The 121,896-nt window shown below is 46.7% G+C and overlaps 2 long non-coding RNA genes and 1 pseudogene across 4 annotated transcripts; 1 reads left to right on the top strand and 2 right to left on the bottom strand.

Moving 5' to 3' along the window:
* Positions 1-9,913: 9,913 nt before the first annotated feature.
* On the bottom strand, positions 9,914-10,619 carry LOC134935524 (uncharacterized). Its single transcript, XR_010180222.1, has 2 exons — positions 10,550-10,619; positions 9,914-10,107 (listed from the first exon to the last, which is right to left on the bottom strand). It is a non-coding gene; the product is annotated as an uncharacterized LOC134935524 (long non-coding RNA).
* Positions 10,620-10,699: 80 nt separating this feature from the next.
* On the bottom strand, positions 10,700-107,787 carry LOC134935523 (uncharacterized). Of its 3 annotated transcripts, none has more exons than XR_010180220.1 (4): positions 107,283-107,787; positions 40,333-40,433; positions 10,858-10,921; positions 10,700-10,774 (listed from the first exon to the last, which is right to left on the bottom strand). It is a non-coding gene; the product is annotated as an uncharacterized LOC134935523 (long non-coding RNA). The 3 variants fall into 3 exon arrangements; XR_010180219.1 differs by lacking the exon at positions 107,283-107,787 and adding an exon at positions 41,294-41,434; XR_010180221.1 differs by lacking the exons at positions 40,333-40,433; positions 107,283-107,787 and adding an exon at positions 11,019-11,083.
* Positions 62,504-62,622, top strand: LOC134936947 (5S ribosomal RNA; annotated as a pseudogene).
* Positions 107,788-121,896: the final 14,109 nt, after the last annotated feature.

The raw sequence follows: 121,896 nt of genomic DNA, 5'->3' as shown, positions 1-121,896 counted from the left end.
GTTATTTGTAAACATTTTGAAGGATTGTTAGTTTAAGAAGAAAACTGTATCTGTAGGCTCTGTAACAATGTCATTAAGGATGGGTGCATTAAGAAATGCCAATCCAGTTTTAATATCCATATGGACCGGCATCCATTGAGTGACTATCACTCCTTAGTGGGTAGTGTGTTAAACAAAACAGATTGTTGGGTATGCTCTCAAGTACCTCAGGGTCATAGCAAATCAGGGCTAGTACCATTTCCTTTAACGTTAGGGGAGGTACTTGAGTTAAGTGGTGGGAGACCGGTGGACAGGAGGTTTAACATCTCCAGCCCTCCTAGTTTGAAGCTCCACCAATACCACGTGGATAGGTCCCTATTATGTTTCAACATCTCCAATCCCCGAAAGCCAGGAAATTGGGAAGTGTCATGGAGTAACCACACCATGACCTTTTCGCATAGAGCAGATAGAATGCCTACAGATACAGAGCTTGTACGCCACATAGCCAGTAGAGGAAAATCTTTCCGGTATAGGTACACCTTAGGAAATAGGATTACGAGAGTTGGAGAAGTATCACCAGGATACTGTGCACATATCGTACAACCTGATACGTGTACTAAGCAGATGGAAGAATTAGGGTCAGGAGATTTCACATGGAAGGTGTGTAATATGATTATGTCCTACTCCGTCCCATATGTTCTCCCCGATGATGCATATTTCATATGCGGGAGAAAGGCGTACAAGTGGCTTGCCCCAAACTCTGAAGGATTGTGTTATATTGGAAAAGTATTGCCTGAAGTAATGACTGTGTCACATGACAAAATGAAAGACATACACCGTGGTGCCCAAGCTCCTTATACTCACACCCATTACGAGCACGTTGTTAAAAGGCACCTGATAGAGAAGACAGAGCATCCGGCCTCTGATCTGATAAGTGAATCCACCGGGATTCAATTCTTAATCGCGTTAGATTTCACCCGCACCGCTAGAGGAGTGCTGAATTATAAATACATATCGGCGCTCGCAAATTTGTTAGATAATATCACTGAAATGTATGATGACACGTTTAGATATACTGGAAGGGAACTTCAAGCTTATAAAACAGAACTGGTGCAGCATAGAATGGTTCTTAATTACCTCACAGCAGTGACAGGCGGATATTGTGTTACATTGGCAACACAGTATGGCGTGAAGTGTTGCACGTATATCACGAATAGCACCGAGGATCCGGTCGAGGTCATAGACCAAAAGATGGACGATATTCTCCAATTGAAGTGGGAATTTCGCCGAAAACACAATCTCACTCTTGCTGCTGTAGGTAATGAGCTGACTGGTTGGGTGTCATGGTTGAACCCGCGAAATTGGTTCTCCGGTTTAGGAGACTGGGCTCAAGGAGTCATAATGGATGTTGGGAAGTTTCTCCTATGTATCTTAGGTGTTGTCATATCAATTGGCTTGATATTTAGATGCGGTCAGGCTTTAATGAAGTGCAAACAAAGTACAAGAGTAATGAGTTTGAGGAGTGAGGAAACTGTAATTAACCTGGATTTGATTTATGACCCAACAATAGAAACAATGATGTAATGAAAATGCGATTATACGGTCCGTTTCTTTCACCTGTTTTTCTGGTTTTTTTTCTCCAAGATAAAAAGACCCACTTGGACAAGGAAGTTGACGAGACGCTATACAGACAACGGATTGACCAAAGGAGAAGTTTTGACCACTGTAGATACGGACATTTGATGAACTTTGCCATGGATCCCCAGTTTCCCTAGAATTCTTAAACTTACGCTAGCCCAACATTTTTTTTTGTAAATCTAATGGCATTGACAAAGCTTTTTGCTCGCACCTAATGGGCAAAACAGCGCAAAGAAGACGACTTTCAACTGATACCGAACAAAACTTCAACCGACAGATGTACATTAACCTGACATAGAATACCACTGCATTTTCCATAAGTGTTCTTTATCTTCATCTCTACAACCCTCAGGTAATAACACACATAGTCGATAGGGAATACAGGCACAGATATCAGCAACCACATACCTCCCCTATTCATGTATCATCAACTAAAATGTGCTTCCCCATTTTGTTACAACTGAAAGCCGAAATGAGCTCGGTAGAGTTTGACAGCCCATCCACAGACCCTTAATACGGGATAAGAAGGAATTCAAATGTATACTTCGCAATACCTCGAAGCTTGATTTACAACACGTACGGCACGATGATACATGACCCCCCCAAACATGGACTCATACACACATGCTTCTGCTATCTCACTAGGTCATACCCTCTTCCCACCTACTCCTCTCTCCTCCCTTACCCAACCATGGAAATGAATTAACCCCTGACATATATTTTTCTCCTTTTGAAATGTTTTAGAAGGTGGCAGTTATTATTGACTGCCAAAGGGTGGACTGTCAAAGTCAGAAAAATATCTCTACACACACTGCCATATTTGCACCTCATACTGGTCCGCGCTGCGCATGCGTACGCTCTCCCGTACGTGCACATACTCACAGTCGCGGGCACCCGCAGGCGCACGGTATGCGTATTTACGGTAGAGTTTATGTAATCATAGCGTGCGACTCATTCGTTACATATTTTCACTAATAATGTATTTTGTAGATCATGGTCCCTTTGATAGATACTGAAAGTTTAGTTAATATAGCATGTTCCTGAACAGAGAGATCCCTCTTTGTATTGTACAAAGGGTCTAACAGGGGTCATACAGTGGTGTTTGGTACCCATCGGAAGAGTATTTAAATAGCAATATTCCGGTGTTGGTTTGGAGCGGATTAATCGCTCGTGCGAATAGTTATGGACATAAGAAGTTTATGTCCATTTACTATTATTTGTTCTTACTTAGTCATGCGGCGGGAAACCCAGTATCCCACCCACCTGAACAGTTGGAAACAGTCACAGCCCACCTGTATGAATCAACCTATGACCTTTTGTTATAATGCGAAGCCGAATTCCTGTGTCCAATGAACAATGAGATTGTAGGGACCATTGAATTGTATTGTGTGTGGGGCATAAATAGGCAGGCCGACCGTATCCAGTACACTCTCTTCAACGGTTCTCATTGCTGATAATCGGGAGCTGGATATCGAGGCGCATGCGATCGTTTCCCCTTGTGCGTAAGTGTTTCTCCGCAATCATATTGTCTTGATGTTATTGTGAGCCATCTCTCTCTACCCTCTTTTTCCCTTATTTTCCCTTGATTGTATTGTATTGTATTGTATGGTATTTCCTGTGTAGTTATTTGGTTAGTTAGTCTATGTTATATTGTAGTGTATGCTTTGTAATGTGATTCTTTTGCAAGTATAATAGTCAAAATACATATAATAGGTTTTGGACCCTAAGCCCAGGTATCTGTGTATTTCTTATAGTGTTAAGTATTCCCTGAGCGTCGGTGACGCTCAAGCAGCTTTGTAGTTAATCAGGTTACACCAGGTTGCACTTACACTCTGTCACCACACTAAGGTTTACTGTATATTTCGTTGTTAAAGGTATAGATATAAAGGTTTAACGTTATAAGCGTCTGCACCGCTGGTGATCTCCTCGTGGTCCCGAGCGTCCGCTACGCTATAGCGAATCATTACTTTAGTCGGCAGCCAATAGCGTGCCTGCCTGTGATCTCTGGGCCGTAAGCGAACGTGACGCTTGAGCGTCTCGACTACGGTTGAGCGATCGTTACGCAACTTGCGTACCCTTACGGTACTTCTTACGTAGATAGCGTACAGTGTTCTTAGACCTCTTAAAGTGTTTTATATACGATAAATATTTAGCTTTATCAGTAATGACGGACCTGCTGGACACTGTCTGTCAGCACTGCAGACTCCTAAAGTAAGCTACTAGTATCAAGAAGATAGAAAAAAAAAACCACGGGTAGGTGGTATACAATTATGGATGGACGAGCGACTGCCGACACAGAGGTAGCTACAGCCGTGGACTACCGTACTGTGTCTGCTGCTAATATAGACTGGATGATAATGAGATAAAATTAAAATATATATATATATATATCACACTAGTACTGCAGCCGGACAGGTATATATTATGTAATGACGGACCTGCTGGACACTGTCTGTCAGCACTGCAGACTCCTAAAGTAAGCTACTAGTATCAAGAAGATAGAAAAAAAAAAAAACACGGGTAGGTGGTATACAATTATGAATGGACGAGCGACTGCCGACACAGAGGTAGCTACAGCCATGGACTACCGTACTGTGTCTGCTGCTAATATAGACTGGATGATAATGAGATAAAATTAAAATATATATATATATCACACTAGTACTGCAGCCGGACAGGTATATATTATGTAATGACGGACCTGCTGGACACTGTCTGTCAGCACTGCAGACTCCTAAAGTAAGCTACTAGTATCAAGAAGATAGAAAAAAAAAAACACGGGTAGGTGGTATACAATTATGGATGGACGAGCGACTGCCGACACAGAGGTAGCTACAGCCGTGGACTACCGTACTGTGTCTGCTGCTAATATAGACTGGATGATAATGAGATAAAATTAAAATATATATATATCACACTAGTACTGCAGCCTGACAGGTATATATTATGTAATGACGGACCTGCTGGACACTGTCTGTCAGCACTGCAGACTCCTAAAGTAAGCTACTAATATCAAGAAGATAGAGAAAAAAAAAAACCACGGGTAGGTGGTATACAATTATGGATGGACGAGCGACTGCCGACACAGAGGTAGCTACAGCCGTGGACTACCGTACTGTGTCTGCTGCTAATATAGACTGGATGATAATGAGATAAAATTAAAATATATATATATATCACACTAGTACTGCAGCCGGACAGGTATATATTATGTAATGACGGACCTGCTGGACACTGTCTGTCAGCACTGCAGACTCCTAAAGTAAGCTACTAGTATCAAGAAGATAGAAAAAAAAAAAAAACCACGGGTAGGTGGTATACAATTATGGATGTACGAGCGACTGCCGACACAGAGGTAGCTACAGCCGTGGACTACCGTACTGTGTCTGCTGCTAATATAGACTGGATGATAATGAGATAAAATTAAAATATATATATATATCACACTAGTACTGCAGCCGGACAGGTATATATTATGTAATGACGGACCTGCTGGACACTGTCTGTCAGCACTGCAGACTCCTAAAGTAAGCTACTAGTATCAAGAAGATAGAAAAAAAAAAAAAAAACACGGGTAGGTGGTATACAATTATGGATGGACGAGCGACTGCCGACACAGAGGTAGCTACAGCCGTGGACTACCGTACTGTGTCTGCTGCTAATATAGACTGGATGATAATGAGATAAAATTAAAATATATATATATATCACACTAGTACTGCAGCCGGACAGGTATATATTATGTAATGACGGACCTGCTGGACACTGTCTGTCAGCACTGCAGACTCCTAAAGTAAGCTACTAGTATCAAGAAGATAGAAAAAAAAAAAACACTGGTAGGTGGTATACAATTATGAATGGACGAGCGACTGCCGACACAGAGGTAGCTACAGCCATGGACTACCGTACTGTGTCTGCTGCTAATATAGACTGGATGATAATGAGATAAAATTAAAATATATATATATATCACACTAGTACTGCAGCCGGACAGGTATATATTATGTAATGACGGACCTGCTGGACACTGTCTGTCAGCACTGCAGACTCCTAAAGTAAGCTACTAGTATCAAGAAGATAGAAAAAAAAAACCACGGGTAGGTGGTATACAATTATGGATGGACGAGCGACTGCCGACACAGAGGTAGCTACAGCCGTGGACTACCGTACTGTGTCTGCTGCTAATATAGACTGGATGATAATGAGATAAAATTAAAATATATATATATATATCACACTAGTACTGCAGCCTGACAGGTATATATTATGTAACGACGGACCTGCTGGACACTGTCTGTCAGCACTGCAGACTCCTAAAGTAAGCTACTAATATCAAGAAGATAGAGAAAAAAAAAACCACGGGTAGGTGGTATACAATTATGGATGGACGAGCGACTGCCGACACAGAGGTAGCTACAGCCGTGGACTACCGTACTGTGTCTGCTGCTAATATAGACTGGATGATAATGAGATAAAATTAAAATATATATATATATCACACTAGTACTGCAGCCGGACAGGTATATATTATGTAATGACGGACCTGCTGGACACTGTCTGTCAGCACTGCAGACTCCTAAAGTAAGCTACTAGTATCAAGAAGATAGAAAAAAAAAAAAAAAACCACGGGTAGGTGGTATACAATTATGGATGTACGAGCGACTGCCGACACAGAGGTAGCTACAGCCGTGGACTACCGTACTGTGTCTGCTGCTAATATAGACTGGATGATAATGAGATAAAATTAAAATATATATATATATATATATATCACACTAGTACTGCAGCCGGACAGGTATATATTATGTAATGACGGACCTGCTGGACACTGTCTGTCAGCACTGCAGACTCCTAAAGTAAGCTACTAGTATCAAGAAGATAGAAAAAAAAAAAACACGGGTAGGTGGTATACAATTATGGATGGACGAGCGACTGCCGACACAGAGGTAGCTACAGCCGTGGACTACCGTACTGTGTCTGCTGCTAATATAGACTGGATGATAATGAGATAAAATTAAAATATATATATATATCACACTAGTACTGCAGCCGGACAGGTATATATTATGTAATGACGGACCTGCTGGACACTGTCTGTCAGCACTGCAGACTCCTAAAGTAAGCTACTAGTATCAAGAAGATAGAAAAAAAAAAAAAAAAAAACACGGGTAGGTGGTATACAATTATGGATGGACGAGCGACTGCCGACACAGAGGTAGCTACAGCCGTGGACTACCGTACTGTGTCTGCTGCTAATATAGACTGGATGATAATGAGATAAAATTAAAATATATATATATATCACACTAGTACTGCAGCCGGACAGGTATATATTATGTAATGACGGACCTGCTGGACACTGTCTGTCAGCACTGCAGACTCCTAAAGTAAGCTACTAGTATCAAGAAGATAGAAAGAAAAAAAAACCACGGGTAGGTGGTATACAATTATGGATGGACGAGCGACTGACGACACAGAGGTAGCTACAGCCGTGGACTACCGTACTGTGTCTGCTGCTAATATAGACTGGATGATAATGAGATAAAATTAAAATATATATATATATATCACACTAGTACTGCAGCCGGACAGGTATATATTATGTAATGACGGACCTGCTGGACACTGTCTGCAGAATGCGTTTATAAAAACACCACACGACGAGTGTTTAACTTTTTCAGGCAGACAATCACAATTATACTGGTGGTCAGCAGACAATCACAATACTGGTGGTCAGTGGTCACTGGTCAGTCACACTGGCAGTGGCACTCTGGCAGCAAAAGTGTGCACTGTACTTAAAATATGTACTCCTGCTATAACTGCTCCCCAGTCTCCCCCACAATTAAGCTGTGTGAGCAGTGAGCACTCAGCACAGTCAGATAATGATATACAGTATTACATATGATGCAGCACACTGGGCTGAGCACAGATATGGTATGTGACTGTGTCACACTGTGTATCGTTTTTTATCAGGCAGAGAACGGATTAATTAAACTGGTGGTCACTGGTCACACTATCAGCAGCAAGTAGTACTCCTCCTAATAATATGCTACCCAAAATTTGTGTCTCTCTCTAGTACTCTAGTCTAAACGGAGAGGACGCCAGCCACGTCCTCTCCCTATCAATCTCAATGCACGTGTGAAAATGGCGGCGACGCGTGGCTCCTTATATAGAATCCGAGTCTCGCGATAGAATCCGAGCCTTGCGAGAATCCGACAGCGGGATGATGACGTTCGGGCGCGCTCGGGTTAACCGAGCAAGGCGGGAAGATCCGAGTCGCTCGGCCCCGTATAAAAAAACCTGAAGTTCGGGCGGGTTCGGATTCCGAGGAACCGAACCCGCTCATCTCTAGTGTCAATCCCATATAATAGGCATGCTGAGGCCAGTGGCTGCTATCTTGGCTGCAGCTTCACTGATACCGGCTACATGATTGCCCCGGACATGATTTACTCAGATGTCCGGTAGTCACACAGTTCCAGCAGCGGCTCACAGAAGCCAGTACCACTGGAATTATACGGTAGGATCACTGGAATTATACTGCAGTACCAATGGACTTATACGGCAACACCACTGGACATATACGGCAGTATCAATGGACATATACGGTAGTATCACTGGACATATACGGCCAGAGGCGTCAGCAGGGCCGGTGCAAGGTTTCTCAGCACCCTAGGCAAATAGTCAGCCCCCCCCGGCAAAATACCGAGCCCTCAGGTAAAATTTAGGGATAAGATATCAGTGTTGTTTTAGCAGTTTGGGTGAAGGTGTTCAGATTAGGGGTTATTATTAGGGAGAGTTGTGGTGTGTGTGTGTGTGAATATATATATATATATATATATATATATATATGTATGTATATATATTTTTTTTTTTTCCACACACAGTGGGCGAAGTGGAAATTTTGAAGTAGGGGTATGGAAAAGTGAAGGTTGTAATTATGCGCGTGCCGCTCCGAAAAAGGGTGCGTGGCCACTTAAAAGGGGGTGTGCCCTTCAGTGTAGTTTACCACCCCTTATACACATTTTGCACCACAATACTAGGACCCCTTATACTTTCTAGTACTGGTGCCCCTTTCACATTATACCACACAGTATGAGCTGAAAATCACATTATAGCACACGCTATTAGCCAAAAATCACATTATAGCACACAGTATGAACCGAAAATCACATTATAGCACACGGTATGAGCCGAAAATCACATTATAGCACAAGCTATTAGCCAAAAATCACATTATAGCACACAGTATGAGCCGAAAATCACATTATAGCACACGGTATGAGCCGAAAATCACATTATAGCACACGTTATGCGCCAAAATTCACATTATAGCACACGGTATGAGCCAAAATTCACATTATAGCACACGGTATGAGCCGAAATTCACATTAGAGCACACGGTATAAGCCGAAATTCACATCATAGCACACGGTATGAGCCGAAATTCACATCATAGCACACGGTATGAACCGAAATTCACATTATGCCACGAGGAATGAGCCGAAATTCACATTATGCCACGTGGAATGAGCCGAAATTCACATTATGCCACACACACAGCCACACATCTACATACTCACAGCCACATACAGTACACATACAGTACACACACACACATATACACACACAGCCACACATATATATATATATATATATATATGCACACACACACACACACACACACACACACACACACACACACACACACACAGCCACATATATACACACACAACCACATTTACACACACACAGTGTCCCCACCCTGACACTCTCCTCCATTAGTTCCCCTCTGCTCACCATTTGCCAGGTAGCCGGGGTATCAGCATACGGGAGCAGGAGCTGGGCAGCCGAGTTGTCATCAGGAGAAAGCCGGAGCTGGGCAGCCGAGCTGTCAGGATGGCGGGAGCCGGAGCCTTGCCATAATCATGCCGCATGCAGGAGCCGCACTGTACTATTTCAAATCTGCTGTGGACCGGCAGCCAATCAGGAGCAGCCGCTCCTGATTGGCTGCCGGTCCGCAGCAGATTTGAAATAATAGCGCTGCGGTCAGCTAGATGTGGCGGCGGACCGGCGGGGGACAGTACTCGAAGAAGTGCCGGTATACCAAACCATTGTACACAAGCCCACTTCAGGCACTATATATATATATATATATATATATATATATATATACCAAGAAATGGTATATCTCTGTGGAGCGCACTTAATGACTGAAATAAATATATTTATGTATAATACAATTTAATATGGTTATATTGGTTTCTGACAAAAAGAGGATGACATCACAAAAACACCCTTTAAACTTTAAAACATCTATTGCTTTTTATTGCTAAAATAATTAAATTTCAATACTGATAAAAAATGATGTACACTTTTACAATGTGTTATTGTTCATTACAGCCAAAAAATTTAATAACAACTTTTCCAAACAATAAAAGATTTTTACACTCAACGCGTTTCGTCGTATGTCGACTTCTTCAGGAGTGTTTTCTTTAGGGTGTGATCAAAAGTAAGTAAAAAGTAAAAAAACAAGTATAAATAAAAATATGAAACAAAGAGGAATACTAAAATATAAAAAAAATATATATATATATATATATACATATATATATATAAATATATGAGGAAGAATATGCACAAAAAATATATCTATGTCCAATTTAGCTAACATTGTAATAATTTGATTTATTAGTCTAATAAGACAATTGTTTAACTGGTTATCAAATACAAAATTGACAAAAAAAAACAAAAAAAAAACAATTCACAATATCAATGTCAAAATTAGCTGGCATTGTACGGACTTAATTTATTAAAGCAATTATCCATCTAGATACCAACATTAATAAAAATTTAAAATGAATTCATAACAATTAATTTACTGATGGCTGTTTTGATGAATGACTCCACAGTAAATAAATATGGTATTACTTACTTATGAAAAGGCAATTAATTAGTTTGAAACAGCTGTATTTTCACAAAATTATAATCCATATTTTACCTATTTGAAAATAGAAAAAACTGAAATTATAATAACTACAATAGAAATATTATTATTTTCTTTTAATAATTTGAACCATAATACTTACTAAGAATTATTATGTATAATTAACTTCCATGGTTTTGTAGTATTTAATGAATCTTCCTATTTGCGACCATCCTACAATAAGATATATATATATAATGTTGTACATATATAAGTAGAATTATTTATTTCCTCCCAAATCGGATAAAGATACTCACTGATGGTTAATATAAATCTTCCAAAGGCTTGTAATTAATTTGTCCAAATTTTTATTTAATTTACCTAATAAAAAAAAAAAAAAAACATTAAAATAATATAAACATCCCAGTTTTTAGTTTAAAACAATAAATGATTAGTTGGATATTGTAATAGAACTTACCTATAATACTTTCATATGTCCAAAAAATATATATGAGGATCCGGCAATGGGATAAATAATATTAATATATATATATACATACACACACACACATATATATATATATATATATATATATATATATTTAATACTGCGGCACTCAGAGTCGTTTAAAAAGAGAAAAGTCAAAAAAATTTCCATCACATAGTGCAACATTTCAGGGTGCCTAAACCCATTGTCACACCTTGACAAAGGGGTTAGGCACCCCGAAACATTGATCTATGTGATGTACATTTTTTTGACTACACTTTGCTCTTTTTAAACGACTCCGAGTGCCGCAGTATCAATTCTATATACTATCCTCTGCACTGGGGGCACCGGGCCAATCAACATCCAAAACGGAGTGCCGGGCTAATGGTAATATATATATATATAAAATATATATGGAATACATATGATATCTTGGTGCTTAGGATGCCAAAATACCGACAGCGACATCCAAGAGATTAAATCCAGACACTTACTAATTAAGTAAGCTAACCCTGATCCCTAACCCCCCCCCCCCCCCAAACCCTAACACACCTTTCCCGCAGCCTGACCCTAACTGCCCCCCCCCCCCCCCCCCCAGCTTAATCCTAACCCTCCCTGGTGGTAACTAACCCTAACCACTCCCTTCCTGCAGCCTAAATCTAGCCCTACTTCTCCCCCAGCCTAACCCTCCCCAGCTGTGCCTAACCCTGTCCCTCCCCCTACCCGCAGCTTAACCCTAACCCTCCCCCACAAGCCTACACCTAACCTCTCCCCTCCCACCCACCCCCCACCCCCTGTGGCTTACTTCTCTAGGGTCATGTCAGTTTGGGATCCCAGCATTCGGGATAGCCCCCCTGCGTATCCACAGCAGCGGTGGGAGGGGCAAAATGTCAGGATAGCGTCCCACACGGTGGTCATGGCGGGAGGATGTGGCTCAATCCCGTATGCACGGAGCTCAGAGGTGCAGGCCAGGAAAGGGAGGGGGGGGCAGCGTGAGCCCAATAAGTGTGGGGGAGGCTAGCTGGTGACCAGATGCAGGCAGGGGAGGGGGGGCAGCGGGAGTCCAATTGCGGGGGAGGGGGGGGGGGAGATGAACCATGTAGGAACAAGCTGCAGAAGGCGAGGGCGGGAGGGGGGGGGGGGGCAGCTGTTAACAAGAGGCAGCAGCAGCCAGCAGGACGGTGCCATTCACTGAGTTCCAGTGCTGTTCATTGGAGCCAGTCGCGGGATTGAATGGAGGGAGGGGGAGCGCACAGCGCAGATGACAAGTTGCAGGCGATCGTAGTGGGGAGGCGGCGCCGGAGCAGTAACACAGTGCGGCAGCGGAGCGGATCAGGCCAGCGGCCGCGGGTCACTCTTTCATGATGAATGCAGGGCTGATGGGTGTGGGCCGGGGGGGGGGCGGGCATGACGCGGGCGGCCGGAGACCATCGTGTGGGGGAGCTGCGGACCTGCGGTGAGACGTGAGAGCTCATAATGTGATAAATAATGATAATGTGGGACCCCGGACTCAGGACAGGAGCACAACATGCGGCAGACAGGCGGCAGCCTGAACACAATTCAAACACATTCCACACTGACACTATCGCAGAGAGGTGTGTGGGGGGGGCAGGTTTGCTGACTCACACTGTCACACATAGTAAACTCACTCGTTTGAACTTTGAAGACAGACGTGGTGGGCGCCCACGAGCTGCTCCTCTGTCTCTTAAAGAAAAGGAGGAGTTTGGCTGGGCTGAGGCTAAGCAGTGCCGCCCTCCAGTGGTCGCCGCCCATAGGCAGCTGCCTAGTGGTAGCGCCGGCCCTGGGCGTCAGAAAATTTTTCGGTTGGGGTGGGGGCAAGATAAAATATCAGTTTGGCGCTCCTAATTACTGGACACCTTAGATGGGTCACTTGTACCTGTACGGAACTCTATGGAGCAGCTGGGAGTGAGTGGCCCCTTATATACATATCTGGTAGAACCCCCTTACACACAATATGCCTGACAGAGCCCATTATATACATTGTAGAGTGCCTCCTCCTCCTCTTTCATCTCTCCTCTCCTTCTCATACCTGTGCTCTACTTCCCTACCCCACGTTTAGTAAATACACAGGGTGACAGAGGAACATACACAGGGTAACAGAGGGACATATACATAGGGTGACAGCAACACATATATACAGGGAGACAGAGGGACATACACAGGGGTACAGGGCACATACACAGGGTGACAGTGGCACGTATTCACTGGGTGATAGCAGCACGTATACACAGGGAGACAGAGGAACATACACGGGGACAGAAGGACATATACACAGGATGACAAATATAGGATGATGGCTGCACGTATACACAGGGAGACAGAGGGACATACACGGGGACAGAAGGACATATACACAGGGTGACAAATACATGGTGACGGGTGCATGTGTACACAGGGAGACAGAGGGACATACACGGGGACAGAAAGACATATACACAGGGTGACAATAGAGGGTTACAGCTGCACATATATACAGGGAGACAGAGGGACATACACGGGACAGAAGGACATATACACAGGGTGATGGCAGCACATACATACAGGGAGACAGAGGGACATACACGGGACAGAAGGACATATACACAGGGTGATGGCAGCACATACATACAGGGAGACAGAGGAACATACACGGGGACAGAAGGACATATACACAGGGTAACAAATGCAGGGTGACGGCTGCACGTATACACAGGGAGACAGAGGGACATACATGGGGACAGAAGGACATATACACAGGGTGACAAATACAGGGTGATGGCAGCACGTATACACAGGGAGACAGAGGGACATACACGGGGACAGAAGAACATATACACAGGATGACAAATATAGGGTGACGGCTGCACGTATACACAGGGAGACAGAGGGACATACACGGGGACAGAAGGACATATACACAGGGTGACAAATACATGGTGACGGGTGCATGTGTACACAGGGAGACAGAGGGACATACACGGGGACAGAAAGACATATGCACAGGGTGACAAATAGAGGGTTACAGCTGCACGTATATACAGGGAGACAGAGGGACATACACGGGACAGAAGGACATATACACAGGGTGATGGCAGCACATACATACAGGGAGACAGAGGAACATACACGGGGACAGAAGGACATATACACAGGGTGACAAATGCAGGGTGACGGCTGCACGTATACACAGGGAGACAGAGGGACATACACAGGGACAGAAAGACATATACACAGGGTGACAAATACAGGGTGATGGCAGCACGTATACACAGGGAGACAGAGGGACATACACGGGGACAGAAAAACATATACACAGGATGACGGCTGCACGTATACACAGGGAGACAGAGGGACATACACGGGGACAGATAGACATATACACAGGGTGACAAATAGAGGGTGACAGCTGCACGTATACACAGGGAGACAGAGGGACATACGCGGGGACAGAAGGACATATACACAGGATGAAAAATATAGGGTGACGGCTGCACGTATACACAGGGAGACAGAGGGACATACACGGGGACAGAAGGACATATACACAGGGTGACAAATACATGGTGACGGGTGCATGTGTACACAGGGAGACAGAGGGACATACACGGGGACAGAAAGACATATACACAGGGTGACAAATAGAGGGTTACAGCTGCACGTATATACAGGGAGACAGAGGGACATACACGGGACAGAAGGACATATACACAGGGTGATGGCAGCACATACATACAGGGAGACAGAGGAACATACACGGGGACAGAAGGACATATACACAGGGTGACAAATGCAGGGTGACGGCTGCACGTATACACAGGGAGACAGAGGGACATACACGGGGACAGAAAGACATATACACAGGGTGACAAATAGAGGGTGACAGCTGCACGTATACGCAGGGAGACAGAGGGACATACATGGGGACAGAAGGACATATACACACGGTGACAAATACAGGGTGATGGCAGCATGTATACACAGGGAGACAGAGGGACAGACACGGGGACAGAAAAACATATACACAGGGTGACGGCAGCACGTATATACAGGGAGACAGAGGGACATACACGGGGACAGAAGGACATATACACAGGGTGACGGCAGCACGTATATACAGGGAGACAGAGGGACATACACGGGACAGAAGGACATATACACAGGGTGATGGCAGCACATACATACAGGGAGACAGAGGAACATACACGGGGACAGAAGGACATATACACAGGGTGACAAACACAGGGTGATGGCAGCACGTATATACAGGGAGACAGAGGGACATACAAGGGGACAGGAGGAAATATACACAGGGTGACGGCAGCACGTATACACAAGGAGACAGAGGGACATACTCGGGGACAGAAAGACATATACACAGGGTGACAAATACAGGGTGATGGCTGCACGCATACACAGGGAGACAGAGGAACATACACGGGGACAGAAGGACATATACACAGGATGACAAATATAGGGTGACAGCTGCACGTATACACAGGGAGACAGAGGGACATACACGGGGACAGAAGGACATATACACAGGGTGACAAATACATGGTGACGGGTGCATGTGTACACAGGGAGACAGAGGGACATACACGGGGACAGAAAGACATATGCACAGGGTGACAAATAGAGGGTGACAGCTGCACGTATACGCAGGGAGACAGAGGGACATACATGGGGACAGAAGGACATATACACACGGTGACAAATACAGGGTGATGGCAGCATGTATACACAGGGAGACAGAGGGACAGACACGGGGACAGAAAAACATATACACAGGCTGACGGCAGCACGTATATACAGGGAGACAGAGGGACATACACGGGGACAGAAGGACATATACACAGGGTGACGGCAGCACGTATATACAGGGAGACAGAGGGACATACACGGGACAGAAGGACATATACACAGGGTGATGGCAGCACATACATACAGGGAGACAGAGGAACATACACGGGGACAGAAGGACATATACACAGGGTGACAAACACAGGGTGATGGCAGCACGTATATACAGGGAGACAGAGGGACATACAAGGGGACAGGAGGAAATATACACAGGGTGACGGCAGCACGTATACACAAGGAGACAGAGGGACATACTCGGGGACAGAAAGACATATACACAGGGTGACAAATACAGGGTGATGGCTGCACGCATACACAGGGAGACAGAGGAACATACACGGGGACAGAAGGACATATACACAGGATGACAAATATAGGGTGACAGCTGCACGTATACACAGGGAGACAGAGGGACATACACGGGGACAGAAGGACATATACACAGGGTGACAAATACATGGTGACGGGTGCATGTGTACACAGGGAGACAGAGGGACATACACGGGGACAGAAAGACATATGCACAGGGTGACAAATAGAGGGTTACAGCTGCACGTATATACAGGGAGACAGAGGGACATACACGGAACAGAAGGACATATACACAGGGTGATGGGAGCACATACATACAGGGAGACAGAGGAACATACACGGGGACAGAAGGACATATACACAGGGTGACAAATGCAGGGTGACGGCTGCACGTATACACAGGGAGACAGAGGGACATACACGGGGACAGAAAGACATATACACAGGGTGACAAATAGAGGGTGACAGCTGCACGTATACACAGGGAGACAGAGGGACATACACGGGGACAGAAGGACATATACACAGGGTGACAAATACAGGGTGATGGCAGCACGTATACACAGGGAGACAGAGGGACATACACGGGGACAGAAGAACATATACACAGGATGACAAATATAGGGTGACGGCTGCACGTATACACAGGGAGACAGAGGAACATACACGGGGACAGAAGGACATATACACAGGGTGACAAATACATGGTGACGGGTGCATGTGTACACAGGGAGACAGAGGGACATACACGGGGACAGAAAGACATATGCACAGGGTGACAAATAGAGGGTTACAGCTGCACGTATATACAGGGAGACAGAGGGACATACACGGAACAGAAGGACATATACACAGGGTGATGGGAGCACATACATACAGGGAGACAGAGGAACATACACGGGGACAGAAGAACATATACACAGGGTGACAAATATAGGATGATGGCTGCACGTATACACAGGGAGACAGAGGGACATACACGGGGACAGAAGGACATATACACAGGGTGACAAATACATGGTGACGGGTGCATGTGTACACAGGGAGACAGAGGGACATATACGGGGACAGAAAGACATACACAGGGTGACAAATAGAGGGTGACAGCTGCACGTATACACAGGGAGACAGAGGGACATACACGGGGACAGAGGGACATATACACAAAGTGACAAATACAGGGTGATGGCAGCACGTATACACAGGGAGACAGAGGGACATACACGGGGACAGAAGAACATATACACAGGATGACAAATATAGGGTGACGGCTGCACGTATACACAGGGAGACAGAGGAACATACACGGGGACAGAAGGACATATACACAGGGTGACAAATACATGGTGACGGGTGCATGTGTACACAGGGAGACAGAGGGACATACACGGGGACAGAAAGACATATGCACAGGGTGACAAATAGAGGGTTACAGCTGCACGTATATACAGGGAGACAGAGGGACATACACGGGACAGATGGACATATACACAGGGTGATGGCAGCACATACATACAGGGAGACAGGAACATACACGGGGACAGAAGGACATATACACAGGGTGACAAATGCAGGATGATGGCTGCACGTATACACAGGGAGACAGAGGGACATACACAGGGACAGAAAGACATATACACAGGGTGACAAATACAGGGTGATGGCAGCACGTATACACAGGGAGACAGAGGGACATACACGGGGACAGAAAAACATATACACAGGATGACGGCTGCACGTATACACAGGGAGACAGAGGGACATACACGGGGACAGAAAGACATATACACAGGGTGACAAATAGAGGGTGACAGCTGCACGTATACACAGGGAGACAGAGGGACATACGCGGGGACAGAAGGACATATACACAGGATGAAAAATATAGGGTGACGGCTGCACGTATACACAGGGAGACAGAGGGACATACACGGGGACAGAAGGACATATACACAGGGTGACAAATACATGGTGACGGGTGCATGTGTACACAGGGAGACAGAGGGACATACACGGGGATAGAAAGACATATACACAGGGTGACAAATAGAGGGTTACAGCTGCACGTATATACAGGGAGACAGAGGGACATACACGGGACAGAAGGACATATACACAGGGTGATGGCAGCACATACATACAGGGAGACAGAGGAACATACACGGGGACAGAAGGACATATACACAGGGTGACAAATGCAGGGTGACGGCTGCACGTATACACAGGGAGACAGAGGGACATACACGGGGACAGAAAGACATATACACAGGGTGACAAATAGAGGGTGACAGCTGCACGTATACGCAGGAAGACAGAGGGACATACATGGGGACAGAAGGACATATACACACGGTGACAAATACAGGGTGATGGCAGCATGTATACACAGGGAGACAGAGGGACATACACGGGGACAGAAAAACATATACACAGGGTGACGGCAGCACGTATATACAGGGAGACAGAGGGACATACACGGGACAGAAGGACATATACACAGGGTGACGGCAGCACGTATATACAGGGAGACAGAGGGACATACACGGGACAGAAGGACATATACACAGGGTGATGGCAGCACATACATACAGGGAGACAGAGGAACATACACGGGGACAGAAGTACATATACACAGGGTGACAAACACAGGGTGATGGCAGCACGTATATACAGGGAGACAGAGGGACATACAAGGGGACAGGAGGAAATATACACAGGGTGACGGCAGCACGTATACACATGGAGACAGAGGGACATACTCGGGGACAGAAAGACATATACACAGGGTGACAAATACAGGGTGATGGCTGCACGCATACACAGGGAGACAGAGGAACATACACGGGGACAGAAGGACATATACACAGGATGACAAATATAGGGTGACAGCTGCACGTATACACAGGGAGACAGAGGGACATACACGGGGACAGAAGGACATATACACAGGGTGACAAATACATGGTGACGGGTGCATGTGTACACAGGGAGACAGAGGGACATACACGGGGACAGATAGACATATGCACAGGGTGACAAATAGAGGGTTACAGCTGCACGTATATACAGGGAGACAGAGGGACATACACGGAACAGAAGGACATATACACAGGGTGATGGGAGCACATACATACAGGGAGACAGAGGAACATACACGGGGACAGAAGGACATATACACAGGGTGACAAATGCAGGGTGACGGCTGCACGTATACACAGGGAGACAGAGGGACATACACGGGGACAGAAAGACATATACACAGGGTGACAAATAGAGGGTGACAGCTGCACGTATACACAGGGAGACAGAGGGACATACACGGGGACAGAAGGACATATACACAGGGTGACAAATACAGGGTGATGGCAGCACGTATACACAGGGAGACAGAGGGACATACACAAGGACAGAAAAACATATACACAGGATGACGGCAGCACGTATATACAGGGAGACAGAGGGACATACACGGGGACAGAAGGACATATACACAGGGTGACGGCAGCAAGTATATACAGGGAGACAGAGGGACATACACGGGACAGAAGGACATATACACAGGGTGATGGCAGCACATACATACAGGGAGACAGAGGAACATACACGGGGACAGAAGGACATATATACAGGGTGACAAACACAGGGTGATGGCAGCACGTATATACAGGGAGACAGAGGGACATACAAGGGGACAGGAGGAAATATACACAGGTTGACGGCAGCACGTATACACAAGGAGACAGAGGGACATACTCGGGGACAGAAAGACATATACACAGGGTGACAAATACAGGGTGATGGCTGCACGTATACACAGGGAGACAGAGGAACATACACGGGGACAGAAGGACATATACACAGGATGACAAATATAGGGTGACGGCTGCACGTATACACAGGGAGACAGAGGGACATACACGGGGACAGAAGGACATATACACAGGGTGACAAATACATGGTGACGGGTGCATGTGTACACAGGGAGACAGAGGGACATACACGGGGACAGAAAGACATATACACAGGGTGACAAATAGAGGGTTACAGCTGCACGTATATACAGGGAGACAGAGGGACATACACAGGACAGAAGGACATATACACAGGGTGATGGCAGCACATACATACAGGGAGACAGAGGAACATACACGGGGACAGAAGGACATATACACAGGGTGACAAATGCAGGGTGACGGCTGCACGTATACACAGGCAGACAGAGGGACATACACGGGGACAGAAAGACATATACACAGGGTGACAAATAGAGGGTGACAGCTGCACGTATACACAGGGAGACAGAGGGACATACACGGGGACAGAAGGACATATACACAGGGTGACAAATACAGGGTGATGGCAGCACGTATACACAGGGAGACAGAGGGACATACACGGGGTCAGAAAAACATATACACAGGATGACGGCAGCACGTATATACAGGGAGACAGAGGGACATACACGGGGACAGAAAGACATATACACAGGGTGACAAATAGAGGGTGACAGCTGCACGTATACACAGGGAGATAGAGGGACATACACGGGGACAGAAGGACATATACACAGGGTGACAAATACAGGGTGATGGCAGCACGTATACACAGGGAGACAGAGGGACATACACGGGGACAGAAAAACATATACACAGGATGACGGCAGCACGTATATACAGGGAGACAGAGGGACATACACGGGGACAGAAGGACATATACACAGGGTGACGGCAGCACGTATATACAGGGAGACAGAGGGACATACACGGGACAGAAGGACATATACACAGGGTGATGGCAGCACATACATACAGGGAGACAGAGGAACATACACGGGGACAGAAGGACATATACACAGGGTGACAAACACAGGGTGATGGCAGCACGTATATACAGGGAGACAGAGGGACATACAAGGGGACAGGAGGAAATATACACAGGGTGACGGCAGCACGTATACACAAGGAGACAGAGGGACATACTCGGGGACAGAAAGACATATACACAGGGTGACAAATACAGGGTGATGGCTGCACGTATACACAGGGAGACAGAGGAACATACACGGGGACAGAAGGACATATACACAGGATGACAAATATAGGGTGACGGCTGCACGTATACACAGGGAGACAGAGGGACATACACGGGGACAGAAGGACATATACACAGGGTGACAAATACATGGTGACGGGTGCATGTGTACACAAGGAGACAGAGGGACATACACGGGGACAGAAAGACATATACACAGGGTGACAAATAGAGGGTTACAGCTGCACGTATATACAGGGAGACAGAGGGACATACACGGGACAGAAGGACATATACACAGGGTGATGGCAGCACATACATACAGGGAGACAGAGGAACATACACGGGGACAGAAGGACATATACACAGGGTGACAAATGCAGGGTGACGGCTGCACATATACACAGGGAGACAGAGGGACATACACGGGGACAGAAAGACATATACACAGGGTGACAAATAGAGGGTGACAGCTGCACGTATATACAGGGAGACAGAGGGACATACACGGGGACAGAAGGACATATACACAGGGTCACAAGTACAGGGTGATGGCAGCACGTATACACAGGGAGACAGAGGGACATACACGGGGACAGAAGGACATATACACAGGGTAACGGCAGCACGTATATACAGGGAGACAGAGGGACATACACGGGACAGAAGGACATATACACAGGGTGATGGAAGCACATACATACAGGGAGACAGAGGAACATACACGGGGACAGAAGACATATACACAGGGTGACAAACACAGGGTGATGGCAGCACGTATATACAGGGAGACAGAGGGACATACAAGGGGACAGGAGGAAATATACACAGGGTGACGGCAGCACATATATACAGGGAGACAGAGGGACATACATGGGGACAGAAGGACATATACACAGGGTGACAGAGGGACATACACGGGTACAGAAGGGCATATACACAGGGTGACGGCAGCACATATATACAGGGAGACAGAGGGACATACACGTGGAGAGAGGGACATATACACAGGGTGACAGTGACCCCTCATACAGAAACTCTATGCCCGCTCCTACCACAGCACACCTCACCCAGCAGAACAGATCACAGTAACACCCAACAACAATCATCTCTCACCCGGCCAGCACACAGCACCTGTATATCCACCACAGCAAGCAGCTCAGCACCCTTAATTTCAAGCTGAGTTGACTTTAAGTTTCAACAAAACATTTTTTACAAAAGTAAAGCTTACTGGCTAGCTGTGCGTCTGCTCCTCAGACTCTGCTCCCTGTGGGGAGGGTGGGGGGGGGGGAGGGGATAAGGGCGGCTCCATGCCATGGTTGGCAGGCTGCAGTGTAGGGACTGTTTGGTAGGAGGAGGAGCTGCTGCAGCAGCCCTCCTCCAGTGGCCATTTTTATTGCTGCCCGCTGCCCTCACTGCCCTGCTTCCCGCTCCAGCTGCTGCTGTTTAAGCACAACACATCCCGGCCACTCAGTAGGTGCCTCACTAAGCAATAATGCGGCCACTGCTGTGTAACATGTCCCTGACAACCTGCTGTATGAGCTGCCCGGTAGCGATAAGCAGCAGATACAGAGGGGGGGATGGAGGTTACCGGGTGTGCGAGCTCCTGGATACACCGTGTGTCGCATTGTCATGCTACTGATTTGGGAACAGTGCCACACACCAGTAGTCACATTATTTCTTAGAGAGGCACCCGTTGTGTGGCCAGAGCGTGTTGTGCTTATAGGGCTATTAAACAAGCGGCGGCTTTTGCCGCCCGGGAAAAAGCCGGACGGCTTTTTCCCATGCCGGTATTGTAATTAATAATGTAAAGTGTAGGGTGCTTTCAAACGGCACGGCCCCGCCACTTCTGCCGGGTTGTAGACAGAAATATCCACTGAAAAGTCCAACTGGCGTGCCGTCCTTGTATGCAGTGAACCATGGGGGTCATTCTGACCCGTTCGCTCGCTGCTTTTTATCGCTGCCGAGTGCGGGTACCCTGCGGGGAGCAGCCCGCAGCGGCTTCTTGACGTCATACGCAGCCGCTGCGGGCCGGGGAGCAACGAGTAGCTCCCGGCCAGCACGCTAAACCTGCGCTGGTCGGGAGCTACTTTTGAAGTGCAAAGGCATCGCCGCTGTGTGATGCCTTTGCACTTCTGCGGGGGGGGGGGGGGGGGGGCACTGACATGCGGGGTGGACTAGCCCTGTGCTAGTCTGCACTGACCGCTGCTATCACTTTACACGGAAACGCTGCCGCTAGTGGCGGCGGCTGCAGGCTCAGACGGGCAATCACGCGTCCAGATGGATGGCGACTCTGTCATGTTTGGGGGGAGCGAGCAACCCCTTGCCCCCCCATTCCGACGCCCCTGTATATGGCAGTACAACTGGACATATACAGCAGCTCAGGGACACCACCACTGGACTGATGCAGGATAACATAGCACCACTGCAATGGACTGGACTTATACAGCAGCACTGGACATATGGCAGCAGAGGACACCACCACTGTGACTGGACTGATGTAGCACAAGACACTACCACTGTACTGATGCAGGACAACATAGCACCACTGCAATGGACTGGACTTATACAGCAGCACTGGACATATGGCAGTAGAGGACACCACCACTGTGACTGGACTGATGCAGAACAACACAGCACCACTGGACTGGACTTATACAGCAGCACTGGACATATCGCAGCAGAGGACACAACCACTGTGACTGGACTGATGCAGCACAAGACACTACCACTGAACTGATGCAGGACACTGAGGATGGAGACACGTCCTCTCTCTACACTCTCCAGTGCAGGAGTGAAAATGGCGGCGACGCGTGGCTCCTTATATGGAATCCAAACCCCCAAGAATCCGACTGCGGGATGCTGACGTTTTGCCTCGTTCTGGTTTCCGAGACAGGCAGGAAAACCAGAGTCTGACTCGGTTCTGGGCTCGGGTGGTGAAGTTCGGTGAGAACCGAACCCGCTCATCTCTATTTATTATGACATTATTAAACTCTTTTCAGGAGTTGTTATTTAGGTGAAAGAGACTGCTGCCTGCTCAGCTGTACGAGATGTGTAGTTGTCCGATAGTCATGTCTCTCCTATGATGCTATTATTGGCACTTGTGTCTGTCTGCTTCATGCACTGGAATGTCTGGCAGCCCCTGGGGGGTAGAGGTGTGCCTTGGGGAAGAACGAAACCAGAAAATTAGCACAGTTTTCGGGGGTTTTATCGCATCTTCAAATGTACTAAGGGGCCAATTCAGACCTGATATCTGATGTGCACAACACACCATACTGCACGGAACTGGACTCTCTGCACTGCAATCAGTGATATAGAACATGCAGGCAGTGTGGTGGCCACACCCTCTCTCTCTTCTAGTCATCTCCTTCTCTGAGTCCCGGCTCCCAGCTCTGTTACAGAGAGCCGATGCCTTTTGTCCCCAACGGCGCCTGGAGCTCAAGTTCCACCCTCGCTACTGTTTTGTTGATATGTTTGTAAATCCAGTCATCAGGACACAGAGACATGTGAGTTCACTGCTGTGCTGTTTATTCCCTCACCAACTCCAGGCACCACCCACTTCCCAGCATCCCCCTGGTCCCAGGGACCATCACTGAAGATTCAGGCTTACACAGATTAGTAAGGGAGTGTCTACAAATATTAAGCATTCTAATACACTAACATCACATCCTCTATTCTTTAAAGATAAGCCTTGTACGCTTCAATGCAACAATTAACAACGTCATATTAAGAACATCATCTAACACGTTTCAATGAGTCTCTCAGGTCTGCATATTTCCCATTTGGGTCTTTCATACACAGTCTGTGTTTCATCTACCATGTTGGACCTTTCTAGAATCGTGGTTTGTTCACCATTATGAGGATCATCATACATGTCAGATGAAGGGTATTCTTCAGTCATGTTGTCTTCATTATGGTTAGGTTGAGATCTTAAATCCACCCGATTTCTTCTTACTTCCGTTCTATGCTCTGTACGTATAGTATAAGATCTTGGTGCTACTTGTGCTTGCACAATACCTTTCTGCACCCAAATACCTTTCTCGTGATCTCTGAGACGGACTTGGTCACCCGATTTTAGATCAGATAAGCTTTTTGCTCGCCTGTCATGGATCAGTTTCTGTTTCCCCTGTTGACGTTCCTTACTCAGTCTGACCAACGCTGAGTTATGTGTATTAAGCAGTTCATCATGTATCGGGAGATTTGCTCTAATCCTCCTTACAATCAGCATTTGTGCAGGAGAAAGTCCATTCTGTAAAGGTGTACTGCGGTAGATTAAAAGACTTTTGTAGAAATCTTCTTTACCTTCTTGAGCTTTTTTCATGAGACTCTACAGTTTTTACTGAACTTTCCACCAACCCATTTGAGCGTGGATAGTGGGGACTTGACGTAGTATGGACAAATTCCCACTCATCAGCAAATTGTCTAAATTCAGCACTGGAAAACTGAGGACCATTGTCAGTGAACACTTCCATAGGAACACCATGCCTTGCAAAGATTGACTTCATGCAATTGATTACGGCTTTACTAGTAGTTGTATGTAGTGTCTTCACCTCAGGGTAGTTAGAGTAATAATCAGTCACGACAATGTACGTTTTCCCATTACAATCAAACAAATCTGCGCCAACTTTCTGGTATGGTCTCTCTGGCACTGCGTGAGGACTCAGTGGCTCGACTTGTTGTTTCGGTCTATACGTAAGACATAATTCACATGTAGCTGTAGTCTGTACTATGTCTTGGTTCATTCTTGGCCAATACATAACTTCACGCGCTCTCCGCTTACATTTTTCTTCTCCTAAGTGGCCTTCATGTATCTTGCACAGCATAGTTTTTCTTAGTCGTGCAGGTATGACAAACCTATTGCATTTGTAAGGTCACTGCGGTACATCCAATAATCATGGATAGACAGCGGGCACGCATGGTTTTTCTGCTGGCCAACCTTTCAGAATGATATCTTTCAACACTTTCATTGTGTCATCTGTCTCAGTTTCTTTCCTAATCTGTTCTTGTCTTGCAAGAGACACTGGTAGAGAAGCTACGATCAAATTAACATAGGCTTCTATCTCTTCATCCATTAGACTTTTGGAACCTTCACTTTTGTCCACAGCATGAGAAAGTGTATCAGCAATGTACATGTATTCGCCAGGACAGTACAGCAAGTGTACATCATATTTCTGTAGTCTGATAAGCATTCGTTGAATTCTCATGGGACAGTCATGTAATGATTTAGTCATGATAGCTATCAATGGCTTGTGGTCAGTTTCCACTGTAAATGTTTGACCATACACAAACTGATGAAATCGCTCACATGCATATGTGATCGCTAGAAGTTCTTTTTCTATCTGAGCATACCTTGTTTCAGCACTTGTCAGTGCTCTTGAGGCATAGATTACTGGTTGCCATGTATCCTCATGTTCTTGTAACAGCACTGAGCCTAGGCCAAATTGCGAAGCATCTGCTGAAATTCTTATTCTTTTCACAGGATCAAAGAATTTTAACACTGGTTGCTCTGTAATGATCTGTTTCAAGTTTTGCCAACTTTCTTCTTGTTCATGTGACCACATCCACTCGTTATCTTTGTCCAACAACCATCTAAGAGAGGCTGTTCGTTCAGAGAGTTGAGAAATAAACTTTCCTAAGTAAGTAATCATTCCTTGGAATCTTCTGACGTCGTCTTTGTTGTTAGGACGTTCCATGTTCACTATGGCTGATATTTTCCTTGGGTCTGGTTTTACACCTTGATCCGAGACCACGTCGCCCATAAAGGTAAGTGTATTCACGCCAAATTCACATTGGTCCTTGTTTAGCTTTAGATTCACTTTCTTGACAAGTTCCATTACTTGTCTCAATCTAGAATCATGTTCTTCCTTTGTAGATCCCCAGACAATAATGTCATCCATCATTGTTTCAACACCTGGAATATGCTCAAAAATCATGTATATCTTTTTGTGATATACTTCTGGAGCAGACAATATTCTACATGGTAGTCGAAGAAATCTGTATCGACCTTCTGGTGTATTAAATGTACAAAGCTTTGAGCTGGCCTCATCTAGCTTCATTTGCCAGAATCCTGAAGATGCGTCCAATTTACTGAACCATTTTGCTCCCGCAAATTGCGACATGATTTCATCTCTGGTTGGTAGTTTGAAATGTTCTCGTTTAATAGCTTTGTTTAAATCTCTGGGGTCTAGACATATTCTGAGTTGTCCATTTTTCTTTTCAACAATTACTAAGGAGCTTACCCATTCAGTAGGCTCATCAACTTTCTGTATCACACCCAAGGCTTCCATGCGATTTAACTCTTGTTTCAGTTTTTCTCTCAGCGCAAACAGCACTTTTCTACAGGGGTGTATCACTGAAGAAACTTGCGTGTCTATATTTATTTTATGCTCTCCAGGCAAACAACCTAGACCTTCAAACAAGTCTCTGTATTCTGTAAACATCAATTTGCAGTCATCTTCTACTTGTGATGTCACCATAAAAACTTTCTTTAGCAAGCTTAGTTTCTCACAGGAACTTAATCCTAGAATTGGTTGCACATTTTTATCCACAATCAGTAGAGATGTTTTAAACTGTTGTCCCTTATATTTCAGTGTCACTAAGCATGTACCTTTCACAGGAATTTCCTCCCCAGTGTACCCTGTAACTTTCACTTTGGCTGGATGAATTTTAGGTTTTACTCTAAAAGTCTTATAGTCTTGAAACGATATTAAATTCACCTGCGCGCCAGTATCAAGCTTAAAGGGAATGACAATCTCGTTCACAGTTAAAGGGACAATCCATTCTTTCTTATCTGCACTGCAAAGTTCAATGCAATCCACAAAGAATTCCTCTGTTGTTTAATAGCATGCACTTTGGTTTCACTTTTCATTTTACAGCATTTGGCAAAGTGATTAAGTCTACCACATTTCATGCAGGTTTTAACATAAGCCGGGCACATTTTAGGATTGTGAGCATTTCCACATCTACTACACATTTCCTTATTAGACTGTGGCTTAGACTGCTTCATTCTTGAGAATGGAGGTTTGCTTGGCTCTGTGTTCTGCACTACATGTACATCAGCATCAACTTCCTTGTGTAACATTTTGGCTTGAAATCTAGTTATTTCTGCAGATCTACACATAGTCACTGCCTTGTCTAGTGTTAGGTCTTGCTCTCTCAGCAATCTCTGAGTCCATTATCAGGTATTCCACAGACAATACGATCTCTAATCAGTGAATCCTTTAAATCACCAAACTCACAGGTTTTACTGAGTGATTGCAGCTCTGTAACAAACTTATCAAATCCATCTCCAGACTTCTGATCACATGTGAAAAACTTATATCTTTCATATGTCACATTTTTCCTTGGCACAAAGTAATCTTCAAACTTTTGCATTATAGAAGATAGCACCATATTATGCCCCTCATCAAACTGAAAACTATTATAAATGTCCAGCACATCCTCTCCTATCACATGGAGGAAAATGGCTGCCTTCGTTTTGTCAGCCTCTGTATCAGCTCCACATGCAGCAAGATATATATTAAACCTTTGCTTAAATCTTTTCCAGTTTTCAGACAAGTTACCAGACATCAGCATGCCGGTTGGAGGAGCTAGTTTATCCATGGTTACTCACTGTTTGAAGAGAGGAGCACACGGCAGGCTTTGCAGACACAGAGTATCACAGCCACAGACTGCTGCAGGATTCTTTCACACTCTGAGAGCACTAGCAGTCCAAGTTAAACTTCTTCTGACACCATGTTTTGTTCATATGTTTGTAAATCCAGTCATCAGGACACAGAGACATGTGAGTTCACTGCTGTGCTGTTTATTCCCTCACCAACTCCAGGCACCACCCACTTCCCAGCATCCCCCTGGTCCCAGGGACCATCACTGAAGATTCAGGCTTACACAGATTAGTAAGGGAGTGTCTACAAATATTAAGCATTCAAATACACTAACATCACAGCTACGCCCCTGAGTTATCGGGTAAAAAAAAACCAAAATTTATAAATGGGCCTCTAGGACTTATATAACATTACATGTAGGTACAAACTTTGCACTATGCCTAAGAAACCAATCAGATAGTCTGGGCCTGATTCAGAGATGTACGTTAACTCAATATTAACGCATATCTCTGATGGTGCAAGATCTGCGCATAAACAGAAGCCACACTGCGCACTTTGATGTCACTCGCAGTGCCCCGGATGCCCCAGCCAAATTGATGGACTCCAGCCATATGGGGGTAGGGTGGGGAGTTCTTGACAAATTGGGGGGTGTCAGTTCCATATAATAGGCTGCGCTCTTGGCCGCAGCTTCACTGATAATGGCTACATGATTTACCCGGACATCCCCGGAGGGTTACTCAGATGTCCGGTAGTCACGCAGTTGATTTGATGCAGCAGCGGCTCACAGAAGCCTGCAGTGGGCACCTGCTGTTGCTTTTACATATTTTAGCACAGCCGCTCCATACAAAGTGATGCTTACTGTGTCCATCTCTGAATCAGCCCCCCTGTTTCATTTTATAACGTGCATTAGACAGATGACAGCTCATTGTTTGTTGGTTGTTGAGCTTCCAGGGACCTATCCTGTAAGTCTGGGTCAGTGCTGCAACTTGGACAGTATCTGTTATTTATGACATTATTAAATGCTTTTCAAGAGTTGGTATTTAGGTGAAAGAGACTGCCGCCTGCCCAGCTGTACGAGATGTGTAGTTGTCTGATAGTCATGTCTCTCCTATGATGCCATTATTGGCACTTGTGTCTGTCTGCTTCATGCACTGGAATGTCTGGCAGCCCCTGGGGGGTAGAGGTGAGCCTCAGGGAAGAACAAAACCAGAAAATAACATCTCTGTTCCTAACAAAGCCACATGCTTGACCTCAAACATTCACTTCTAATCTAGAATGGAATCTTAAACATGACTGCTGTATTATTTTTCTTTCGTTTTATTTAATCTTTTTCTTTAGCGAATGTTAGTTTTTGTTAGAATATATTTTCACCGCCGTTATCTCACCACATACCCTGCCAGTGGGAGCAAGCCATGTACTGGAATTTAGATTATCCAAGAAGGAAAAGTACAGATGTCACTGTTCTAGACTATCCATTGGAGAAAAGAAACATCTCCTTATATAGAACATATCAGTGAAACAAGGAACTATGGGGATCATTCCGACCTGATCGCTCGTTGCAGTTTATCACAGCACAGTGATCGGGTCGGAACTGCGCATGCGCCGGTGCCGCAGTGCGTCGGCGCCTGCCAGACGGCTGGCGGCCGTCGTTGCCTAGCGATCGCCTCTGCCTGATTGACGGGCAGAGGTGGTCGCTGGGCGGGAGGGGGCTGGACGGCGGCGCAGTCCGGCCAAAGCAGGCATGGGAGGACTATTGGGGGGGCAGGCCGCGAGGGCTGCGTGATGTCATCCGCAGCCGCTGCGACCCGGGCAGCGAAGAGGTTCTCCCGGCCAGCCACAGGAGCTGCACTGGCCGAGAGTTACTCCTGAAATGCGAAAGCATCGCCGCTGTGCTATGCCTTTGCATTTCTGCGGGGGGGGGGGGGGGGGGGGGGGGGGGTCTGAGTGCCTGATCATAGCTCGGAATTACCCCCAATTTTCCCTAACTATGGGGGTAATTCAGACCTGATCGTAGCAGCAAATTTGTTAGCAGTTGGGCAAAACCATGTGCACTGCAGGGGGGCAGATATCACATGCGCAGCGAGGGTTAGATTTGGGGTGTGTTCAAACTGAAATCTAAATTGCAGTGTAAAAATAAAGAAGCCAGTATTTACTCTGCACAGAAACAAAATAACGCACCCAAATCTAACTCTCTCTGCACATGTTTTATCTGCCCCCCCCTGCAGTGCACATGGGGGGTCATACCGAGTTGTTCGCTTGCTAGCAGTTTTTAGCAGCCGTGCAAGTGCTATACCGCCTCCCACTGGGAGTGTATTTTAGCTTAGCAGAAGTGCAAACGAAAGGATCGCAGAGCGGCTACAAAATAATTTGGTGCAGTTTCAGAGTAGCTTCAGACCTACTCAGCGCTTTCGGTCACTTCAGACTATTCAGTTCCTGTTTTGATGTCACAAACACGCCCTGCGTTCGCCCGGCCACGCCTGCGTTTTTCCTGGCACGCCTGCGTTTTTCTGAACACTCCCTGAAAACGGTCAGTTGACATCCAGAAACGCCCACTTCATGTCAATCACTCTGAGGCCAGCAGTGCGACTGAAAAGCTTCGCTAGACCTTGTGTGAAACTACATTGTTCATTGTAAGAGTACGACGTGCGTGAGCATTGCGCCGCATGCGCAGAAGTGACAAATTTTTGCCTGATCGCTGCGCAGCGAACGAAACAGCTAGCGATCCACTCGGAATGACCCCCATGGTTTTGCTCAACTGCTAACAAATTTGCTGTTACGATCAGGTCTGAATGACCCTCATAGTCACTAGAATTGATCATTTTCACCTATTCACATATATTGTATCCACTTAATTTACAGCATTGTGATGGAGAAATACACAATATCTAGGTAAATTAATGTGTTGTATTATACTATTTTAAAAGCTTGATCTCCCATGTGGACCATTCTGCGGTCTCTCACTTTTTTATGTAGATAAAAAAAACATTGACTTACTGCCAATAGACAATCAGATGTAAAATATTTTCATTATTTATATTATTTATATTATAATAGTTCTGATACAAGCCAGCATACAGGGTCTGATTCAGATTACACAAAGCGCAGAATATGGATGAATCAAGTGATTGTTTGCATACGGCTCATGGAGTGTGTATATACGTATCTTTGTGCATGTGTGGTACCCCGGAAAATGTTGGAGTTAAGCGAGGACCCTGGTCCGATCATATGGTTTGAATGCGAAAAGCTGATTGGGCAGGGAAGCTTGTGAGCAGAGCAGCCTTGAGGGAAGGGTGAGGAGTCAACTGGAGACTGGAGGTGCTGGATACATGCTGAGCGAGGAGCAGAGCGGGAGCTGAGAACGAGTGTCAGTCACAGGGTCACGCTGGGATGTGAGAGAAGGGCTGCAGAATGTAAGCAGCGGGGTGCTGCCATAGAGCCAAGTGCCGGGTGAGCGAGTGTTGAGACATCTCAGCTGGAGATTGGATACTGCCAGGCCTAGTGAAAGGCGTGGACACCGCAGCCATCTTGTGACAGCGAGGAATTGTTGAAAACTGGTCCAGCAAGTGAAATCCTCTGCTGTAAGGGTCTGAGTGAGTACATTGGAAAATGAGTGACCAAAGCCATGGGCAGGTTTGACATGCAGCTAAAGTATCCATTGTCCCCCGATGTGCAGTGTTAGAAGGGTGCGGACAGCACAGCGCCATAATCCACAAGATAAACCCTACCAAGGGGTTATTAAAGACAACCTTTTCCCCTGCATTGATGCTGTTGGGATATTAAAGATTGAGTTTTTATGCAAGTGCAAGCAAGACATTTATTATAAAAAAAACTGAGTTATTTCTGCAAGTATAAGTGTCACAACGCCGCAGCCACCGCGCTTGCCTCTCCGGGTGCGCTGGGTCGCCTGGCGGTCGTCCCCGCTGGTGGGCTCCGGGTCCCGGCGTCCGTTGCCGCTGGTCCTGGCGGTCTTCCGGGGAATGGGCGGCGCCGGCGCGTCCAGCGTCCACAGAGGTGGGCGGGTGACGTCATCGGCTCTCTTCCTCCCCGCCAATCAAACCGGGGCGGGAAGTTCAAAAGCAGACGCCGGGCAGAGCCCCGGCGCCTGAGTATCTTCTCTTTCCCTGAAAGTGACTCCAGTGCTCCTGCCTGTATGGTTACCTGCTACTGCTTTGAAAACCCCAGAGTTCCGGTGGGCAAAGTGACTTCTACTACTGCTTACAAGCTCTGGTACCCCTTTGCCGCACAGACCTCTGCATCTCCAGCATTCTTCAGTGTCTTTAACCATCGCTCACAAGTTCATCAGTGTCTTTCACCATCGCTCACAAGTTCATCAGTGTCTTTAACCATCGCTCACAAGTTCATCAGTGTCTTTAAACATTGCTCACAAGTTCTTCATGCTTCAGTGTCTTTCACCATCGCTCACAAGTTCATCAGTGTCTTTCACCATCGCTCACAAGTTCATCAGTGTCTTTAACCATCGCTCACAAGTTCATCAGTGTCTTTAAACATCGCTCACAAGTTCTTCATGCTTCAGTGTCTTTCACCATCGCTCACAAGTTCATCAGTGTCTTTCATCATCGCTCACAAGTTCATCAGTGTCTTTAAACGTCACTCACAAGTTCTTCATTCTTCAGTGTCTTTAAACATCGCTCACAAGTTCATCAGTGTCTTTAAACATCGCTCACAAGTTCTGCATTCTTCAGTGTCTTTAAACATCGCTCACAAATTCTTCCGTGTCTTTCGACATTGCTCACAAGTTCCCATTCTTCTATGTGCTTCAGCATCGTGCTCAAATCCTTCTCATCATAAAGTTCTTTAGCGTTTTACACCAATTATAACTGTTAAAATTCTGCATGAGGAAAACCTATATCCGGCCATCTCTACTGTGGTTCCTCTTCCCGACCATCGGAAGAACCCCCGAGTTCTCAACACTCCCAACTCAGGTCACTGATAGTATACTCAGGCCCCATGGACCCGGGGGATCGGAACCCAGAGTCAAGCGCCATCCAAAATTTGGCATCTCAAGTTCAGAGTCAGGAGGCGGCACAGGGCCAGGTGATGCAGTATCTCCAGGAACTATCCGGCCGTCTGGATCAAATTCAGGCCTCCCTGGTTTCAGTAGTTCCGGCTCCTGTTCCGGTATCCGCTCCAGTGCCCGTTCCCAGTAATGCCCAATCCTCGGCTGGAATTAGGTCCCGCCTTCAGCTTCCCACTCCCTCTTGTTATACTGGCAATCCAAAGAATTGCCGAGGTTTTCTTAATCAGTGCGAGGTGCACTTTGAGCTTCTTTCACACAATTTCCCTACGGATCGATCCAAAGTGGCATATATTATTTCTTTGCTCGAAGGGTCAGCCTTGGATTGGGTGTCCCCGTTATGGGAACGGTCAGATCCATTGGTTTCTAGTTACACCAATTTCATTGCATCCTTTCGTAGGATCTTCGATGAGCCCGGCAGAACAACTACTGCTTCTTCCGACTTACTCCGTGTCCGTCAGGGCTCCCGCTCAGTCGGACAGTACGTGGTTCATTTTCAGACCATTGCCTCTGAATTGCGCTGGAATAACAACGCCCTCAGGGCCGCTTTTTGGAACGGGCTCTCTGATCGTCTGAAAGATGAGCTGGTTACGAGGGATCTGCCGGATCCTTTAGAAGAATTGATCTCACTTTGCGTCAAAGTGGACCTTCGCATGCAGGAGCGTGGAAGCGAACGCAGCCGGTCAGATCGATCCAGGTTCCGGGTCCCTCCCTCTAAGTAAACGGTTGTACCGAGTCCAGACGAACCGATGCAAATCAACCGATCCCGGTTGTCTCCGGAGGAACGACAGCGTCGACGGGAGGGTAAACTTTGCCTCTACTGCGGAGCTGCGGATCACTTCAAGTTCTGCAAGTCCCGTCCGGGAAACGGGCAGGCCTAGCTTGTTCTGGAGGAGTCAAGTTGGGGGTCACGTCCAAATCTTCTCCGATGGTGGATTGCCTACTCTCTGTATCTTTGTTTTTCGAGTCAAATGCCAAGTCTTTTAACGCCCTACTGGACTCTGGGGCTGCAGGGAATTTTATTTCTCTTTCTTGTGCTCAGAGTTTGGGCCTAAAGCTGCAGTCCATCAAACGACCTATTACGTTGACCGCTATCAATGGTACCAGAATATCCAATGGTCTCATTACAAGTCGCACAGAGCCAATCAAGTTACAGGTCAGAGCTCTGCATCAAGAACTTTTGGAGTTTTTAGTAATTCCAGAAATGCCTCACGATCTTGTTCTCGGGTTGCCTTGGCTCAAAATTCATAACCCCCATGTCAACTGGAAGTCGTCACAAATTCTATCCTGGAGTTCGTTTTGTCACTCTAATTGCCTCACTCCCGTTTATCCACTCCGTGCATCTGCCAGATCGGATGAAGAGCTCATTCCAGAGGCCTATCGGGAGTTTACAGATGTGTTCTCTGAGCAGGCGGCCGATCAGTTACCACCCCATAGGCCCTGGGACTGTCCCATTGAGCTTATCCCAGGAAAGATGCCACCTCGGGGTCGCACATATCCCCTGTCATTACCCGAGACCCAAGCTATGTCAGATTATATTAAATCTAATCTTCTGAAAGGATTCATCCGCCCCTCTACTTCCCTGGCTGGAGCAGGTTTCTTTTTCGTGAAGAAGAAGGACGGGGGGTTAAGACCATGTATCGACTATCGTGGCTTAAACGATATCACCATCAAAAATAAATACCCCCTGCCGCTAATCACTGAGCTATTCGATAGGGTTCGTGGAGCCCACGCCTTTACTAAACTCAACTTGAGAGGGGCTTATAATCTTATTCGCATCCGACAGGGGGACGAATGGAAGACTGCCTTCAATACCAGGGATGGGCATTACGAATATCTGGTAATGCCATTCGGCCTCAGCAATGCTCCTGCTGTTTTCCAGGGTTTTGTAAATGAAATCTTCCGAGATATGTTATACCAAAGCGTAGTGGTGTACTTGGATGACATTCTAATATTTTCCAAGAATCTTGCAGAGCATTGACTACAGGTCAAAGAAGTATTTCTCCGCCTACGGAAAAACCGTCTCTACGGCAAGATTTCCAAATGTACCTTTGAGGTTCCTTTAATTCCGTTCCTCGGTTATGTCATCTCGGGTACGGAGCTTCGTATGGATCCGGAAAAACTTACTGCCATTCGGGATTGGACTCAGCCTCTCTTTTCATTCTCGTAAGTTCTCCCCCTACACTATTGGAGATCAGGAACTTCTGGCAATAAAATCCGCCCTAGAGGAATGGAGGTACTTACTGGAAGGTGCTAAACATCTAATCACCATTTACACCGATCACAAGAACTTATTGTATATCAAAACTGCCCAGTGCTTAAATCCCCGTCAAGCTAGATGGGCGCTCTTCTTCACTTGGTTCTCGTTTGTTATCAAGTACCGGGCTGGGTCTCTCAATGCTAAAGCTGATGCTTTGTCTCGTTCACTCACGGCCTCGGATGAAGAGAATTCCTTTGAGAAAAGTCTAATTCTTAGTCCAGTCACCATTTCTGCAGCTCCCACTTCTTTAGGTCCTCCTCCTGGGAGAATGTCTGTACCAGTGGAATTCCGTCCAAAGTTACTGCAGTGGGCCCATGTCTCCAAGTTCACCGGTCACCCAGGAGTTCAAAAAATGTGCGAGTTTCTGCGAAGGTCGTATTGGTGGGACACCATGAAGAAGGATATACAAGATTATGTTAATTCTTGTCCTCAATGTGCCCAGCACAAAACTCCTCGTCTGCCTCCTGCTGGCTTGCTTCGTCCACTATCCATTCCTAGAAAACCCTGGACCCATATTTCTATGGACTTCATTACCGAGTTACCCCTCTCCAAGGGTTGTAATACCATCTGGGTGATTGTTGACCGCTTTTCAAAAATGGCGCATTTCGACCCGTTGACTGGTATGCCAACAGCTCCTAAGTTGGCTCTGCTATTCATCCGAGAACACTTCCGCCTGCACGGGTTACCTCAGGAGGTGATCTCGGATCGGGGGGTGCAGTTCACAGCAAGATTTTGGAGGGCTCTTTGCTCAGCCTTACAAATAAAGCTCAAGTTCTCGTCTGCCTACCATCCGCAAACCAATGGGCAAACCGATCATATCAACCAGGATTTGGAGACTTTTCTTCGTGTTTATCTCTCTCCTTCGCAGGACGACTGGGTAGAACTGTTGTCCTGGGCTGAGTTTGCCCATAATCATCTGTACCACTCCTCCACTGGCGAGTCTCCATTCTTCATCAATTATGGACTCCATCCACGAGTTCCTGAATTACCACTCCTTCCCTTAAAGGATGTTCCTGCTGCAACTTCCGCTCTTCAGCACTTCAGCCAGATTTGGAGTAGGTTTCATGTTAATCTCAAGAAAGTCTCCAGCCGATACAAGTTCTTTGTGGACAAGAAACGGCGGGCAGCTCCTCAATACAAGGTTGGCGACAGGGTATGGCTCTCTACCCGCAATCTTAGTTTAAAAGTACCCACTATGAAGTTTGCTCCGAGATTCATTGGCCCTTATCCCATCGTGCAAGTCCTGAATCCTGTTGTCTGCAAATTGGGTTTGCCTTCTCACTTTCGGGTACCAAATTCTTTCCATGTTTCTCTCCTTCGTCCTCTCATTTTAAATCGTTTCCACTCGGAGTCTTCTAGTCCAACCCCAGTTGAGACCGAGTCTGGAACAGAATTTGAGATCAAAACCATACTGGACTCTCGTTACTATCACAAGAATCTACAGTATTTGGTAGAATGGAAGGGTTATGGACCTCAAGAAAGAAGTTGGGTAAAGGCCTCTGAGGTCATTGCTCCTCGACTAGTTCGAATCTTCCATTCTAAACATCGAACGAAGCCAGGGAAGTGTCCAGGGGCCACTCCTAGAGGAGGGGGTACTGTCACAACGCCGCAGCCACCGCGCTTGCCTCTCCGGGTGCGCTGGGTTGCCTGGCGGTTGTCCCCGCTGGTGAGCTCTGGGTCCCGGCGTCCATTGCCGCTGGTCCCGGCGGTTTTCCGGGGAATGGGCGGCGCCGGCGCGTCCAGCGTCCACGGAGGTGGGCGGGTGACGTCATCGGCTCTCTTCCTCCCCGCCAAGCAAACCGGGGCGGGAAGTTCAAAAGCAGATGCCGGGCAGAGCCCCGGCGCCTGAGTATCTTCTCTTTCCCTGAAAGTGACTCCAGTGCTCCTGCCTGTATGGTTACCTGCTACTGCTTTGAAAACCCCAGAGTTCCGGTGGGCAAAGTGACTCCTACTACTGCTTACAAGCTCTGGTACCCCTTTGCCGCACAGACCTCTGCGTCTCCAGCATTCTTCAGTGTCTTTAACCATCGCTCACAAGTTCATCAGTGTCTTTAAACATCGCTCACAAGTTCTTCATGCTTCAGTGTCTTTCACCATCACTCACAAGTTCATCAGTGTCTTTCACCATCGCTCACAAGTTCATCAGTGTCTTTAAACATCGCTCACAAGTTCTTCATGCTTCAGTGTCTTTCACCATCGCTCACAAGTTCATCAGTGTCTTTCACCATCGCTCACAAGTTCATCAGTGTCTTTAACCATCGCTCACAAGTTCATCAGCGTCTTTAAACATCGCTCACAAGTTCTTCATGCTTCAGTGTCTTTCATCATCGCTCACAAGTTCATCAGTGTCTTTCATCATCGCTCACAAGTTCATCAGTGTCTTTAAACATCGCTCACAAGTTCATCAGTGTCTTTAAACATCGCTCACAAGTTCTGCATTCTTCAGTGTCTTTAAACATCGCTCACAAATTCTTCCGTGTCTTTCGACATTGCTCACAAGTTCCCATTCTTCTATGTGCTTCAGCATCGTGCTCAAATCCTTCTTATCATAAAGTTCTTTAGCGTTTTACACCAATTATAACTGTTAAAGTTCTGCATGAGGAAAACCTATATCCGGCCATCTCTACTCCGACCCAGCTGTGGTTCCTCTTCCCGACCATCGGAAGAACCCCCGAGTTCTCAACACTCCCAACTCAGGTCAGTGATAATAAGTAAAGCCCTGTAACTAAGAGAGACTGGGTTTGTTCAACCTAAAGACCCTCATTGTTGATTGAGGTAAATTTGTCAAGAGACACTACAATCCCTTCGCTAGCTACACCCTCTTTGGATAATACTGAGAAACATTTTGTCGCTATCACAACCAAGGATCGTCCATACAACTGTGTGCCAATTGACATGCTGTGTCACTACAGAATTCTACAAGAGCTCCAACATTTATTGCCAGTGAAGATCATTGTACCTTGGCTAGGAAAGGCTAAAAAGTTAGTGTTTGTTATTGCTGAATGTGTTTTTCATCACTCTCCCCATGGCCACATTATAGACTGTAATTCCAAATATCATATGCTTATATCTGTGATTCCAATTACAACATGCTAATCTGTGATTTTAATTATAATTTGCCCTTATTCTGTGATTTAAATCGATTGTCTTTTGCATATTGAATGATCCTTTATGGTGTGAACTGTAGCCAATTGTCTTCTCTTTGTTCTTTAATGCTGAATTATTTTTGTGATTCTTCAAATTTAAAGCCAATTAAGCAATTATGGCTCAATAAAAAGACATCCTATTGGAATAGCTGACTCACTCCTGTTTTGTATTACTATATCCTACCTCTCTAAACACAGTACCATAGGACAAGGTACAGGGAGAAACATTCCAGGGGAAAGGTCCATCACATAGCCTACCTGTGATATCTCTCTCAAACCCCGCCAACCCCGGCGCGTTACACATGCAGGGGTGACTCTCAGTTAGCGGGTCTCAGCTGTTACTTGCTGTACATGATATGGGCGTTTCTGGTCACAACTGGGTGTATGCATGGAAGAGAACAGTTATCTGGACGTGTTGTGGGTCTGTTGCCAGTGTTACCATTCTGAGTGGTGCGAATTCACTGTATATGCTGTATGTAGTAACTGCTCCATTTGCAGGCAGAGCAGCTGGGGCGCAGCATACACAAAGATGCGTGTATACAGTGGCATATGCAGAATGTGTGACTCAGAATCAGGCCAATACAGTAATATCTACACACACACACACACACACACACACACACACACACACACACACACACACACACACATAAAACATGCACACAGCATATAATCTGGCTCTAGCTTTCACGTGTCTGCCTCCAAATTGACGAGAGTTCTGCCACATTTCCCAAAGTGATGGTCAATTTTGTGTGCACCTTGGTGACTGTTACCCCTTCTTGTATCACTCCATCCTGCTTAGTACCACACCCCATGCCCATCATGTTTCCTGTGCTGACGTCTCTGTCCTCCTTGTCTCCCGATTTCTTTCCTCATGCTTCTCCTTTGCTTTCATACGTAATGTCTATTATATCCACTTAACCACTTCAGTGAACCACTGAACCACTGTCCTGACTCATGTTTAACATATTTTCTCTTACGTATCTGATCTGTCCACTGACACTGGCATTATTTCTTTTCCCTCCATTATATTATAGGCTGCTCATGTTTCTCTTACGTCCTAGAGACGCTCCCTCGCGTCTCTTCAGCTGGTGCGCATGTCTCCGCTCCTCCTCGGTGAGTCCTCCAGGGCTCCTTCCTACGTGCTGCTGCTGTCTGCTAATTAAAAAAAATATATAAAAATATATATAAACTTCCGGGTCTGCCGCTACTTCGATATATATATATATATATAGATAGATAGATAGATAGATAAATACACACACAAACACACACACACACACACACATACATAAAACACACACATGAAACACATACACAGAAAATACACAATATACGCAAACACACTGAACACATACACACATAAATATACACACAGATAGAAAATATACACACATAGAAGACATACACACAAACATTATGTACACAAACACACACTTACACTGTCTGTCACCACCACTGTGTCCTCCTCCAACGGTCCAGCGCCGGACACACACGTACACACGCATACTCCTGCTTACCCCTCCAGCGCCAGACACACATGTACACAGAAACACACGCATACTCCTGCTTACCCCTCCAGCACCGGACACACACATACACACACAGAAACACACACATACTCCTGCTTAGCCCTCCAAGTGTACACACACACACACACGCACACTTCTGCTTACCCCTCCAAGCCAGACACACGCACACTCGTCCTTACCCCACCAGTGCTGGACACACAAACAGGCACACGCACCTCCAGCAACACACATACACACACATCCTTGCTTACCCCTCCATTGCTGGACACGTACACACCCCTGCTTACCCCTCCAACAACATATACACACACACACACACACACACACACACACACCCTGCTCACCCCTCCATTGCTGGACACATACACACACACACACATACACACACACCCCTGCTTAGCCCTAAACAACATACATATACACACACACACACACACACACACACACACACACCCCTGCTCAACCCTCCATTTGTGCAGCGCTTACCCCTCCATCATCACCCACAGGCATTCGGCGGGTGGCAGGTCCGGGGCCCTCTGCGCACACTGGCGCTCACAGCGGCGGGCGGGAGGCAGGCGGCAGGTCCGTGGCGGGGGCCCTCCTCCTCCGCACACACTGGCGCTCACGGTGGCGAGCGGGAGGCAGGCGGCAGGTCCGTAGCTGGGGCCCTCCTCCTCTGCGCACACTGGCGCTCACAGCAGCGGGCGGGAGGCAGGCGGCAGGTCCTCCCTGGGCCCTCCCACATCTGGAGGAGTAGCGCTGGACTGGGCACTAGTAGCAGCATGGGGCGAGCGCCCCCTTCTGTTGGGGTTGCCACGGCGCCCAGGGCACGTGCCCTGCTCGCCCTGTGCTAGTTATATAGTCTCCATACACTGACGCCATACATACACTGCTTCCATACATAGAGCCATACACTGTATATATATATATATATATATATAAAATCTCCACACATACATCCAACCTCCCTCCTCCCACATCCAGGGCAGACTTTGGTCACTACCATATACCCGGGGTGTGACTCCAGGCAGCCACTACTCTGGAGGGCCCCACCATCACATTCACACCAAAGGGGAGGCTGCATCTTACCGCTGGATCCGTGGAGGAGAAACTGCTCCTGTTGCTGCCGCTGGTTCCATATAGGTGTGGTTGGCGCTGCTGGTGAGGGGGCAGGCGGCTGCTGCTGGTGAGGGGGCGGGCGGCTGCTGCTGGTGAGGGGGCGGGCGGCTGTTGTAATTGCCGGCGCTTACCCTCAATCCCCCTTGCCCTCCGTAACCCGCAAAAATATCAAATAAAACAAACTGGGGACAGTGGCGGCCGCCCTCCAGCCGCAGCCGGGGGAGACAGGGAGAGCTGCGGTGCCGAATCCCAGTCGCACGGGGCGAGCGGGCCGTGCCGGTGGCGCCCCCCTCTGCTGGGGCTGCCACGGCGCCCAGGGCACGTGCACTGCTCGCCCCGTGCTAGTTACGTCTCTGTCCTCCGGTCATCGTTGGCGGCATACAGGTACACGCGCATGCTGCGTGCCATGTCTCTCAGCACAAGGGTGCAGAGCGCGGAGGGGGGGAGCGCTCTGAGGGCATGTTTTAAAACCTTACTCTCACTGGCAAAAAGGGTACATACATGTACAGCTGCTGATGTGCCATCCCCAGCCAGTATAAATATTACATTGCTGAGGCTGAAGGGCTGGGCTTCTCCTCAGACTTGCCAGAACACTCACTGGGTGCCATCTTCTCCTGCAGAAACTCCAGTGTGAAGCTCCTGAACACTGTTTCTCCTCATGACAACGCTGATACAAGTACAGGGTGTTATAGAAGGGGCAGAGAGTGTTCATTATAATTAGGTCTGTGGGCCTATTATTGGTATATGCGCTGTAAGTGGGTAATATTTTCACAATTTACAATAAGGCGCAGTGTATGGACTGGCAAATCCCTCTGTGTCTTTCTGACAAACTTTAGTGTGGGTCTGTCCCCAATAGCTCCCCTGTGTGATAGGTGTGTGTGTGTGTGTGTGTGTGTGTGTGTGTGTGTGTGTACAAGTGTGTAACATGTCAGACATTGGGGAGGGTTCTTCCCAGGAAGAACCCATTTTAGATGCACAAGAGGGTAATGTGGTGGTTCTTCCCTCTCAGAAGGAGCCGGAGTGGGTGAGAATGTTGCAAAAGAATATGCCAATGCTTGCAAAGAAATTCTCTGAGTCTGAACAACAGACTAAATATTGGAGGCAGTCTGTGGAGGATGCACTGTTTACTGACCCCTCCATATCATCCACTCGGGTTCCATCCAGTTCCCAGAAAAGGTCTCTGTCCCAAATAATGCAAGGGGACACAGACACAGATTCCGACTCTGACGTCGACACTGGGGAGAGGGGTAGACCCAAAATTAGCCAAAAGCATGCAATGTATGATAGTTGCTATAAAAGAAGTGTTGGAGTTTCCTGAAACAACACTGGTCCCAGAGGAAAAGGATTATTTTAAATTAAATAAAAAGCAGGTTGTGACTTTTCCTCCTTCAAAGGATTTGAATGCGTTCTTTAAAGAATCCTGGGCTAATCCTGAGAATAAATTTACCCTTCCCAGAAGGATATGTGTAGCGTACCCTTTCCCTGAGGAAGACAGGCACAAATGGGAGACAACCCCAATGATAGACACCTCAGTTTCTCGGCTGTCTAAGAAAATAGTTTTTGCCTGCCCCTAGTTCAGCCTCTTTAAAAGATCCAGCTGACCGTAAATTAGAAACAACCCTAAAATCCATATATACGGCTAACGGAATGGTGCTCAGGCCCACCACTGCTTGTGCGTGGGTAGGTAACGCTGTGGAAAAATGGTCTGACAGTGACAACTCGCTTGTTAACATAGACACAGAATATTGAGGCGCTTCCTTACAATGGAGAAGCCCTCTTTGGAGACAAGCTGGATGCCATGATTTCAACAACTACATCAGGCAAGTCAGCATTTCTGCCTTCCGCAGCTGCTCCATCTAGGAAAGGATTTCATTCTCATACAATGCAATCCTTTTGACACAACAAGTCCAAAAAGGCAAAGGAACCCCCTTCTTCGCAGGAAGAGGTCGAGGAAGAGGTAAAAAATACAACACCATCAGGCTCGCAGGAGCAGAAGTCAACACTACCAGTTCCAAACATTGCCTTTCGGGCTCTCCACGGCTCTGAGAATATTCACCAAAGGGATGGCAGAGATGATGGCTCTTCTTCGCAAGAAAGGAGTCAAAGTCATCCCATACTTGGACGATCTCCTCATAAAAGCGAGATCCAGGGAGAAACTAGTGCAGAACACTGCACTTTCCCTGACGGTGCTTCAACAGCACGGTTGGATCATAAACCTTCCAAAATCACAATTGGAACCCACAATGAGGTTATCATTTCTGGGAATGATATTGGACACGGAAGCAGAGAAAGTATTCCTACCGGTGGAAAAGGCTCTGGAGATCCAGAGGATGGTCAAACAAGTTTTAAAACCAGCACGCGTATCGATTCATCAGTGCATCCGCCTGCTGGGGAAGATGGTAGCGGCCTACGAGGCTCTACAATTTGGCCGATTCCATGCCAGGGTGTTCCAATGGGACCTATTGGACAAGTGGTCCGGATCGCACCTACACATGCACCAGAGGATAATCCTGTCAACAAAAGCCAGTATTTCACTCTTGTGGTGGCTTCAAAGTTCTCACCTCCTGGAGGGACGCAGGTTCCGGATTCAGACTTGGATCCTGGTGACCACAGATGCAAGCCTCCGAGGTTGGGGAGCAGTCACGCAAGGGGAAAGCTTCCAAGGAAGATGGTCAAGTCAAGAAGTACTCCTTCACATAAACATTCTGGAATTGAGAGCTGTGTACAACAGCCTTCATCAAGCGGCACACCTTCTTCAAGGTTGTCCCATACAGATCCAGTCAGACAATGTAATGGCAGTAGTTTACATAAACCGCCAGGGCGGAACAAAAAGCAGAGCGGCAATGGCAGAGGTGACAAAGATACTCCTCTGGGCAGAAAGACATGCAAAAGCTCTGTCGGCAATTTTCATTCCGGGAGTGGACAACTGGGAAGCAGACTTCCTCAGCAGACACGATCTCCATCCAGGAGAATGGGGCCTCCACCCAAGTCTTTGCAGAGGTAGCAGATCGTTGGGGCGTTCCTCAAGTAGATATGATGGCATCACGTCTCAACAAGAAGCTTCAGAAATATTATTCCAGGTCGAAAGACCCACAAGCAATAGCAGTGGATGCACTGGTGACCCAGTGGGTGTTTCAGTCGGTGTATCTGTTCCCTCCACTTCCACTAATACCAAAAGTTCTCAAGATCATCAGAAGAACAAGGGTTCCAGCAATTCTCATTGCTCCAGACTGGCCAAGGAGGGCTTGGTATCCAGATCTTCAGGAGTTATTACTGGAAGATCCTCAGCCTCTTCCTCTTCGCTAGGACCTGCTTCAGCAGGGTCAATTTGTTTATCAAGACTTACTGCGGCTGCTTTTGACGGCATGGCTGTTGAGCACCAGATCCTAGCCCATAAGGGTATTCCCAATGAAGTCATTCCCACACTTTTTCAGGCCAGGAAAGGGGTAATGTCCAAACATTACCATCGTATTTGGAGAAAATATGTATCTTGGGGTGAATCCAAGAAGTCTCCTGCGGTGGAGTTTAAATTAGGACGTCTTCTCCTATTTCTACAGGCAGGTGTGGATGCTGGCTTGAGATTAGGGTCTATCAAGGTCCAAATTTCGGCCTTGTCCATTTTCTTTCAGAAACAGCTGGCTTCCCTTCCTGAGGTCCAGACATTCGTGAAGAGGGTTCTGCGCATCCAACCTCCCTTTGTGCCTCCTGCGGCGCCATGGGATCTTAATGTGGTGTTGCAGTTCCTTAATTTGGACTGGTTTGAGCCTCTACAAGAGGTAGAGTTGAAGTTTCTATCTTGGAAAGTGGTCATGCTGTTGGCCTTGGGCTCAGGCAGACGAGTGTCTGAATTAGGGGCTCTATCACACAAGAGTCCTTATTTGATTTTTCATGAAGATAGAGCTGAACTGAGAACGCGTCGCACTTTCTTCCAAAGGATGTGTTTTATTTCCATATCAACCAACCTGTGGTGGTGCCAGTGGCTTCTGACACCTCAGCCGTTTCAAAGTCCTTGGATGTCGTCAGAGCGTTGAGGACTTATGTTGCAAGAACGGCTCGGATAAGGAAAACAGAATCTTTGTTTGTCCTCTATGACCCCAACAAGATTGGGGGTCCTGCTTCTAAGCAGACTATTGCGCACTGGATCAGAGGTACCATTCAGCACGCTTATTCCACGGCAGGATTGCCGTTACCGAGTTCGGTAAAGGCCCACTCTACAAGGAAAGTGGGTTCTTCCTGGGCGGCTGCCCGGGGTGTCTCGGCGTTGCAAATTTGCCCGAGCAGCTACTTGGTCATGGGGCAAACACGTTTGCTAAGTTTTACAGGTTTGACACCTTGGCTGCTGACGACCTTCAGTTTGGTCAGTTAGTTCTGCAGGAACATTAGCACTTTCCCGCCCGTACTGGGAGCTTTGGTACATACCCATGGACCCCAGCATCCTCTAGGATGTAAGAGAAAATAGGATTTTAATTACCTACTGGTAAATCCTTTTCTCGTAGTCCATTGAGGATGCTGTGCGCCCGCCCAGTGCTCATTTTTCCTGCAAATTACGTTTTGTCTTTTTACACAGGTTCTCATGTGTTAAGATGTTTTACAGCAGTTGCTGTTACGTTATGCATGTACGTTAGCATGGGTTATGTTAAAGGCCATGTTAGGTGACATGTTTTTAGTATGGTGTGAGCTGGTGTGAATCTCGCCACTAGTTTAATGTAAATTCTTCTCTCGAAGTTGTCCGTCTCCTCGGACACAGTTCCTATACTGAGGTCTTCATCTTCTTTTCTATACCACACTCCAAACACCTTACCGCATTCTTGGCTCTTATATTCCCCATATCTCTTCTTACTCATACTCCTGCTTACCCCTCCAGCGCCAGACACACACGTACACAGAAACACACGCATACTCCTGCTTACCCCTCCAGCACCGGACACACACATACACACACAGAAACACACACATACTCCTGCTTAGCCCTCCAAGTGTACACACACACACACACACACACGCACACTTCTGCTTACCCCTCCAAGCCAGACACACGCACACTCGTCCTTACCCCACCAGTGCTGGACACACAAACAGGCACACGCACCTCCAGCAACACACATACACACACATCCTTGCTTACCCCTCCATTGCTGGACACGTACACACCCCTGCTTACCCCTCCAACAACATACACACACACACACACACACACACACACACACACACCCTGCTCACCCCTCCATTGCTGGACACATACACACACACACATACACACACACACCCCTGCTTAGCCCTAAACAACATACATATACACACACACACACACACACACACCCCTGCTCAACCCTCCATTTGTGCAGCGCTTACCCCTCCATCATCACCCACAGGCATTCGGCGGGTGGCAGGTCCGAGGCCCTCTGCGCACACTGGCGCTCACAGCGGCGGGTGGGAGGCAGGCGGCAGGTCTGTGGCGGGGGCCCTCCTCCTCCGCGCACACTGGCGCTCACGGTGGCAAGAGGGAGGCAGTCGGCAGGTCCGTAGCTGGGGCCCTCCTCCTCTGCGCACACTGGCGCTCACAGCAGCGGGCGGGAGGCAGGCGGCAGGTCCTCCCTGGGCCCTCCCACATCTGGAGGAGTAGCGCCGGACTGGGCACTAGTAGCAGCATGGGGCGAGCGCCCCCTTCTGTTGGGGTTGCCACGGCGCCCAGGGCACGTGCCCTGCTCGCCCTGTGCTAGTTATATAGTCTCCATACACTGACGCCATACATACACTGCTTCCATACATAGAGCCATACACTGTATATATATATATATATATATATATATATATATAATCTCCATACATACATCCAACCTCCCTCCTCCCACATCCAGGGCAGACTTTGGTCACTACCATATACCCGGGGTGTGACTCCAGGCAGCCACTACTCTGGAGGGCTCCACCATCACATTCACACCAAAGGGGAGGCTGCATCTTACCGCTGGATCCGTGGAGGAGAAACTGCTCCTGTTGCTGCCGCTGGTTCCATATAGGTGTGGTTGGCGCAGCTGGTGAGGGGGCAGGCGGCTGCTGCTGGTGAGGGGGCGGGCGGCTGCTGCTGGTGAGGGGGCGGGCGGCTGTTGTAATTGCCGGCGCTTACCCTCAATCCCCCCTGCCCTCCGTAACCCGCAAAAATATCAAATAAAACAAACTGGGGACAGTGGCGGCCGCCCTCCAGCCGCAGCCGGGGGAGACAGGGAGAGCTGCGGTGCCGAATCCCAGTCGCACGGGGCGAGCGGGCCGTGCCGGTGGCGCCCCCCTCTGCTGGGGCTGCCACGGCGCCCAGGGCACGTGCACTGCTCGCCCCGTGCTAGTTACGTCTCTGTCCTCCGGTCATCGTTGGCGGCATACAGGTACACGCGCATGCTGCGTGCCATGTCTCTCAGCACAAGGGTGCAGAGCGCGGAGGGGGGGAGCGCTCTGAGGGCATGTTTTAAAACCTTACTCTCACTGGCAAAAAGGGTACATACATGTACAGCTGCTGATGTGCCATCCCCAGCCAGTATAAATATTACATTGCTGAGGCTGAAGGGCTGGGCTTCTCCTCAGACTTGCCAGAACACTCACTGGGTGCCATCTTCTCCTGCAGAAACTCCAGTGTGAAGCTCCTGAACACTGTTTCTCCTCATGACAACGCTGATACAAGTACAGGGTGTTATAGAAGGGGCAGAGAGTGTTCATTATAATTAGGTCTGTCGGCCTATTATTGGTATATGCGCTGTAAGTGGGTAATATTTCCACAATTTACAATAAGGCGCAGTGTATGGACTGGCAAATCCCTCTGTGTCTTTCTGACAAACTTTAGTGTGGGTCTGTCCCCAATAGCTCCCCTGTGTGATAGGTGTGTGTGTGTGTGTGTGTGTGTGTGTGTGTGTGTGTGTGTGTGTGTGTGTGTACAAGTGTGTAACATGTCAGACATTGGGGAGGGTTCTTCCCAGGAAGAACCCATTTTAGATGCACAAGAGGGTAATGTGGTGGTCCTTCCCTCTCAGAAGGAGCCGGAGTGGGTGAGAATGTTGCAAAAGAATATGCCAATGCTTGCAAAGAAATTCTCTGAGTCTGAACAACAGACTAAATATTGGAGGCAGTCTGTGGAGGATGCACTGTTTACTGACCCCTCCATATCATCCACTCGGGTTCCATCCAGTTCCCAGAAAAGGTCTCTGTCCCAAATAATGCAAGGGGACACAGACACAGATTCCGACGTCGACACTGGGGAGAGGGGTAGACCCAAAATTAGCCAAAAGCATGCAATGTATGATAGTTGCTATAAAAGAAGTGTTGGAGTTTCCTGAAACAACACTGGTCCCAGAGGAAAAGGATTATTTTAAATTAAATAAAAAGCAGGTTGTGACTTTTCCTCCTTCAAAGGATTTGAATGCGTTCTTTGAAGAATCCTGGGCTAATCCTGAGAATAAATTTACCCTTCCCAGAAGGATATGTGTAGCGTACCCTTTCCCTGAGGAAGACAGGCACAAATGGGAGACAACCCCAATGATAGACACCTCAGTTTCTCGGCTGTCTAAGAAAATAGTTTTTGCCTGCCCCTAGTTCAGCCTCTTTAAAAGATCCAGCTGACCGTAAATTAGAAACAACCCTAAAATCCATATATACGGCTAACGGAATGGTGCTCAGGCCCACCACTGCTTGTGCGTGGGTAGGTAACGCTGTGGAAAAATGGTCTGACAACTTGCTTGTTAACATAGACACAGAATATTGAGGCGCTTCCTTACAATGGAGAAGCCCTCTTTGGAGACAAGCTGGATGCCATGATTTCAACAACTACATCAGGCAAGTCAGCATTTCTGCCTTCCGCAGCTGCTCCATCTAGGAAAGGATTTCATTCTCATACAATGCAATCCTTTTGACACAATAAGTCCAAAAAGGCAAAGGAACCCCCTTCTTCGCAGGAAGAGGTCGAGGAAGAGGTAAAAAATACAACACCATCAGGCTCGCAGGAGCAGAAGTCAACAGCTACTTCTGCTAAGACCTCAGCATGACGCTGGGGCACCCCCGTGGGAGTACGATCGGGTGGGGGCACGTCTACTGTCTTTCAGCCAGGTCTGGGTTCACTCAGATCTGGATCCTTGGGTATTGCAGATAGTATCCCAAGGGTACAAATTGGAATTTCAGGACCTTCCCCCATGCCGATTTTTCAAATCAGCCTTACCAGCTTCTGTTCAGGACAGAGCAAAAATGCTGAACGCAATACAGAAATTATGTCAAGACAACGTAATTTACTTAGTTCCTGTGTCACAACAGGAAAAAGGGTTTTATTCAAGCCTGTTTATAGTTCCGAAACCAGATGGCTCGGTCAGACCGATTTTAAACCTAAAGACTCTGAACCTTTATTTGAAAAGGTTCAAATTCAAGATGGAATCCCTGAGAGCGGTGATCTCCAGCTTGGAGGAAAAGGAATTTCTGGTATCGATGGACATCAAAGATGCTTATTTACATGTTCCCATCTACCCGCCGCATCAGGCATACCTGAGGTTTGCGGTGCAGGACTGCCACTACCAGTTCCAAACATTGCCTTTCGGGCTCTCCACGGCTCTGAGAATATTCACCAAAGGGATGGCAGAGATGATGGCTCTTCTTCGCAAGAAAGGAGTCAAAGTCATCCCATACTTGGACGATCTCCTCATAAAAGCGAGATCCAGGGAGAAACTAGTGCAGAACATTGCACTTTCCCTGACGGTGCTTCAACAGCACGGTTGGATCATAAACCTTCCAAAATCACAATTGGAACCCACAATGAGGTTATCATTTCTGGGAATGATATTGGACACGGAAGCAGAGAAAGTATTCCTACCAGTGGAAAAGGCTCTGGAGATCCAGAGGATGGTCAAACAAGTTTTAAAACCAGCACGCGTATCGATTCATCAGTGCATCCGCCTGCTGGGGAAGATGGTAGCGGCCTACGAGGCTCTACAATTTGGCCGATTCCATGCCAGGGTGTTCCAATGGGACCTATTGGACAAGTGGTCCGGATCGCACCTACACATGCACCAGAGGATAATCCTGTCAACAAAAGCCAGTATTTCACTCTTGTGGTGGCTTCAAAGTTCTCACCTCCTGGAGGGACGCAGGTTCCGGATTCAGACTTGGATCCTGGTGACCACAGATGCAAGCCTCCGAGGTTGGGGAGCAGTCACGCAAGGGGAAAGCTTCCAAGGAAGATGGTCAAGTCAACAAGAAGTACTCCTTCACATAAACATTCTGGAATTGAGAGCTGTGTACAACAGCCTTCATCAAGCGGCACACCTTCTTCAAGGTTGTCCCATACAGATCCAGTCAGACAATGTAACGGCAGTAGTTTACATAAACCGCCAGGGCGGAACAAAAAGCAGAGCGGCAATGGCAGAGGTGACAAAGATACTCCTCTGGGCAGAAAGACATGCAAAAGCTCTGTCGGCAATTTTCATTCCGGGAGTGGACAACTGGGAAGCAGACTTCCTCAGCAGACACGATCTCCATCCAGGAGAATGGGGCCTCCACCCAAGTCTTTGCAGAGGTAGCAGATCGTTGGGGCGTTCCTCAAGTAGATATGATGGCATCACGTCTCAACAAGAAGCTTCAGAAATATTATTCCAGGTCGAAAGACCCACAAGCAATAGCAGTGGATGCACTGGTGACCCAGTGGGTGTTTCAGTCGGTGTATCTGTTTCCTCCACTTCCACTAATACCAAAAGTTCTCAAGATCATCAGAAGAACAAGGGTTCGAGCAATTCTCATTGCTCCAGACTGGCCAAGGAGGGCTTGGTATCCAGATCTTCAGGAGTTATTACTGGAAGATCCTCAGCCTCTTCCTCTTCGCTAGGACCTGCTTCAGCAGGGTCCATTTGTTTATCAAGACTTACTGCGGCTGCTTTTGACGGCATGGCTGTTGAGCACCAGATCCTAGCCCATAAGGGTATTCCCAATGAAGTCATTCCCACACTTTTTCTGGCCAGGAAAGGGGTAATGTCCAAACATTACCATCGTATTTGGAGAAAATATGTATCTTGGGGTGAATCCAAGAAGTCTCCTGCGGTGGAGTTTAAATTAGGACGTCTTCTCCTATTTCTACAGGCGGGTGTGGATGCTGGCTTGAGATTAGGGTCTATCAAGGTCCAAATTTCGGCCTTGTCCATTTTCTTTCAGAAACAGCTGGCTTCCCTTCCTGAGGTCCAGACATTCGTGAAGAGGGTTCTGCGCATCCAACCTCCCTTTGTGCCTCCTGCGGCGCCATGGGATCTTAATGTGGTGTTGCAGTTCCTTAATTTGGACTGGTTTGAGCCTCTACAAGAGGTAGAGTTGAAGTTTCTCACTTGGAAAGTGGTCATGCTGTTGGCCTTGGGCTCAGGCAGACGAGTGTCTGAATTAGGGGCTCTATCACACAAGAGTCCTTATTTGATTTTTCATGAAGATAGAGCTGAACTGAGAACGCGTCAGCACTTTCTTCCAAAGGATGTGTTTTATTTCCATATCAAGAAGGTTGTGTGGTGGTGCCAGTGGCTTCTGACACCTCAGCCGTTTCAAAGTCCTTGGATGTCGTCAGAGCGTTGAGGACTTATGTTGCAAGAACGGCTCGGATAAGGAAAACAGAATCTTTGTTTGTCCTCTATGACCCCAACAAGATTGGGGGTCCTGCTTCTAAGCAGACTATTGCGCACTGGATCAGAGGTACCATTCAGCACGCTTATTCCACGGCAGGATTGCCGTTACCGAGTTCGGTAAAGGCCCACTCTACAAGGAAAGTGGGTTCTTCCTGGGCGGCTGCCCGGGGTGTCTCGGCGTTGCAAATTTGCCCGAGCAGCTACTTGGTCATGGGGCAAACACGTTTGCTAAGTTTTACAGGTTTGACACCTTGGCTGCTGACGACCTTCAGTTTGGTCAGTCAGTTCTGCAGGAACATTAGCACTTTCCCGCCCGTACTGGGAGCTTTGGTACATACCCATGGACCCCAGCATCCTCTAGGATGTAAGAGAAAATAGGATTTTAATTACCTACTGGTAAATCCTTTTCTCGTAGTCCATTGAGGATGCTGTGCGCCCGCCCAGTGCTCATTTTTCCTGCAAATTACGTTTTGTCTTTTTACACAGGTTCTCATGTGTTAAGATGTTTTACAGCAGTTGCTGTTACGTTATGCATGTACGCTAGCATGGGTTATGTTAAAGGCCATGTTAGGTGACATGTTTTTAGTATGGTGTGAGCTGGTGTGAATCTCGCCACTAGTTTAATGTAAATTCTTCTCTCGAAGTTGTCCGTCTCCTCGGACACAGTTCCTATACTGAGGTCTTCATCTTCTTTTCTATACCACACTCCAAACACCTTACCGCATTCTTGGCTCTTATATTCCCCATATCTCTTCTTCGTACTCTCCTTTGCCTCATCTTTGTGCTCTGTCTGCCCACTCTTCCTTGTCTCATCCCTCCCTTCTTGTCTCTTATGCTCTATTTCCAACTGCCCCTCATCTCTGTGCTCCTGTTGTATCTCTCACCCCAAATTTAACTCTCTCCGCACGTTATATCTGGCCCACCTGCACTGCACATGGTTTTGCCCATTAGAGAACAATTTTGCTGCTGCGATTAGGTCTGTATTAGGCCCATAGTCAGGAATTCTGAGTCGGAGAGTAAAGGGGGGCTAAATTGACTAAATTGCTTAGAAATTAAGCACGGATCTCTCCGTGTGTATGCCTCATAGCGATGCGTGGCCCTATTGCCAGTACTAGATTGGTCTGCATGCAGGCACGATCTAGTACATCGCTCACTTCACCGCTGTGTGAAGTGAGGGTCCTGCCCCATCGCTCAGCACACATCGTGCTGAGTGGTGAGAGAGATGTGTGCTGAGCGGTCGGTGATAGATCGCTCAGCACACATCTCTCTGTGTGTACCCCCCTTAAGGGATTCAGGGTCGGGGAGGTAGTCAAACAAGCTGTGGTCAAAAGTTCCAGAAAATCCAAAGGTAAAAAACAGGCATTATTCTCAGGGAGAATCACAGGACTGCGTGAAACTTTTGAGGCGTCGTGGCAGCCAAGCTGCAGGCCAGGAGGTCGGTGTGTATACAGATGGAGCCTCCGTTATCTTGGCTGGTTGAGGCGTTAGTCGCGATCGGGCATACGCAGCTAGTCGTAGGGAGGTGCGCCAAGTCGTAGGGAGGCGCATAGAGTATTTTGCTTACCTTTAAGTGTAATACCTGCGATCATCCACCATTGTGCATGCGTGTGGTCTCCATTAAAATACAATACCGAAATACATAGTAAGAACTACTTTACTGGTGCGTCTCATTATGCTACAATATGCTACAGTCATGCAGTATATTACAGTGTACAGACGTAAATACGGTAGTACAGTCTATACAGACGCAAATGAATGTGATAAAGCCACAGTATAGTCCATTGATGTTAGGAATATGTGAGCGTCCAAGTCCCGCAGACAAATCAACAAATAAAACCAGTAGTGTACACAGACGCAAACGAACGTGTTACAGGCACATTGTGGTCTATTGATGTTAGGGATATTGTATGTTAGCGTCCAAATCCCGTAGCCATTATGGCATAATCAAAACCAATGGGCTTATTTATCTGTCGTTTGGTGGCGACGTGTCTGAGTGGTGAAGTGTTCCGCTTCCCATGCTCAGAGTCCCGGGTTTGATTCCTAAAGTGCGAATGCATGTTAATTTTTTCCAGACACTTTATTAATTTTTTTATTTTTGTATCGTGGAAGCCCTCAGCTATCGAGCCAACGACTGCATAGGTTTTGCAAGTTACAGGGCAATGCTGAAGGAGCGTCACAATACCCTAGCTAAAATACACAGGGGCGATAGGGATAAGCGATCTCTACTGTATGCACATTACGATACACCGGACTCGATCCCATAGCAAGTTGATAAAATGGCCGCCGCCCGACTCCAGTCACCTCATGGCAGCCCTCAGCTATGGAGCGAGCGAACAGCATTGGTTTTGCAGGCTACAGGGCAATGCTGAAGGAGCGTCACAATACCGTAGCTAAAATACACAGGAGTGATAGGGATAAGCGAGCTCTATGCACATTACAATACACCGGACTCGAACACATAGCAAGTTGACAAAATGGCTGCCGCCCGTTATCCCTTGCTCCGTGGAAGCCCTCAGCTATGGAGCGAGCGACGGCACAGGTTTTGCAGGCTACAGGGCAATGCTGAAGGAGCATCTGAATAACCTAGCTAAAATACACAGGGGCAATAGGGATAAGCGAGCTCTATGCACACTACGATACACTGGACTCGATCGCATAGCAAACTGACAAAATGGCTGCAGCACGTGACCCCCCTGCCTCGTGGCAGCGCTTGGCTATGGAGCGAGTGCCGGCATAGGTTTTGCAGGCTACAGGGCAATGCTGAAGGAGCGTCACAATACCCTAGCTAAAATACACAGGGGCAATAGGGATAAGCGAGCTCTATGCACATTACGATACACCGGACTTGAACACATAGCAAGTTGACAAAATGGCTGCAGCCCATTATCCCTTGACCCGTGGAAACCTCGGCTATGGCGCGAGCGACGGCATAGGTTTTGCAGGCTACAGGGCAATGCTGAAGGAGCGTCTGAATACCCTAGCTAAAATACACAGGGGCGATAGGGATAGGCAAGCTCTATACACATTATGATACTGTACCATACCCTGCAACATTTTACACATGAAAACCGGTACAAATTAGGAAAGGGGGCATGGCCACGGGTAAAAGGGGGTGTAACCACGGCCCCTTTCCTATACTTTCAATGTTAATTTGGCGAGTCAAAAATCGGTGCAAAGCCCTTTTTGGCAGGTACAGACCATAAAAAAAGGTACTGTACCTGCCAAAAAGGTACAGTTGGAGGGTACTGTATGCAATAGATCGGACTCGATCGCATAGCAAGTTGACAAACTACAGAGCAATGCTGAAGGAGCGTCTCAATACCCTGGCTAAAATACACAGGAGCAATGAGGTCCCGTAGAGTGATCAATTAATAAATATAGTGTATACAGACGCAAAACAAGGAGTTTAAGCAACAGTACATTATGGTCCATTGAAGTCAGGGATACAGTACAGTACAGTACAGTACAGTACGTGAGCGGCCAAGTCCATTAGCCGTTAGGGCATAATCTAAATCCAATGGCAAGGGATCACTGCTTACTGTATATTTAGACATGAGCTTGTGTATCATGAGGCTTTTTTTCCCTGACACTATTTTTTTCTATTGCAATATACTCTACTGTACTGTTACTGTACTTTCCATTCAATAGAGATACTCTATGCACACAGCTTTTACATGAATCAGGGCAATGCTGCAGGAGTGTCTCATTACGCTATCTAAAATACACCATGACTATGGGTGGGGATACAGTAAGTGAGTCCTGTCACCATAAGCTGTCTGCTGTGTACAGCAGATTTCCGTCTGGGATGCATTTGTGTGTTTGTAATTAAAAAAAAAACATTTTACTGTACATTTAGTGTATACAGTATACAGTATCTCTAATACATATTTCCTGTGGAAAAGACTGTACAGTCCTGTACAGTACTGTACATGGAGAATTTTCTTTACTGATCCATTTATTTAATTTTTTTTATTCACTCTGTACACTGAACCTTCGGTCCTCCAGCTGTTGTTGAACAAAGTACACATACAGTGCCAGCATGCCTTGCTAGTTTTGCTATTTTGCCATGCTAAAACTGTTGCAGGGCATACTTAGATGTTTAGTTCAACAACAGCTGGAGGACTGAGGGTTTCCCATCCTTGATGTACAGTATTGAACAGTGTTTCTTTGGAAACTGACTTACAGTACAGTATATTTATAGACCAGCCTACGGTACACCCAACAGTTCTGTTTGCCATAATACAGTAGAATATGTATAAAGTACCATATTAAAGAAGCAACTTAAGAAAAATCACAAAGCATGGCTACTGTACTTTAAATCCTATTATAGTTTGAGATTTCAAGCCGTGCCATACTGTACATGGCAGGATAAAGTAGATACTGTACAGTACTGTATGTACAGTACAGCGTGGACAGATTTCTACTGTATGCATTAAATTCCAAATGCTATTTAGAGTAACCTTGTCCAAAGTCTTTTGTCTGTTTAACTAAAGACTAGATAGTCCAAGTGGTTCTTACAGAATCTTCCATCAAAATCTATGTTTCTTTGTACAGTACCTACTGTATTACTAATAAAACCTTTGCACCTCACACTTCCGAGTATTAGCAGACATTGAGATACTGTACAGTACAATAAGAAGCTTGCTGGTACACAGTATGTGTTCTCTACCGCAAGGGGGGGGGGGGGGGGGCTAGGAGGGGGTTCCTTAGAGTCAGGACTGCTTTGCACAAATACTGTACAGTAGCTGTACAGACCGGCACTGTATAGACCGGATACCTGCTGCTACAGTAGACCCTGTTTTATACAGTACCTGTAATTACAGTAGCTTAAAGTACAGCAATCTACTGTACTGTACTTACAGTCACGAATGGCCTGCAGGCATCTTGGGGTCCTCCGGACTAGGTCACTACATCACCTTTGGAGTGGCCTAACTGTCTGATACCTGTTATACTTCCGGAGGATCTCCCTGCGTGCCCTCTGACCTTCTCCTTGTTGCTGGCGAGAGCTTGGAGCTCACCCAGTGAATACGGACGGTCCCTGGCAGCCATCATATACCATAATCACAATGACGTTGTGCGTCTCAGATGTCGTGCGTCTCAGACGGCGTGTGTTCCAGACGGCGTGCATCCCAGGTTGTTCATCTTGCGCCCAGGACATCAGTTCCCCTTGGTTTTGATTATGCGTTGTCTGTGAACATGGTATTTAGCCACCACCTCCCCCTACCCCCATCCCACTTCCCCCTTCCCCCCTGGGAGCTTACACAGTTCATACAGAAGACAGGGGGGAGGTCATGTTACAATAAATGTACAACACAATACTACAGTATACTGTATATGAAAATCAGATAGAGAACTGCAGTCGCTTTGATAGGTGTGTAAATGGTACAGTAGCAGTGATCTCTTATACAGTACAAAACAGATTATCACCAATGATCTACAGTACAGTTGCTCGAATAGTTAATTGCATCAGGATACACTCATTTATATTTATTGGTATGTCTACGGGTACTCATTACCGCTGTGTATTTTAGATAGTGGAATCAGATGCTCCTGCAGATTTACCCTGACTTATGTGAAATCTGTGTGCACGCTTCTACTGAATATATTACAATGGAATACAAAGAAATAATAATAAAGTGAGTTTCAGAAAAAACAACAACTATATTTGCACTTTGGAAATCGAACCCGGGACTCTAAGCGTGGGAGGTGGAAGCATTCACTGCTTGCCCACATCGCTGCATGGAAGGTACACAAGTTTATGTGTAAAAGTACTGCAAGCAGTGATTCCTTCCCATTGATGTTTGTTTATGCTGTTAGGGGACTTGGACGCTCATAATACAAAACACTATATTTAATGCATACTTTAAAGTCAATGAACTACATTATTTCTTTCACACATTAGTTGCGTCTGCATACACTATTTTAATTTTTACTTTATTGCTTAGTCTGCGGGACTTGGACGCTCACATACAGTAACATGGCAATTGACAAGTGTTTTTTTAACATGTTCGTTTGCGTCTGTATAAATTATTTTTATTTATTTTTTTACTCTCTCCATCTGACCATTAATCACCATCTGTGTGTACAGTATGCAGTACAGGACTGTATATAAAGAATACAGTCGTCACTGACCATTTGCCAGAGCTTGTACTGTAGATTAATCTGCCGCTATTCGATCTAAAGTACTGGATTAGTGGAGCATTAGCCACCCAGTGGTGGAGATGTGTATTGCATGCTGAGTATGTAGTCATGCCTCAACGCGCCTGTCTGTGATTTAACTCAGCAACCTGGGTTTCCAGAATGAACCGTATCACTGGGTGACCTTGATCGATTTCCTTGCAGAGAATGATATTTCATTTCACTCAGAGAGTCTAGTGATGAGTTGTATAGAGATTGTGGTAGAAATGGTCCCAGTGTGATCTGGGTAGACCATAAGGACGGTTAATGCAAAGCTAGGGTTTGTAATACAGGAGGTAAAGGATGCAACCTTGCAGCTTGCTGCACAAACTAATCTCCAGACTCATGAAATGTAATTGCTGTTTTGGAGGTTGGGAGAGCTTGTCTGTCTGGCATTGGATTTGGATTTTCTCCACTCCAGCCTTGTTCTTTTGTAGGATTGTTTTACTGCTTTTCAGTACTAATCAGTGTGACAGCTACTCATATCCTGATGTGCATGTAATAGATGCCTTGTACCATATTCATTAGTGCGCAGAAATGATTATGCTTTATTTCCATTTGACGATGGACACTCTTTCCTGTGTTGCCCAGTCTCTTTGTGTTTAGTTACTGTATAAACTTCTCATCCTGTTTTCTTCCCCCCTAACAAATTGCATCTACTTATTGTTGGATACGTTGATGTATTTCCTGCTTGTTAATCTTGTTGGTTTAATTCATGTTTATATCCTTATATAACCTGACAAGAGCAAATGCGTTCCACTAACTGATATTCCATTGTTGCCAGATGGCCTGTGTTATATTATTATACACGGCAAATAATTCTGAGGGACCCTGCGAAAAGTGGTTTAGGCAGAGACAGAATCCATTTACATGTATTAGAGATTACATTATGGTACATTCTCAGTGTGTCTTTGTCTAGCCAGTCACTATTATAGTACTTACATGAAAGGAGATTAACAAAGTTAAATAACCAGAGAAATTTTGAAAGATTTTAAATTGGAAAAATATCCTGAACTTCCCATGTTTGCATATGTTTCCTCCGGGTTCTCCAGTTATTCCCCACAAATAATTGACCACAAATATTTAGAATTTAAGCTTTACTGGGGTAGGAGCTATTTTCCATTATTACTGATTATATATTCTCTGCATAGTGATGTGTCATATAAGTATAGTTTTATAAATAAAATAAAAAATATATAAGGGTTAAAGTATGAAGTAATGAAACGCGCTGGATGTGTTTAACCAACGGCATATGCTTAGTAACAGATGATGAGTGGAACCAGAGATTGCTGCAATCCTGCGAGATCGGGACACTGAGAGAGCTGGGAGCCCGGTGGCCATATCTCCAGTGTAGGAGAATGCCACAACAAGCGTGCTTTGTGCATTTTTTAAAGATATACACTACGTACTAGTTTTTAACCAACTGTGTGTGAATTAAACCTGTTAAAACAGTACTTTCGCTATTGTTGCGTCCCCTTTTTTCTACAACTTTACAGCTATATATATTACATATCTATCTATCTATCTATCTATCTATATATGGTAAACAAGGGATGAGGGATATGTAGCGACCACTCGAGTCCAATTTATGATAGATATCAATGTGAGTAAAAAAAAGTAATAACAGTTTATTATCAATAAAACATAAAACATAAAAAATGGGACAATAATACAAAACACAGCTGGACTAAAGCACTTAAAATATATAAAAACTACAATAAGATCAATAAAAAGGTAATTCCTTATCTGGATGTGAGGTAGGTACAGGTTTTCCAACGCGTTTCGTCACATAGACTTCATCAAGGGGCTGGGGTGTAATGGGACTGACTGATTATTTATAGTGGTGATAATTAGGAGCTTATAATGACATCACTTCCTGTTTTGAAATTAACATATCTTAGAGTATACAGTACTTTACATTGGGTAAATATATTGCTAAAGCATATTGGATAGTATTGCTAGTGGATATATTATAAAACGAGTGTTTTTTTCTGTTAAAAACAAGTCCGTTTATCTGTAAGGGCGGCCAGAGCGGTACTTCCGCCCTTCTTCCGGTGTCCTGTGTTTGCCGCGTCTGTCCGCGGATTCCGCCCCACTTCCGGGGTTTTACTGCACATGCGCCCGCCAGGAGGCTGGGGGACGAGTAGAGTCACAGTCTTTAACTTGTGTAGCGGTGGCCATTTTGTTGTTGATTTCTGTATTGCTCAGCAGTGCGGCGGCCATCTTAGGGAAGACCAATTGGAGGACATTCTTCATTTTATTTTGATGCAGCTATCGCATGTAAACAAATAAAAAGTATATGAGACACAGATATTTAATTGCAGTGCATTTTCAAATTACAATGTGGAGCATTTAATAAGAGGTGTGATAAATAGATGTATAAATAAATAAAGTGGAGTGCATGTTATTGTGACAAGCTGAGACTATTATCGCCCCTTTCTTATAATATCCTACAGTGCATGTTATGAATGCCATTTTTAGATTTCTCACAAATATTTAAAATGCCCGCTCTAATATATATTGCAGACGCCAGGCACATCTTATTACCATATACGATAAAAGTGCGCTGTACATCGCAAACGCTGTATCCCTTAAGAGAAAACAATACACCCACACATTATCTGAGTTCCAAAGCTCATTGATGTATATATTTGTTATTAAAAAGGATATGCAGGAATGAAAGCTATACCTTACACACACTTATACACTTTAAACCTTTGCAGTAATGCAATGCAATGATATTACACTTTAAACCTTATGCAGCAATGCAGTGTGATGCTATTACACTTTAAACCTTATGCAGCAATGCAGTGTGATGCTATTACACTTTAAACCTTATGCAGCAATGCAGTGTGATGCTATTACACTTTAAACCTTATGCAGCAATGCAGTGTGATGCTATTACACTTTAAACCTTAGCAGGGAAAAGAGTACACAACACCGATTTGTAGTTAATCACTGGGTTCCGACACCACAGAGTAATATTTCTGAAAGGGGGTTTACAATACAAATTATGCACTACAATACAACAGAATAAATGGCTACAGTCAATGTACATACGTGAGAATATTCGCATATGCTTCCTGGTCCAGTCCTCCGCTAATCAGGTAGATAGCGTTAAGAGTCTTCTGACCGGCCAAGCAGCAACAGGCTTTTTATACACTACTTTCAAATGCAATACAATGGATACTGTAATCCCTTTGTCCATTGGACACAGGGATGCATCTTTACATTACAGGAGAGGTCATAGGTTGATTTGAAAAGGTGGGCGATGTCTTTCTCAACTGCTCTTGTGGGTGGTCTCCTTTGGATTCCCGCCGCATACATAATATACAGTAAATACAGTTTATATCTATATTCTACTTCTGGACATAACTATATGCAGGAACATGCGATCTTCCTCTAACCAACACCGGAATGTTACCCTTAAAATACCCTACAGCTGGATACCAGACATCACCTTATAACCTTAGTCTGTCCCTTCCTATCATGCAAAGGCGAATCCAATTAGTGCACGCGCAGCGGGCATGTGTGTGTGGTTAGTACGTAATGTGTGCACTGGAATATTTTTCGACTTTGACAATGTACAACCTTTTCCTGTTCACCACGTCCCGCACCCCTTTCCCCTCCCCCCCTTCCCCTCCCCCTTACCCACTGCACCCCTCACCCCTAATTATTCTGCTAGAGCTAAATATCACCGTCACACACTATAGGTGGGTATTTACAATTTTTGGTATAATTTTACGGTTATGTATCCGTTGTAATGACAGTTGAAAAGGCATACAGTCAAACCACACTGGAAATGCCCAACCACGTCCGATCTTGGAAGCCAAGCAGTGCTGGGCCTGATCAGTACCAGAGAGGGAGACCACCTGGGAAGATCAGGTAATGTATCATGTAATATTTAATGATAGCCTGGGAGAAGCGTCACTCCATCTCACATTATTTATATACACTATACAGCAAATCGCTTATGTACTAAGTATTAATAGTCTCTATAGTACCAGCACTCTATAATATACTGCTTGGACACATAAGCACATGCACCTTATAACATCATGTAAGCATATGCACTTTAATTACTAAGCATTAATAGTCTCAGCTTGTCACAATAACATGCACTCCACTTTATTTATTTATACATCTATTATCTTGTAATTTTAAAATGCACTGCAATTAAATATCTGTGTCTCATATACTTTTTATTTGTTTAAATGCGATTGCTGCATCAAAATAAAATGAAGAATGTCCTCCAATTGGTCTTCCCTAAGATGGCCGCCGCACTGCTGAGCAATACAGAAATCAACAACAAAATGGCCACCGCTACACAAGTTAAAGACTGTGACTCTACTCGTCCTCCAGCCTCCTGGCGGGCTCATGCGCAGTGAAACCCCGGAAGTGGGGCGGAAGCCGCGGACAGACGCGGCCAACACAGGACACCGGAAGAAGGGCGGAAGTACCGCTCTGGCCGCCCTTACAGATAAACGGACTTGTTTTTAACAGAAAAAAACACTCGTTTTATAATATATCCACTAGCAATACCATCCAATATGCTTTAGCAATATATTTACCCAATGTAAAGTATACTCTAAGATATGTTAATCTCAAAACAGGAAGTGATGTCATTATGAGCTCCTAATTATCACCACTATAAATAATCAGTCAGTCCCATTACACCCCAGCCCCTTGATGAAGTCTATGTGACGAAACGCATTGGTAGTCCTGTACCTACCTCATATTCAGATAAGGAATTACCTTTTTATTGATCTTATTGTAGTTTTTATATATTTTAAGTGCTTTAGTCCAGCTGTGTTTTGTATTATTGTCCCATTTTTTATGTTTTATGTTTTATTGATAATAAACTGTTATTACTTTTTTTACTCACATTGATATCTATCATATTATTGGACACGAGTGGTCGCTACATATCCCTCATCCCTTGTTTACCATTATTATTTATTTCAGGGAAGTTACCACCCCTGTTCTCTAATGAGGGATCAAGCTGACGCCCCATAAGTAGTATAGGGTAGTGTTTAACTGTTTGCCATCACTATATACAAAGCATATCTGATACGTGTTCCCATCACATGTGGCGCATTAATAATCCTTTTCTTGACATATATACACACAGCGGGGCAAAAAAGTATTTGGACAGCCACCGATTGTGCAAGTTGACCCACTTAAAAAGATGAGAGAGGTCTGTAATTTCCATCATAGGTACACTTCAACTGTGAGAGACAGAATCTGAAAGGAAAAAAAAAAACAGGAAATCACATTGTATGATTTTTAAACAATTTACTTGTATATTCTTGTGGGAAAAAAAATATTTGGACACCTACCAAGCAGCAAGATTTCTGGCTCTCACAGACCTGTTACTTCTTCTTTAAGAAGCTCTTCTATCCTCCACTTGTTACCTGTATTAATGGCACCTGTTTGAACTGTTTATCTGTATAAAAGACACCTGTTTACACCCTCAAACAGTCAGACTGCTACCTCTCCACCATAACCAAGACCAAAGAGCTGTCTAAGGACACCAGATACAAAATTTTAGAGCTGTACAAGGCTGGGATGAGCTAATCAACAATAGACAAACAGCTTGGTGAGAAGAGATCAACTGTTGGCGCAATTATTAAAAAATGGAAGAAATACAAGATAACTGACAATCTCCCTCGACCTGGGGCACCATGCAAGATTTCACCTCGTGGGGTATCAATGATCTTGAGAACGGTGAGGAATCAGCCCAGAACTACACGGGGGGGCCTGGTCAATGACCTCAAGAGAGCTGGGACCACAGTCACAAAGGTTACCATTAGTAACACACTATGTCGTCATGGATTGAAATCCTGCAGCACCTGAAAGGTCCCCATGCTTAAGCCAGCACATGTCCAGGCCCATCTAAAGTTTGCCAGTGACCATCTGGATGATCCAGAGGAGGATTGGGAGAATGTGATGTGGTCAGATGAGAGCAAAATCGAACATTTTGGTATAAACTCCACTCACCGTGTTTGGAGGGAGAAGAATGATGAATGGCATCCCAAGAACAACATATTCACTGTGAAGCATGGGGGTGGAAACATCATGCTTTGGGGATGATTTTCTGCAAAGGGGACAGGACGACTAATCCGTATTAAGAAGAGGATGAATGGGGCCATGTATCGTGAGATTTTGGGCAAAAACCTCCTTCCCTCAGTAAGAGCATTGAAGATGGAATGTAGTTGGGTCTTCCAGCATGACAATGACCCCAAACACACCGCCCGAGCAACTGAGGAGTAGCTCTGTAAGAAGCATTTCAAGGTCCTGGAGTGGCCTAGCCAGTCTCCAGACCTCAACCCAATAGAAAATCTGTGGAGGGAGTTGAAAGTCCATGTTGCTCGGCGACAGCCCCAAAACATGACAGATATAGAGAAGATCTGCATGGAAGAGTGGGCCAAAATACCTGCTACAGTGTGTGCAAATCTGGTCAAGAACTACAGGAAATGTTTGACTTCTGTAATTGCCAACAGAGGTTATATTACAAAGTATTAGGTTAAACTTTTTAATTGTCCAAATATTTATTTTCCGCAAGAATATACAAATAAATTGTTTAAAAATCATACAATGTGATTTCCTAGGTTTTTTTTTTCAGATTCTGTCTCTCACAGTTGAAGTGTGGGATCAGTACTAAATGCTGCCGGACGGAATCCCGGCGGTTGAAATACCGACGCCGGAATCCCAACCACACAATCCCGACAGGGGTGGCGAGCGGAACGCAGCGCCTTGTGGGCTCGCTTCGCTCGCCACGCTGCGGGCACGGTGCCTCGCTACGCTCGGCACACTATTAGATTCTCCCTCTATGGGTGTCGTGGACACCCACGGAGGGAGAATATGTCGGGATTGTGACGGTCGGGATTCCAGCGTCGGTATTTCGACCGCCGGGATTCCGGCCGGCGGCATCTTGACCGCATCCCTGAAGTGTACCTATGATGGAAATTACAGACGCTTCTCATCTTTTAAGTGGGTCAACTTGCACAATTGGTGGCTGTCCAAATACTTTTTTGTCCCACTATGTGTGTGTGTATATATATATATATATATATACATATATATATATATATATATATATATAAATATATATATACAAATACTGATATATATATATATATATACAAATACTGAAAGTACAGCGCCACATGCGGTGGTAAAAAAACACAAAATAATAGTCAGGCTTTTGACTGTCAGATACACTCCCTGTTAGAGGGCGTCAGCCAGTCCCTGGAGTTTTTTAGTTAGCAATGGCAAGTTGCTATGGTTTTTTTGGATGTGTAAATATATACTAGGGGTTCGGCGACCACTGGTGTACCGTATGGAAAGTACTTGCAAGACAACCTAACTAGTTTAAAAAATATATATATATGGAGATGTTTCTAAAAAAATTAACATATTTATTCAGCATATATTTCAACAGTTGCAATGATAGGTAATATAAAGTATAAGGGAACAGGTCATTATGTCACTATACATAGGCAGGTTTCACTTATAAAAAAGAAATGGAAAATTGCTTAAAAATAGTATTACATAAAAAATAGTAAAGTGCATGCACAGGGCCGAAACTAGGATTTTCGGCACCCGGGCAAAGCAGTACTTTAGCGCCCCACCCCTACCCCAAGAAAAAAATAATAATAATAAAATAAATAAATAAATAAATAAATTACATTTATAAAGTAAATAAATAAATTAAATAAAAAAATAAAAATAGATATATAAAAATGAAAAAAGATGATAATAAAAATAAATAACTAAAAATACAGACTATGCCACACAGTAGTGGACCGACCCTTAATTTCTTAACACTGCATTATAGTATCCCTCACTAACATTATATATATATATATATATATATATGTATATATATATAGAAGAAAAATGGTATACCCGGCACTCCTTGAAGCCAGTAGTTTATCTGCTGCAGTGCCCTCCGAGTGACACTAGGTCACAGATATGTAGCGTGGATTTGGCGGCGGCACTCAGACAGACTCATCAATGCAAAAAACTGGTCATTTATTTAGACCGTGGAGACCGACATGTTTCGGGGCAGCACCCCGTCCTCAGGGTCAAACAGCAAGTAAAACATACAATCACAAATCACATACATAAATACCCGTCCCAATAAACGTGAACTTACTCACCTGTTCCTCCGCGTGTCCGCCCGTCACACCGCTCAGCTGTGTGCTGTGTCGCCGGATACTGACGTGTCAGGTGCGCCGGAGGAACAGGGTAGTAACCATGGTAACATCCGAAGCACTTTATATATATAGACAGCGGCAGGTGCGGCACTCCAAGCGACGGGGATAAAGCAACTCTTTACGTCCTTGTGATAGACAACGTTTCAATGCTGTTTATTTGTGCATTTTCATCAGGTCAAAGTATACAAACAAATGTGCTTACCTATATAGTGCATGCAGACGCCGTCACCACGCTTCCGGAACACAGGCACCCGCCAGGTCCGTCGGCGCACCCACATTACGTCATCAACCATGGCTGGTAACTATAGTGACAGTAGTACACAAACTGATATACATAGCGTGATAATCCAATCGTGCAGGCAGAACACAGTTATGTCAATCTAAATATATATAAAATCCTGGCTGCACATAGCACATCTAGGCAACCTAGTATGTAAACAAACCTAGATCATTAGAAGACATAACAAACATTTAAAGGCATATTACCACTGGATTAGCCACATACAAAGGTAAACTTACAAGAATGCATTTAGCCCTAACTGTTCATTAAGGCCTCTAGGGTAAAACAAACAAACAAAGTTTGTTGTTTATCAGTTGCTATGTCCGTGTGGGCTGTCATACGTAGGCAAAACTGAAAGAATGTTCAAGGAACGTATGGCAGCCCACCGGTCGGCCATTAAAGCAGTGATTGCTAAAGGATCAAGTGACCAGCCGGTCGCACGACATTTTTCTGTGGCACGCCATCCGCTAGTGGCACTACGGTACTGGATGATAGACCATGTCCCCCCTCTTCCCCGGGGGGGCGACAGGGGTCTTAAACTACTTCAACTTGAAACTAGGTGGATTCACCTGATAGAGTCAGATATCTACCTTTTAACATTAGCTATATACTAATACCGTGTAGCCGTAATGGCTGCTAAACCACGTGCACATGCTACGCACTCCGTACGCTATTTGCGTATGAAGACCTCGCACGTGGTACGCAAATTAAGTACACACGCTGTGCTGGGTGTACGGAATACCCACAGCGAGCGTACACACAGACAGTAACCTTTATAAACTTTAAACACAGAATATGCTTACACTGTAAACCTTAATACCGTGGTACTATAATGGTATAACACTGAACCTTTGTGAGTATGCAAGCTGTTTGAGCAATTGAGATACTCAGAAACCCTTTGTACTAGCTAGAGAAACACAGACACCCTGCTGAGGTTCCAAAACCTTTACTAACGAGCTTTTAGATATATCAAAAGGGGTAACAGTTTACAAGTCATACACTACATGCTAACATATCATTCTAACAGAATATCTAGACAGAAATATACAATAGCGTCACAATCCTATACTATAACAGAGAGAGAGAGAGAGTATGGCCAATACAAACAGAGAACAAGTTGGCTACAGAGAATTACTTACACACACTGGGAACGATCGCTGCGCAGCTTCTGGTACCAGCTCCAAGTTAGTCAAGATGAAAACCGTTTGTGGAGAGTGAGAGAGCTGCCCAGGCTGGCTGATCTTATATACACTGCGTACAGTACACTACAAAGGGACCTATAATCTCATTGTTCATTGGACACAGGAATGTCTCCTCGCATCATAACAAAAGGTCATAGGTTAGTTTGAACAGGTGGGCTGTGACTATATCAAACTGCTCAGGTGGGAGGGAATCTGAAGATTCCCGCCGCATGGGTAATGAATCGCAAATATAGTAAATGTCCAGAAAATACTAATGGCCATAACTATACGCAGGAGCGATTAATCTTTACCTAACCAGCACCGGATTGTTTCTAATAAAATGTTCTTTAGTTAGGTACCAGACACAGCTGCTCAAACCCTGTCTGACCCTTCGTACCATACAAAGAGGAATTCCTCTGTCCAGCGACCCTTTACATTAAACAAACTTACAGTCATTATTAAGGGGAACATTATCTATAAAACATACTATTTGGTTTTATTATTTAACATTTGAGTCGCCCGCTAGACGCACACAAACTCTACCGTAAATGCACATACCACGCGCCAATGCGCACGGCCGTAGAAGCTCCATTACGCAGCTGCGAGTATCCGCACCACGGGAGAGAATGTGCACGTGCAGCAGGCAAGCGCATGAGGTGAATATATGGCAACGTGCAGCATGATATTTTTCCGACTTTGACAGTCCACCCTTTGGCAGTCATCAATAACTGCCACTTCCTAAAGCAGTTCAAAAGAAAAATATATGTCATAATGCAAATACAATTTTATGATTGGGTAAAGGGAGGAGAGGAGCAGGTGGGAAAAAGGTATGACCTAGTGAGATAGTAGAAGCATGTGTGTATGAATCCATGTTTGAGGGGTCATGTATCATCGTGCCGTACGTGTTTTAAATCAAGCTTCGAGGTATTGCGAAGTATACATTTGAATTCCTTCTTATCCCGTATTACGGGTCTGTGGATGGGCTGTCAAACTTTACCGAGCTCTTTTCGGCTTTTAGTTGTAACAAAATGGGGGAGCACATTTTAGTTGATGATACATGAATGGGGGGATATGTGAGTGCTGATATCTGTGCCTATATTCCCTATTGACTATGTGTGTCATTACCTGAAGGTTGTAGAAATGAAGATAAGAAGCAATTATGGTAAATGCAGTCATAAACTATGTGAGTTTAATATACATTTGCCGATTGAGGTCTTGTCTTGTGTCTTGTCTCGATGTATATGTTGACTGTAGTCTCCTGATGCTTTTGCTATAAATGACGGCAAAAGTTTTTCCATTGTCCAGAAAGTTAGTCACTAAAATATTTGGGCTATCGTAAAATTTAAAGTCACTAGGGAAATTGGGGCTTGTAGCATAGTTCATCAATGGTCTGTATAAAAGAGGTTTGTCAAATTCTTCTTCCAAGCGGATGTCTTTGTACCTTGGAGGAAAACAAAGGAGAAACGGGTGAAAGAAATGGACCGTGGAATCACATTTTCATCACAACATTGTCTCTATCGTTGGGTCATAAATCAAATTAGTTGTTGTTATTACAATGTCTTCGCTCCCCAAACTCATCACTCTGGTATTACCTTTATACTTCGCTAAAACCCGAACGCATCTAAATATCAGGCCAACCAATATGACGACTCCCAGAATACACAAAAGAAATTTCCCTACATCCATAATAATACCTTGGGCCCATCCTCCTAAGCCCGAGAACCAATTTCGTGGGTTCAACCATGACACCCAACTGGTCAGCTCATTACCCACAGCAGAGAGTGTGAGATTGTGTTTCATTCGAAACTCCCACTTTAATAAAAATGTCATCCATCTTTTGGTCTATGACCTCGGCTGGGTCCTCCGTGCTGTTTGTAATGTACGTGCAGCACTTTATTCCATATTGAGTTGCTAGGGTAACACAATACCCGCCTGTCACAGCTGTGAGGTAATTGAGAATCATCCTATGCTGAACCAGTTCTGTTTTGTAGGCTTGTAACTCTTTCCCAGTGTACCTGAATGTGTCGTCATACATTTCGGTGATATTGTCTAATAAATTTGCAAGCGCAGATATATATTTTGTAATTTATCACTCCTCTGGCGGTACGAGTGATATCTAACGCGAGTAGGAATTGAATCCCGGTGGATTCATGGATCAGATCAGAGGCTGAATGCTCTGTCCTCTCTATCAGGTGCCGTTTAACGACGTGCTCGTAATGAGTGTGAGTATAAGGAGCTTGGGCACCGCGGTGAATATCTTTCATTTTGGTATGGGATACAGTCATTACTTCAGGCAGTACTTTTCCAATATAGCACAATCCCTCTGAGTTTGGGGCAAGCCACTTATACGCCTTCCTCCCGCATATGAAATATGCATCATCGGGGAGAACATATGGGACGGAGTATGACATTATCATGTTACAAATTTTCCATGTGAAATCTCCTAACCCTAACTCTCCCATCTGTCTAGTACACGTATCAGGTTGTACGATATGTACACAGTATCCTGGTGATACTTCTCCAACTCGCATGGTCCTACTTCCTAGAGTATACCTATACCGGAAATATTTTCCACTGTTGGCGATCTGGCGTATAAGCTCTGTGTCTATGGGCATTCTATCGGCTCTATATGAAAATGTCATGGTTTGATTACTCCAGGACACTTCCCAATTTCCCGGCTTTCGGGGATTGGAAATGTTAAAGCATACTAAGGACTTATCCACATGATACTGGTGGAGCTTCAAACTTGGAGGACTAGAGATATTAAACCTCTTGTCCACCGGCCTCCCACCACTTAACTCAAGTACCTCTCCTACAGTTAAAGGGAATGGTACTAGTCCTGATTTGCTATGACCTTGAGGTACTTGAGAGCATACCCAACAGTCTGTCTGATTTAACACTTTACCCACTAAGGAGTGATAGTCACTCAATGGATGCCGGTCCATGTGGACATTAAAACTGGACTGACATTTCTTTATGCACCCATCCACAACTATATTGTCACAATGCCTACAGATGCAGTTCTCTTTAGCTAACAATTCTTCACAATGTCTACAAATAACATGGCTGCTAGATCATTTTCTGGTACTCGCCTTCGCTTGGTGATTGTGTTACTATTGGAAATTTACGCCTCCGTCTCAGTCATCAGAAACCCCTTCCGGATCCTTTCTCGACCTCACTGGTACTCTCACCGAAACAGACTACTCTGGTCAACATCATGGTCAACAGGAAACACGGACTGCAGTCTCTTGGGGCGAGTCCATCTTACAGGAGGAGAAAGAGAAATTTGTAATGGGGGCACAAAAAAAAATACTTTGAGGGGAAAGAAAAAAATTTTATGATGCTTTTGTCCTCTAGTCTTGTTGTTCTTCTTGCTCTGCTGTCATCTCAAAGGTGCTGTTTCTCAGTCTTCCAAACGAACATTCTGGTGATACAATATTCCTTCCAAATCTGCGATCTTTCTGTAAGGAGCAAAAATCTTGCATTACCATTTGTCCAACTGATGTGTGACATACCATCTTTAAAACATAAGAACATGAGAGAGAAGAGAGAAAAAAAAAACAAACGAGAGAGAGAACAATTCATCACATTTTGCATTAACCAACAAAAAAAACATTGTCAGATCTTCCGTTCACCATCAGGCTGTCACACCAACACATCCACAGATATCCTTGCGCAGTCCTCTCCCCACCAGTATTCCCACACTCCACCCTTTTGTGCCTGGCCAGGACACACCGATGTCGGTAGGTCACACTGGGGTTAAGTAGACTTCTGCAAAGACCAAGTAGCTATGTGATGTTTGAGTTCTGCCGATGAACGTCAGAGATGGGGAAAAAGAAACAATTACAAATACATTTTACAACGTTTACCCAGCCGTTCCTGTGTCTACAAGGAACTGACCTCCCAATATCATTAACTTTAACCTCAGGTTTACTATCAGTCCTAATGATCACCTTTCCCGACTACATATTACAGGTGCTGCCCGAACTTCTTCCTATATGATCCCTGATTACAATTTCGTGTGTCATAACTTTGCTCATGTCTTTGTCTAGGGGGTTTATATACCTTCTGTGGTTCTTTAAACCTACAATCTCGTGCATAATGACCTTCCTTCTGGCAATTATAACACCTTATCACCTTTGACTTACCCACAGGGATCTGAGGCTTCTTACTTCTCTGTTTTTCCCTGTGCTTGCTGATGTTTTGCTCATGCCCAACAGCGGACTTTCTTAATGCAGCCACCGAGATATTTCTCCAGTTTGGGTTGGTGGTCTGTACCCTTGTTCTCAATACTTCCTTTAAACCATTTATTAACACAAATACTGCTACTTCTCTGTGCGGTGCACTTGTTTCGATGTTTTCTATACCTGTATACCTAGTCATGTCCTGCAATGCCCGATGGAAATAATTAGAAGTACTTTCCCCTTCGTTTTGTCTCATGGAGAAGATTTTGTTCCACTCGACAACGGCTGGGAAATATACTCCTAACTGTCGGTTGATCTGCTTAATACATTCCTGATTGTGTTCCTCCATTTGAGGTACCTCTGTGTCTAATTTACAATCAGCAATAAATTTCGCAGGGTCGACACTGGAGGGCAAACATGCCCTCAGCACTGTCCGCCAATCTTTGTTGGTGGGTTCTGTGGAGTTTCCTAGTTCTTTAATGAACCTTTGACATGCAACTATATCTTTCCTAGGATCAGGAAATTCAGACATAATTGACCTCAATTCCATCCGGGACCAGGGACGGCGCATTGCACTGTCCCTGACGGGAATGGTTCCCTGAGCGTCAGTCTTCCCATTGGGGACTGTGATCACCCTGACAGGATTAAACTCAATTACATCATCTTGTGTTGGTTCTACAATATGAGGTACATTTGTTTGTGCGTGATATATAACACCGTACGTACCTGTGGACACGACCTCACCTGACCCTCCGTTAGGGGGTTTGATTACTGCCTTTACCAATTTGGTCGCGTCCACCTGGATGTCTTGTATGATGACTGCTGGAGAAGGTGCCGACATCGTGCTGGGCTCGCTTTCTTGCTGGTAATCCTGAGGGAAGTTTAACATGGAGTGCAACTTGCACGGGTTAGCAGTTGTACATTTAACAGTTTTACTTTTATAATTGTTACATTTGTTACACTTATCCTTATCATCTATAATACAGTTGCTAAGTGCATTTTTATCATACACCAGTGTGCCATTCTCTGTAACCACCTTCTCTCCCGTTGCCATATTTTTCTTACCACAGTGAGAGTCAGCTGTGTAAGCTAATTCTCCTTGTATTTCACCTTCCTGTTGCCGTAACTGTAAATAATCATAATGTTTGATCCGTCTCTTTGCAGATTTAATGAGACATATCCTTCTCCTTAGATTTTGTAACACCTCGGGACCAAAACTGCCTACCCGTGGGAACTTTTCCCCGTCATGCACAGTCATTCTTTCCCATTCATTGACCTTTGTGTGTGATCCATTTCGGACTTCCCGGTCTGTATCACACGTTATCCTTGCCGACTCTATTGGCCGGTTTACTAAGTCAACCCGAACCGAGGTTGATCGCCCCCTATCTGAACAACTGGCCCCCATCTTTGCAGGTGTTGCTTTCACTACCTCTAACCTTCAAATCAGGGTCTTCAGCGAACCCTTACAAAAACCAAGATGTCCGGGGTAGGCCGGCGGCGGAAGTTTACCGAGTACTCCACTCACTCGCCCACGTCGACCAATACGCCCACACACTGCCCTAGCACTGGCGTACTCGACCTAGGGCCCCTGCGACCTGAACCTCTATTTACTGGAACATGTGGGTGTGATCCGAAGAGCACTTAACCCTTTCCAGTAACTATTGGTTGTTGGATAGTTCCCAAGTGACCAGCGAACCTCCCTTAAAATAAAAAAATTACACAAATCACGTTAGAATGTACAAATAGCGTTTATGACCCCTCTAGCGTACGCAAATGGTACTGGGTCAAGTTACTAACTAATGCACACAATTACGTGCGGTACAATCGTTCTGCACATAAGCAACTAATCTTATGTGCGGAGCGACCAGTGGAATCGAAAATTGTGGCTGCGAATTCCTTCAGCCAGAGCTTAATGGCCTATATGGGTACCGCACCAACCCTTTCTGGTGTTGTGCTCCTTTATTCTTTATCTATAGCGGACTTCTTAGTCTGCTGTACCTAGACCTCCTGGTCTGTCTGGACCTCCTGGTCTGTGCTACAGTAGACCTCCTGGTCTGCTATACTCTAATGCTCCTTTTTTTTAAATGTTTAACAAGGGATGCCTCCCAAGCCACCGTGCAGTCACTTACACGTATGTACCTCACGAGAACTCGATGATTTCCTGTGGTTCAACCCCAAAAATTAGAAACTTATATATGTATACACATTTTTTCACCTCATATACTCTTTACTTTCGTTTCTGCGCAGAAATCCCTTTCATTCAGTATCGCAGGCTAATCCCGAGGAGTTGCAACTAGAGAAGGATCTATTAGCTTAAAATTTTGGACACTGAGACTGATTTGCGCTATTTTCGCGTTTCCTCCTTATTGCCTACTAAAACAATACTATCGTGTGATTTGTATTACGTGGGCGTATCCGTACGCTTCCGTTGCGTAATATACGCTCCGTGCGTCGACCCTTGTGTCGCGTACGTTCGCCCTGTCCCTTGTCAGTGACACGTGTACGCAGGCCAGATATGTCCACCGAAATACAATTAACACGTTTATCAATGTAAATGACCTTTAACTGTAATCATCTACTGAACACCACACAGAACTTCCTTGTATCTTAGGCAAGCCGTGTGCATGTTTTACAAATTACTCCTTAACGTATTATTTTTACCTTTAACTTACCAATAGCAACCACTCTTTCTCAGCACGTTATCAATTATAAATGGCAAACAGGAAAGTGAGATGTGAAAATTACACAAATGAAAATGCAATTCTAAATTAATCTAATAACATACATTGATGTAAGCACGCGCATATAGATATTACATATATGTACTAATCACTATTACATATATGAGACCCTATTCAGTGCTTCTAATTTGCATATGAATGTGCGATTTCTTTCACTGCTGGGAGAGGGAAAAAAAACCAAAACCCAGTTATACAGGTTCATTTGCATTTCAATGGCCCATGTCACAAGTAGCAGAGTTAAAGCTCTTGAAGAGAGAAAGAGAGAAAAAAATAAATAAACCCACAACTTTGTTTTATTTGTGTATTTCCTAAATCAAATATTCCTTTTACTATTAACTTATATTAAACTCTATCTGAACAACTTATGATTGACTATGATATGGATTAAACAAATGCATTAAAACTCATTAAATGATGATTTCTTTTTGACAATGGATGGCTGATTATTTCCTGAGTCAACTGAAAATCAGCCATTTAGAAAAAAAAAATTGACCTTGCCAAAATGGCCGCTGCTCCTCCCCCTTCCACCTCCATGAGGGTTACACAAAATGGGGGACAGACCATGCGGCTCCTTTTGTCACAAAGAAAATCGTCATGCCAGCCCCTGAAGTTATTTTTAAGCCTGGGTAAAAACTATCACGCTATGCAGAGCGATTAAAAATACTTTTAAACCTATTTAAACAGACAAGCCATCCAATCTGCGTGTGCAGTTGGCACCAAATAGAAATAAAAACCAGATTTACAAAGACAATAGCTTAATGTTCCTACCTTCCTCGGATTCCACCAGCATCCCTACAAGCCAAAAGAATCAGACGCAGACTCTCATCTGATCAGCACTACAAGATACTACCTTACCTCCCTTTGCTGATAGATAAAGTCTGCGCGTTTTCGCCTGACTGAGGATATGAGATGGACCGGACTTGCCCCCAATTGATAGAGTCAGATATCTACCTTTTAACATTAGCTATATACTAATACCGTGTAGCCGTAATGGCTGCTAAACCACGTGCACATGCTACGCACTCCGTACGCTATTTGCGTATGAAGACCTCGCACGTGGTACGCAAATTAAGTACACACGCTGTGCTGGGTGTACGGAATACCCACAGCGAGCGTACACACAGACAGTAACCTTTATAAACTTTAAACACAGAATATGCTTACACTGTAAACCTTAATACCGTGGTACTATAATGGTATAACACTGAACCTTTGTGAGTATGCAAGCTGTTTGAGCAATTGAGATACTCAGAAACCCTTTGTACTAGCTAGAGAAACACAGACACCCTGCTGAGGTTCCAAAACCTTTACTAACGAGCTTTTAGATATATCAAAAGGGGTAACAGTTTACAAGTCATACACTACATGCTAACATATCATTCTAACAGAATATCTAGACAGAAATATACAATAGCGTCACAATCCTATACTATAACAGAGAGAGAGAGAGAGAGAGAGAGAGTATGGCCAATACAAACAGAGAACAAGTTGGCTACAGAGAATTACTTACACACACTGGGAACGATCGCTGCGCAGCTTCTGGTACCAGCTCCAAGTTAGTCAAGATGAAAACCGTTTGTGGAGAGTGAGAGAGCTGCCCAGGCTGGCTGATCTTATATACACTGCGTACAGTACACTACAAAGGGACCTATAATCTCATTGTTCATTGGACACAGGAATGTCTCCTCGCATCATAACAAAAGGTCATAGGTTAGTTTGAACAGGTGGGCTGTGACTATATCAAACTGCTCAGGTGGGAGGGAATCTGAAGATTCCCGCCGCATGGGTAATGAATCGCAAATATAGTAAATGTCCAGAAAATACTAATGGCCATAACTATACGCAGGAGCGATTAATCTTTACCTAACCAGCACCGGATTGTTTCTAATAAAATGTTCTTTAGTTAGGTACCAGACACAGCTGCTCAAACCCTGTCTGACCCTTCGTACCATACAAAGAGGAATTCCTCTGTCCAGCGACCCTTTACATTAAACAAACTTACAGTCATTATTAAGGGGAACATTATCTATAAAACATACTATTTGGTTTTATTATTTAACATTTGAGTCGCCCGCTAGACGCACACAAACTCTACCGTAAATGCACATACCACGCGCCAATGCGCACGGCCGTAGAAGCTCCATTACACAGCTGCGAGTATCCGCACGCACGGGAGAGAATGTGCACGTGCAGCGGGCAAGCGCATGAGGTGAATATATGGCAACGTGCAGCATGATATTATTCCGACTTTGACACACCGTTTGGGGACCCTTTACCCTAGAGGCCTTAATGAACAGTTAGGGCTTAATGCATTCTTGTAAATTTACCTTTGTATGTGGCTAATCCAGTGGTAATATGCCTTTAAATGTTTGTTATGTCTTCTAATGATCTAGGTTTGTTTACATACTAGGTTGCCTAGATGTGCTATGTGCAGCCAGGATTTTATATATATTTAGATTGACATAACTGTGTTCTGCCTGCACGATTGGATTATCACGCTATGCATATCAGTTTGTGTACTACTGTCAATATAGTTACCAGCCATGGTTGATGACGTAATGTGGGTGCGCCGACGAACCTGGCGGGTGCCTGTGTTCCGGAAGCGTGGTGACGGCGTCTGCATGCACTATATAGGTAAGCACATTTGTTTGTATACTTTGACCTGATGAAAATGCACAAATAAACAGCATTGAAACGTTGTCTATCACAAGGACGTAAAGAGTTGCTTTATCCCCGTCGCTTGGAGTGCCGCACCTGCCGCTGTCTGTACACTTCTACTGTGGAGGCACCCAGCGCTATTGCATTTACTAATGGGAGAGCCGGACCTGCTTGTTGTCTCTCTCTATATATATATATATATATATATATATATATATACACAAAATAGAGAATTCAGCACTCAAGTGATTCAGTATGCACAATTTTGTCTAAATGTTATTATTGTACATATCACTATGTTTTTAATATTGTACAGGTCGTATTATTCCAACCCAGGATGTGGATTTCGTCATGCACCGGGTTGCCGGGAAGCGTTGGTCGCCTAGGCTACACTAACAACCCTGGTCTCCAGGAAGCCGACGTATCCACGGAGCTAGGGCGGAAGTACGTCATCCCGTAGCACTGTTGAGCCAGGCCGGGGGCGTGATCCACGCCGGGGGCCGGGAGCTCGTCCCATTTGCGGGTCTTCTGCTTCTTTATAAAAGGTATGTTGTGTTCACATGTTGTTATGTATCACCTTGAAAAAGGGGCGTTGTGGCCCCGAAACGTTGGACACTGAGTGATGAATTAAATGCACTTTATGCACTTTACTGACTGAGAGTAGACCCGTGAGTGCCGCCGCTGCTGGGCTTGTTGTATATATATGTATATATATATATATATATATATATATATATACACACATAGTCCATCATACGAGGTGCGGCACTCACGATTTCTGATGAAAACCTGCTGCATTCTGCTTACATCAGAAACCGTGAGTGCCACACCTCGTATGATGGACTATATGCACTACACTTGATGGCAACCGGGTACACTTCTAGTTTAACTACAGTGAGTGCCGGCACTCCATGCTTAATATATATATATAATTTTATATATATATATATATAGAGAGAGAGAGAGAGAGAGAGAGAGAGAGATTTTGGAGGTTCTCAATGATAGAAAACATACACTGCAGAGTTGTTTAGAAATGAATATTTCACTGCATGATAATTACGAAGTTTTGGGATTGCACACCCTGTCTTCAGGAAGCATACGTGCAATCCCAGAAACGTCATAAATGTAATTAGCATGAAGTAAAAAAAAAAAAAATATATATATATATATATATATATATATATATATATATTTAGAACATGGAAGCAGCCCGGCACTCCATTGTCCCCAAAGGGGTATTGCTCCGGTGCCCTCCTATGGGTGCGGCAACCCCAATATGTACAACAAGGGAGAGACGGCGGCACTCAGAGACTTTCACTTTCAAAGGTAATAAAGCAAAGGGTGCATTTATTGGTCAACGTTTCGGGGGACGGACCCCCTTCTTCAGGACACTGCAAACTAGTGATTGTGCAACAAAAAACAACTTAAATACCTTACCTGTACCGCGAACCTGCGTCCGCCTCCACGTCCCAGCCGTCCGGTGTACGGAGCCCGCGCTTCCGGCAGCGTGTGGCATGCAGTATCCGGAAGTCGCGTCATCCCGCGCCTCGGACCTCCCAGTGACGTGGCTGCTGACAAAGGAAAGACGGTAACCATGGAGATGCGACGCAGCGTCGCAACGCTGCGCTGCCTCACAAAACATTTGTGACATGTAGTGCTGAATTAGAGCCTACCAAAACTAATGTAAATGAATACATGAAAAAATGCATAAAAAGCAAGTGTGATGCCATACAATGGATAACAAATAGATAAAAAATAGATAAAAAATAGATAAAACATGGATATTGGAATGAACAAACAATGCTAGTGTATAAGTGAAAATGTGCAGAATTACACAAAATAGTGACTGCTAATAACCCAGCGGGGTCCAAATTGGACCATGTTGGGTCCTGTCACAACAAGACTGGTCGGACCAAAGCTCAATAAATAAAAATACAATGGAGTAAAGATAATCTCAACATCATTAAACATCAAACATTAAATGTATAACAGGTATCTTGCCCAACTCATCCCTAAAACCTAACTATCTGTGTATACCTTTGAGACTGCGCATGCCTGAACTGGATTATTGAGAACAGGACGTTAACAGGGTACATGCTTACATCTGTCACCCTGACTAAAGGAAACACTGTAGATTCAGCTGTTCATTGAGGCCCCTGGGGTAGATGGTATCTAATTTAAAGATCCATCGGGCCTCTAATTGTAATAATTGGGCCGCTCTGTCCCCTCCTCGGACAGAGGCAGGGACATGGTCCACTATCTTGTACCTAACCGTGGCCAGGCTATGCCGCATCTGGACAAAATGGCGTGCGACTGGTTGGTCGCTTTTGCCAGTGTTGAGGGCAGCCCTGATGGCCGACCTGTGTAGGGCCATTCGTTCCTTAAAAAGGCATTGTGTCTTACCGACGTAGTATAGACTGCAGGGGCAGACCAACACATACACTACATGTGTAGAACTACAGGTCAGTGGCCATCGGATACTTATTTTTCTCCCTGTGTGGGGGTGCTGGATGAAATCTCCCGTGAGCATATAGCTACAGGTCGTGCAGCCTAAACATTTGAAGCAGCCGGGCTTCCGGCTCAAAAAATGCTTGGCTGCCGTGGCTGTTTTAAATCCCGAAATGTCATTTTTGACCACAAGGTCCTTGATGTTGGCACTGCGAGTATAGCATGGCATGATTCTAGAGTGTTTCAAAGATGGTAAACCCGGATCAGAGCTAATGATGGGCCACATCTGTTTGACCCTCTTATTAGTCCTGGAACTGTTGGTGTTAAATTCATTAACCCAAGTTATTCTGTCAGTGTTAGCCTTGGGGTTTTCCCCTTTTAAAGCCTCACACCTACTAAGGGCCATGACCTTTTTACGTGCCTGTTTTAAAATGTCATTGGGATAACCCCTCTGACGGAATTTCTCAGACATCAGATCTAGCTGTTGTTCAAGGTCCCCAGGGTCGCTGGTGATTCTGCGAACCCTGATGAACTGAGAAAACGGCAAGCCTCTGACCAAAGATCTAGGGTGGAAGCTGTCGTAACGAAGCAGGGAATTTCGATCGGTGGGTTTGCTATACAGTGATGTATGGATCGTGCCGTCCTTCACTGTAATTTTGATATCCAGGAAGCAAATTTCTGTAGCATGTGAAGTGAGTGTGAATTTGACCGGACTGGTTGATCCATTGTGTTCCTCTATTAAAGTGTAAAATACCTGGGGATCGTGTGTCCAAAACAAAAATAAATCATCTATATATCGAAAATATAGAGAAATATGGTCAGCAATGGGCGTCTGTTCAAAAAACAGTCCACGTTCTATTTCCCACATGTAGGCATTAGCCAGTGACAGAGCCACTGCCGACCCCATTGCACATCCTTTCTTCTGTATGAAGAACCGGCCGTTAAACAAAAAATAATTATGTGTAAGTGTAAACTCTAATAACGTGATGAAAAAATCTATGTCAGGCCCGGTGTACAGTGGATTGTTGGTAATGAGGTGTCTTACTGCCGTGAGGCCAGCTTGGTGCGGAATGCACGTATATAAGCTGGTAACGTCTAACGTGTGTAATGTAGTGTCTGGATCAACCGGCCCAAATTCAACCAGCTTCCTCAAAAGCATGTTGGAGTCCTTCAGGGTGGGTGAAAGTGGCCTGGATGCAGGGCTGTAGATATGCATCCAGGAAAATAGCCAACGCCTCACACAGTGAACCCCTGGCGGAAATGATGGGCCGGCCAGGGGGGTGTTGGGCGTTTTTGTGTAGTTTAGGGATGGCGTAGAATATGGGGGTGACTGGGAACCTGCAACATAACTTATTAAATATTTCTTGAGAAATAAGCCCTTCCGACAAAGCTGAACTTAGGAAGTCATCTAGCTCAGATTTAAACTCTAAGGTGGGGTCAACTGGCAATTCGCTATATGTCTCACTGTCAGCCAATAGGCGGTCACATTCTGCAATATAGAAATCTGTATCCAAAACGACAATCCCCCCACCTTTATCAGCTCCCCTAATGACTATGTCCTGTCGCCCCTGGAGAGACTTAAGGGCCAACTGTTCTTCTCGTGTGAGATTTTTGTTAGTCCAGGGGGCAGGTACATCCTGGAAACCATCCATTATCCGGGTGAAGGTCTTGATGGACGGATTCGTGGAAATTGGGTCAAATCTAGAAGCCATGCCAAGTTTCCTAATCTGCGGTGGCAGACTTGATTTAGCTGGGGGCACGGTGGATTTGTCAAAATGTTCTCGTAATTTGAGAGTTCTGTTAAACTTGTAAGTCTCTACTTTCCACTTAAATTTATCCGGGGACTTGGTGGGGACATATGCCAGTCCTTTGGCTAAAACAGATGTCTCTGCCTGGGAAAGAGGCACCGAGGACAGATTGAAGATAACATCTGTGTCTACCTTGGGGGACGACCGCCCCTTTTGCCACCTCGACTGCCCGCCCCTGCGGGTGGGCGTTTTCTTCTGCCAGAGGCCACTGCGCGGGTGATTGCCCCTAAAGGGGCCCCCTGTGAGGAAGGGGTTTGGTCAACATTAGGTGCATCATCAGTTTCGCTAGCTGACGTACTACGTTGCGAGTACTGGATGCGTTGTCTTCGAAAACCTCTACCTCTGTGTTGTCCAGAGGGAGCTGAGGTGTTGGATAGCCAAGTGTAGACACGGTGTTGCTCGTAATCAGCCTGCACTTTCTTTAATTTATCCTTTTTAAACTTAATTAACTCGGTGCGATACGCTACTATCTGGGTTGATAACTTTTCAAGCCAATTTGTAGTCTTGTCTCCGGTAAGGGTATTCATGTGTTGTTCCTCAAATGTTTTCAATTTATCCCGTGTGCAGGTGACCTCTCTGGTAGACTCCTCGATAACAAGTAACATTAGGTCCATCGCACACTTGTTGAGGACTGCAATCCATCTTTTGCAGAAGGTGGGATTGTGCCGTCCAATGGTGGGGGAGTTCTGCACTCGAAACCCCCTGGGGATTTGCTTATTTCTGAAATAGTCCGATAGTGTGCGGCCATGAAACATAAAATCTATTTCTCGTTTCTTTCATTTGTAAAGTTCACGGTATAACTCCTCATTCGAGGTGCCCGTGTTCTCATCAAACGCTGATTCCTTTATCAAAATGTGATCCGCTTCTATATCTGAGAAGCTCAGCGTGTCATATGTATCACATTGTAAGATATAAGACATGGCGTCTCCTGTGTCCATGTCGGCAGCCGACATGATGCCGACTGTGTCAAATGTTGTAGACAGGTGTTCCCTGTATGGCTGTGCAAAAGCCCACGATGGTGCACCAAAGTGACAGTGCAGAAAGTGCAAATGCTTGCTGTGAAAAATAAAAAAAGGTGCAAAAAAAGGTGCAAAAAAATCCCCAGTGTAAGGAGAAAGCTGTGATCCTGCTTGACTTGAACTGGGTAAAAATACACAGGTGCCTTGGCTGTGATGGAGCCACTGGTGCAAACCTGGGATCCACTATATGTAGAACATGGAAGCAGCCCGGCACTCCGTTGTCCCCAAAGGGGTATTGCTCCGGTGCCCTCCTAGGGGTGCGGCAACCCCAATATGTACAACAAGGGAGAGACGGCGGCACTCAGAGACTTTCACTTTCAAAGGTAATAAAGCAAAGGGTGCATTTATTGGTCAACGTTTCGGGGGACGGACCCCCTTCTTCAGGACACTGCAAACTAGTGATTGTGCAACAAAAAACAACTTAAATACCTTACCTGTACCGCGAACCTGCGTCCGCCTCCACGTCCCAGCCGTCCGGTGTACGGAGCCCGCGCTTCCGGCAGCGTGTGGCATGCAGTATCCGGAAGTCGCGTCATCCCGCGCCTCGGACCTCCCAGTGACGTGGCTGCTGACAAAGGAAAGACGGTAACCATGGAGATGCGACGCAGCGTCGCAACGCTGCGCTGCCTCACAAAACATTTGTGACATGTAGTGCTGAATTAGAGCCTACCAAAACTAATGTAAATGAATACATGAAAAAAATGCATAAAAAGCAAGTGTGATGCCATACAATGGATAACAAATAGATAAAAAATAGATAAAAAATAGATAAAACATGGATATTGGAATGAACAAACAATGCTAGTGTATAAGTGAAAATGTGCAGAATTACACAAAATAGTGACTGCTAATAACCCAGCGGGGTCCAAATTGGACCATGTTGGGTCCTGTCACAACAAGACTGGTCGGACCAAAGCTCAATAAATAAAAATACAATGGAGTAAAGATAATCTCAACATCATTAAACATCAAACATTAAATGTATAACAGGTATCTTGCCCAACTCATCCCTAAAACCTAACTATCTGTGTATACCTTTGAGACTGCGCATGCCTGAACTGGATTATTGAGAACAGGACGTTAACAGGGTACATGCTTACATCTGTCACCCTGACTAAAGGAAACACTGTAGATTCAGCTGTTCATTGAGGCCCCTGGGGTAGATGGTATCTAATTTAAAGATCCATCGGGCCTCTAATTGTAATAATTGGGCCGCTCTGTCCCCTTCTCGGACAGAGGCAGGGACATGGTCCACTATCTTGTACCTAACCGTGGCCAGGCTATGCCGCATCTGGACAAAATGGCGTGCGACTGGTTGGTCGCTTTTGCCAGTGTTGAGGGCAGCCCTGAGCCCAAGGGGACCTTGAACAACAGCTAGATCTGATGTCTGAGAAATTCCGTCAGAGGGGTTATCCCAATGACATTTTAAAACAGGCACGTAAAAAGGTCATGGCCCTTAGTAGGTGTGAGGCTTTAAAAGGGGAAAACCCCAAGGCTAACACTGACAGAATAACTTGGGTTAATGAATTTAACACCAACAGTTCCAGGACTAATAAGAGGGTCAAACAGATGTGGCCCATCATTAGCTCTGATCCGGGTTTACCATCTTTGAAACACTCTAGAATCATGCCATGCTATACTCGCAGTGCCAACATCAAGGACCTTGTGGTCAAAAATGACATTTCGGGATTTAAAACAGCCACGGCAGCCAAGCATTTTTTGAGCCGGAAGCCCGGCTGCTTCAAATGTTTAGGCTGCACGACCTGTAGCTATATGCTCACGGGAGATTTCATCCAGCACCCCCACACAGGGAGAAAAATAAGTATCCGATGGCCACTGACCTGTAGTTCTACACATGTAGTGTATGTGTTGGTCTGCCCCTGCAGTCTATACTACGTCGGTAAGACACAATGCCTTTTTAAGGAACGAATGGCCCTACACAGGTCGGCCATCAGGGCTGCCCTCAACACTGGCAAAAGCGACCAACCAGTCGCACGCCATTTTGTCCAGATGCGGCATAGCCTGGCCACGGTTAGGTACAAGATAGTGGACCATGTCCCTGCCTCTGTCCGAGGAGGGGACAGAGCGGCCCAATTATTACAATTAGAGGCCCGATGGATCTTTAAATTAGATACCATCTACCCCAGGGGCCTCAATGAACAGCTGAATCTACAGTGTTTCCTTTAGTCAGGGTGACAGATGTAAGCATGTACCCTGTTAACGTCCTGTTCTCAATAATCCAGTTCAGGCATGCGCAGTCTCAAAGGTATACACAGATAGTTAGGTTTTAGGGATGAGTTGGGCAAGATACCTGTTATACATTTAATGTTTGATGTTTAATGATGTTGAGATTATCTTTACTCCATTGTATTTTTATTTATTGAGCTTTGGTCCGACCAGTCTTGTTGTGACAGGACCCAACATGGTCCAATTTGGACCCCGCTGGGTTATTAGCAGTCACTATTTTGTGTAATTCTGCACATTTTCACTTATACACTAGCATTGTTTGTTCATTCCAATATCCATGTTTTATCTATTTTTTATCTATTTGTTATCCATTGTATGGCATCACACTTGCTTTTTATGCATTTTTTCATGTATTCATTTACATTAGTTTTGGTAGGCTCTAATTCAGCACTACATGTCACAAATGTTTTGTGAGGCAGCGCAGCGTTGCGACGCTGCGTCGCATCTCCATGGTTACCGTCTTTCCTTTGTCAGCAGCCACGTCACTGGGAGGTCCGAGGCGCGGGATGACGCGACTTCCGGATACTGCATGCCACACGCTGCCGGAAGCGCGGGCTCCGTACACCGGACGGCTGGGACGTGGAGGCGGACGCAGGTTCGCGGTACAGGTAAGGTATTTAAGTTGTTTTTTGTTGCACAATCACTAGTTTGCAGTGTCCTGAAGAAGGGGGTCCGTCCCCCGAAACGTTGACCAATAAATGCACCCTTTGCTTTATTACCTTTGAAAGTGAAAGTCTCTGAGTGCCGCCGTCTCTCCCTTGTTGTATATATATATATATATATATATATGTATGAAAACAAATGAAATTATGAAATATATATATATATATATATATATATATATATATATAAAACACCGTTTCTGGGTCTGGCACTCCTCAATCCCACAGGGTATTTGCTCCGGTGCCCTCCTTAAGCGGCAATCGCTCAATGTATAGTCTGTAAAAGGCGGCACTCAAAGACTTTCACAAATTCTGTAACGTGCTTTTAATGTGCGTCAACGTTGACGCACATTAAAAGCACGTTACAGAATTTGTGAAAGTCTCTGAGTGCCGCCTTTTACAGACTATATATATATATATATATACACTAGGTGATTCATCGCGCCCTACGGGCGCTCTTCACACCGTCGTTAGGGGCTATGCCCCGTTAACCCCTGCACGCCTTTCAACATACGCAGGCCGGTAGATAACAGAACCAGAAATGCAGGGCAGTATAGAGGGCATACAGAAATGGGTTCCGGTTGAGAAAAAGTAGACAGGTGTAGGGGGGGAGAAAGGGAATGTACAGAAAAACGCTGTGCGATCGGTAAAGGATAGGGAGAGGCAGGGTGGTAGGGAGTGGATAAAAGAGAGGGAAGGTGTTAGACAGAAAATAGCGTTGCAAGAGGCTACGACCTGTTAACCCCTGCACGGGCTTCAGCTGTGCTATAATTGTTATTATATGGAGTATTACCTTCACAAAAGTTTATGCTATTGGGTAAATATTGCAAGGGGGAAGGGCATGCAATTGTCAAGGGGACGTAGCCCTTTGTGAGGGCGTGAAGAGTGGCCGCAGGGCACAATGAATAACATAGTGTAGTATATACTGCTAGTGTATGTAGCGCAGCTTATACACACAGTGGCCACAGGTATCAGAGCCGCATATACACACAATGGACACAGGTAGCTGAGCCGCTTATACACACAATGGCCACAGGTAACGGAGCCGCGTATCCACACAGTGGCCAGAGGTAGCAGGCCAGCTTATACACACAATACTTACAGGTAGCAGAGCCGCTTATACACACAATACCCACAGGTAGCAGAGCCGCTTATACACACAGGGCCCACAGGTAGCAGCGCAGCTTATACACACAGCACCCACAGGTAGCAGCGCAGCTTATACACACAGTGGCCACAGGTATCAGAGCCACGTATCCACACAGTGGCCAGAGGTAGCAGGGCAGCTTATACACACAATACCCAATGGTAGCAGATCCGCTTATACACACAGCACCCACAGGCAGCAGAGCCGCTTATACACACAGTGCCCACAGGTAGCAGAGCCGCTTATACACACAGCGCCCACAGGTAGCAGAGACGCTTATACACACAGTGGCCACAGGTAGCAGAGCCGCTTATACACACAGTGCCCACAGGTAACAGAGACGTTTATACACAACGTGCCCACAGGTAGCAAAACAGTTTATATACACAATGAGCACAGGTAGCAGTGTTGCTTATACACACAATGGCCCCCGGTAGCAGTGCCACTTCTACACACAATTCCCATAGGTAACGGAGGCGCTTATACACTCAGTGGCCACAGCTAGCTGAGCCGCTTATACATACAATGGCCACAGGTAGCAGCACCACTTATACACACAATGGCCACTTTTAGCAGCACCGCTTATACACACAATGGCCACTGGTAGCAGTGTCACTTATACACACAATGGCCACAGGTATCAGCACCACTTATACACACAATGGCGACAGGTAGCAGTGTCATTTATACACACAATGGCCACTGGTAGCAGAGCCGCGTATACACACAGTGCCCACAGGTAGCAGCGCCACTTATACACAATGGCCACAGGTAGCAGTGTAGCTTAGGCACATAATGGCCACAGTATTACTTTTTTTAATTAATCCAATGTCCACTGGTGGCATCTATACTCACAGAAGTTCAGTGTGTGTGTGGGGTGTTTGGAAAGAGGGTGGGTTCAGTGAGGTGGAGGTGCCTATCCGTGCCGCTGATCACCCTGATTCAGGGAATCACTTGTAGCGGCTGCGGATGGTGTCCGAGGTGCTACGTGTGGTGGAGGTGTGGGTGCGGGAGGGGGTCCAGAGGTGTTGCGGGTGGTGGAGGGGTGGGTGCAGTGGCACGGATGGCGGAAAGGGTGCAGAGGTGCTGTGGGTGGGGGAGGGGTAGGTGTGGAGGGGGCGCGGATGGGGGAGGGGGTGCGGGTGGAGGAGGTGTGGGTGTGGAAGGGGAGTGTAGATGCTGTTGGTGGGGGAGGGGTGGGTGCGGGGGGGCTGTGGATGAAGTAGGGGGTCTGGAGGTGGTGTGCGTGGGGGAGGGGCGATGTAGTGGGAGTGTGTTTGGGGAGGTGGGGTTGCAGGGGGGGTGAGGTTGGGTTCTAGAAGTGCTGCGGGTGGAGGAGGGGTGGCTGCAGGGGAGCCGTGGATGGGGTCCGGAGGTGCTGTGGGAGATGGTCCAGAGGTGCTGCGGGTGGGGTAGGTGTGGTAGGTCCACGAATGGGGGAAGGTGTCTATAGATGATGTGGGTGGGGGAGGGGGCCGAGGGGCTGTGGTTGGGGGAGTGGCGGCTGCGGGGGCGTGGTGGGGGTCCGGATGCACTGTGGGCAGGGGAAGGGGTGGAGGGTGCTGCGGGTGTGGGTGCTACGGGTGGGGGATGTTGTGGATGGGGGGGGCGTGTGCAGCGGGTGGGGGCAGATGTGGTGGATACTGTTGGTGGCGCGGGTGGGGGAGGGGTGGGTGGAGTGGAGGGTGTGGGGGTGTAGCGGGGGGGAGAGGTGGGTATGGGGGTGCCATGGGTGGGGGAGGGGTGGTGGGTGCTGCAGGTGTGGGTGCTACGGGTTACGGAGGGACGTGTTCCGCGGGTGGGGGGCGGATGTGGTAGACGCTGTGGGTGCCGCGGGTGGGGGAGGTGCGGGTGGGGTGGAGGGTGAGGGGGGGGAGAGGTGGGTATGGAGGTGGGTTGGGGGAGGGTGGGGTGGAGGGTGCGGGGGTGTAGCGGGAGGAGAAGTGGGTATGGGGGTGGGGGAGGTACGGGTGTGCCACGGGTGGGGGAGGGGCGGGGGTTTTGCGGGTTGTGGGTGATACGGGTAGGGGAGGGGGCGGGAGTGCCGGGGGTGGGGGCCGGATGTGTTGGGTGCTGCGGGTGGGGAAGGGGCGGGGGGTGCTGCGGGCGGGAGTGCCGTGGATGGGGGAGGGACGGGGGGTGCTGCGGGTGTGGGTGCTACGGCTGGGGTAGGGGACGCGAGGCGGATGCCGCGGATGTGGTGGATACTGTGGGTGGCGCGGGTGGGGGAGGTGCAACAGGTGGGGGAGGGGCGGGAGTGCCGCGGCTGGGGGAGGGACGGGGGGTGCTGCAGGTGTGGGTGCCGCCAGTGGGAGGGTGCTGGGTGGTGCTGGGCGGTGGGGTGGAGGGTGCGGGGGTGTAGAGGGGGGGGGGGTATGGGGGGCGGGGGTGCCGCGGGTTGTGGGTGCTATGGGTGGGGGCGGGAGTGCTGCAGGTGGGGGAGGAGCGTGTGCCGTGGGTGGGGGAGGGATGTGGTGGGTGCTGCGGGTGGGGTGGAGGGTGCGGGGGTGTAGCGGGGGGGAGAGGTGGGTATGGGGGTGAGGGAGGTGCGGGGGGTGTTAGGGGTGGGCAGGAGTGCAGCGCACGGGGGAGGGGCGTGTGCCGCGGGTGGGTGCTGATGTGGTGGATGCTGTGGGTGCCGCGGGTTGTGGAGGGGTGGGTGGGGTGTAGGGTGCGGGGGTGTAGCAGGGTGGGGGTGGTGCGGGTGGGGTAGGGGGTGCTACGGGTGGGGGAGGGAGTGCAGCGGGCGGGGGTGGACGTGTGGTGCGAGTGGGGGGGCAGATGTGGTGGATGCTGTGGGTGTCGTGGGCGTGGGAGGTGCGGGGGGGAGAGGTGGGTATGGGGGTGGGGTAGGGGCGGGTTGGGTGGAGGGTGCAATGGGGGGGAGAGATGGGTATGGGGGTGGGGGAGGTGCGGGGGTGCTGCGGGTGGGGGAGGGGCAGGTGTTTTGCGGGTTGTGGGTTTTACGAGTGGGGGAGGGGGTGGGAGTGCCTCGGGTGGGGGAGGAGCGTGTGCCGGGGTGGGGGATAGATGTGGTGGGTGCGGCGGGTGGGGAAGGGGCGGGGGGTGCTGCGGGTGGGGGCGCGAGTGCCACGGGTGGGGGAGGGGCAGGGGTGCTGCGGGTGTGGGTGGTACGGGTGGGGGAGGGGGTGGGAGTGCCAACGTTGGGGGCGGATGTGGTGGATACTGTGGGTGCCGCAGGTAGGGGAGCCGCGGGTGGGGTGGAGGGTGTAGCGTGGGGAGAGGTGGGTATGGGGGCGGGAGAGGGGCGGGGGTGCCGCGGGTGGGGGAGGGGCAGGGGGTGCCGGGGTTTGAGGGTGCTACGGGTGAGAGTGGTACGGGTGGGGGAGGGGCGTGTACCGTGGGTGGAGGACAGATGTGGTGGGTGGTGTGGGTGCCACGGGTGGGAGAGGGGCGGGGGGTGCCGCGGGTGGGGGATGGGGTGCTGCAGGTGTGGGTGCTACGGGTGGGGGAGGGGGCGGGAGTGCCGTTGGTGGGGGAGGGGCATGTACCGCGGTTGCTGGAGGGGCGGGAGTGGCGCGGGTGGGGGAGGGGCGGGGGGTGCTTCAGGTGTGGGTGCAATGGGTGGGGGAGGGGGCGAGAGTGCCGTGAGTGGGGGAGTGGTGTCTGCCGCGGGTGCTGGAGGGGCGGGAGTGCCGCGGGTGGGGGAGGGGCGGTGGGTGCTTCAGGTGTGGGTTATACGGGAGGGGGAGTTGCGGGAGTGCCGTGGGTGGGGGAGGGGCGTCTGCAGCGGGTGGGGGAGGGGCGGGGGGGTGCTTCAGGTGTGGGTGCAATGGGTGGGGGAGGGGCGGGAGTGCCGCGGGTGGGGGAGGGGCGGGGGTGCTTCAGGTGTGGGTTATACGGGTGGGGGAGGGGGCGAGAGTGCCGCAGGTGGGGGAGGGGCGTCTGCCGCGGGTGGGGGAGGGGCGGGAGTGCCGCGGGTGGGGGAGGGGCGGGGGGTGCTGCAGATGTGGGTGCAATGGGTGGGGGAGGGGGCGGGAGTGCCGCGGTTGGGGGAGGGGCGTCTGCCGCAGGTGGGGGAGGGAGTGCCGCGGGTGGGCGAGGGGCGCTGCAGGTGTGGGTGCCGCGGGTGGGAGGGTACGGGTGGCGCAGGGCATGTGCCGTGGGTGGGGGGCGTATATTGTGGAGGCTGTGGGTGCCGCGGGTGGGAGGGGGGCGGGTGCGGCAGGCCGAGGTTGTCCACAGCATTCTCAGCCGCACTGTCTAGCAAGACTCACCGGCTGCAGTGTCACAACTCACCAGGGTGCAGGGAGTGTACGGGGAGGAGGAAAAGAAGGGACTGGGCGGAGATGGGGAGGGGACTGGGCGGGGATGGGCGGACCGAGGGAGGGGACTGTTCCTGGCCTGCATCCAGCCACCCAGATCTGTGCCTGTGACTCCGCCCAGCGTTAGAAATGCAGGCACAGAGTCACAGGGCTAATATATAGGAGATATATATAAAAAGAAAAAAGAATAAACAACTATAGTGTATATATAAACCCCGGGCCCCCCCACTCACCACTGCAGATCAATCCAAGCCTCCATGCAGTGAGTGAAGCCAGTGTCCGGGGCTTGCAGCGGGTGCCGGATGTCAGAGGGGCGACAGGTGACGGCGCGCGCACAGGCGCGTCTCCGTCCCCTGTAAGCAGCGGCCACCAGCCGGTGAAGATGCGGACGGGGAGGAGGTGCTACTCGGCGGGCGGGCAGGCAGGCTGCGGGAGACACAGAGACGCAGCCACGGTGGGTCCATGACGGCGCTATTCGCGGCTGCGGGTGGCAATCGCGGGGGGGTGAAGGAGCAGCTGTCAGGGAGCCAGACAGAGTTCCCAGCGCCCCCTCGACTCCTGCGCCTGGGGCACGTGACCCCTAAGCCCCCCCTAGTTACGGCTCTGGCATGCAGATGGTATGATAAAAGGTATTGAAAAGAAGTATAACACATAAATGAAGTATAACACATAAATGATATACGTGTGATCCAATATCCAAAAAATATATAAAAAACTTTAAAAGTAGAGGCTTATCTTATTGTGGAGGATCAAGGCAAAGCTACCCATAGCTTTGCCTTGATCCTCCACAATAAGATAAGCTTTCCATACGGTACACCAGTGGTCGCCGAACCCCTAGTATATATTTACACACACATATATATATATATATATATATATTGTATATACTAGCTGTTCTACCCGGGAGTTTCTGATTTTCACGGTTGTAAATATAAATAAGTGTGAAAAATTTGGTATATCTATATTTTCTTTGACATGCGTGGGGACGCCCAGCACAGGGCAAGTCCGTCACACATGGCAGATCCAGCCCCCCTTTGTCCGCAGACTGCCAGAGCATCGCATGGCGGCAATGTTTTCGCATGTCTCTGCCTGCGCAGCTTAGCTGCGAAGGTAGACGGATAACTGCCATGTTGAGGGTCGCAGCGGCTGCGTGTGATGTCACGCAGCCCGCCCCTCTAACGGTCCAGACACATCTCCGTTGTTCGGACCGCGACCCTAAAACGGAATGGTGATGACTACAAAACGCAGCGACAATGTGGCGTCAAACATCTATGTTTTGATGCTATGCTGTATACGACAATGATATTCTCTGACATCATGCAACCACTGCTGCTGAACTAACAACTAATGCGTGCAAGAGATACTTGTATAAGAATACATGTACTGGTTTCCAGGTAAGAGATTTCTTGTGAATTACTGGCTGCGGTCTATCTGAAATGAATGTGTACTTATATCTAGATTTTATACAATACTCCAATTTCTGTAAACTACTTCACCTCATCTGTACTATGGGGGTGATTCAGAGGTGATCGTAGATGTGTGAAAAAAATGCACGTCTACGATCACAATCTCTGACATGCGGGGGGACGCCCAGCACAGGGCTAGACTGCCCCGGATGCCAGGCCCTACCCCCCTACCCTCACCACACACACACACTTGCACCTGGTGAGTAGCTCCCTCCTAGGCTGCGAAAGCAGGCAGCTACCCGTCATGTTTTTGGCCGCAGCGGCTGTGTGTGACATCACGCAGCCACCGCGGCCCACACTGCAAACGGTCCAAACACGCTGCGACCGCCTCTGCCTGACGATCAGGCCATGGCAATGGCACTGGTGAGATGCCATCGCATCTCATGTGTGAGCACCCACAGTGCATCTGCTGCACGTGCGCACACACCACAGGGCTTCAGACTGTGAACGCTGCCGCTGCAACCAAAATAATAGGGCAGGCAGTGGAGTAACTAGGGCTTTATGAGCGGTCAGTAAATGGTAGAAACAGGGTGTAACTGTTTGGCCATTAAAGGAGTGCTACCAAACCTGCCAGTGTAAGCCACCTATCTTCATGGACCACCTGTGACCCAATGGATGTAAAGGACATTGCTGAAGTTGCCCAAATTTTGCAACCCATTACCTGTGGTCTGGATCCTGCCTCAACCAAGCTTCTAATATGGTGTATGGATATAATTGGCCCTGTCTTTGCAAAAATTGTTCAATGCTCTTTGCAGGTAGGCATTTTTCCTGAACCCCTAAAGGAAGCAATTGTTAGACCTCTTCTTAAAAAAATTAATTTAGATCCTGATTGCATGACCGGTACAGACCGGTATCAAACCTTTCTTTTCTAGGAAAGGTTATTGAGAAAGTGGTTGCAAATCAACTGTAAACCCACCCGATTGTGATCCATTCCAACCAGGATTCAAGAGAAGACATATCTGCAGCATGTGGTACAGTGGACCACGGGCTTCTGATTGAGCGTCTGAAAAATATCTGTAGACTGATCTTCTGTTGGCAAGAGACAGAGGTGACTGCTCAGTATTAATTTTTCTGGATCTCTCTGCAGCATGTGATACAGTGGACCATGGGCTTCTGATTGAGCACCTGCAAAATATCTGTGGACTTGATGGCACTGTCCTTAGCTGTTTCAAATCATTTCTCAATGGCAGGTCACACAGAGTTACATCTGGAGTATAAAAACATGTACTCTACGCTTATATCTGAGAAGTTGCTCAATACGAATACAGTACATAGGTTAACAAATAATAAAATGAGCGCTATATGTAGTGTATAGATGTAGTGTAGTGGCACCTGTAAATAAAAGCGGGTTACTATAAAAGGTTCTATACTATCCCCCATTCTTTTTGCATTATGCATGCTACCACTGAGTGAAATAATCAGGTGTCATGACTTGGTATACCACTGCTATGCAGATTATACACAACTGTACCTGTCCTTTGCTCCGAGCCCTGAGAACCCAATAACAACCCTAAATGGCTGTCTATCTGAGCTCCAGGAGTGGTTGAGTGCCAGTTGGCTGCGACTCAATCCTAATAAAACAGACATCCTTATGATAGGGCCTCAACATCAGAGGACAAGAATGCAGCATAGCCAACCAACTGGACTGACACTTGGGGTTACAGAATTACAAAGCACCAATCATGTGTGGAATCTTGGCATTGTCCTGGATGGTGGCTTGATACTTAAACATCAGATACAAGCCATAATCAAATGCTCATTCTTTCATCTGTAGAACATAGCCAATTAAACACTTAATTCCCTCTGAAGATCTGCCAAAAGTCATACATGCATTTGTATCATCTCGATTACAATACTGCAATGCCCTCTACTTTGGGCTCTCAGCAAAGAGTTGCACCGCTTACAGCTGGTACAAAACACAGCTGCCAGGCTGTTAGCCAACCAGCTCCATTCTAGCCACATAACACACTGTCAGGTTCTGTCTAGTTTGTGTTCCCGGAGAGGGCGCTAGTGGGTCAGTGGAGATAGGATGGAGAAAACGAGGAGGCCGGATAGGATTCCTGCGCATGTGCGCTAAGTTGTTTATTAAACAGTTTTAACAGATAGTATGGCAGCAGGAATACTTGATGGTAACAGAGGATATGCAATAATGAATAAGTAATAAAGAAGTTGAAAGTCTTATGGCAAAGTCTGTATGGTATGTAACAATCGATCAGGGGATCGATGTATCGGTGTGGAAACCGATGGTTCCTGGATCATGGAACACAGCAGGGATGATGGTGAGAATAACAAGCCAGGTAACAATTGCAGGAGACAAGTGTTGAAATCCTCAGTGCAGGTTGAATAACACTGGCAGCTTGCAGGCTGATGAACAGGTGAAGATAGCGAGATGCACCTGGAGGAAAGTCTCTACTGCAGAGAGCTGGAGCACACTGTAGCTGGTAAAGGTATGAAGCTTGATCACAGGTACCCGGGTTGCTGGTGCTTGTAGTTCCACAGCAGTACAGGACCAGACTGGAATGTGGAGTAGATTCACAGAGGAACTTGAAGAGGCTTAATCACAAGCACCCAGGTTGCTGGTGCTTGTGGTTCCACGGCAATGCAGGATCAGACTGGAAAGCAGAGTAGAAACTCAGAGGAACTGCAGAACGGAGCCAGCGACACAGGTCAGAGGAATGACACGAAGTCCAAGGCAAGGACTGACTCACCCTGCTGCTCCTGATATACCCCCCGGTCTGCAGGTATTGGCTGGGAGTGAACGGGTAGGCGCGGCCAAGCTCCGGATTGGCCGATGCGAAGGAGCTGATGGGAACTGTCATGGCGGCGCCCATGCCGCGGCCCGGCGGGAACGCGGCATGCATGCACACCCGCTGACAACAGGAGTGTCCTTAGGCCCAGGATGGCATTTGGCGACAAGGTGACCAGTGGCAGCGAGACATGGGAGCCCCAGACGGAGACCGCACCGGTAGACAGATGCAGCTGCAGTAAGTCGATTCCTGACAGTACCCCCCCCCCCCCTTTACGGGTGGGCACCGAACACCCACGTGGCTTGGAAGGATGAGTTCTGTGGAAAACATGGATCAACCTTGGAGCATGGACATCTGTAGCATTTACCCAACTCCTCTCCTCAGGACCATAGCCGGACCAGTCGATAAGGTATTGCAGATGACCTTACCGGCAACGAGAATCCAGAATCTTCTCTATTTCAAACTCAATGCCCTTTTGAGTTCGTACTTTGGGGCCAACGGGAAGAGCTTTTTGGAAACGATTCAGGATCAAGGGTCTAAGGAGAGAGACATGAAAGGCATTAGGTATACGCAAATAAGGAGGCAATCTGAGCTTGTACGCTACAGGACTGATGACTTTGTCAATGGAAAAAGGACCAATAAAGCGTGGTGCAAACTTCATTGATGGCACTCTGAGACGAAGGTGGAAAGCCAAACCTTATCATTAGGTTTTAGGCTGGGAACTGCACGTCTTTTGCGGTCAGCAAAGAACTTGTAACGGCTTGAGGCCTTTTTAAGGGAAACATGAATTTTCCTCCAAGTAGACGAAAACTGGTTTAGAACAGAAGTGGCTGCAGGAACATCAATGTTTGGTAGATCTTGGAAATCTGGAACACGGGGATGTTGCCCATATACATCAAAGAACGGGGTGGTCTCCGTGGCAGTATGATAGCGAAAGTTGTGAGCAAATTCAGCCCAGGGAAGCAGGTCTACCCAGTTATCCTGGGAAGAGGAAATATAAAGTCTCAAGAAGGTCTCTAATTCTTGATTCACCCTTTCTGCCTGTCCATTCGTCTGAGGGTGGTAGGCTGACGAAAACTTAAGTTTAACTTGTAGGGCAGAACAGAGGGCTCTCCAAAACCTTGCTACGAACTGAACTCCACGGTCAGATATAATTTCAGTAGGCAGTCCATGTAAACGAAAGATCTCCCGTAGGAAGACTTGAGCAAGTTTTGGAGCCGAGGGAAGGCCCTGGAGTGGAACAAAGTGGGCCATTTTGGTAAACCTGTCGACAACTACCCAGATGGTATTGAATCCTTGAGAGGAGGGTAGATCGGAGATGAAGTCCATGGACAGGTGAGACCAGGGACGCCTGGGTATTGATAACGGTTGTAACTGACCTGCCGGAGACTGACGGGGAGTCTTATGCTGGGCACATTTGGGGCAGGATGCCACGAAGTCCTTGATGTAGACCTTAATTTTAGGCCACCAGTAGGTTTCAGACAGGAACTTAAAAGTCTTTAGGACACCAGGATGCCCTGTGAACTTAGACTGATGAGCCCAAGACAACAACTTAGAACGAAGCTCAGGGGAAACAAAAATCTTGCCAGGAGGTGGAACAGGAGTAACTTGAGATGAGGCAAACACAACTGGATTCAAAACGGAATGAGGAACTGGATCGGGAATCTCCTCTTCGGATCCCATAGAACGGGAAGAGCATCAGCTTTGGTATTCTGAAAACCTGGACGGAAATGAAGCTTAAAGTTGAAACGAGAGAAGAACATTGCCCACTGGGCCTGGCGAGGATTAAGACACTGGGCTGCCTTTAAGTAGAGCAGGTTCTTGTGATCCGTGTAGATGTTAAATGGATACTTTGCCCCTTCCAGGAGATACCTCCACTCCTCAAGGGCCAGCTTGATCACCAGTAATTCTTGGTCACCAATGGAGCAATTAGCTTCCGCAGGAAGGAATTTGCGAGAGAAGAACCCACAAGGATGAATCTTCTCATCAACCCCTACTTGGGAGAGAACAGCTCCAACTCCCACTGTAGAAGCATCTACCTCCAACTCGAACGGCTTGTTAATATCTGGTTGTGACAGAACTGGGGCGGACATGAAAGCCTGCTTAATTATCTGAAACGCAGCCAAGGCATCTTCTGACCAGTTGGAATGATCTGCCCCTTTTCGAGTTAAGTTGGTAATAGGAGCAATGAGAGTTGAGAATCCTCTGATGAACTTCCTATAATAATTAGCGAACCCCAAGAACCGCTGAATGGACTTGAGAGTACTCGGAATGGACCAATTAGCAATAGCTTCTAATTTTGTCGGGTCCATCTGGAGATCCGATCCGGAAATTACATACCCCAGGAAGGGTATGGAAGGAACTTCGAAGGTACATTTTGACAACTTGCCGTAGAGACGGTTCGCACGAAGACGTCGGAGGACCTCACAAACTTGTTGGCGATGCGATGAGAGATCTTGAGAGAAGATAAGGATATCATCCAACTAGACTACAAGATATTTATACAAGACATCACGGAAAATTTAGTTAACAAAGTGCTGGAACACTGCTGGGGCATTACTCAACCCGAACGGCATTACTAGGTACTCGTAATGACCATCCCGAGTATTAAAGGCAGTTTTCCATTCATCACCACTTCGAATCCTGATGAGATTGTAGGCACCGCGGAGATCTAACTTAGTGAAAATGTGGGCTCCCTTGACTCTGTCAAATAATTCAGTGATGAGAGGTAGTGGATAGCTGTTTTTGATGGTAATATCGTTGAGCCCCCGGTAATCGATGCACGGACGTAATCCTCCATCTTTCTTTTTAGCAAAGAAAAAACCTGCTCCGGCGTCCGAAGACGAAGGGCGGATGAATCCTTTCTGTAGATTCTCCCTGATGTACTCACTCATTGCCTCGGTTTCAGGTACAGATAACGGGTAAGTACGCCCCCTAGGTGGCTTCTTGCCGGGAATGAGATCGATGGGACAATCCCACTCTCTATGGGGCGGCAGAACATCGGCGGCCTTTTCGCTGAAGACGTCAGAGAAATCTTGATAGGCCACAGGAAGACTTGACTGAATTTTAACTTCTGAAGACCTTACAGGACGAACTTGGGCTAGGCAGGACTGATGGCAGTGTGAACCCCAAGAAGTCAGTTGTAACGTGGACCAGTCAATCTGCGGATTATGTAGCTGGAGCCAGGACATACCCAAAACGACCTCCTGGGTTGCCTTAGGAATGACTAAGAACTCAATTAGTTCGGAATGCAGGAACCCGACTCCCAATACCACTGGCTTGGTTTGATGAGAGATGGAACCCTTGGAAATTCGACTACCATCCACTGCAGTGATATAGACTGGGTATGTGAGTTCACAGATAGGCAGATGGAACTTGTCAACTGCAGCTTGAGTAATGAAGTTTCCGGCAGCTCCACAGTCCACTAATGCAGATACAGACTGGAGACAAGCCCTAGTCTCTAAAGTCACAGGAAGGATAAGATCTTGGATTGAAGGAGCTAGTCTAGAAGATCCCAACTTGACTCCTCCTTTACAAGTCAGGATGTGGCGTTTCCCGAACGCGCTGTACAAGAACTAATTTAGTGACCTGTAGCCGCACAATATAGGCACAGTCTCTCTGGAAGTCTTCTTGACCGCTCCTCAGGGGTTAAGCGGGACCTATTTATTTGCATAGGCTCATCAGAAGATGGAGGCTGAAATTGTGTCGGAGGTACCATTCTCGGCTTGCGGAGCTCACTACGAGCACGCTCACTGTTGCGTTCGCGAATGGTGAGAGTCCAACTTGATACATAAAGAAATTAAATCTGATAATTGCTCAGGAATGTCACGAGTGGCTAATTCATCTTTAATTCGATCAGAGAGTCCATGCCAGAAGGCTGCTACCAGCGCTTGGTTATTCCATTGAATCTCTGCGGCCAACGTCTGGAACTGGATGACGTATTGACCCATGCTACGGGTACCTTGACGGAGTTGGATAAGATCTGCAGAGGCTGATGTTGCGCGACCTGGTTCATCAAAGATGCGTCTGAAGGTTGACACAAATTCGGTATAGTTATTCATAAGAGGGTCAGCATGCTCCCACAGAGGAGACACCCAACTCAAGGCTGGTCCAGAGAGCAGTGATATAATGTAAGCAACCTTGGATCTTGGCGTGGGGAAATTGTGTGATAACAACTCAAACTGAATTTCACATTGATTAAGAAACCTGCGACATAACTTGGAACTGCCATCATATTGGCTGGGCACGGGCAGGTGCAAGCGTGACACTGGAGTTGATGCAGCCGGTGAAGGAGAACCCACTGAACTTGCAGGTGCAGGGGTGACTGGAACTGAAGGAACGAGAGCACTGGGCAGAGATTGTTGTAGTGTATCGAGACGGGAGGACATTCCTTGCAGGAATTGGAACATCTGCTGCTGCGCAGCCTCTTGACCATCCAAGCGGGAGACCAGATTTTGTAAGGCCCCTGACCCCACATTATGAACACTATCCGAGTCCATCGGCCTTGGACTAACTGTCAGGTTCTGTCTAGTTTGTGTTCCCGGAGAGGGCGCTAGTGGGTCAGTGGAGATAGGATGGAGAAAACGAGGAGGCCGGATAGGATTCCTGCGCATGTGCGCTAAGTTGTTTATTAAACAGTTTTAACAGATAGTATGGCAGCATGAATACTTGATGGTAACAGAGGATATGCAATAATGAATAAGTAATAAAGAAGTTGAAAGTCTTATGGCAAAGTCTGTATGATATGTAACAATCGATCAGGGGATCGATGTATCGGTGTGGAAACCGATGGTTCCTGGATCATGGAACACAGCAGGGATGATGGTGAGAATAACAAGCCAGGTAACAATTGCAGGAGACAAGTGTTGAAATCCTCAGTGCAGGTTGAATAACACTGGCAGCTTGCAGGCTGATGAACAGGTGAAGATAGCGAGATGCACCTGGAGGAAAGTCTCTACTGCAGAGAGCTGGAGCACACTGTAGCTGGTAAAGGTATGAAGCTTGATCACAGGTACCCGGGTTGCTGGTGCTTGTAGTTCCACAGCAGTACAGGACCAGACTGGAATGTGGAGTAGATTCACAGAGGAACTTGAAGAGGCTTAATCACAAGCACCCAGGTTGCTGGTGCTTGTGGTTCCACAGCAATGCAGGATCAGACTGGAAGGCAGAGTAGAAACTCAGAGGAACTGGAGAACGGAGCCAGCGACACAGGTCAGAGGAATGACACGAAGTCCAAGGCAAGGACTGACTCACCCTGCTGCTCCTGATATACCCCTCGGTCTGCAGGTATTGGCTGGGAGTGAACGGGGAGGCGCGGCCAAGCTCCGGATTGGCCGATGTGAAGGAGCTGATGGGAACTGTCATGGCGGCGCCCATGCCGCGGCCCGGCGGGAACGCGGCGTGCATGCACACCCGCTGACAACAGGAGTGTCCTTAGGCCCAGGATGGCATTTGGCGACAAGGTGACCAGTGGCAGCGAGACATGGGAGGCCCAGACGGAGACCGCACCAGCGGACAGATGCAGCTGCAGTAAGTCGATTCCTGACACACACATTCTCTACTCTCTCTACTGGCTGCCTGTAAGATGGCGAATCATCTTTAAGATTGGCTTGCTGACTTTCAAAGCCCTACATGACCGTCCCTAAGGTACCTCAAGCAGGTGCTGATTCCATATTGTCCCACTCGATTACTGCGATCTGTAGATGAAGGACTTATAGCAGTACCTCAGTACCTAGAATCTCCCGTAATTCATCTGGGGGTCGAGCTTTTAACAATGTGGCTCTGACACTATGGAACTCACTTCCTAAAAAAAGGTTGTGAATCAACCATGCTAGAATCCTTCAAAAACAGACTCAAGCATTTCCATAATGTCCCATTAGTATCTCCATACTCTCTGTATTTTATTAAAGCTTTTCTGTACTTCATTGTTTCTGTACTATATTAAATTCATTCCATCTGTTAATCGCCTTGAGTCCTATTGGAGAAAGAACGCTATATAAATAAAAATGATAATAATAATAATAATAATAATTACTATTGTTGTTGTTGTTGTTGTTGTTATTATTATTATTATTTTTATTACTAAAATGGTGTATAAATGAAAAGGTCCATTCATCTCCTGTGATCGGCCCCACTTCCACTGTCTGGTCTAATAATGTCTTAGGTTGGTTTTGAGGGTAGTTTACAATAAAACATTACTCAGCTGTCTATGGTCTTCTAAGATTAGACTTCCAGATTCTGAATCTCTACAGTCCCCACTGTCAGTTGGTTTTATAACCAAAGTAGAGTCTGAAGCCAATTATCTTTATCTTATACCCTCTGAAACTGGATCAGTATGATATCCCGGCTGTCGGGATCCCGACGGTCAGGAGGTCGACGCCAGGATCCCGACAGCAGGAATACCATCGGCGAGCGCAGTGTGTCTCCTTGTGGGCTCACTGCACTTGCAATACTTCAGGCCCGGTGGCGACCACAGGGTTGTATTTCCCCTCGGGTAGTGGCATGGACCACCACCCGAGTGGGGATTTCAGCCGGCGGTCGCGATTCCGACCACTGGTATTTCACCGGGTGTCGGGATTCCGGCGTCGGTCTCCTGATAGCCAGGATCCCGACAACTGGTTAATTGACTGCCTCCCTCTGAAACAGATGAATTACTTTTTAAATATTATCTTCTTATCTCTGTGACACAACATTTTTGTGAAAGCACTTCATACTGTACCTGCACAGGGGAGAATTAAAATTTATTTTTAAGTTGCGTAATGAGTATCGATCTCAAAGACCCAAATGGTGGTGTCATTAGCCTTTACATTATTCTCATCAAATAGGGGAATATTTATAATAATCCGCATTTTTAATGCGAATGTGATAACTATTATTTGTGTAAGTTCACAAAGTGAAAATGAATGAATGGCGAAGAGCTTGAGCAGTGAGATAGCTACCACACTGCTTTCTGGTTCGGTTCCCCAGTGCACACTGTGCATGTACAGCCTTTGGCTGGTGCATACTGTGTCTGTAATAAATTGCAAATTAGTAGACCATAGAGTACTATAGGGTAAAGCCATCTGCAGTTGGCATCATCCTATCCGGGTCAAGCTCCAGAATGCTGCGGCCCCTTTCAGTAATGGAGGGACCGCCCATGGTACATTCAGGGATACTTAATATTTGCGGTTATTCCCTGAAAAAATGTGATAGACTGACCTACTAGATGACTATTACCTCTTAGTTAACATCCATGGGGAGAATATCAAACCTTTATTAAGAGCAAATGTGGTGCAAGCTCTTTAATGAGAGATAAACGACTCCTTTTGTCACTGATTTGTCTTGGATTTCTATATATCTAATCTAATCCATCAATTACAATTTTTAATTGATTTAGCAGTCCAGAGTCTGGATTTTCCATGTGATCTCTAAATGGTCATTTGTGAAAACTTATGGAAATGTGAATTCTCGTCTCTTGATGTTTTGACCCTCACTGTTCTCATTGCCATTATTCTTGCTAAATGGCGTTAAAAATTCCAAAGATTAATATGGTGGATAGCAGAACAGTAGTGGAAATTATAGATGATTTCATTTCTCTGTCATAGTTTTGAAATGTTTACAATTACATTCTGTATACACATATAGTATACCTTTATATTGTATATATTCTGATTTAAAAAAAAAAACAGTACTGCTCATGTAAATATTGTTTTAAATAGATCCTGTGAGTGAAGACAATGGAGGACAAATCTCTAGCATGGTCCCTATATTTCCATAGAGGGCAAGTTTTCTTTCAATGATGTTTACCGGGTATAGAAAAACTACAATCTATGTCAAGGGAGAAGGCCACACTGCCTTTCATGCAAGTGCAGTCAGTTACAGTGTTTAAAAATATATTAAAAATATATATTTTTGGCTTTATAGTCCAAAAATCATAATTTTTCAGTTTATAAAATAAGGGAACCCTAAAGGTATGTACACACTAGATGGCTCGCAAACGATGCAATGTCGTCAGCAGCGGGACTCGGGGGTGGGGGGAGAGGGGGCCATGCTATATTCAGCAGCATGGCCCTCGCTGGTGATGTCGCCTGTAGAACCTGCGTGCACAGAAGCGTGCATCGTAAGCGACATACACAATGGACGATGTCGTGAACGATTTGTCCAAATCAGGAACATCATACACTATATCGTCTAGTGTGTACACACCTTAAGTGGCATAATGGCCAGTGTTGATACAGTTATAGGGCCCAATTAAACTGCATACATCCCAACTTTGCAGATCTTTGAATCAGGACATTGTGACCCCACCTCCATGTGACATGTGACTCAAGTAAAGGCCCTATGTGACATGAGTATGTAGCAAAGGATGTATAAGCTTAATATATACATGAAATAGCTGCATCCGTTGACATGCAGCTGAACGTAGCTCTTCTATCTACACAATCTGACAGTAACTGACAGCAAGGCAGCGCCGCTACCCCCCGCCTCTCCGTGATGTCATAACATTTCAGACTCAGATTTGTGACCTGCATCAGATACAGTACCATCAGAATGTCCTCCAAATGGGGCTTTCAATCTTGTGGCCTTAGTATTTCACCTCTGTAGCAGCCAAGTGCCCATTGTGGTTGTAATTAAATGTTATTTCTATTACATAACAAGTGTATTATACTTATTATGCAGTTTGTAACTATACAGTAACATAAGCTATAATATAGGCTTCAAGGAAAAACCACTGGTTACATGTGTAAGCTTCAGTGGCGTGCGGTGAGGTCAGTGGCTGGTGAGGCACTGCAGCCATAATGCCAACCGAATCCTGCCGATGACCCCTACCACCGCCGAGACGATGCCTGCTACCACCCCCAAGCCGATGCCTTCTACCACCAGCGCTAATGGCCACTGCCCACTCCAATGTCCTACAAAACCGCCACCATCAACCACCCTGGCCCCCCTGTTGCTAATTCGCATCTCAGTCCAATGCCGCCACCGCTAATGCCCGCAGCCGCTTGTGATGACCAGGTGGCTAATATATTGTACATTTTTATAAAATAAAAAAATAAATATTAGGGAGAGGGTGACGCCAGGGAGGATGACAGCAGTGGGTGACAGGGAGAGGGTGACATTGACAGCATTGGGTGATAGCAGTAGGTGACAGGGACAGGGTGATGTCAGGCAGTGGGTGACATTGAGAGGGTGATGCCAGGGTGAGGGTGACAGCAGTGGGTGATTCCAGGGAGAGGGTGACAGGGAGAAGGAGACACTAGGGAAGGGGTGACAGGAAGAGGGTGACGCCACAGACAGGGTGACAGCATTGGGTGACAGTAGGCAGGGAGAAGGTGATACTAGGGAGAGCACATTACTTTCAGCAATATAAAATACAACATAAACAGTACAGCCTGGGGTCTGCGGAACAGCACGTGTGAGCTTAGACCATGTCACACTGAAGCGCTTGTCACTCTTCCCTGCCAATCCCGGCCAGCCCCTGCCTTTGCTGCAGCCGGTAACAGAGAGAGGAAACAGCAAACCTGCTCATCCTCCAGCACTTCCTATCTCCACCTGTACAGGGTCACGCTGTCCGCTGAGTGCACTGCAGGCTGCTAGGAACAGTGGAGACGGAAGACGGAGAGAGGAGGAATAGTGGAAGAGGTAGAGAGGAGGAATAGTGGAAGAGGTAGAGAGGAGGAATAGTGGAAGAGGTAGAGAGGAGGAATAGTGGAAGATGGGAGAGGTAGAGAGGAGTAATAGTGGAAGAGGTAGAGAGGAGGAATAGTGGAAGAGGTAGAGAGGAGGAATAGTGGAAGAGGTAGAGAGGAGGAATAGTGGAAGAGGTAGAGAGGAGGAATAGTGGAAGAGGTAGAGAGGAGGAATAGTGGAAGATGGGAGAGGTAGAGAGGAGGAATAGTGGAAGAGGTAGAGAGGAGGAATAGTGGAAGAGGTAGAGAGGAGGAATAGTGGAAGAGGTAGAGAGGAGGAATAGTGGAAGAGGTAGAGAGGAGGAATAGTGGAAGATGGGAGAGGTAGAGAGGAGTAATAGTGGAAGATGGGAGAGGTAGAGAGGAGGAATAGTGGAAGATGGGAGAGGTAGAGAGGAGGAATAGTGGAAGATGGGAGAGGTAGAGAGGAGTAATAGTGGAAGATGGGAGAGGTAGAGAGGAGGAATAGTGGAAGATGGGAGAGGTAAAGAGGAGGAATAGTGGAAGATGGGAGTGGCAGAGAGGAGGAATAGTGGAAGATGGGAGAGGTAGAAAGGAGGAATAGTGGAAGATGGGAGAGGTAAAGAGGAGGAATAGTGGAAGATGGGAGAGGTAGAGAGGAGTAATAGTGGAAGATGGGAGAGGTAGAGAGGAGGAATAGTGGAAGATGGGAGAGGTAAAGAGGAGGAATAGTGGAAGATGGGAGAGGTAGAGAGGAGGAATAGTGGGAGACGGGGGAGCAGGATAAGGCAGCAAGATATTTACCTGGCTGTTGTGTACTGGCTGGCAGTCTCTGCAGTAACTATGTCCACCAACACCCGGACCTGATACTGTCTGCACCAGGAGAGCTGTAATGCCGCTCGCATGTCCTGAGCTCCTCGTCCCAGTGTCACCAAATATTTTGCTGTGCAAAGTGATGTCATGATACAGCCAAGTTTTACAAAAACTGCACCCACAGGACAATTATGCCCACTCGCATGTCCTGAGCTCCTCGTCCCAGTGTCACCAAATATTTTGCTGTGCAAAGTGATGTCATGATACAGCCAAGTTTTACAAAAACTGCACCCACAGGACAATTATGCCCACTCTGCAGAACACTATGTGGATATATAGGACTGGCCCTGCTGCAGCAGCTGGGATGGGGGTTGCAGGTTACATGGATTGCCAGCACCTTCAGACACCACCACTGCTGCCTCTCCATCTATGGGCTGCTGATGCCCAGTGACAAATTGCTAAGGGTGGGCTGCCTGATCACCGTCGGCACTGTGAGCTACATGCACCATGGAGGACCCTATGGCGCCCAGGCCGCTGTCCCAGATGGCATCCTCACTGGGGGTGATTAGGATGCCGCCCTGAGGGTCCCTATCATATTCTGTCCACGGTTCCTTAGAGTCGCGGTCTAGTTTGATGACACGGAAGTGGGAAGCGTAGGCAGCAGCGGCGGCCAGCGGCTTGTTACTGCCAGGGCCAGATTAAGCCTTTGGGGCGCCATGGGGCAACTAAAACTCTATATTGCTGTGTCTACTCTGCCCCTGCATAATAGCAATAATAATAATAATAATAATAATAATAACAATAATAATAATAATAGAGAAATAAATATGACAGGCATGATTTGCGGGGTACATGGGGGCAGTGGGACAAGGGAGGGTGGCCTCTGTGCAGCCATGTGCCAGGCCAGCTGGAGCACCCCATCACAGCTGCTGTCATTGTAAAAGGCAGGGGAGGGCAAAGTATGCACACACAGTAACATACACAAACATACTGTAGAGGGCCAGAAACTAATGCCTTACCTGCCAGTGCCCCAACAGGTATTTGATTGTGATGGGAAAGATCATGCCCTCAGCCACCATCTTCATTCAGCTGGTGCTGCAGTCAGCGCCCATTCACCTTGTAGCAGCCTGGGCTGAGCTAGGAGAGTATGGAGCAGAGCCCCCAGGCATGCGAGTAGAGTACCGAGCACATTAATTCCTACACGACCTGCTTTAGATTCGGCACTGCTGCTGAGGCCAGAGTCTGGTGCTAAGTGTCGGACACCCACCTACCCGCTGTCTCTGATCCCCAGCCACCTGCTGCAGACTCGGGGGGCTGGGATCTCAGAGACAGGGGAACATCTGCCCCAAAGAGGCTGAGAGGCTGCTGCTGTTGCTGCTTCGTTGCTCCGGGTCACTGGGGGAGTACAGCGCAGACATCCCGGCACCCAGTGTGGTCCTCTTCTGTCACTCACTGCAACCCAGGTATAGCAGTTGCATGTGAGAGGAGAGGGAATCGCGGCCGCACTTGGCAGCCGCTATGTGTTACTGGGGGACGGGCAGGCGCATAGTAAAGTAATGTAAATATTAATAATTAGTGTTCCCTCCTGCCCCGCTGCCCCCAGAATCGGCCAATCACATGATATCAGTGACAGGGGCGTGCTTGCATGATATGGGCTGTCAGCACGCCCCTGTCAAAGCGGCACTTCTAGAGGTGCCGCTTATAGGTTTTTTTTAAATGGGCTAGAACTGTCCGATACCTGGCCCCGCCCCCCCGCTCCAGCCCTTCATCACTGACAGCGGGAGGCACTGAGAGCAGTGCCTCCAAAACACATTTACACTGTTTTTTAGTACGTAAAAAAATGATTAATATAATGCAAAGCCTAAAGCAGATACTTATGACACAGAATATGTGTCATAAGTATCTTCTTTGTATTACTTTAATCATTGATGACAGGGGAGGCACTGCCTCCCCTGCCTCCCCTGACTGCACGTCACTGGCGCATGCAACAATTATAGAAGGTGGTTACTTCATTTTTGCATCTTGTGCTCCAGATGACAGTAATTGTTTTATTACAGTAACTTGGAATGGCTGATACTCCACCCAGCTCTGTATAATTGGGACGTCATAAATGAGTATACCTGTATTAGCATTGACTATTTCTCACAAGCAACTGATTCTCATGAACAATTAGAGAGATGAACTAACCTATAGTTTGATGAAAATAAAGTAGGCATGAATGTGCTTTTCATAAACCATGCGATTTGAAACATAAGTAACACAGATTTACTAATTTATATTAAGCAAACCTCTGCTTATTAGTAACAGAAAAAAAAATGACCCCGCAGAAGTACAAAAGCATTGCACAGCAGCGATGCTTTTGCACTTCAGGAGTAGCTCCCAGACAGCGCAGCTGTTGCGTGCTGGCCGGGAGCTACTCGTTGCTGTCTGGGTTGCAGCGGCTGCGTGTGATGTCACGCAGCCGCTGAGGCCTGCCCCCCGCACGGCCTGGTCACGCCTGCATTGGCCAGACCGCGCCCACAAAACGGCGGCTAAATGCCGCCGTGCTGCACCCTCCCACCCAGTGACCGCCTCTGCCTGTCAATCAGGCAGAGGTGATGGCTAGGCAACGACAGCCGTTGGCTTTCAGCCATGCTTTGGCGCACTGCGGTGCCGGCGCATGCACATTTCTGACCTGATCGCTGAATGGCAGCATGCGATCGGGTCAGAATAACCCCCATAGTGCAAGCACTTGTGGCATGGACAGACTATGATTACTCTTGCATGGTGGCACATACAGAATTACAAGCACAGTATGCACATAGATGCCACAGCATACTTCAGTGCCACAAGTGTGCTGTACTGGTATTGCCCTATGATAAATAACAATTGCCCCAGTACATAAATAATGTCCCAGATCCCAGCTAAATAAATCATGCCTCCATTAGAAATAATTTACGTTAGCCCTCATAATAAATATTTTCTCTCATATTGTCAGTCACAGACTCAGTGATATAAAGCAGTAATCTGCCACCATCAATGAACGCGTAAGAGGTTTCCATGGCTACACCTACAGCAAAGTACAAAACAGAGTTCATCCCACTAGTGCAAGTACATTAGCATGCCCGTAGCCTGCTCTGAAGAAGAGTGCATTTGGATTCAAGAAGCACTTAAAGTCATGTCTCTGAAACCCACCTAATATGGAACTGAAGCAAAAATAAAGTTCATTGCTTTGTCACCAAGCTCTTCTAACACTCTGGGGTATATTTACTAAGCTCCCGATTTTGACTGAGATGGTGTTTTTTCTTCAAAGTGTCATCTCGGGAATTTACTAAACTCAAATCACGGCAGTGATGAGGGCATTCGTATTTTTGTTGAAGTCCAAGAAAAAAATTACGAATGAATACACCATCGGTCAAATACGCCTGTTATTTGCTAGAACTCGGTAATTTACTAAAATTTGTATTTCACAAACACTGCCGGCAATAGCCAAACACTGCCGTGAATAAATACAAATCGTAAAAAAAAGCAGTTTCCTGCTTTTTTTTACCGTGTTCTGATAGGCATGCACGGATCCGTGAGATCCGTGCATGTTTATCAGTGGTAAGGGGTGGGAAAGTGTTAAAAAAAAAAATGCGTGGGATCCCCCCTCCTAAGCAAAACCAGCCTCGGGCTCTTTGAGCTGGTCCTGGTTGAAAAAATATGAGGAAAAAAATGACTGGGGTTCCCCCATATTTAATCAACCAGCACCGGGCTCTGCGCCTGGTCCTGGTGCAAAAAGTACGGGGGACAAATAGCGCTCACCACTGACCGCAAAGTTCCTATCATTGAATACAATGGAGCGCATAGGCGCAACATTGTATCTCTGCCGTGTGCAGCCTCACTGACACTACAGGAGCGCACAGCCAATCAGGAGAGTGTCACGACGTGGCGCTCCCTGATTGGCTGAAGGGACCCTCTTTGACAGGAGTCAGGGGGGGTCCTGGCAGTTGGGGAAAGGGGTCCCATGTGTAAACATGGGACCCCTTTCAGTGCGTGGTCGGGTTTCCGGTTTGTTTTTTTGCCAAGTACGTGGATTATACAAAGAACAGAAGATACACTGGATTATGTGAGTATAATTTTTTCCACAGGTACCCCGAGGATTCTACATGGAGAAGAGGACCGAGCCTCGTGTGAACATAGGTAAGTATGTATGTATGGAGGTGTGCATGTATGTAATAAACTTTTACTGTCACGGTTTGTGTGTCCTGTTTTTTGTTGGGTATTTTTTTAGTAGTAGTACTACAGGTACCAGAGGGCCCGGTTTTCCACTGCATGCTGGTACTTGTGGTTCTCCAAGTACCAGCTTGCGGGGGAGGCTTGCTGGGACTTGTAGTACTGCTACTAAAAACAATATTCTGATTTTTTACACTTGGCTATCAGCCCCCCATCCGCCGCCCTTGGATGGGGGGGGGGACAGCCTCGGGCTTCACCCCTGGCCCTTGGGTGGCTGGAGGGGGTGACCCCTTGATTTAAGGGGTTCCCACTCCTCCAGGGTACCCCAGCCAGGGGTGACTAGTTGGGGATGTAATGCCAGGACCGCCAGGACCACAATAAAAGTGTCCCCCGGCTCTGGCATTATATACCTGGCTAGTGGAGCCGGTGCTGGTTCAAAAAACACGGGGGACCCCTACGCTTTTTGTCCCCCGTACTTTTTGCACCAGGACCAGGCGCAGAGCCCGGTGCTGGTTGATTAAATATGGGGGAACCCCAGTCATTTTTTTCCTCATTTTTTCAACCAGGACCGGCTCAAAGAGCCCGAGGCTGGTTTTGATTAGGAGGGGGGACCCCACGCATTTTTTTTTCGACTTTAAACTATTTTTACTTTTTTTAAAGATGCACAATGAAACCCTGCACGGATCTCACAGATCCGGCCGAGTTTCATTGTTTTAATGTCGGCAGTGTTTTACTATTTACTCCCGTAAAACACTGCCAAAAAATACGAATGACATCGACATCGGAAAACACGAAAATGTAAAATACGACAGCTTAGTAAATGAGTCGTAATAAATTCAAAAAGTTGCAAAATTACACATTCGATGTCATTCGTGTTTGAACTTTAATCTCATTCTGAAAAATACGAATTTTAGTAAATATACCCCTATGGGAGATATGTACCAAAGTGTGGTTTTTGTGCCAAACATTGCAAGCCCCAAATGGTAAGATTTACTATTGCTCAGTTTACCACTTCAATTTAGTAATAAGCCAGACTTACTGTATTCAGCAAAAAGTCGGTTCTCTAGCTAAGGCCAGATAAACGATGGACCCCAGGAAGACATGCCAGGCACCCTTGGGCAGTGGGAAATATTATATTATATATTATTATATATTATATAGTATTTAAATATAGTGACTGCTGTGGAGACAATACTACTAATGAGAAAATTCTGGTAAGCCCACCTACCTAATATACGGGTAGCCAATCTCTCATCTTTGGCAGAATATTACACAGTATAACAGGGACACATACATTTACAAATTCCTCATCATGGGAGACACAATTATCTGTGCATTAAAAAATAAGAATTTACTCACCGGTAATTCTATTTTTCGTAGTCCGTAGTGGATGCTGGGAACTCCGTAAGGACCATGGGGAATAGACGGGCTCCGCAGGAGACTGGGCACTCTAAAGAAAAGATTAGGTACTATCTGGTGTGCACTGGCTCCTCCCTCTATGCCCCTCCTCCAGACCTCAGTTAGGGAAACTGTGCCCGGAAGAGCTGACATTACAAGGAAAGGATTTTTGGAATCCAGGGTAAGACTCATACCAGCCACACCAATCACACCGTACAACTTGTGATAACCTTACCCAGTTAACAGTATGAACAACAACTGAGCCTCACTCAACGGATGGCTCATAACAATAACCCTTATTTAAGCAATAACTATATACACGTATTGCAGAAAGTCTGCACTTGGGACGGGCGCCCAGCATCCACTACGGACTACGAGAGATAGAATTACCGGTGAGTAAATTCTTATTTTCTCTGACGTCCTAGTGGATGCTGGGAACTCCGTAAGGACCATGGGGATTATACCAAAGCTCCCAAACGGGCGGGAGAGTGCGGATGACTCTGCAGCACCGAATGAGCAAACACAAGGTCCTCCTCAGCCAGGGTATCAAACTTGTAGAACTTTGCAAAGGTGTTTGAACCCGACCAAATAGCCGCTCGGCAAAGCTGTAAAGCCGAGACCCCTCAGGCAGCCGCCCAAGAAGAGCCCACCTTCCTTGTGGAATGGGCTTTTAATGATTTTGGATGCGGCAATCCAGCCGCAGAACGAGCCAGCTGAATCGTGCTACAGATCCAGCGAGCAATAGTTTGCTTTGAAGCAGGAGCACCCAGCTTGTTGGGTGCATGCAGGATAAGCAGCGAGTCAGTCTTCCTGACTCCAGCCATTCTGGAAACATATATTTTCAAAGCCCTGACTACGTCCAGCAACTTGGAGTCCTCCAAGTCCCAAGTAGCCGCAGGCACCACAATAGGTTGGTTCAAATGAAACGATGATACCACCTTTGGGAGAAATTGGGGACGAGTCCGCAATTCTGCCCTGTCCATATGGAAGATCAGATAGGGGCTTTTACATGACAAAGCCGCCAATTCTGACACACGCCTAGCCGATGCAAAGGCCAACAGCATGACCACTTTCCACGTGAGATACTTTAGTTCCACGGTCTTAAGTGGCTCAAACCAGTGGGATTTCAGGAAATCCAACACAACGTTAAGATCCCAAGGTGCCACTGGTGGCACAAAAGGGGGCTGAATATGCAGCACTCCCTTAACAAACGTCTGAACCTCAGGCAGTGAAGCCAGTTCTTTTTGAAAGAAAATGGATAGGGCCAAAATCTGGACCCTTATGGACCCTAATTTTAGGCCCATAGACACTCCTGACTGTAGAAAGTGCAGGAATCGACCCAGCTGGAATTCCTCTGTAGGGGCCGTCCTGGCCTCACACCAAGCAACATATTTTCGCCATATACGGTGATAATGCTTTGCTGTCACGTCCTTCCTAGCCTTTATCAGCGTAGGAATAACTTCATCCGGAATGCCTTTTACCGCTAGGATCCGGCGTTCAACCGCCATGCCATCAAACGCAGCCGCGGTAAGTCTTGGAACAGACAGGGCCCTTGTTGCAGCAGGTCCTGTCTGAGAGGCAGAGGCCATGGGTCCTCTGTGCGCATTTCTTGCAGTTCCGGGTACCAAGTCCTTCTTGGCCAATCCGGAACAATGAGTATAGTTCTCACTCCTCTTTTATTTACAATTCTCAGCACCTTTGGTATGAGAGGAAGAGGAGGAAACACATATACCGACTGGAACACCCACGGTGTCACTAGCGCATCCACAGCAATCGCCTGAGGGTCCCTTGACCTGGCTCAATATCTTTTTAGCTTTTTGTTGAGGCGGGACGCCATCATGTCCACCTGTGGCAGTTCCCATCGATTTGCAATCTGTGTGAAGACTTCTTGATGAAGTCCCCACTCTCCCGGGTGGAGGTCGTGTCTGCTGAGGAAATCTGCTTCCCAGTTGTCCACTCCCGGAATGAACACTGCTGACAGTGCTTGCACGTGATTCTCCGCCCAACGAAGAATCTTTGTGGCTTCCGCCATTGCCACCCTGCTTCTTGTGCCGCCCTGGCGGTTTACATGGGCGACCGCCGTGGTGTTGTCTGACTGAATCAGCACTGGTTGGTCTCGAAGCAGGGGCTCCGCTTGACTCAGGGCGTTGTATATGGCCCTTAGTTCCAGTATATTTATGTGCAGACAAGTCTCCTGACTTGACCACAGCCCTTGGAAGTTTCTTTCCTGAGTGACTGCCCCCCATCCGCGGAGGCTTGCATCCGTGGTAACCAGGACCCAGTCCTGTATGCCGAACCTGCGGCCCTCGAGAAGATGAGCACTCTGCAGCCACCACAGAAGAGACACCCTGGCCCTGGGGGACAGGGTGATTAACCGATGCATCTGAAGATGTGATCCGGACCATTTGTCCAGTAAGTCCCATTGGAAGGACCTCGTATGGAAACTGCCGAAGGGAATGGCCTCGTATGAGGCCACCTTCCTTCCCAGGACTCGAGTGCAGTGATGCACTGACCCCTGTTTTGGTTTTAATAGATTCCTGACCAGTGTCACGAGCTCCTGAGCTCTCTCTATCGGGAGATAACCCTTTTCTGGTCTGTGTCTAGGATCATGCCTAGGAGAAGCAGATGAGCTGTAAGAACCCACTGCGACTTTGGAATATATAGAATCCAGCCGTGTTGCCGTTACACTTCCAGAGAAAGTGATACGCTGTTCAGCAACTGCTCTCTTGATCTCGCTTTTATGAGGAGATCGTCCAAGTAAGTGATAATAGTGACACCTTGCTTCCGCAGGAGCATTATCATTTCCGCCATTACCTTGGTGAACATTCTCAAGGCCGTGGAGAGACCAAACGGCAACCTCTGAAATTGGTAATGACAATCCCGTACCGTAATTCTGAGGTACGCCTGATGAGGTGGATAAATGGGGACCTGAAGGTATGCATCCTTTATGTCCCGAGTCACCTTTCAGGCTTGCAATAACCGCTCTTAGCGATTTCAACGTGAACTTGAACCTTTTCAGGTATATGTTCAGGGATTTTAAATTCAATATGGGTCCCACCGAACCGTCAGGTTACGGGACTACAACATGGTCGAATAATAACCCCCTCCTTGTTGAAGGAGGGGAACCTTGACCACCACCTGGTGAAGATACAATTTGTGAATTGCAGTTAACACTGTTTCCCTCTCGTGGGGGGAAGCCGGCAGGGCCGTCGGTGAGGGGGCATCTTCTCAAAATCCAGCTTGTATCCACGAGACACAATATCTATTGCCCAGGGAGCTAACAGGGAGTGAACCCACTTGTGGCTGAACTTACGAAGGCTTGCCCCCACCGGGCCCAGCTCCGCCTGTGGAGCCCCAGCGATATGCGGTGGATTTTTGTAGAGGCCGGGGAGGACTTCTGTTCCTGGGAACTAGCTGTGTTGTGCAGCTTCTTTCCTCTGCCCCCACCTCTGGCAAGAAAGGACGCACCTCGGACTTTCTTGTTTCTTTATTTGAAAGGCTGCATTTGATAATGTCGTGCTTTCCTAGGCTGTGCAGGAATATAAGGCAAATATCAGAATTACCAGCTATAGTTGTGGAGACCAGGTCCGAGAACCCTTCTCCACACAATCCTCAGCCTTCCATATGCCTCTTAAGTCGGCATCATCTGTCCATTGCATATTCTACAGGACACGTCAAGCAGAAATCGACATAGCTTTGACTCTAGGACCCAGTATACTCATGTCTCTTTGGGCATGTTTTATATATATATATATATATATATATATATATATATATATATACATATCTCTTAAGACAGCATCTTTAATATATATATATATCTCTATATATACATATATATATCTATATGCATACTAGGGTCTCAATCTTTGCTGATAAGGTACCTGTCCACGCTGCCACAGCACTATAAACCCATGCCGACACAATCGCCGGTCTGAGTAGTGTACTAGAATGTGCACGCTATCTGCAGGATCCCTGAGAACAGCTAGTGCTACCGTCTGGGCAAATGTGACACCCTAGGGGAAGATTCACATCACATCCTGGCCCTAGTGGGGAAAGGATACTGCCTGAGAATTCCTTGTGGGAAGCTGCAGTCTCTTGTCTGGAGATTCCCGCCCTTTTTCCTCATGAGAGGAGGGAAATTTACCTCAGCTTTCTTCCCCTTAAACATGTGTACCCTTGTATCAGGGACATGAGTCATCAGTGATATGCAAATCATCTTTTATTGAATACCTTTCAGCCATTTTGGCTGTAACTTTGCATTATCGTAGTCGACACTGGAGTCAAACTCCGTGTCGATATCAGTGTGTATTATTTTGGATAGTGATCATTGTGAGACTCTGAAGGTCTCTGCGACATAGGGACAGACATGGGTAGATTTCCTGTCTGTTCTCTAATCTTTTGTGCAATAAATTCACCTCAGCACTTACACATATCCAAACAGGTGTCGGCGTTGTCGACGGAGACACCCTCTCACACACCTATTTTCTCTATCTCCTCCTTAGGGGAGCCTTTTACCTCAGACATGTCGACACACGCGTACCGACACACCACACACACATGTACCGACACACCACACACACAGGGGATGCTCTATTTGAAGACAGTTCCCCCACAAGGCCCTTTGGAGAGACAGAGAGAGAGTATGCCAGCACACACCCCAGCGCTATATAACCCAGGGATTACACTACAACTCAGTGTTTACCCAGTAGCTGCTGTATATACAAATTTGCGCCTAAATTTATGTGCCCCCCCCCCCCTCTTTTCACCCTTTGTGTATCAGGATACTGCAGGGGAGAGCCTGGGGAGCTTCTTTCCAGCGGAGCTGTGAATAGAAAATGGCGCTGGTGTGCTGAGGAAGAAGGCCCCGCCCCCTCAGCGGCAGGCTTCTGTGAAAAAATGGCGGTGGTTTTTACATATATACAGTGCCAGACTGTATATATGTATTTTTATTGCCAAAAGGTACTTCAATTGCTGCCCAGGGCGCCCCCCCCCCCCCCCAGCGCCCTGCACCCTACAGTGACCGGAATGTGTAAGTGTGCTGGGAGCAATGGCGCACAGCTGCGGTGCTGTGCGCTACCTTAAATGAAGACAGGAGTCTTCTGCCGCCGATTTCGTCGTCTTCATGCTTCTGTTCTTCTGGCTCTGCGAGGGGGACGGCGGCGCGGCTCCGGGAACGGACGATCGAGGACAGGTGCCTGTGTTCGAACCCTCTGGAGCTAAAGGTGTCCAGTAGCCTAAGAAGCACAAGCTAGCTGCAAGCAGGTAGGTTTGCTTCTCTCCCCTTAGTCCCACGTAGCAGTGAGTCTGTTGCCAGCAGAAGCTCACTGAAAATAAAAAACCTAATAAAAACTTTCTTTACTAGTAAGCTCAGGAGAGCCCACTAGGAGCACCCAGCTCTGGCCGGGCACAGATTCTAACTGAGGTCTGGAGGAGGGGCATAGAGGGAGGAGCCAGTGCACACCAGATAGTACCTAATCTTTTCTTTAGAGTGCCCAGTCTCCTGCGGAGCCCGTCTATTCCCCATGGTCTTTACGGAGTTCCCAGCATACACTAGGACGTCAGAGAAAGGGGGTTTAACATTGCCTTTCAAAGATCATGCTTGCAAGCACCTATACTGCAAAGACATATTATTTATTTAATAAATGCTCTGCACTTTAAGTTGCCTGCTGCAGCTTACAAACTTTCTGTTACATGTCACTGTCACTGAACAATGTACTGTGCTGTGTATACAGAAATGTGTTCCTGCGACTCCCAAATCTCATCTGTCTCTCAAGTTAAATGCTCAACAGCACAGAGCCTATGGGATTTATTTAGAGGTGGATGCTTTTGCTCTTCAAACATATGAAGGAAGAGACACGTTGGCAAAAGGCATTTTTGTATGAATACTGTATGTTCATCCATTCCAAGATGCATCCAGCTCTAAGCCTAGCTATCATTACCCACAAATATTAATTATCCCTTGAATGTATTCACTAGTGACTGCAATAGACATCAGAGCTATCTGCTGCAGGCCTACGTTTTGGACTGCACAAGAAATAGGTGTCCATGGGGATGCTTTATTGACAAATTTACCAAGATCTGGAATGGAAAGTATTCCAGAGCTTGGCCCCCGGTAAAGATTGTGTTAGCCATTGTAGTTTATGGGCTAATTTCCAAAACATTTACCGGGAGGAGGATCTGTGTGACCGTTCCCCGGCAGCGGCATGTCTGCACATGTGGGATCAGCAGCCCGTGCATGTGCAGTAGCTGTACCGGCTCCAGAAGAATAAATGATCACTTAATTTCTAACACATCGCAGGGATAGACCTATCCCTACATGTACTTAATGATATATCGAGGGGATCCCTAATTTCTTATTGCCGTGGTAAAAAAAAAAACATAGACATTTTTTATGCGTATTATTGTTTGGTGCATATAGCGGTATGGAAACAGAGTTTTTGTGCAAAACATTTAGCATTAATAGCGCTAATATTGTGCTGAAAGAGATGGTGACAATAATGGCGTTATATCAATGTTTCAACATATATTATATTTAACATATGTTCTACACAGGATCTCCAATTCTTGAATCCTCATGCAAGTGCAGAATCCAATGGACAGATGTAAATAAAACAAAAATAAAACAAAATGCGTAAAAACGTCTCTGTTCCTTATTTCTGACAAGGATAGACTTCCCAGTGAAATAGCAGGCGGAAAGTGATGATATCTCCTCCACCCAAAGTCTTGTCAGATATGAATCTCAAAATAGTAGCAGGATTTATACCATGTGACACTCACAAAGCGATAAATACTTACTTTTGCTTACATGTGAGCCAGTGTTGTACAGGCATATAAAGGTTTCTTTTCCCCTTTTGCTCTTTGCTCTCTAGATTTCCACAGCCATGTAATAACAGCAAGTATCCGTGGGATTAAAAGCAAAAGGTATTTTAATAAATAAAAACAAGGGGTAGTACAGCCACAGTGACAGGATCAGACATCATATGGGCATAAAGTATAGGTTGTTAATACAGGTTGTCTTTGAAAAAGACACCTAGAGCGTCCGAACGTGTTGGAAGAGGTGACAAGACAGTGACAGATCACATAACTACTACTGGGGCAACATATTCAGGAGTAAGTCCCGGGATTCTATCATCTCCTGTATGTTGTATTAACAACCTTTTTGTAAGTGCTCTATTTGTGAAAATGAAGGTGTCTTTTCTTGTGTGACAATAGGCAGCTTTGCCTACATATTGCGCCGTTGGTACTCTTTCAAAAAAATCTACATTGTGCTATTCACTTGTTACTACAGTAGTATTTGTGCTCGATTCCCTCACTGTTAAGCCCTTTAAGGCCAGAGTAGATGTCTATAATCTACTTGTTTTACATATAACCACCACATATGTATATTTTGGGATTTTATAAAAATAAGATTTTAAACCTACCGGTAAATCTATTTCTCCTAGTCCGTAGAGGATGCTGGGGACTCCGTAAGGACCATGGGGTATAGACGGGCTCCGCAGGAGACAGGGCACCTAAAAAGAACTTTGACTATGGGTGTGCACTGGCTCCTCCCTCTATGCCCCTCCTTCAGACCTCAGTTAGAGAACTGTGCCCAGAGGAGATGGACAATACAAGGCAGGATTTAGCAATCCAAGGGCAAGATTCATACCAGCCCACACCAATCATACCATGTAACCTGGAACATACATAACCAGTTAACAGTATGAACAAAAAACAACAGTAACGGTCCAAGACCGATGTCAACTGTAACATAACCCTTATGTAAGCAACAACTATATACAAGTCTTGCAGAGTTTCCGCACTAGGACGGGCGCCCAGCATCCTCTACGGCAGAGGTTCTCAAACTCGGTCCTCGGGGGCACACACAGTGCATGTTTTGCAGGTCTCCTCACAGAATCGCAAGTGAAATAATTAGCTCAACCTGTGGACCTTTTAAAATGTGTCAGTGAGTAATTAATACACCTGTTCACCTGCTGGGTTACCTGCAAAACATGCACTGTGTGTGCACCCGAGGACCGAGTTTGAGAACATCAGCTCTACGGACTAGGAGAAATAGATTTACCAGTAGGTTTAAAATCTTATTTTCTCTTACGTCCTAGAGGATGCTGGGGACTCCGTAAGGACCATGGGGTTTATACCAAAGCATCCAATCGGGCGGGAGAGTGCAGACGACTCTGCAGCACCGACTGAGCAAATGCTAGGTCCTCATCAGCCAAGGTATCAAACTTGTAGAATTTAGCAAAAGTGTTTGACCCCGACCACGTCGCCGCTCGGCAAAGTTGTAAAGCCGAGATGCCTCAGGCAGCCGCCCAAGAAGAGCCCACCTTCCTAGTGGAATGGGCCTTAACCAAATTTGGTACCGGCAATCCAGCCGTAGAGTGAGCCTGCTGAATCGTATTACAGATCCAGCGAGCAATAGTCTGCTTTGAAGCAGGAGCGCCAATCTTATTGGTCGCATACAGGACAAACAGAGCCTCTGTTTTCCTAATTCTAGCCGTCCTGGCTACATAAATTTTTAAGGCCCTGACTACGTCCAGGGATCTGGAATCCTCCAGGTCACCGGTAGCCACAGGCACCACTGTAGGTTGATTCATATAGAACGACGAAACCACTTTAGGCAAAAATTGCGGACGTGTCCTCAATTCAGCTCGATCCACATGAAAAATCAAGTAGGGGCTCTTGTGTGATAGAGCCACCAATTCTGACACTCGCCTTGCTGATGCTAAGGCCAACAACATTACCACCTTCCAGGTAAGAAATTTCAACTCAACCTTGTTAAGCGGTTCAAACCAGTGTGATTTTAGGAACTGCAACACCACGTTCAGGTCCCATGGTGCCACTGGAGGCACAAAAGGGGGCTGGATGTGCAGCACTCCCTTTACAAATGTCTGGACTTCTGGAAGAGAAGCCAATTCCTTCTGAAAGAAAATCGAGAGGGCCGAAATCTGTACCTTAACCGAGCCTAATTTCAGGCCCATATCCACTCCTGTCTGTAGGAAGTGGAGAAGACGACCCAAATGAAAATCTTCCGTAGGTGCATTCTTGGTCTCACACCAAGACACATACTTTCACCAGATACGGTGATAATGTTTGATCGTCACCTCCTTCCTAGCCTTTATTAAAGTAGGGATGACCTCTTCCGGAATCCCCTTTTTTGCTAGGATTCGGCGTTCAACCGCCATGCCGTCAAACGTAACCGCGGTAAGTCTTTAAATACACAGGGCCCCTGCTGCAACAGGTCTTCCCTCAGAGGAAGAGGCCAGGGGTCTCCTGTGAGCATCTCTTGTAGTTCCGAGTACCAAGCCCTTCGAGGCCAGTCTGGGACAACGAGTATCGTCTGTACTCTTCTTCGTCTTATGATCCTCAACACTTTCGTGATGAGAGGAAGAGGAGGGAACACTTAGACCGATTCGAACACCCACGGTGTTACCAGTGCGTCTACTGCTACTGCCTGAGGGTCCCGAGACCTGGCGCAATACCTCCGAAGTTTTTTGTTGAGGCGTGACGCCATCATGTCTATTTGAGGAGTTCCCCAAAGACGTGTTACGTCTGCAAAGACTTCTTGATGAAGTCCCCACTCTCCTGGATGGAGATCGTGTCTGCTGAGGAAGTCTGCTTCCCAGTTGTCCACTTCCGGAATGAAGACAGCCGACAGAGCGCTTACATGATTTTCCGCCCAGCGAAGGATCCTTGTGGCTTCCGCCATCGCGACTCTGCTTCTTGTCTCGCCTTGGTGGTTCACATGAGCCACTGCTGTGACATTGTCTGATTGAATCAGAACCGGAAGGTTTCGAAGAAAACTCTCCGCTTGTCGAAGGCCGTTGTAAATGGCCCTGAGTTCCAACACATTGATGTGTAGACAGGACTCCTGGTCTGATCAAAGACCCTGAAAAGTCTTTCCCTGTGTGACCGCTCCCCATCCTCGGAGGCTCGCGTCCGTGGTAACCAGGATCCAGTCCTGAATCCCGAACCGGCGACCCTCCAGCAGGTGAGCACTTTGGAACCACCACAGGAGGGACACTCTGGTTCCTGGGGACA

The sequence above is a fragment of the Pseudophryne corroboree genome, chromosome 6 (genome assembly GCF_028390025.1).
Source record: "Pseudophryne corroboree isolate aPseCor3 chromosome 6, aPseCor3.hap2, whole genome shotgun sequence".
Taxonomy (NCBI): domain Eukaryota; kingdom Metazoa; phylum Chordata; class Amphibia; order Anura; family Myobatrachidae; genus Pseudophryne; species Pseudophryne corroboree.
Note: the sequence above shows the minus strand (reverse complement) of the source record. Positions and strands in the feature narration are given on the sequence as shown.